At 41.4% G+C, this 144,179-nt stretch overlaps 4 protein-coding genes across 12 annotated transcripts in view; 2 read left to right on the forward strand and 2 right to left on the reverse strand.

Moving 5' to 3' along the window:
* Positions 1-1,438: 1,438 nt before the first annotated feature.
* lrrfip2 (leucine rich repeat (in FLII) interacting protein 2) lies at positions 1,439-63,090 on the forward strand. 8 transcript variants are annotated; one of them, XM_064932071.1, is made up of 25 exons: positions 34,416-34,569; positions 37,249-37,311; positions 37,406-37,447; positions 37,680-37,757; positions 38,471-38,554; positions 42,796-42,861; positions 43,190-43,279; positions 43,771-43,830; positions 44,208-44,264; positions 44,385-44,426; positions 45,164-45,235; positions 45,660-45,776; positions 46,274-46,315; positions 46,687-46,818; positions 47,658-47,729; positions 48,926-49,096; positions 54,267-54,359; positions 54,829-54,921; positions 60,210-60,311; positions 60,935-61,067; positions 61,216-61,265; positions 61,346-61,466; positions 61,719-61,798; positions 61,918-62,022; positions 62,110-63,090. In XM_064932071.1, exons 1-25 carry the CDS (start codon positions 34,474-34,476, stop codon positions 62,218-62,220), a joined length of 2,172 nt encoding a protein of 723 aa, XP_064788143.1. In that variant the 5' UTR covers positions 34,416-34,473; the 3' UTR covers positions 62,221-63,090. The 8 variants fall into 8 exon arrangements, with proteins under 8 accessions (XP_064788145.1, XP_064788144.1, XP_064788146.1 ...); XM_064932073.1 differs by lacking the exons at positions 34,416-34,569; positions 37,249-37,311; positions 37,406-37,447; ... (7 more) ...; positions 45,164-45,235; positions 45,660-45,776 and adding exons at positions 1,439-1,553; positions 3,609-3,767; positions 34,076-34,162; XM_064932072.1 differs by lacking the exons at positions 34,416-34,569; positions 37,249-37,311; positions 37,406-37,447; ... (7 more) ...; positions 45,164-45,235; positions 45,660-45,776 and adding exons at positions 1,572-2,035; positions 3,609-3,767; positions 34,076-34,162.
* On the reverse strand, positions 62,373-80,476 carry mlh1 (mutL homolog 1, colon cancer, nonpolyposis type 2 (E. coli)). Its single transcript, XM_064932069.1, is given in 20 exon segments — positions 62,373-64,749; positions 65,102-65,215; positions 65,288-65,380; positions 65,530-65,694; positions 68,235-68,298; positions 69,600-69,708; positions 70,054-70,184; positions 70,469-70,703; positions 70,706-70,784; positions 71,039-71,192; positions 71,272-71,365; positions 71,465-71,577; positions 71,955-72,043; positions 72,163-72,205; positions 72,315-72,406; positions 72,502-72,574; positions 72,688-72,761; positions 72,935-73,033; positions 73,160-73,250; positions 79,944-80,476. Coding segments are annotated over 20 exon segments (2,175 nt in total). The 5' UTR covers positions 80,051-80,476; the 3' UTR covers positions 62,373-64,593.
* A 1,929-nt stretch (positions 80,477-82,405) lies between these two features.
* LOC135510819 (IQ motif and ankyrin repeat domain-containing protein 1-like) lies at positions 82,406-92,973 on the reverse strand. The gene is made up of 9 exons (XM_064932079.1): positions 92,627-92,973; positions 91,987-92,115; positions 85,555-85,694; positions 85,088-85,252; positions 84,816-85,007; positions 83,570-83,695; positions 83,228-83,367; positions 82,733-82,787; positions 82,406-82,640 (listed from the first exon to the last, which is right to left on the reverse strand). The coding sequence occupies exons 1-9, from the start codon at positions 92,706-92,708 to the stop codon at positions 82,524-82,526; spliced, it is 1,146 nt and encodes a 381-aa protein (XP_064788151.1). The 5' UTR covers positions 92,709-92,973; the 3' UTR covers positions 82,406-82,523.
* A 9,206-nt stretch (positions 92,974-102,179) lies between these two features.
* Positions 102,180-144,179, forward strand: part of LOC135510820 (protein FAM83H-like) — a 48,661-nt gene continuing 6,661 nt past the window's right edge. The window contains exons 1-5 of one of the 2 annotated variants that reach the window (XM_064932081.1): positions 102,180-102,527; positions 111,622-112,073; positions 117,675-117,839; positions 142,545-142,669; positions 143,853-144,179. The exon at positions 143,853-144,179 is cut by the window's right edge and continues 3,888 nt beyond it. In XM_064932081.1, the coding sequence (XP_064788153.1) occupies positions 111,630-112,073; positions 117,675-117,839; positions 142,545-142,669; positions 143,853-144,179 (1,061 nt within the window). In that variant the 5' untranslated portion in view covers positions 102,180-102,527; positions 111,622-111,629. The remainder of the gene's footprint in view (positions 102,528-111,621; positions 112,074-117,674; positions 117,840-142,544; positions 142,670-143,852) is intronic. The other variant, XM_064932082.1, reaches the window with a different exon arrangement.

Here is a 144,179-nt window from a genome sequence, read left to right on the forward strand (position 1 = left end):
CAGCTGGCTGATGATACTACACTTTTTCTGAAAGATGCTAACCAAATTCCCATATCAATTAATGTGATATACAATCCTTTCCCAAAGTGTCTGGTCTATATCTTAACATTAATAAATGTGAACTCATGGCTGTCAAAGATTGTGTGACACCTTCATATTATGGTATTCCAGTAAAAGAAGAACTTACATATTTAGGTATAACCATTACAAAGGATCAGAAGTCTAGGGGCTTACTAAATTTTTAACCTTCTTATTAAAAAAAACAGAAGAATCTAAATCAATGGCTACAGAGGGACTTATCTTTAAAAGGAAGAGTCCTAATAACCAAGGCTGAAGGTATCTCTAGACTAACATATGGCGCTCTATCTTTATATCTTGACAGTAAAATTGGCAAGGAGATAGACCAGATACTTTTCAACATTCTGTGGAGAAACCGTACCCATTACATTAGTAAAACTGTTGTAATGAACAATTATGAGAATGGTGGGCTGAATTTTCTGGATAATTGGATAAAACAATTCCTAAGAAGACCCACTTCTATGTGGAATTTAATTCCTCATCATGTCTTCTCTACTTTTGGTGGCCTTAACCTCATGTTGGTTTGCAATTATAATATTGACAAAGTTCCAGTGAAACTTTCTGCTGTTCATCTGCAGGTTTTCTTGTCATGGTTCTTCATTTATAAGCATAAGTTTTCTCCACACAGATATTATATATGGAATAATCGGGATATATTGTATAAAAATACTTCTTTGTTTTTAGAATATTGGTTCAGAAATAATATCCTATTGGTTAGCCAACTGGTAAATGCAGAGGGTTTTTACTCAGTTATAAGGAATTCTTATCGCTTTACAAGGTCCCTTCTAACACCTAAAGATTTTGCAATTGTTTTAGATGCTATTCCCTCAGGTGTTGCTTTATTATTCAGGAACGTGTCAAGACCTGACCCTCAGAGCCTACCTTCCGTTGACCCTGTTGACTCATCAGTAGGGAAGATTTGTTTCTCTTTAGGTCCATTCAACAACAGAGCGATACGAACCTTGGATGATTGCCCTATTGGAATGGCTTTATTGATATCTGTTGGAAAAAGTTTGGATGTCGCCATTAAGATTTGCAGGCAATTAGCTTTAAAATTGCAGCAGCTAATTGTATAGACTATGTGTTCTTAGATCGACTGAGGTAAATAAAATCACAGCATCCAATGTGATAACGGCTGGGCAAATGTTTGCTTCTTTTTATGTTCTCCAAATAGCATTTAGTTTTTAAATTGTATAGAAATTCAGTAAATGAGTTTCAACTAAAGTCACGTAGCAAATCAGCAATTACATGTTTTGTTCACCAAATTCCACACTCTGACCTCCATGCAAAATTCCTCACTTCGTTATACTTTGTGGGCTTATTTTCTTGGACAGATTTCGGGCTGAGTAAAACCTCTCGCTTCGTCTCTTCCTCTCTGGTAAAGAGGACATGGGGGGAGAGAGTGGAGGAAAAAGACGACTCCCTAAAACACTCTCTTCGATTCCGCTACGACCGGAAGATACTTTTCGTAGCAGGTAGGAGAACGTTTCCTAATTGAATTATCCTAACCTCACGAAAAACTCACTTCCGGTCGTAGCTGTGTCGAAGTGGCGTGTTTATAGGGAATTTTGTAAAAAGAAACCCCCACTCCCACTGATTCACAGCTGTCAGTTGGAGGAAAAAAAAACCTGTCAATCTTTGGGAGGAACCACTGTACAGTATTTTAACAACCAAGACGAAGAAAGAGCAAATCCTGGAAACATCAACGTCGTTTAGAAGCTTCTACGAGCCAGGCGAATCTCTTTGAAAAGGCGTGACGTGAAGAGCAGTGTCAGTTTGCTCTGTCACACATTAGAAATTGGGGTTGGCTAGCTAGTAGCTGGCTAACCAGCTAGCCAGCTAAATTTATACTGCTCAAAGGGATTGGTCTTCTCTTTTGCATTGGGGTCATTACACCGGAAAGAACATCTCAGGATTCAATTAAACCTCATTTTTATGTTTTGGGTCCCAAGGAAGGGTAAGAGCCCAGGGTCATAGCTTTTCATGTCGAGGGAACATGGCATGGGGTTTACTTGCTACTAAGCTAGCGCTAGCTAGGTAGCTACCAAACACTTTCCCAATGACAATGTGTTTATGCTAGCTAGCTAGCTAGCCAGCCCAGGGAAGTAGCTAACTTTCTAGCTTGGAAAACGCGTTAACTATACAATAATTAAATTAACGTTATCCCCGCCCGGGTAGTTAACTAGCTACTGTAGCTAACGTTAGGAATGATTTAGCTAACGTCTCCATCTGTAACGGTAGCTAACGTGAGCTCCCTCGGCGTTTTAATTATTGAGCTAGCTAGGTATCTTCGCTCCAAGAGTTTAACCACACAGCCAGAACAATGAGTTATACAAATATATTTTAACGTTACCCATGCAAGGGGACATAGTTCACAATGATGGATAATTAGTAAGTTGAGCTAACTAGCAATCCTAATTGTGTCATCGTGGAGGTTTATGGCCACCGTCTGACTTTATAACCGCCGAGTTCGTTAGCTAACGTTAGCTGATTCCTTATCTGGGCGTTTTCTTGTAACTTGCCTGTGCTAACCATTAACGTTACGTGACGCTGGTAACGTTAAACTTTTGTCAGAACACACACTAGCTAAATATTTGTAAGGTAACTTTGACATCTCGAACAATAAAATATTAATTTATAGCAAACCATATCAAGCTGTATGGGTAAAGCCCCCAAGCCCTGTGCTTAGCTGGAACTTTTACCTCCGTGTAACCAGCTAACTTCAGCTATGTAATAATTTCCCCAAAACAATGTCAACTGTAGCTAGTCAATGTCTAAGAAAATAGATGGCTAGCATCTTCACTTGTCGTTGTGTATTTAGGCCAAGTATCAATTGGCCTTTACAATGGTGGGGGGTACACAATAAACATGCCTCAAGGCTAGAGTTGAGCAGGCTAATGTTTGATTCAAGGATATAACTTGTGTCAGTTTGTGGACCTCATGTAAACTTGTGTTACCTTACAAGGCAACTTGGAAAGAATCTAGACTCTTTCTTTGCATTCCGCACAGAACAACTTGAGCGTTCTACAACTTCATACTTGTAATATTTTGCAGGTTTGTCAGTGTGTATGGCTTGTTTGTCAGCATCTGGCCAATGTCAGCCACAAGTGTTACACTCTTATAGGACCCAGACATCCGTGACCATGGCAGGATATTTTGTAGGAATGCACTCTGGCCATGGCAGAATATTTTGTAGGAATGCACTGTGTGATTGTGTTCCTCAGTGTGCACACAACATGCATGCGGGTGCTTGCAGGGAAGTTTGTACATCCCTCTCAATTCAGGGTTATTTGATTGAGTTTCAGCTACGTCTTGGTAATATGCTATTCATTACATTGTACTATGTCCAAGGACTTAGTTCAATACTGAGATTCCCAGCGCTTCATCATGGAGTGGTCTTCAATTGATCTTGAAATTGTGATTTATTAATGTAAACAAGGCATCAGATCATCTAATTTCAGTAAAATATTAGTGTCTTCATGTAAGGTGATAGAGGTGGATCTGACAGCCCTATCATTCATGTTTTTCAGATTTTTTTCCCCCCACACTGTGTTGCTCTAATTTGGCCCTGAACGTGTTGGTGGAGCTGCAGTTGCACAGAAGCCATGGGGACACCAGGTAGAAAGCGTGCCCCTATCAAGGACCGGTTTTCAGCTGAGGATGAAGCCCTTAGTAGCATTGCCCGGGAGGTAAGTTAACCATCCATTTCAGAGCCTCCCTGCTTTTAGTTAATATCTGTGATTCTTTCTTAGTTTAAGATCTTTAACTGGTGTTATTAGCTGAGCTTCTCTCACATTGTAGGCCTATGTGTAGTGCAAAAGTGATTTAGTACATAAGTCACATTGGATGTTGTTTGTGGTGACACTGAAGACATGTATTTCCCCAAATGCGGTCAAAGACAAGTTTGAATTTGATGATTTATAAAAGGTTGCATGGCAAGCCGTCTTGGATGTATTACTTTAAATGTAGGCTTCTCAACCCATACCCAACATCACCAACTGAGGAGAATGCAGCAAACAGCCCCCTGAAGCATATCCTGACACATGTTCACACACAGCTCTGCTTAGTCTGAGATGTGCTTGTAATGTGGATATTCAGGTTCCTTCAAGTTGTCTCAGCTCTGGCGAGTGCAGACAGCTGGTTTGCAATGGTGTAGTAGGATTGATTTGAAGAGATTTAGGGAAAATGGAGGGTAGGGGCAAGGAAGGTGGGATGGCCTGTAATGACTTGTCCCAGGATTATTCCATGTTCCTCAACTACCCGGCTGTCATTCCTGGCCTTTTCGTAGAGGCTGTGCAACTGTTTTCAGCGTACATAGTAGGCCCATGCATTTGTTATGTAATTGTTATAGTTCATTACTATTTTGAGAACGATTGTGCTGTATTTGCATAATTATGTGGCTAGATGAAACTGCCACAGTGTGGGAAAAGCCTAAAGAATCAGCAGAGTAGATTTTTGAGTCCATGTGATTGACTGCCTTGCTTAACTTACAGATGAACAGAACACAGGATCTCACATAGACTGGAAGTGAATGTTGTCTGAGCTCTTGTGAATTGCCTCATACTTGGGGACTTCTTGGTCGTGCCTCATACTTTGGCACAGAAAACAAGGTTACATTTTCCGTCTTTAACCATACAAGCCTGTTATATAGAATCATGAGTCATCTGACCCACCCAGCCAGGTCTTGTCCTGAATGAATCAGGGTTTCTTTGTGGAGAGAACTAGATGTGCACAGAACAGTGAGGCCAAGTGAGTGTGTGCAGTGGGTCCATAAGGCCAACCTCTCTCCAACCTGTCACACACCACCACTCCCCTCCAAACAAAGCACCAGAAAAAAGTAATTGCATGAGGTCAGTCATCCTCTCTTAGGCTATGAGTGCTTGCCTGGTCGGCCTGTGCTGGACACGGATCACTGTCCTGCTGAGAAGAACTGTGAATTTGAGCCTGCGCTATCACCACCCCACATTGGAGGCCACTTACATTGCTGGGCTGTCAGTCACTTAAAATATCAGCAGCTTGCTTGCAAAACCATCAGCCAAGTAGGAGGATTCACCACATGTACTGTAGGCCTATCAAGTTTTTCTCGTAAGGATCATAATGTTAGAGAGATGATCAGACAGTCACTTACTGTGCCATTGATTGTAAGTGAATGTGTGGGAGTTGAGTGAGTCATAGTTCATAGTCCGTATTACACAGTTTCAGTGCTATCCTGGGCAATGATAGCTGTAAGCCATGCAGAGGACTACTGAAGAGAATGGCACAGTGTCACACTGAGTAGAACAGGCTTGCACAGGGCAGGGTCGAGACCCAGGGTCTCCAGCTTAATGACGAGTTTGGAGGGTACTATGGTGTTAAATGCTGAGCTGTAGTCAATGAACAGCATTCTTACATAGGTATTCTTCTTGTCCAGATGGGATAGTGCAGTGTGATGGTGATTGCATCATCAGTGGACCTATTGGGGCGGTTAGAAAATTGGAGTGAATCTAGGGTATCGGGTAATTTGGAGGTGATATGATCCTTGACTAGTCGCTCAAAGCACTTCATGATGCCTGAAGTGAGTGCAACAGGGCAATAATCATTTAGTTGAGTGCAACAGGGTGATGGCTAAGGTTCCTCACGTGACAAGTGGCCCCCATCTCACCTGCTAATTGGGAAACTTTTGCAAATGTTTTGTTGACTGAGTGAGGGAAATGCTGTGAATTAAGAGGACTTGATGTATACTAAACAAAAATATAAACGTGACATGTGAAGTGTTAGTCCCATATTTCAATAGCTGAAATAAAGTATCCCAGAAGTGTTTGATTTTGTTAAAGGAGAAAGGTTATTTCTCAAAAATGTTGTGCACACTAACTAAATCCCTGTTAGTGAGCATTTCTCCTTTGCCAAGATAATCCATCCACCTGAAAGGTATGGCATATCATGGCTTATCAAGAAGCTGTTTTAACCAGGCAAGTCAGTTAAAAACAAATTAAAAATAGGAACAGTGGGCTAACTGTTTTTTCAGGGGCAGAACGACAGATTTGTACCTTGTCAGCTCGGGGGTTTGAACTTGCAACCTTCCGGTTACTAGTCCAACGCTCAAACCACTAGGCTGCCCTGGCACCATGTGTAGAGGACAAAAGGCCACTCTCTGGCAACAGCTCTGGTGGACATTCCTGCAGCCCTCACCTTGAGACATCTGTGGCATTGTGTTGTGACAAAACTGCACATTTCGGATACCTTGTCCCCAGCACAAGGTGTACCTTGTGTACAAATTTTATTTATCACATGTGTGCCGAATACAACAGGTGTAGACTTTACAGTGAAATGCTTACTTACAAGCCCTTAACCAACAATGCATTTTTAAGAATAAGTGTTAAGTAAAAAAATAGATAAGTAAAAAAATTACAAATAAAAGTAACAAATAATTAGAGAGCAGCAGTAAAATAACAATAGCGAGGCTATATACAGGGGGTACCGGTACAGAGTCGATGTGTGAGGTCACCGGTTATTCGAGGTAACATGTACATGTAGGTAGAGTTGAAGTGACTATGCATAGATAATAAACAGAGTAGCAGCAGTGTAAAAGGAGGGGGGGTGGAGTCTGACAATTTTTGGTGCCTTCCTCTGACAACTGTACTAGGCTCTACGCACAACCCTCTTTAGTGCCTTGCGGTCGGAGGCCGAGCAGTGATGTAACCAGTCAGGATGCACTCGATGGTGCAGCTGTAGGAACTTTTTGAGGATCTGAGGACCCATGCCAAATCTTTTCAGTCTCCTGAGGGGGAATAGGCTTTGTCGTGCCCTCTTCACGACTCTTGGTGTGCCTGGACCATGTTAGTTTGTTAGTGATGTGGGTTCCAAGGAACTTGAAGCTCTCAACCTGCTCCACTGCAGCCCCGTCAATGAGAATGGGGGCGTGCTCGGTCCTCCTTTTCCTGTAGTCCACAATCACCTGCTTTGTCTTGATCACTTTTGAGGGAGAGGTTGTTGTCCTGGCACCATACGGCCAGGTCTCTGACCACCTCCCTATAGGCTGTCTCATCCTTGTCGGTGATCAGGCCTACCACTGTATCATCGGCAAACTTATTGATGGTGTTGGAGTCATGCCTGGCCATGCAGTCATGAGTGAACAGGGATTACAGGAGGGGGCTGAGCACACACCCCTGAGGGGCCCCCGTGTTGAGGATCAGCATGGTGGATGTGTTACCACCCCGTCAGGAAGTCCAGGATCCAGTTGCAGAGGGAGGTGTTTAGTCCCAGAGTCCTTAGCTTAGTGATGAGCTTTGAGGGTACTATGGTGTTTGTCCCTCATTCAGGGACAGGTTGAAAATGTCAGTGAAGACACTTGCCACTTGGTCAGCGCATGCTCGGAGTATACATCCTGGTAATCCATCTGGCCTTGTGAATGTTGACCTGTTTTAATGATCTTTCTCGCATCGGCTACGGAGAGCGTAATCACATATTCGTCAGGAACAGTTGATGCTCTCATGCAAGTTTCAGTGATGCTTGCCTGGAAGTGAGCATAGAAGTAATTTAGCTCGTCTGGTAGGCTCGTGTCTCTGCTTCCCTTTGTAGTCTGTAATAGTTTGCGGGCCCTGCCACATCCGACAAGCGTTGGAGCCAGTGTAAGACGATTCAATCTTAGTCCTGTATTGACACTTTGCCTATTTGATGGTTCGTCGGAGGTATAGCTTGATTTCTTATAAGCTTCCAGCTCCTTGAAAGCAGCAGCTCTACCCTTTTAGCTCAGTGCGGATGTTGCCTGTAATCCATGGCTTTTGGTTGGAGTATGTACGTACTGTAACTGTGGGGACGACATCATCGATGCACTTATTGAAGCCAGTGACTGAAGTGGTGTACTCCTTAGTGCCATTGGAAGAATCACGGGAACAGATTCCAGTCTGTGCTAGCAAAACGATCCTGCAACTTTGTATCTGCTTCATCTGACCACTTATTTTATTGACACTGGTGCTTTCTGCTTTAGTTTTTGCTTGTAAGCAGGAATCAGGAGGATAGAATTATGGAAGGAGTGCTTGGAATGTGTCTGTGTGGAGTAAAGCTGGTCTAGAGTTTTTGTTTTGTTTTTTGTTCTCTGGTTGCACATTTAACATTCTGGTAAAACTGATTTTAAGTTTCCCTGCATTAAAGTCCCCGGCCACTAGGAGCACTGCCTCTGGATTAGCGCTATCCTGTTTGCTTATGGCTGTATACAGCTCATTGAGTGTGGTCTTAGTGCCAGCATCAGTTTGTGATGGTAAATAGACAGCTACGAAGAGTATAGGTGGAAACTCTCTTGGTAATTAGTGTGGTCTACAACTTATGAGATACTCTACTTCAGGCGAGCAAAACCTCAAGACTTTCTTAGCTTTCGTGCACCAGCTGTTGTTTGCAAATATACATAGACTGTCACCCCTTGTCTTACCAGAGGTGGCTGTTCTATTCTGCCGAAAAGCGTAAAACCCTCTAACTGTATGTTATTCATGTCGTCTTTCAGCCACGACTCTGTGAAAAATAAGATATTGCAGTTTTTAATGTCCCCGTTGGTAGGATATACATGCTCGTAGGTTGTCTATTTTATTATCCAATCATTGTACGTTGACTAATAGGACCGACGGTAAACACAGATTTCCCACTCGCTGTCGGATCCTTACAAGGCACCCAGACCTCCGTCCCCAATATCTGTCTCTTTCTCCTGCGAATGACGGTCATGAGGGCCTTGTCTGGAGTAAATCCTTTGCGTCTGATTCATTAAAGAAAAAAATCTTCCAGTACTGGGTGAGTAATCTCTTTCCTTATATCTAGAAGCTCTTTTAGGTCATAAGTGGCAGAGACATTATGTACAAAATAAGATACAAATAACTTGGAAAAAACACACAATAGCACTATTGGTTAAGGGACCGTAAAACGGCAGCCTTCTTCTCTGGTGCCATTGATGCTGTTTAATCAGCTTCTTGAAATGCTTCTCCTGTCCGGTGGATGGATTATCTTGGCAAAGGAGAATTGCTCACTAACAGGGATGTAAACAAATAGGTGCACATCATTTGAGAGGGAACCATTTTTTTTGGTTTATGGAATATTTCTGGGATATTTTATTTGAGCTCATAAAACATCGGACCAACACGTTACATGTTGTGTTTATATTTTTGTTCAGTGTTGATTAAATAACTGATTTTAAAAAACAGTTTCACATGCACATGGTCCTTGCGATCTGGGGTTTTTGAGAGGTCCCTAACCCATTGAAGTTGTACATTTAAAATGGTTGTGGGTAGGGTTTACGGATGTCCCAAGTAGAGGTTGACTGATTAATTGGAATGGCCGATTAATTAGGGCCGATTTCAAGTTTTTATACCAATCGGTATTTTTGGATGCCGATTAAAAAAATATATATATGTATATTTACACCTTTATTTAACTAGGCAAGTCAGTTAAGAACACATACTTATTTTCAATGACGGCCTAGGAACGGTGGGTTAACTGCCTTGTTCAGGGACAGAAAGACAGATTTTTACCTTGTCAACCTTATGGTTAACTAGTCCAACGCTCTAACCACCTGCCTCACGAGTAACCTGCCTGTTAGGTGAATGCAGTAAGAAGCCAAGCCAAGGTAAGTTTCTACAAATCGTATAGAGAGAAATAGTCCTATAATTCCAATAATAACTACAACCTAAAACTTACCTGGGAATATTGAAGACTCATATTAAAAGGAACCACCAGCTTTAATATGTTTGCATGTTCTGAGCAAGAAACTTAAACGTTAGCTTTCTTACATGGCACATATTGCACTTTTACTTTCTTCTCCAACACTTTGTTTTTGCATTATTTAAACCAAATTGAACATGTTTATTTTTTTGGGGCTAAATTGATTTTATTAATGTATTGTATTAAGTTAAAATAAGTGTTCATTCAGTATTGTTGTAATTGTCATTATTACAAATAAATAAATAAAATCGGCCGAATAATCGGTATTCGCTTTTTTGGTCCTCCAATAATCGGTATTGGCGTTGAAAAATCATAATCGGTTGACCTCTAGTCCCAAGGATCCCTAGAATGTACAAGTAATGTCAATGTCAATGCATAATGCAGTTGGAAAGTTCAATTAAACATTTTTTATTTTTTAAATGCAATATGGTAATGCATACTTTTTTTGCATTCATTTTGGGGGATTTGTTTTTCTTCTGTTTTTACAATTAAAAATAACATTTAAGTCCTTAAATAAAAAAATGAAGTGCTTGAAAGTCCTTGAATTTGACTTGCCAATGTCTGTATGAACCCTGAATAGGATACTTTTTCAGCCCCAATGGAAAATTAAGGCCTCTGCTATTAAAATTACCCATGCATCTTTCACTTTGCTGTCTTACCCCGGAGAGTATTTGTTTTTCATTCAGGCCAGTAGTTTTTATTGGAACTGGCCCGGTGTGCCACTAGAAAATGTACCTGAATGTCGAACCCTCTATGTAGTTCATGATAATGGTAGAGGCAGGCCTATTTTTGCAACTATCTGCAAATACGTATTTCAAATTTCACATCCTCTTTTTTTAGATTAGAAAGGTAGAACAAGTTTTCTGTTGTGCAAAACGCCTGATTGAACATTGTTTGACAGCCAACAAGTTATCTACCTATGCTTGGGCTATTTTATGATTGGGTGTTATCACACGTAGCAGCATATAATTTAGCAACGTGTGTTGAAGGGGTCCGCCTAACATTCCGTCTGGTCTGATAAGGGGAGGGTTTTGAACGATTAGCCTAATGTTTGTTTCCATGGCAACTATAAACACTAGTACTGAAGATAAACAACGTCAACTTTGACATAACATCCAGGGTGTGCCAACTTCATGGAGCCCTAGATGATGTAGTCTAGTGTGAGCAGAGGATCTGATCTACCCCTTGACGCTTAGGGTTTTGGAGGTGTGTATGATTGTGCATTTGTGCGGCTGCTGCTCAGATTACTCCTCTCCAGTCCCATAATGTGGGTGCAGGGGGAGGGAATGCTGGGGCCAGGCCGGATGGGCATGGCTATAGATAGGACAGAGCGACACAGAGCTCAGGTCATACTGTCAGACAGCTCGACAGGTGCAGCGCAGAGGAGCCAGCCATCTCCTCTCCCTCTTTTCTCAGACACACACACAGTGTTTTCCACTCGAGCCAGCTGTCGGCTAAACAGCCGATTAGACTCCTTTTAAGCCTGTTACTTTTTCCACCTAAATTAACTAGGCTACTTTTCAATTTGCTAGTCAGAAAGTCAGCCAAGCCCCCTCCCGCGAGAATGAACGTTATGCATTTTCTAGCGATCTACCGGAGATTTCAGAGTTCCCAGGTTTGTTTTGAACGTGGCATCAAACGGCAACAGAAGGCAGGCTTCATCAGCACGTCAAGCACCACTTTGCAATGAGCTGGAGGCAGTTACGTACCCAATGCATATGGCCCTGATAAATTTGTCAAATGCCTGGTAAATTTAAAATGTTGCCGGTCAAATATCCTACATCACATTTTCCTTACACAAACCCTGGTGTATCTGTGTGTTTGGGTCTTGCCTTGTCTAAAGTCAGTACAGCCAATCTGCCAACTTCTGTCTGTGGCGTCCACACAGTTTGGGTTACACATTAATATGACCCCACTGTGGAAAGGTGAGACGCTCACGAACACGTACATGTCAGTTGTTGCTGTAGCCCACAGGCCTCACGACTCGTCTGAAGATCCCTGGTACCAGTTGAAAAAAATGAATGGAAGTATATATGGAGACCTGTGCTAAAAATAAGGGTTTAAATACAGTGCATTCGGAAAGTTTTCAGACCCCTTTTTTCACATTTTGTTACAATACAGCCTTATTCTAAAATTGATTCAGTAGTTTTTTCTTTTCTTATCAATCTACACACAATACCCCATAATGACAAAGCAAAAACATGTTTTTAGAATTTTTTGCAAATGTATTAAAAATAAAAAACCAAAATCACATTTACATAAGTATTCAGACCCTTTACTCAGTACTTTGTTGAAGCACCTTTGGCAGTGATTGGTCTCGATTCTTCTTGGGTATGACGCTACAAGCTTGGCACACCTGTATTTGGGATGTTTCTCCCATTCCTCTCAGCAGGTCCTCTTAATCTTTGTCAGGTTGGATGGAGAGCGTCGTTGCACAGCTATTTTCAGGTCTCTGTAGAAATGTTCGATTGGGTTCAAGTCCAGGCTCTGGCTGGGCATCTCAACGATATTCAGAGACTTGTCCCGAAGTGCTATGGAGCAGCTTTTCATCAATAATCTCTACTTTGCTCCATTCGTCTTTGCCTCGATCCTGGCTAGTCTTCCAGTCCCTGTTGCTGAAAAACATCCCCACAACATGCTTTACCAAAGGGATGGTGCCAGGTTTCTTCCAGACGTGACGCTTGGCATTCAGGCCAAATAGTTTCATCTTGGTTTCATCAGACCAGAGAATCTAGGAATAGCTTTCGTCTGGCCACTCTACCATAAAGGCCTGATTGGTGGAGTTTTTCAGTGATGGTTGTCCTTCTGGAAGGTTCTCCCATCTCCACAGAGTAACTCTGGAGCTCATCGGGTTCTTGGTCACCTCACTGACCAAGGCTCTTCTCCCCCGATTGCTCAGTTTGGCTGAGCGGCCAGCTCTAGGAAGAGTCTTGGTGGTTCCAAACTTCTTCCATTTAAGAATGATGAAGGCCACCGTGTTCTCGGATCTTTTAATGCTGTATAATTTTGTTTGGTACCCTTCTCCAGATCTCCAGACATGCACTGTCAACTGTGGGATCATTATATAGACAGGTGTGTGTGCCTTTCCAAATCATGTCCAATCATTTGAATTTACCGCAGGTGAACTCCAAATTCACAAACACTTCACATTTCCATATCATAAAATAATTTACAGTGTCAATGTTTATGGTCACTGTTTCATGTACAGTATGGATGTAGCGTTTCACGGTATGCATCGGGCCCAGGTTCAAATGTTTAAGATATGAGTGCATCGGTTAGTGGGTCCGCAAACCGAGCAAATTACTTTTTCTACCTTCCCAAAAATGCCTAATATTTTGTGACAACTGTGTCCTCTACTTCAGTGTCGAACTAAGCATGTAATTATGTTGACAGTCATAGATCCACAAGTCATTTTGCATACCAAATAACCCCAGGCAATATTCGTAGCCAGCTTCAAAAGTTTGGAAAATGGCTTGCCCATTATTAGGCTTTATTAGTTGAGTGACAACCAATTTTGTCGGTTAGGTTATTTAATATAAAATGTGCTGTTAAATAAATGGCCTGCATACTCAACCGACATGTAACCCATTGATGTCTGGGATGTTCTGGATCACCATGTACAACAGTGTGTTCCAGTTCCCGCCAAAATCCAGCAACTTCGCACAGCCATTGAAGAGGAGTGGGACAACATTCCACAAGCCATAATCAACAGCCTGATCAACTCTTTTTTACCCCTTTTTTTCTCCCCAATTTCATGGTATCCAATTGGTAGTTAGTCTTGTCTCATCGCTGCAACTCCCATACAGACTCAGGAGAGGCGAAGGTCGAGAGCCGTGCACACAATCCAACCAAGCCACACTGCTTCTTGACACAATGCCCACTTAACCCGGAAGCCACAGTACTGTTCAAAAGTTTGGGGTCACTTAGAAATGTCCTTGTTTTTGAAAGAAAAGTACATTTGTCTATTACAATAACATCAAATTGAAATACAGTGTAGACATTGTTAATGTTGTAAATGACTATTTTAGCTGAAAACAGCAGATTTGTTATGGAATAGCTACATAGGCGTACAGAGGCCCATTATCAGCAACCATCACTCTTGTGTTCCAATGGCACGTTGTGTTTGCTAATCCAAGTTTATCATTTTAAAAAGGCCAATGATCATTACAAAATCATTTTGAAATTATGTTAGCATAATCAGCTGAAAACTGTGTTCTGATTAAAGAAGCAATAAAACTGTCCTTCTTTAGGCTAGGTGAGTTTTTGTGAGTTTGATAACAGGCTCAAAATGGCCAGAAACAAAGCACTTTCTTCTGAAACTCGTCAGTCTATTCTTGTTCTGAGAAATGAAGGCTATTCCATGCAAGAAATTGTCAAATAACTGAAGATCTCATACAAGGCTGTGTACTACTCCCTTCACAGCTTCATTAATTAGTACCCGCAAAACACCAGTCTCAACGTCAACAGTGAAGAGGCAACTCCGGCATGCTGGCCATCTAGGCAGATTTGCAAAGAAAAAGCCATATCTCAGACTGGCCAATAAAAAGAGAAGATTAAAGATAGGCAAAAGAACAGACACTGGACAGAGGAACTATGCCTAGAAGGCCAGCATCCCCGGAGTCACCTCTTCTCTGTTGACATTGAGACTGGTGTTTTGCGGGTACTATTTAATGAAGCTGCCAGTTGAAGACATTGTGAGGCGTCTGTCTCTCAAACTGGACACTCCAATGTACTTGTCCTCTTGCTCAGTTGTGCACCGGAGCCTCCCACTCTTTCTGATAATGGGCCTCTGTAGATATTCCATTAAAAAAAAAAATCAGCCGTTTCCAGCTACAATAGTCATTTACAACATTAACAATGTCTACACTGTATTTCAATTTGATGTTATTGTAATAGACAAATGTGCTTTTCTGTCAAAAACAAGGACATTTCTAAGTGACCCCAAACTTTTGAACAGTACTATGTGTATTATTTGCTCTAGATTGTAGGAAATGGCAGTTTCAGGTGTTAAACTTTGAGTCACATTGGCAATTGAACAAGGTTTCAAATTATGCCCACCTGACTCAGATTTCGGTTTATAACGGGGATTTTTGGATTGCATAAACATAAACAGTAATTGTGTGACGGTGGGGATGCAGAGTTGTTCCAAACAAAAACTACACGTGTGGTTGCTTTAGTTCCTCAATGGCACAGCTAGGAGAGCTAAAAAAGAAATTTGGCGCCTCGCTCAAAACTTGTCTTTTTTTTTTCTTGCCTACACCACATTTTACAGGAATATTCTTTTTTTCTTTTTTTTAACTAGGCAAGTCAGTTAAGAACAAATTCTTATTTTCAATGACGGCCTAGGAACAGTGGGATAACTGCCTGTTCAGGGGCAGAACGACAGATTTTGTACCTTGTCAGCTCGGGGATTTGAACTTGCAACCTTTCGGTTACTAGTCCGATGCTCTAACCACTAGGCTACACTGCCTACACTGCCACTGTTACTGAATGTATCTGGAGAATTTTCAGATTTTGTTAACAAATGCGGTGAAAAGTACAGTAAATGTAAAATGCACATACAATCAACACTGTCTGGATTGTCTTGTCAGGTGAACTGTTGTGTACTCAACTTTGGTATAATTTCTTTTTTTTTTAAATCCCATCTCCAAACTGTTCCCTTTCAATTGCTACAATGCTTATTAAGAATATGCTTTTTGTATTTCTGCTGTAAGAAACAATTCAATTTAGGCCTATATAGGACAATTCCAATGAGTGAAAAGGGTTATTAATAAGACATCTGTGGGTCAGTTGCTAAACAAGTATTTTGGGGGGAATAAATTACATACTGCTATTCACAAAGTGTTGCAAACACTTGTTAATTATTTCAGTAAATTAGCTGATGTCGTGCTAGCTCTTTTATTAACACGTATGGACCAAGAACTTAATAGGAATCAAGGCATTAGAATGTATCAAAAGGCCACCAAAATAGAATTTGTTCTTCAAAAATGTCTTAACCCGAGGGGAGCCTGTCTGGCTACTTTTCTTATTTAGCTGGCAACTCCATGTGCTTGTGGACAACGGTACACACACACTAGTCTATTAGCCTCACTAATCAATTTTAACAGTGCAAAAATGAATCCCACCATTTTGTTTTCTTAGAGGAAGGTCCAATTAGAATCTGACAGTTTAAGCCAAAGCATTTGAAACAATTTTAGTTGGCTTGTGGTGCTCATAGTCACATAAACCTCAATGTGATGGTTGTGCCACTCTGCTCGCAAAGCTGTCATAGACAGCAGCTGTTTAGAGAAAGACAGACCATCCGCATGATTAGTCAATAGAAAATATCGAGAGGCTTATGACCAAAGGGTGAGTTCACCGACCCTAATCGAGAGTGGAAATCTTCAGAGATGGCTGAAGACTTCTGACAGATGCACTGTGGGTGAACCGCTCGGCTGTAACATAAGAGAGGCAGAAGAGACATTTGATTAAGGAAAAGGTCCCACATGGCATACCTGTTTGCACAACAAAGGCATGTTTTTTTTTCTTCCCAATGCTATTTTTTTCCCACTCAACAGGAATAGACCTACTGGTGGCCCATTCTGGCACCACAGATAAGCACTGGCTGGAATGTTGACTGTTTGTTTGCAAGGAGATACTCTGTAGCCTACACCATACCATTGATGCAGCATATTTTTGTTGAAGATAAGTGTTTTTCTGCTATGGTGTTTGTAGATGGTGGTGTTGTCATAGCAGAGTAGTCAGTCAGGAGAAGCTGGTGTGTGTCTCTCTCACACTCACTCACTCTCACTCACACACATATTATGGGCCTCCTTGGGGGGTGGTGGGAGCATGGTCTACTTAAATTAGCCACTGCTGCTGAGGCGCTTTGCAAAATTGACCCCGTTCCCCCTCTACCCTAAATAAATGAAGTGAAATTGGGATATGCCTTCACCCCTCCAGAGTAGACTACCTATGTCATCTTTCAAATCCATTGCTGTGCTTGTAGAGTTACATGCATCTGCCTTCCTGCATGCATGTTGATTGAAAAAATATTGACTGCCATTGAATGATTGCATATTTAGCGACTGGTGAACCAACACCACATCTAACTTTGTTTAAAAGCCTTAAGGCCTAGTTTATCCTCCCAAATTCTTCTTTGTCACTGTGTTTGTCCACTGTCGTTTCCCCTTTTTGAGGTCCTTAAATTAGCCTCTCTAAACTGATGGTTAGCACATGTTGTTGTGGATGAGGCATCCCAAGCACTCTACTAAGGACAGTATTATAGAGCTGTGACTCATGTGGAAACTGGTCAACCACTGCATGTGGTACAGTAGCTCTCTGTCACAGGTCTCTCAGGATAATTTATATTTGGTCTCCACAATTTTGTTCTGTTGATTTGTTTGGAGTTGGTCTCCATTGTGTTGCAGATTAGTACACACTTCTATAGCCTGCAGAGTGAGGTGCAGATTGTATGCTGTAGTGTAGCCTAACGTGCAAGGGCGCGTTGTAATGCCAACCACCGCTTTTAGCGTGATCCTATCCTAACATGGCATTGCCTTATCATAAATGAGCTCATTGAGGGGGATTGGTGTTCCTATGTTTCATCAACTGAAATAAAAGATTCCAGAAATGTTCCAAATGTACAAAAAGCTTATTTTCTACAAATGTTGTGCGCACATGTGTTTACATCCCTGTTAGTGAGCATTTCTCATTTGCCAAGATAATCCATCCACCTAAACGGTGTGGTATATCAAGAAGCTGTTTAAACAGCATGGTCATTACGTAGGTGCAGCTTGTGCTGGGGACAATAAAAGGCCACTCTAAAATGTGCAGTTTTGTCACACGACACAATGCCACAGATGTCTCAAGTTTTGGAGGGAGCATGCAATAGGCATGCTGACTGCAGAATGTCCACCAGAGCTGTTGCCAGAGGGTTGAATGTTAATTTCTCTACCATATGTCGTTTTAGAGAATTTGGCAGTACGTTCAACCGGCCTCACAACCGCAGCCCACGTTTAAGGGATCGTGTGGGTGAGCAGTTTGCTGATGTCAATGTTGTGAATAGTGCCCCATGGTGGCGGTGGGATTATACTATGGTCTGCATACTCCCCAGACATGTCACCCATGTTTGAGATGCTCTGGATCAACATGTTCGACTACGTGTTTCAGTTCCCACCAACATCCAGCAAGTTCACACAGCCATTGAGGAGTGGGACAACATTCCATAGGCCACAATCAACAGCTTGATCAACTCCGTGCGGAGGAGAAGTTTTGCGCTGCATGAGGCAAATGGTGGTCACACCAGACACTGACTGGTTTTCTGATCCACGCTCATACCTTTTTTATTAAGGTATCAGTGACCAACAGATACATATCTGTATTCCCAGTCATGTGAAATCCATAGATTAGGGCCTAATGAGTTTATTTCAATTGACCAAGAGCCTTATATGAACTGAATCTCAGTCAAATCTTATATTGTTGCATGTTGAGTTTATATTTTTGTTCAGTGTACTGTGTATACAGGGCTCCAGACTGCAACAAATTATTGAGTCACATTTTGCGACCATGCCTATTTCGCTTTGGCCCCCTGCTGTGATGGGCGAACCACTATCTGTCTCCCCTTACGTGCGCCCCGAAAAATGCTTTGTTTGTTTTAACATTAGAGACTACTGTTGTCCCTGGTTGAAGAGCTTTTATTGCATCTCTCAATATTGAGCTAGTAGCTCACTGTTTTATAACCGAGATATTTGATATGGCTTTGGAGATATGGAGCTTGCGAAATGCACATCGGCCATTGCGAGTGCATATGTAGTTTTTTTAGGACTTCACATTTACTGTTAGATTAATACATGGCTACTAGCAGTGGGTATTATATTTAGAGTTAGAGATAATCAACCTAATGTGTTATACATTTCCACTTGCTCAGGTGGTGAACTGGCCCTGAATGAATGAATGAATGAATCAAATTTATAAGCCCCTTTTACATCAACAGATGTGCTATACAGAAACCCAGCCTAAAACTGGGTTTCAAACAGCAAGCAATGCAGGTTGAGAGAGGGGGGGGGGTCGAGAGCCACAGCACAGTAGACTATATGATTACAGACATTGACCATTTATCTCAGCTCATTCACCGTCAAGCCACTAACACCTCTGATCACGGCAAAATGACCTTGTTCCTCAAAAGAACAGACATGGAAACAACCATACATTCACAGCCAAGGAAGCTATACAAATTCAGAAATTCATACAGATTGTCCCAAAACAGCACAGAAGAATACCAGAAAGCAACCAGAATCCAAACACTCTAAGATAACATTCTGTATACCACATCCACTCACAGTAAAGAAGGCATCAATCTAGCAGTAAAAACATCAGTATATTCAGGCAAAAGGCAAATGAAGCACAACTGAAATTGATTTAAAAAAAACAAGACCACAGACAAGATGGCGCTGACGAACATGGCTAATGTTTTACATTCTCCCAACCAGTTGTGCTATTTTGTTAATGCCTTTTGTGTAACTTATTGTGTACGAAATGTTGCTGTTACCGTCTATGACCGAAAATAACTTCTGGCCATTAGAACAGCGATTACTCACCGCGGACTGGAATAAACTTTTTCCTTTAACGAGTCCGACGAGAAGGATATCCTGCTTTCACTGGAACAGGCCCAGACCCCCCCCGCCTTTTGTGTGAAGGAAAGACGCAGGGAAAGGGCCGCAGATCGGGCAGCCTTCTGAGATTCCGTAGGCAAGCAAGTAAACGCCCAATGTCATCCGTTCTTCTTGCTAACGTGCAATCATTGGAAAATAAAATTGATGACCTACAATTAAGATGATCCTACCAACGGGACATTAAAAACTGGAACATCTAATGTTTCACCGAGACATGGCTGAACGACTATACGGACAATATAGAGCTAGCGGGATTTTCCATGCACCTGCAGAACAGACGCTACCTCTGGTAAGACAAGGAATGGAGATGTCTATTTGTCAATAACAGCTGGTGCGCGATATTTAATATTAAAGAAGTCCCGAGGTATTGCTCGCCTGAGGTAGAGTACCTTATGATAAGCTGTAGACCTCACTATCTACCAAGAGTTCTTATCTATATTATTCGTAGCCGTCTATTTACCACCACAGAACGAAGCTGGCACTAAGACCGCTCTCAACCAACTCTATAAGGCCATAAGCAAAGAAGAAAATGCTCACCTAAAAGCGGCGTTCCTAGTGGCCAGGGACTTTAATGCAGGCAAACTTCAATCAGTTTAACAATTTTTACCAGCATGTCACATGTTTAACCAGAGAAAAAAAATCCTAGACCACTTTTACTCCACACACAGAGATGCATACAAAGCTCTCCCCTCACCCTCCATTTGGCAAATCTGACCATAATTCTATCTTCCTGATTCCTGCTTTACAATCAAAAGCTAAAGCAGGAAGTACCAGTGCATCGCTCAATACGGAAGTGGTCCGATGGCGTGGATGCTACATTACAGGACTGTTTTGCTAGCACAGACTGGAATATGTTCCGGGATTCATCCAATGGCATTGAAGATTACACCACCTCAGTTATCGGCTTCATCAATAAGTGCATTGATGACGTCGTCCCCACAGTGACTGTATATATATCCCAACCAGAAGCCATGGATTACAGGCAACATCCGCATCGAGCTAAAGGCTAGAGCTGCTGCTTTCAAGGAGCGGGAGACTAAACCGGACGCTTATAAGAAATCCCGCTATGCCCTCAGACGTACCATCAAACAAGCAAAGTGTCAATACGGGATTAAGATTGAATCCTACTATACCGGCTCTGACACTCGTCTGATGTGGCAAGGCTTGAAAACTACAGACCACAAATGGGAACCCAGACGCGAGCTGCCCAATGACGCGAGCCTACCAGATGAGCTAAATGCCTTTTTATGCTCGCTTCGAGGCAAGCAACACTGAAGCATGCACGAGAGCACCAGCTGTTCTGGATGACTGTGTGATAACGCAGATGTGTAGCCGATGTGAACAAAACCTTTTAAACAGGTCAACATTCACAAAGCCGCCAGATGGATTACCAGGACGTGTACTCCGAGCATGCGCAACTGCTCGGCATCTGACCGTAAGGCGCTACAGAGGGTAGTGTGTACAGCCCAGTACATCACTGGGGCCGAGCTTCCTGCCATCCAGGATCTATATAGTAGGCGGTGTCAGAAGAAAGCCCATAAAGTTGTCAAATACTCCAGTCACCCAAGTCATAGACTGTTTTCTCTGCTACCCCGAAGCCATAAGACTGCTGAACAATTAATAAAATCGCCACCGAACAATTTACATTGACCCCAACAATGCAGTTCGAGAAGATTTAAGGGCTTGTAAGTAAGCATTTCACAGGAAAGTCTACACTTGTTGTATTCGGCGCATGTGACAACGTTTGATTTGAGAAGACAACTGGTTTGATGCCGATTCGTAAAGTTATGAGGAATTAATATAGAACACTATCAAACCAAAAGCACAGAGACCCAAATAATGGTGAATTACGCCTTAATTACTGTGAGACTTTAAAACTCCATAAACATACACTCCGCACCAAAAAGGCACAGTACAACAAGAAGCAACTGACACTAATTGGAGTCCATAAGCACAAAGAACTTCTGGCTAGAGGAATTTGCAATTACAAAATGGTGGCATATAGACAGCCCATTTTAAAACTCTACAACACCATTCAAATTGATGCAAAAGCAGAACAATGGCAAATGAATGAATTTGAATGGATTAGAAAAAGCTATAAAGGACAATCAAAATCCATTTGACTCTCCAGGCCCTCAAAAAAAATTACATCAACATGCTTACCCTGATGGCATCCTAAATGACATGCTGAAATTCACTAGTGCAAAATTTCAATTGGCTATATTAAAGCTGTTTAATTTGATCCTGATTGTAGGTTATTTCCCCGACATCTGGAATCAAGGACTCATAACCCCAATCTTTAAGGACGGAGACAAATATGTCCCTAACAATTAGAGGCATTATGTGAATAGTAACCTGGTGAAGGTTTTCTGTAGTATTATAAATGTATGCATTCTAAACTTTCCTAATAAGCACGTCTTGAGTAAAAGCCAAATTGGATTTATACCCAAACATCGCATGACCAATCATTTTTACACCCTACACAACCTGATAGATAAACATGTCCACCAAAATAATACCAAAATGTACACTTGCTTTATCGACTACCAAAAAGCATTTGATTTTATTTGGCATACATGACTGTTCTACAAAGTAGTTTAAGGAGTAAATATTACATTATTAAATAAATGTATACTGTCAATACGTGCAGCATCAAAATTGGCAAGAAAATAACATTCTTTAACCAGGGTTGCAATCTGAGACTTGCACTCTTCAAAATTTACACCAAGGAATTCGCTACTATTCTAGAAAAATCCTCAGCCACTGGTGTTAGTCTCCACAATTCAGAGGTTAAATGCCTGCGCTTCACAGATGACCTGTACCTGCTGTCACTCATAGCACATGGCCTACAGCAGAGCCTGGACCTGCTAGAGCAGTACTTAAATCCTCAAAACACAAATAATAATTTTCCAGAGAAGATCCAGATTTGAGGGATTTAGACAAGTTCTCAATTGGTACAATAGTATATAGAGTACTGCACACACTACAATTATTTAGGTTTAAAAATAAGCTCAACTGGACAACTTAATAAAAGGAAGTGAATGAACTGAGGAAGTGCACAGGCGTTCTACGGCATTAAAAAAACATTCAAATTGAAATACCTATAAAAACATTGGCTGAAACTAATTGAATGTGTCATTGAACCAATTGCACTTTATGGTAGCAAGGTGTGGGGTCCAATTGCAAAACAAGATTTCACCCAATGGGACAAACACCCCATTGAAACCCTGCATGCAGAGTTCTGTAAGATTCTCCTACATGTCCAGAGGAAAACTACAAACAATGCATGCAGGGCAGAATTAGGCCAGTATCCACTGATAATAAAGACTCAAAAAGAACAATTACGTTTTGAAAACATCTAAAATACAGTGAACCCCTCATATCACATATTACCAAGCCCTGCAATGCCAAGAGCTGTGCAAAGAAAAAAGCAGTGGTGTAAAGTACTTAAGTACTACTTTAAAGTATTTTGAGTTAAGTAGTTTTTTGGGGTATCTATACTTTTACTTCACTACATTCCGAAATACAATATTGTTATTTTTACTCCATAAATTTTCCCTGACAACCCAAAGTACTCGTTACATTTTGAATGCTTAGCAGAAAAGAACACGTGGTAATCCCGTCTGCCTATGGTCTGGCGGACTCACTAAACGTAAATGCATCTTTTGTAAATAAATGTCTGTGTTGGAGTGTGCCCCTGTTGGAGTGTGCCTCTGTAAATGTTAAAAACAAGAAAATGGTGCCGTCTGCTTTGCTTAATATAAGAAATTTGAAAGGATTAATACTTTTACTTTTGATCCTTAAGTATATTTTAGCATTTTCTTTTGATATTTAAGTATGTTTAAAACCAAATACTTTTACTCAAGTAGTGTTTTGCTAGGTGACTTTTACTTGAGTAACTTTCTATTAAGGTATCTATACTTTTACTCAAGTATGACAATTGGGTACTTTTTCCACCACTGGAAAATTCTCCTCATCCAGCTGGTCCTGGGCTGAGTTCACAAACCATTTTCTACTAACACACTGAAGCCTCAGTACCAGAACATCCAAACAGAGTAAACCAAATTACAACCGAGTCAAAACTACATTACTTATTGGGAAACACAGCACAAAGTAAAATGCATTGCTATCTGGACCTAAACCATGGCAAACTATTTGACTATGGTTAGTGATCAAAACCGAGAGAGAGGTCAGGGTTCCATAACCGCAGGCAGAATAGATGAAACTGGGGCAGCAGGTGGACTGGGGACAGCCAGGAGTCATCAGGCCAGGTAGTCCTGAGGCATGGTCCTAGGGCTCACATCATCTGGGAGGGGAGAGAGAAAATTAGAGGGAGAACACTTAAATTCCAACACAACACCAGATAAGACAGGAGAATTACACCAGATATAACCGACTGATCCTAGCCCCTCGGCACATAGTCTATTGCAGCATAGATACTGGAGGCTGAAAGGCGGTTCAGGGAACATTGTGGCCCCGTCCGACAATACCCCCTGACAGGGCCACCCAGGCAGGATATAACCCCATCCACTTTGCTAAAGCACAGCCTCCACACCACTAGAGGGATATCAACAGACCCATTTACTACCCTGAGACGAGGCCCACGAAGATCTCCACTGCACGAGCCCGAGAGGATGCCAAACCGGGCAGGAAGATCACGTCTGACTTAACCCACTCAAGTGACTCACCACTCCTAGGGATGGCATGGAAGAGCACTAGTAAGCCAGTGACTCAGCCCCCGTAATAGGGTCAGAGGCAGAGCATCCCGGTGTAGAGGGGGGAGCCGGCCAGACAGAGACAGCAAGGGTGGTTCGTCCCTCCCATGCCTTGCCCGTTCCCCTTCGCACCCCTTGGCCAGAAGAGATGAGTCGTCAGTAAAGACTTAAATGTTGAGACCGAGTCTGCGTCTCTCACATGGATAGGCAGACCATTCCATAACAATCTAGCTCTATAGGAGAAAGCCCTGCCTTTTAGCTGTTTGCTTAAAAATTCTAGGGACGATAAGGAGGCCTGCGTCTTGTGACCGTAGCGTACATGTAGGTATGTACGGCAGGACCAAATCAGAGAGATACAGTAGGTAGGCGCAAGCCCATGTAACGCTTTGTAAATCAGCCCTAACCTTAATCTTACACCAGCGGCTTCCTGTTTTCACATTTTTTTTGTTCTAGTCAAGATTCTAGCAGCCGTTTTTAGCAGTAACTGAAATGTATTTAGTACTTTATCCAGGTAGCCAGAGTAGAGCATTGCAGTAGTCTCTATTAATAAACCAATTCTGGACCCCTATTTTTAAAGTAATATATATATCAACAGTGGCCTAATTGTCAATCCAAAATTCATGACAATCACTGGATTAGGTTGCATCAAAATATCTTGAATTGTGCATTCCAGCTTGAACATGTTAGAGGAAACATCTCAGTAGCTTATTGCACTTCTAAACAAAACACTTGGAATTACTTTAAGACCTCGTAAGATGAATAGGGTTGGCGGGGTAATTGTACAATCGTGTAACTGATGATTATGGATGAAGACCATCCTAAAAAATATAATCAAAGTCATGAACATTTAATTTGAGAAAGAAACCTGTTTTAATCAACTTAATTTTCAAGTTCCACAAACTTTACCCAAAAGCAGTGAAAGTAAGCCTGGTTCAGATCTTACTACCTACATTGACCAGAGGAGACAAAACTAGAAACTTTCAGAATTCTGTGTTGTGAACAGAGGCGGGTAGAGTAATTCAAATCTGTACTTAAGTAAAAGTACTGTTGCTTAGATTGACATTTACTCAAGTCAACGTAACCCTCTTAAGAAACTACTTAAGTAAGAGTTTATAAAAAAGTATATGGTCAGAAAACTACTTAAGTACCGGTTACACATTTTTTACGTCTTTCTGGTAAATTGTGACAGAAAACGAAAAGATCAACTTAGTGCAATTGAGTTGACTTTAATTTATTATTTAAGTATGCCAGTACCATTTTGCAGATGTCCTCCAGCACAGGTAGGCTGTACAGTTTCAATTGCGGTCTTATTCAAAGTTGAACTAATCTTATCATAAAAAGGTCAACGTTACTCAAGACATTGGAATCATTTAATAATTTCAATAGCATTCATGTAAATGAATTTCACTCATTTAAACTTTGAGAGCCAATAGACTTGAGTTTTGATGACAAGCTATGTTGAATAGATTTCATTGGTCAAGACAACAAATCTATGTAACTAAAGTGATTTGGTCAAATGTAACAGATAAAAAAAATTGTACTTTCAGACATTACTTGAGTACATGTACAGCCTGACTACAATATTTTATCTTGACATGTTAATAAATACATGCTGTGTTAATTTAGGCATGTTTACCTGCCTATGTACCGTAGATCGCAAGCTCATAAGTCAATAGAGCTAACTGGCTAGCTATTACTGTTAGCTAACCATATACAGTTGAAGTCAGAAGTTTACATACTCTTAGGTTGCAGTCATTAAAACTCGTTTTTCAACCACCCCACAAATTTAACAAACTATAGTTTTGGCAAGTCGGTTAGGACATCTACTTTGTGCATGACACAAGTCATTTTTCCAACAATTGTTTACAGACAGATTATTCACTGTATCACAATTCCAGGGGTCAGAAGTTTAGATACACTAAGTTGACTGTGCCTTTAAACAGCTTGGAAAATTCCAGAAAATTATGTCATGGCTTTAGAAGCTTCTGATAAATTAATTGACATAATTTGAGTCAATTGGAGGTGTACCTGTGGATGTATTTCAAGGCCTACCTTCAAACTCGGTGCCTTTTTGCTTGACATCATAGGAAAATAAATCAGCCAAGACCTTAGGAAAAAGAAACTGTAGACCTCCACAAGTCTGTTTCATCCTTGGGAGCAATTTCCAAACACCTGATGGTACAACATATCTGTACAAACAATAGTATGCACGTATAAACACCATGGGACTACGCAACTGTCATACCGCGCAGAAAGTAGATGCATTCTGTCTCCTGGAGATGAATGTACTTTGGTGCGAGAAGTGCAAATCAATCCCAGAACAACAGCAAAGGACCCTGTGAAGATGCTGGAGGAAACGGGTACAAAAGTATCTATATCCACAGAAAAACAAGTCCTATATCGACATAACCTGAAAGGCCGATCAGCAAGGAAGAAGCCAGAGCTCCAAAACCGCCATAAAAAATGCCAAACTACGGTTTGCAACTGCACATGGGGACAAAGATCGTACTTTTTGGAGAAATGTCCTCTGGTCTGATGAAACAAAAATAGAACTGTTTGGTCATAATGACCATCGTTGTTTGGAGGAAAAAGGGGGAGGCTTGCAAGCCGAAGGACACCATTCCAACCGTGAAGCATGAGGGTGGCAGCTTCATGTTGTGTGCGTACTTTGCTGCAGGAGGGACTAGTGTACTTCACAAAATAGGTGGCATCATGAGGTAGGAAAATTATGTGGATGTATTGAAGCAACATCTGAAGACATCAGTCAGGAAGTTAAAGCTTGGTTGCAAATTACTCTTCCAAATGGACAATGACCCCAAGCATACTTCCAAAGTTGTGGGAAAATGGCTTAAGGACAACAAAGTCAAGGTATTGGAATGGCTATTACGAATCCCTGACCTCAATTCTATAGGAGGAGGCCTACCAACCTGACTCAGTTACACCAGCTCTGTCAGGAGGAATGGGCCAAAATTCACCCAACTTATTGTGGGAAGCCCGTGGAAGGCTACCTGAAATGTTTGACCCAAGTAAATTATTTCAAAGGCAATGCTACCAAATACTAATTGAGTGTTTGTAAACTTCTTCTGAAAGAAATGAAAGCTGAAATCAATCATTCTCCCTCCTCTTATTATGACATTTCACATTCTTAATATAAAGTGGTGATCCCAACTGACCTACGACAGGAAATTTTTACTAGGATTATAAATGTCAGGAATTGTGAAAAACTGAGTAAATGTATTTGGCAAAGGTGTATGTAAACTTCCGACTTCAACTGTAGCAACAAAGAATTGTTAGGTAGCTACCCGTGAAGAATTGAGATCTACCTTGCATAATGTTCGATTTAGGTAATTTTTAAATGATTATGATTCACATAAAGCTAGCTGATAGTTATGAAGTACAACTTTGCTTCGTGTATATCTTGGTTCGTCTCTATTGCCATTGTTCTGGCTGGCAGAAAGTTCAATGAATGGGTAAGTCCATAGTAAGTCAATAGGGATAACCGGCTAGCTAGCCACGAAGAATTGGTAGCTAGCTACCCATTAAAAATGCACATCTATCTTGCATACCATCTGCTCTTTCCATGAAATGGACAGACAATGTGAAAGATATGATCCCTTATTGGTGTCACTTGTTAAATCCACTTCAATCAGTGTAGATGAAGGGGAGGACATTGGTAAAAGGAGTTTTAAGCCTTGAGACAATTGAGACATGGATTGTGTGTGCCCCTCGGTGGATGAATGGGAAAAACTAAAGATTTGAGTGCCTTTGAACAGCGTATTAATAATAGTGGCACCTGTTTGTCAAGAACTGCATCACCACTGGGTTTTTCATGCTCCAGTTTCCCATGTGCATCGAAACTGGTCCACCACCCAACGGACATCCAGCCAACTTGACACAATTGTGGGAAGCATTGGAGTCAGGGTTTCAGTTAGGGAAATGTGGTGCCTGACATTTTAATTTACCAGACATTTGAGAAATATACTGGACCATATGTTTTGGGTGCATAACCTGATTAGGTTGTCCTCCCACGGTGCTACGGTGAATTACAGAAGTCACATTTAGAATATGGTCATTCATATTAACAGAACATGCAGGTCGTAGATGCAATGACGTGCGGTTCTTTTTACCGAATTCTGATGTGCACTTTGAACATGTTAGAATAACTGTTCACATTTACTTTTTCACAAAACCACTAGCCTATGTCAATCTATAGAAAAGTTTAGGCCAGCTTGTCGAGAAAGAAATATCCCATTCTGGGACAGTTGTGGGACGATAGATCCCAAATTCATACAACCATTAGGCCTAGGCTACATAAAAAAATAAGCTGTTTTTAATCAATAAGTTGATCACACCAGATCGTAAGCTTAAAATGGTGATCAACTATTTCATCACATAAGTGCAGAAATGCGTACAAGGCAGTAGGCTACGTGTGAATGTTTGTTCAGTAATGCAGTTAGCGGGAAAACACAGTTGCCAAAAGGGCACTGCACATGCAAGCAGTTTCATCTAATGGAAAATAGCCATTATACATTTTGAAAGAGAGGAGATCTAATAGGCTACTTTGAGGCAAGGTAAGACATGCCTCATATGTATTAAAATGTTCAAGTTTCAAACAATTATGTCTGTTTTCAAAATGCATACTGCCTCCAGCTCCGTGAAAAGTGTTTATGTGACGCACTGATGAAGCCTGCCTTCCATTGTCGTTTGACGCCGCATTCAAAACAATTCGGAAATCTTACTACTTAAGTGAGTTCAAGAAGACTGGGTAAAATCGTTTTTGAAAAGTCATCAACCTCGGAATTCCAACTCGGAAACTGTGGTCTTTAATAGAGCTCCGACTTTCCGACATCCTGATTTGACCTCACATTTTTCAGAGTTCCCAGTTGTCTTGAAAGCACCACAAGATGCTGCTGCTGCTGCAGCAGAGGGTAGTGCGTACTACAGATGGTCGTGCGTACGGCCAAACTTCCTGCAATCCAGGACCTATATAATGGACATGTCAGCGTCTCCAGTCACCCAAGTCAGACTGTTTTCTCTGCTGCCGCACGGCAAGCGGTACCAGACCCCCAAGTCTAGGACCAAAAGGCTCCTTAACTTCTTGCGGATCAGTGGGACGCTAAGCTAACTTCTGGTAAAATTGCAGAGCGCCAAATTCAAAATAAATTACTATAAATATTAACCTTTCATGAAATCACAAGTCCACCCCCCCCCGTCTGTCCGTCCGTCCAGCTGAAACGGTGGCGCAGGGAATGCAAAAAATATTCTTAGAAATATTTAACCACCACACATTAACAAGTCCAATACCTCAAATGAAAGATTAACACCTTGTTCATCTACCCATCATGTCAGATTTTTTAAATGTTTTACGGCGAAAACACAGCATATATTTGTTAGACCACCACCAGAACAAAGAAAAAACGCAGCCATTTTGTAGAACAAAAGATACAATCACAAAAGCAGGATAAAAACAGAAATCATTCACTAACTTCTTGAAAATCTTCATCAGATGAGTCATATGACATGTTACACAGTACATTTATGTTTTGGTCGATAATATGCATTTTATATCCATAAATCTCGGTTTACATTGACGCCATGTTCAGAAAATTCTCCAAAATGTCCGGAGAAATTATAGAAAGCTACGCCAGATAACAGAAATACTCATCATAAACTTTGACTAAAGATACATGTTCTACATATAATTAAAAAGATACACTGGTTCTTAATGCAACCGCTGTGTCACACTTTTTTTAACGGTACGGAAAAAGCCTAACATTGCAATAATCTGAGACGGCGCTCAGACGTAACAATATTTCTCGCTATGTTGGAGTCAACAGAAATACAAAATTACAACATAAAAATTCCCTTACCTTTGATGGTCTTCGATCAGAATGTAGTGGAAGGAGTCCTAGTTCAACAATAAATTGTTTTGTTTCATAATGATCAATTCTAGTGTCCATGTAGCAGCATTTGCTACCACTTTCAGCTCAAATGCCCAAAAAATGACTTTTGGTCCAGGATAATTTTGCATCAAATTACATATTACAGGTCGACGAAACTGGTCAAACTAGGTGCAGAATCAATCTTCAGGATGTTATAAACGTACAAAACTAATGGCATTCCAACCGGACAATCTTAGTTCATCTCGGGCTGATTGGAACAAAGGAAGCACTCCAAACGCATATGCGCTGTCAAGCACATGAAACTTTTGCGACACTGTAGTAAATTCCTTCCCATTAGGTCAAAGTTCACAGCAAATGCTCCATTGCACTTTCTACTGAATGAGGACATCTAGTGGAAGACATTGGAAGTGTTTCCAGATCCATAACTTGTTGGGAAGGGAGGGGGCGATGACGTCAAAGTTGCCCCAACTTTCAGGATTCCAAAACTAGTTTGGAAGATTGCCTGCCCTGTGAGTTCTGTTATACTCACAGACATAATTCAAACGGTTTTAGAAGCTTCAGAGTGTTTTCTATCCAATAATAATAATAATAATAATATGCATATATTAGCAATTTAGGACAGATTTTGATGCAGTTCACAATGGGCACGCAATTCATCCAAAGGGGAAATACTGCACCCTATCTTGAACAGGTTTTATTTAAGTTGTTGTTAATCCAGCCGCCATGTCAGATTTCGAAAAGGCTTTATGGTGAAAGCAAACCATGCGATTATCTGAGGACAGCGCCCAGCACACCAATGCATAACAAATCATTTTCAACCAGGGAGTTGCGACACGAACGTCAGAAATAGCGATATAATATATGCCTTACCTTTGAAGATCTTCTTCTGTTGGCACTCCAAAAGGTCCCAGTTACATTACAAATGGTCCTTTTTATTCGATAAACTCCTTTTATATCCATAACTCAGTTTAGCTGGCTCGCTTCAGTCAATAATCCACTGTGTCCTTCCTTCAAAATGTATACAAAATGAACCCCAAACGCTACCAATAAACTTATCCAAACAAGTCAATCAACATTTATAATCAAACCTTAGGTATCCTAATACGCAAATAAATTATACAATTTAAGAAGGAGAATCGTTATTGTCTTTACCGGAGAAAAATACCAAAGAAGACGCTCTCATTGACGCGCTTGGAAACACTACAGCCAAAATGGGCGCCACCTAGAAAAACTAGGCCAGAAAAACAGCCAGGCCAAAAAAACAGCCAGAAACTCTTTCTAAAGACTGTTGACATCTAGTGGAAGCCCTAGGAACTGCAATTGGGCCCGATTTCGCCCTTTTATAAAAGTGCCAGCCATTGAAATCAGTGTAAGGATGAACACATTTTTGGGGGGGATGGTTTGTCCTCTGGGTTTTGCCTGCCATTTCAGTTCTGTTATACTCACAGAGATTATTTTAACAGTTTTAGAGAAACGTTAGTGTTTTCTATCCAAATCTACCAATTATATGCATATCCTAGCTTCTGGGCCTGAGTAGCAGGCAGTTTACTTTGGCCACGCTTTTCATCCGGACGTCAAAATACTGCCCCCTATCCCAAAGAAGTTAAGGGCTTGTAAGTAAGCATTTCACAGTAAGGTCTACACTTGTATTCGGCGCATGTGACAAATAGTTTTTTTATTTGAGTTTCTAGAATTGATTGTAGATCAATAAGTCTACTTTAAGATGATTTGGAAATGAAGCGGAAAAAATGCTAATATAAGGGATATTGACTTGCATTGGATTTGTGCCTCAATTTCTAAAAAGTTAGCATTTGGAGACGGTGGCCAGGTAAACCAAAGCTTGGACTGCTGTCTTGTCCATAAACTGCTTACAGAGTAAGAAAGGCAACCAATAGGCCATTTTGTAATTTGGGTGAACTATTCCTTTAAGCTTTTTCCTCATAAACATATATCCCAGTGTGTGGTGATTAGTGCTGTGTGGTGGGGTTGCTCTCTCCATAGTATTGGGTTCTTGCCTCCTTCACTCATGCTGCCAAACATACCCTAGTAAAACTGACTGTCCTAGCGATTCTTGACTTCGGCGATGTCACTTACAAAATAGCCTCCAACACTCTACTCAGCAAATTGGATGCCGTCTATCACAGTGCCATCCTTTTTGTCACCAAAGCCCCATATACTACCCACCACTGCGACCTGTATGCTCCTGTTGGCTGGTCCTTGCTGCATGTTCCTCGCCAAACCCACTGGTTCCAGGTCATCTATAAGTCTTTGCTAGATAAAGCTCTGCCTTATCTCAGCTCACTGGTCACCATAGCAACACCCACCCGTAGCACACGCTTCAGCAAGTATATTTCACTGGTCATCCCCAAAGTCAATACCTTTTTGGCTGTATACACTATATACAGATTTTTCTATTGTTATTGACTGTACGTTTGTTTATCCCATGTGTAACTCTGTGCTGTTTTTGTTGCACTGCTTTGCTTTAGCTTGGCCAGGTCACAGTTGTAAATGAGAACTTGTTCACAACTGGCCTACCTGGTGAAATAAAATTGTCCCTTGGGGATATTTTTGTACCTCTCACACAATTGGGTGTTTCCCCAGAGTGAGGGCCCCTGCCAGGAGGTCGTCGGTGCTAATGACTAGGCATGTAACGATTCACTGATACGCATTGGTTCAAATGTTTAACACCGTACTCAAACCGGACGTGCGTGTAAATTGATTTTGTCCCCCCACACCAAACGCGATCACAACACGCAGGTTGTAATATCAAAACTCTCTGAACCAATTATATTAATTTCAGGACAGGTCAAAAAGCATGAAACATTTATGGCAATTTAGCTCGCTAGCTTGCAATTGCTAGCTAATTTGTCCTATTTAGCTAGCTTGTTGTTGCGAGCTAATTTGTCCTGGGAAATAAACGTTAAGTTGTTATAGCGTTGGACTAGTAACCGAAAGGTTGCAAGATTGAAAGATCGAATCCCGAGCTGACTAGGTAAAAATCTGTCGTTATGCCCCTGAACAAGGCAGTTAACCCACTGTTCCAAGGTCGTCATTGAAAATAAGAATTTGTTATTAACTGACTTGCCTAGTTAAATAAAGGTAAAATAAATTACAACTGCTGGTTCACAATTTATTTTTATTTTTTCACATTTTTTGTTGTTGTTGCTCATATTACTTTCTACCTTCCGAAAATGCCTAATCTTAAGTATGTAACCATTTTGACAGTCATTGATCAATAAGTCATTTTGTATGCCAAACAACCCGAGGGGGTCTTGCATCATTCCTGTGGGGGCAACATGTTTACTGCTGCCTTGTTTCGATTGTTCAGGTTCACCATAAGTAACAGTTTTGGTAGTTTTGCTTTACAATCATTGTATATGCTCATTTTTAGAAATACAGGGTTATGTTGATAATTCCATTAACGAGGATAACAATCACTTTTTCTACCAAGCACTTCGCCGGAGGAAAGTAGAAGTTCACGTCGTAAAAACTTCCAAATAGTCTAAACCGTTTGATTTTTGAGATGGGGGTGAAATCCAAAGTTGTGCTATATATTCATTGGCTGTCATAGCAGAATGTAAAGATAAATATTGATACATTACTACCTCAAACACTTTGAATCTGCAAAAATGACCAATTAATTAGCGGGTGATGGTGATTTCGCATCAAAAGTGGGGGTACAAAAAGCTAACATGGGCCCCCTTATCTGATAGTGGGGTGGTGGATGCCCAATTGCCCAATTTCTCAGCTCAGGTGCCTACATACACCATAGACAATTAGATGTACATAATTTGCACACACACCAACAAACAGAAGTCAGCTCAGACAGATCAGAGGCACACATCATGAGCTCCATCAGCAGCAGATTTGAATGTTAGTGTGATTCACCGACTCGCATTGATCGGTTCCTCTTATCAAACGGAATCGTTTCAAACTAAAACGTATTGTTGCTGTATCATATCAGAGCCCATATACATATCAAATCGTCTTTAAAGGTGAAGATGCACATCCCTGCTAATTAATTTTTTCATGTTTTGTCCCACAGGCGGAGGCCAGGCTGGCTGCAAAGAGAGTGGCCAGGGCGGAGGCGAGGGACATCCGAATGAGAGAACTTGAACGGCAACAGAAAGAGGTGTACACTCTGTCACACACACACACACACACACACACACACACACACACACACACACACACACACACTTAGTGATACAGGTACAGTCAATGATTCAACAGTGATTAATTCAAGAAAGAGATCCTGCCATTTCTCTTGTTGAACCAGAAAATTGTTGGGGTGTACGAGTGCTGCATGTTCACAGATCAAATCCAGATATCTGTATATAAACCATCTTTCACATGTACTTTTCTCTTTCCCTTGTATGTAAGTGATGAACCTTGTGTGACTCAGTCTAAATCATATAATAAGGTAGTTGTGTGTTCAACTCCATGGCACTCCCTCCCTCCCCCTGTTTTGTCCAGCTCTCCTCTCGCCACTCCTCATCCAGCAGCAGGAAAAGCTGGGGCTCGATCCACCAATGGATGGTAATGTTAGGCCAGGGAGCATGGGCCTCTCTCTGTACTAACACAGCCTGCTCTGTTGTGTATGGGAGCTGCCCTCTATCCCCCTAAACGGTGCCCTCTGATGACAGAACCTTGCATCACATTATAAATGTTGTTCTGCAATGTATTTGTGTAGAAGACATGGCTATGCATTGAGATTTGGCTATGGCCTAATTTGGGTCTTTTATGCTATGCAATGAGGCAGTTTGGAGCTAATGTTGATATTTATTATGAATTAGGTACTTTGGTCCTGTTTTCTGTTCTCTAACCACTGTTGAGTGAGCGTTTCTGAAATAGGCGAGTTCCTAGGGCAGTTGCGGTGACCGTATTACCGCCACACCGGCAGTCACGAGTCATGAAGGCAGTCAAATTCCACGTGACAATAATTAGGTTTCTCTAAGCTTTGATACTGCTGATGGTCATTAGTTTCCTAACAAACTTGCTAACTGCCTGGTACTCAGCACTCTATTGTCCCTCTAATCACTCTGACATCAATGCAAATGTAATGGAAAATCTAATCAAACACTTCATGAGAGCTCATGTTGCGCAACATTTCTATAGGATATGCAGTTGTGTGAGAAAATAGAGTGATGGCCTCTAAGAGGATCCCATCAGCTTTCTATAGGCTAAGCCTACTATATTTATCAACTGTCCTAATATTAAGCACATTGCTTATCTTTACAACAGGCTGGCATTTACAACAGGCTACCCTGGCTGGCATTTAAATGATCCACGGGATAAGGGTCCTCCATTTGCTATTTAATAGCGTAAATGACATGTTTCGAGACAGGTGCATGATAATGGTCCGTTCTAAATCAAAACAAATTTAAAACTTGTTTTTCAACCACTCCACAAATTTCTTGTTAAACAAACTATAGTTAAGTCGGTTAGGACATCTATTTTGTGCACGGCACAAGTAATTTTCCCAATAATTGTTTACAGACAGATTTTTTCACTTATAATTCGCTGTAACATAAGTTTACATTTAATCCATGGGTCATAAATTTACATACACTAAATTGACTGTGCCTTTGAACAGCTTGGGAAATTTCAGAAAATTGTCATGGCTTTAGAAGCTTCTGATATGCTAATTGATATTTGAGTGAATTGGAGGTGTACCTGTGGATGTATTTCAAGGCCTACCTTCAAACTCAGTGTCTCTTTGCTTGACATCATGGGAAAATCAAAAGAAATCAGCCAAGACCAAGTCTGGTTCATCCTTGGGAGCAATTTCCGAACGCCTGAAGGTACCACGTTCATCTGTACAAACAATAGTACTCAAGTATAAACATCATGGGACCATGCAGCCGTCATACCGCTCAGGAAGGAGACGCATTCTGTCTCCTAGAGAGGAATGTACTTTGGTGCGAAAAGTGCATATCAGTCCCAGAACAGCAAAAGGCCTTGTGAAGATGCTGGATGAAACGGGTCCAAAAGTATCTATACAATGACCCCAAGCATATTTCCAAATTTGTGGCAAAATGGCTTAGGGACAACAAAGTCAAGGTATTGGAGTGGCCATCACAAAGCCCTGACCTCAATCCTATAGAAAATGTGTGGGCAGAACTGAAAAGGCGTGTGCGAACAAGGAGGCTTACAAACCTGACTCCGTTACATCAGCTCTGCCAGGAGAAATGGGCCAAAATTCACCCAACTTATTGTGGGAAGCTTGTGGAAGGCTACTCGAAACATTTGACACAAGTTAAACAATTTAAAGGCAATGCTATCAAATACTGATTGAGTGTATGTAAACTTCTGACCCACTGGGAATGTGATGAAAGGAATAAAAGCTGAAATAAATCATTTTCTCTATTATTCTGACATTTCACATTCTTAAAATAAAGTGGTGATCCTAAAACAGGGAATTTTTACTAGGATTAAATGTCAGGAATTGTGAAAAACTGGGTAAAAATGTATTTGGCTAAGATGTATGGAAGCTTCCGGCTTCAACTGTATGTAAAGACAAGATTACATCAAGAATAGTCTGATGCGTGACAATATTAGTCTGTAACTTGTGAATTATATATGATGCCCAGCTTAATTGTAGCACAACCAAAGTTGCCAAATTAACTTCTTAACATTAAGCACATTAATTTGCTTTACAAAGTGTGTAGAGCCTAACTGGCATACATAAGCACCCCGGGAGACCCATGAGGCGGCACACAATTGGCCCAGCGTCATCTGGGTTAGGGGAGGGTTTGGCCGGCCCGGAATGTCCTTGTCTCATCGCGCTCTTGTGACTCCTGTGGCTAGCCGGATGCATGCACGCTGACACAGTCACAAGTTGTATTTTTTTAAAGAAATAACAAACAATTCCAGAACAATCTGAGAATGTGGGTATCGAGATCCTTTTTCAGGTGAAACGACCCAGCGAAGAGATGTGTGCTTAGGACTGTGTATGCAATACTGTAGCTAGCTAGTAACTTTTCAATGGAATTACTGTGTGGAAACACAGGTTTCCTCCTTTATCTTTTCTGTGGTTGAACAGCTCTTGTTGCAGTGTTTCTGATGGATTAAAGGAGCTGCCCAGGTTGTTGGAGATGTTTGGACTAACATTAACATCAAGATGTGTTATGCGTGGTTACGTCATTGCATGTAGAGTATTAGCCTTTCTTTGCATCTCCCTCTCCTCTCTTAAGTTCCAACGTTCTCCATCTCCAGGCCGACACAGAGAAGGCCCGGCACTCTGGAACTAGTACTAGATCCAGTAGCCATCATCGGCGGGTCTGTATACTTTCTCATCTCTTTCTCACCTTTATCTTATTTTCTGACTTGTCTTGACGTCCTATTTGTCTGTCCCCGTGTTTCTCTGCAACAGGATGATGATGTCATGTCGGTCCGTAGCACTGGAAGCTACAGGGTGTGTACATTTACGTATTCTCATTGACGGTGTCATGTCATTATTTTAGTCTGACTATTAATATGGAGGTAGATTTCTGTTGGAAAGTCCACACTGATGTGTGAGACCATTGACCTTGTCGAGACAGCATTGGCTTTATGTGTCTCATTAATTGTTAGAATTTGTTAAAAATTGGAATACATCAATGTTCCTTGAGTAATTATGTTGTGGTGTGTGTGTTCTGGTTTTGAAGTCAACCTCCTCATTGCGAGACCTGGGCAGCTCATCTTATAAAAGCCTGGCCAGCACCTCTCGTCGAAGAGACCTGGTGGTGCGTGTGTGTGTCGGGTGTGTGCATGTGTGTGTTTCCTGGTAAAGGTGGGATGGATGGCATGACTGATTGTGCAGAAGGGAAATGGGGATGGGTTTGCTGGCCCATAAAAGACCAGTGTTGAATTTACAGCTGGGGTACAGAGGAAGATAGCTGGGCTATATTATGCAGGGCTATATTCTATGTTGTCATGGGCTAGGCTAACATCCTTGTGGCTTGTAATGACATTCAAACAGCTGAGATGGTTCATCTCTAAAGTCATAGTACCAGGCTACCGCAAATGACTCAGCGTGATAGTGTTTAATAAACAATTCAATGTCCATTACTAACCCATTTTCCTAATGAAAAAGACATTTAGCTTATCATTTAACCTCACAGTTTTGCAGTGTCATGCACCAACTGTCAAAATGTAGCTATGACTTGGTGTGCCGTTCGTTCTCACAACTTTTTAGTAATCTGCAGTGCGAACACACTCACAGCATGTCCGTCTGTCACTCCTAAGAGCAGGGGTCTCAAACTCATTTATCCTGCGGGACCACATTCGGTCTTCCCGCAAGGGCTGTATTTATTAAGACAACCGGCCACATTAAATCGGCTCGTGGGGCCGCATCTGGCCTGCGGGCCGCCAGTTTGAGATCTCTGCCAAGAGCCGCCTATTGGCTGTTTTTATCTTGTGGTGGTCATATTTCACATGAACCTTGTTCTCTCCCCAGTCTGACGGCCTGTCCAATAGCTCGGCCCTGAAGAGTAGCTCCTCTGTGAAGGGTAGCTCCTCTCTGAAGAGCTCCCGCTCCACTGTATGTACTTGTCTCTTGCTGAGCTTGTAGGGGATTGATTCACAGTAAAAGTGACTTTCATCTGTCTTTTGTTATACACTGAACAAAAATATGAACGCAACATGCAACAATTTCAAAGAGTTACAGTTCATATAAAGAAGTCAGTCAATGGAAATACAGTTCATTATGTTCTAATCTATGGATTTCACATGACTGTGTATACAGATAGGCATCTGTTGATCACAGATACCTTAAAGAAAATGACTGACTGGCACGACAATGGGCCTCAGGATCTCGTCACAGTATCTCTGTGTATTTTAATTGCCATCGATAAAATGCAATTGTGTTCGTTGTCTGTAGTTTATGCCTGCCCATACCATAACCCCACCTCCACCGTGGGGAACTCTGTTCACGACGTTGGCATCAGCTAACTGCCCACATGACCCCATACACACTGTCTGATATCTGCCCGGTACAGTTGAAACCAGGTTTCATCGGGGAAGGGCACAGTTCTCCAGTGTGCCAATGGCCATCGAAGGTGAGCTTTTTCCCACTGAAGTCGGTGACTACACCGAAATGCAGTCAGGTCAAGACCGTGGTGAGGACGATGAGCATGAAGCTGAGCTTCTCTGAGACAGTTTCCAACAACTTGTTCATAAATTCCTTGGTTGTGCAAGCCCACAGTCTTATCAGCAAATTCTCTAAAACAACATTGGAGGTGGCTTATGGTAGAGAAATTAGCATTCAGTTCTCTGGCAACCGCTCTGGTGGACATTCTGCAGCCAGCATGCCAATTGCATACTCCCTCTCCAAAACTTGAGACATCTGTGGCATTGTGGCGTGTGAGACAACTGCACATTTTAGTGGCCTTTTATTGTCCCCGGCACAAGATGCACCTGTGTAATGATCATGCTGTTTAATCATCTTCTTGATATACCACACCTGTCAGGTGGATAGATAATCTTGTCAAAGGAGAAATGCTCACTAACAGGGACGTAAACTAATTTTAGCACCACATTTGAGAGAAATAAGCTTTTTGTGCATATGGAACATTTCTGAAATATTTTACTTCAGCTAATGAATCTTTTATTTCAGCTCATGAAAAATGGGACCAACATGTGACGTTGCGTTTATATTTTTGTTCAGTATAGTTCAATCAGCCATATGTTCATTTTAGTTTTCCTATTTTGTAAACTTGAATGTCATTACACACTGATTTCAAATGTGATAGTGTGTGTGAGAGGTTTTGCATAGTGAGTGGGATAAGAAGAGCTTGATTTAATCGCTTTAATTGCATGCTTTACCAGAAAAGGTGCTTTTTTACATGCACATGTATTTGTACACTATACTGCCTGACTCCAGATTTTCACCATCATTAGCTAGTTTTCCATCCAATTGGCAGCACATTTAACTGTATAACTGATCAAATTATGCAAGCATTGTAATTTTGAATTCCGTAAAGTGAGTGTGAGAGAGGTGAAGATATTGTCTATCAACAATAACAAGCAATCGGGGTATGACAACTTGGATGGAAAATGACTGAGGATAATAGTGGACGATATTGCCACACCTGTTTGCCATATCGTCAATCTAAAGTGTGTGCTGGCCTAGAGGGAAGCAAAAGTAATTCCGCTACACAAGATTAGTAAAGCCCCCTTTTACTGGCTCCAATAGCCAACCAGTAAGCCTGTTACCAACCCTAAGTAAACTTTTGAAAGAAATTGTTTGACTAGAAACAATGCTATTTTACTGTAAACAAATTGACAGACTTTCAGCACGCTTATGGGTAAGGACATTCAACAAGCACGGCACATACACAAATGACTGATTAGCTGAGAAAAATGTCTGATTAAAAGATTGTGGGAGCTGTTTTGTTAATTGCGAATTTTGACATTATCGACCATAGTCTGCTGCTGGAAAAACGTATGGCTTTTCTCCCCCTGCTATATAATGGATAAAGAGTTACCTGTCTAACAGAAGACAGATGATGTAATTTAATTGAAGCCTCTGCCAACATAATCCAGGTAGAATCAGGAATTCCGCAGGGCAGCTGTCTAGGCCCCTTTACTTTTTTCAATGATTTCTAATGATATGCTACTGGCCTTGATTAATGCTAGTGTGTCTATGTATGCAAATGACTCAACACTATACACGTCAGCTACTACAGAGAGTGAAATCACTGCTTCAGTTGCAAGGCATAAATGTGTCCTAAATATTTCAAAAACAGAAAGCATTGTATTTGGGACAAATCATTCACTAAACCTCAACTATATCTTGTAATGAATAATTTGGAAATTGAGCAAGTTAAGGTGACTAAACTGCTTTGAGTAACACTGGATTGTAAACTGTCATGGTCAACACATGTTGATACAACAGAAGCTAAGATGGGGAGAAGTATGTCCATAATAAAACGCTCCTCTGCCTTTTTAACAACACCATCAACAAGGCTGGTCCTACAGGCTCTAGTTTTGTTTCACCTGGACTATTTTCTTTCAGTCATGTGCCACAGGGGGACCTTAGACAATTACAATTGGCAATAATTTGCATGTAAATCTCTCATGGCTCAAAGTGGAGTAGAGATTGACTTCATCACTGCTTGTTTTTGTAATAAGTGTTGACATGCTGAATGCACCTAGGTGTCTAAGCTACTAGTACACAGCTCGGACACCCCCCACAAGACATGCTACCAAAGGTTTCTATACAATCCCCAAGTCTAGAACAGACAATGGGAGGCACACAGTACTACATAGAGCCATGGCTACATGGAACTCTCTATTCCACATCAGATAACTGATGCAAGCAGTAGAATCAGATACAAATACACCTCATGGAACAGCGGGGACTGTTAAAAGACACACATAAGACACACACTCTACACACACATGGATTTTATATTGTACAGTGCATTTGGAAAGTATTGTACCACTTGACTTTTCCCACGTTTTATGTTACAGCCTTATTCTAAAATGTATTAATTATATTTTTTCCTCAAATCGACACACAATACCCCATAATGACAAAGTGAAACCCGTTTTTAGATTATTTAAAAAAAAATAAAGCAGACACCTTATTTACATAAGTATTCAGACCATTTGCTAAGAGACTTGAAATTGTTTCCATTGAACATCAAGATGTTTCTACAACTTGATTGGAGATCACCTGTGGTAAATTCAATTGATTGGACGTGATTTGGAAAGGCACACGCATGTCTATAAGGTCTCACAGTTAACAGTGCATGCTGAGCAAAAAAAACAAGCCATGAGGTCAAAGGAATTGTCCGTAGAGCTCTGCTCCCTGTCCATGGAACTAGTCCACTGTGCCACCATGATGGAGCTAGCATGCAATTTTTTTTTGTTTGTTTTTTGTCATACAAAGCTGTCCAATTTTGTCTATTCAAACAGCCACATTTTCAAATGAAAACAAGCACTTATTAAAATAAGGTGTGGTCAATTAGTGGGCGCAGCCTACACACCTGAACACACTTAACAAGATGGAGGATAGAGAGTTTTGATGTTGCGGACAATGTATGATTTTAAATAACCTTCTCAGAACGTTCTTTGAACGTTACTGATGTTTTCTGTTATTTTTTATGGAAAATTTTAATGTTCTGAGAACTGGACATGAAATTGAACTATGAAGCCTGCAGAAAACGCTATGCTAAAGTACTGAACTCCCATAGAAGACCATTGTTTGTTAACGTTCTCTGAGCAATTTGAGAGTATTACTTTAAGTAAAACCATGAGGAAACCTTATGGGAAGGTTGTATGCAAAATAACGATAGGACAAACACAATCACCAAGCTCTATGAAACATGGTTCTTAGAACGTTATGTGCTAGCTGGGTTCTACTGATTATATTTCTATAGCCTCAAAGCAACAAGCTGTTCAATATTTGGCGTGTGTGCTGCCCAAATTCAGTCAGTGTTCAGACAGGAGTAATTGTATAATTTTGGAAACATTATTGCAATTTATCAGGGGGTGCTGCAGGCTTTTCAGCACAACTACTTTCCATGGCTATGGGTCTTGGATCACTGTAATATAATAATATATCCCATTTAGCAGACGCTTTTGTCCAAAGCGACTTACAAGTCGGCTGGGGCCACTACTTTCCATGGGTGGCCCCAGTATGGGTGGCGTTGCAAGCGCCATGCTCTACCGACTGAGCCACACAGGACTCAGGACTGTGACCCTAAGTAAGATTTGCTGTGGTAGAATGATTTAACTTCTGGTGTTCCCACCTTCATGTCCCCTCTTCCCTGCCAGAGCTCTGTGTACAACGACCTGCATAAGAAGGCTCCCGTGTCCAGCAGCTCCAGGAAGGGCCTGCTGGTCAGTGTGTGTGGTCTCCTAGTGTGAGCCTCTCTGGGCGCATTGGTCCTACTAACTGGAAGCAGATAATTGGACCTATTACATTGGTGGCCAATGTAACTGAGAAAATCTAAAGAGGAAGATGTTTTTCTCTCTCTTTGTGCATGCTTTATGTATTACATAATTGTTCCATAATAGACAAAACGGTGCCCTGTGATGCTTTCAATTTTTAATAGTGCAAAATCTAGATGAAAAGGCACGTCACAGCTTTGGCATGTTGTTGTGCATTATTCATTTCCCCCTGTCTCTCTGTTTATGGTCATATCATACTATTCCTCTCCTCCTCCAGACTGGCTTGTACCACGATCAGAGGAACTACAGCAGCTTAAAGAACACCTCCAAACTTCCTCCTCCCACTACTTCCACCTATCAGCCTCGGGTTTGTCTTTCTCTTCAGTCCTGGCCTATTTCTAGCCCTTCCCTGTCTCGATTAAGTGGTGAAAGCTAGTTAGTTGAACTAAAACTACTTAAAGAAGAATAGGGTTTATCTACTCAAGTTTATGGGATGTATAAATGGCAGTTGAGATGGCCCTTTGTGAATGGTTAACTACACACAAGGTTTTTATAGTGTCAGTGTTTGCACTCGAAGGTTTACAGTAGTTAGTTATTCATTTTAATGAAATTGCTGTTGGACCTCAATGCAACGTACATGCAACACCTCATCCATTTTCAGTTGACGGGGACAGTCACCTCACTCTGTAGTCGTATTCACATCTCAGCGCTATATTCTCAGGGTCCCAGGGACAGAGCAATGGCGTTTGTTTCTCCTCACACAGAGGACACTTTCCTACCAACCCCCACCCCTGCTCTCTGTGGCTGTCCCTCTAACTGTCCCACACCCCTTCTCCTCTACCTCTCCCCTCATCACAGGCCCCATCTGTGGCCTCCACCGCTGGCTCTGGTTCGGGGCTGACGCGCAGCTACAGCCTGGTCAGTGTCACACTCATGCCTTCATATCACCTTCAAAGAAGACCAGACCCCAGTCCTCTCTGTAACATCTGATAGCCATGGCCAGGGTTCTCCCTAGGTCATTTATATTTAGGTCCAATGGTCACCGTGACCACTTAGTGGGGCCAAGGTTATGCTGTCTGGTGGGCTATGTTTGATAAGATATGGCTTTTTGTCTGATCAGTGCTTTCTACTAAGAATAACTACAGCAATCGGTTGATGCAGGAAATATCCCACTGTTTATATTTTGTTAATATTGAGAAAGGCGTGCTACTCAGCCTGTAAGATTCTCTGACTGAGGTCGTTGCTCCCTCTTGTGCGTTGCTGAGTTCTGGATGCTCTCTCCCTTGTGCCTTCAGGCTTCTATAAATGACGACGGTCTGTATGGCTCGTACACTGGTTCTCAATTGCATACTGTAAGTGTTCCGTGTGTCTATAATTGAATAGTGTTTAATGATGTCACCAGGGCCAGCAGCATACTGGCCTGTCTGTGTCCACACCATGTCAATGCTGTGTGTGTCCCCCCCCCACTACAGCCCTCTGAGTACAGCTGGTGCTCCACCCGGAGCAGCCCTGTGGTGAGCCCCATATTCAGTCACACCACATGCATGGTGTACACTAACCTAGTCTGGCGTTACCATACTCGCAAGCCTGGAACTGAGACTCTCCACCATACTTAAACCCACACACTGCCATTAATAACAGGCTACCTACCCACACCCTCTTCCCTAGCCATCCTCACGTCATGCCTAGGGATACATAAATATATGTTTTGTTGTCACACACTGGATAGGTGCAGGGAAATGCAGTGTCTTTACAGTCAGCCATAGTAGCATGGCACCCCTGTGGCAAATTAAGGTTAAGTGCCTTGCACATTTTAATATATAGCAGTGACTGGATAGACAATTAATTGCCAAAGTGTATAGTATCTTCCACTTTATTGCGTTTTGAGGTGCCATGTGTTGCACGCAGTGGTGTGCAGGTCAAGACGATGTAGGCTGAAGGGACTACTCGTCAATTTGTTCGAGTTCTACCCCGTATTACTTGATCAGATCAGCCTAATTACATGACCCGATGGACCTAAAATGTGGGGTCTTTTTGTATAGTCCAGATACAGAATGCCAGTAGGCTTTATTAGCGTGTGAAGGTCATCACAGCTCGAGAGCTTCAAGAGCAAATGAAAACGCTGGAAGTGCATCTGATTTGAAGTGTGTGAACGGAGACTCCCTTTTCACAGTTAGTGAGGTGTGTGCCAAGTGCATGTGGATACAGTACTCTGATAAAGGGGGATCCTGACTGCTCATGCTCCTCACAGAACTCCTCTGATGACGATACTGCCAGCACCGTGTCCCAGGAGCGCTACAGTCGCGGCAGGAGAGACAGCGTGGTGAGACCCTGGGGTTAGGTTAGGCTCTGGAGGGCGGATTTAATGGAAACGGGCAATGTTGTTTCTAGGGCTTATATATGGGTTATTTACTTTGGATGTCTCCCTTTTTGGTGACCTTTTTTGGGTGTGCTTTGCTGCTGTGTTAGTGTGCAGCACTGTTATATGTAGGCTTCATTCTGTCCTTTTCAATTTCCGTTGAAAAACGGACAACGTATCTATTCTGTTCCTTTTAATTATATATTTTTTTTATCCTATAGTTGACATTTCATTACACACTGACCCAATGTAGGCCTATGCCCTATGGCTCTCTCTTTTAGACTTTCCATGTTTTCCTCTGACCTCATTTCCTTCCTCTCCCTCGTTCATTATCTCTACCATCCGTATGTCTCTGACCCCCCCCCCCCATCCTGTATCTGCTCAATAGTCGTCTGATTTCTCTGACATCAGTGAGTCGGCCGCTGACTATTTCAGCCGCTCCAACCGCAGGGGCAGCGTTGTGTCTGACCTGGATGACCTGTGTATCCCAGACGACCTGGACGCTGTAAGTTACCCGCCGTCAACACACTGGCGTGCGATGGAATGCACTGGATTGCGGTTGTGGACACTGGATTGCGGTTGTGGTAACCCGCAGTGTTTTGGGATGATTTCTCACAGCCTGTTTTTTCATACTGATGCCCAGTTATGTGCTTGCTGTATAGCCAACTCCTATAGTCATTGTCAATGTGTTGGCTATTTAGCACATAATAGATCTGGGACTAAGCTAGTTATGAATAGTATTATGGCTGGTTTTGTGTCTTCACAGCATGTGTTTGCTGCAAATAAAGACAATTGAATAAAGTTCTCTGCCCTGAATAACCAGTGTGTCTATGCCTGGTATGATCTATGAACATGCAGCAGTCCCTAACTCATACCCCAGCTACTAACTGATTTGCAGGGTGTGATCAGGGTCGGCATCAAGCACATGCCACTTTGGATACGAAATCAGTTCATGCCGTTGGCATGTCTGTTTAAATGATTGTTTCCTTATTTCTCTTTCAGCTGGATGAAAAATGTGATAAGACCTTCGTAGACTACAGCCGGGTGAGTACAACAAGCAGGAGCGATATCCAGTGTTCATGTCTTCAGGCCATTTTATTTGTATCAATGAAGACCGTGACCAATGTAGGTCTAAATCATTAAATAGGTTTCCAATCCATATTTCTACCTGCGTTCATTGCCACGCCGTTCAGGTCCATATTGTTAGTTTCCTCATATCCTCCGCATAGAGCTGTGGTAATGCCGGGTGATATATATCATCTTAGTGGGCCTGGTTGGAGCTGAATGGGAGGATCAGTTAAGCCAGGGCTCAGTAGTGTCGGTGTTGAATGACAATCCTGGGGTGTGTCCGTTATGTGCTGTGTTGACTTGAGCTCTTGACTTAAGGTGCTTTGTGTTGTTTATTTTTCTTCTAGCCATCCTCGCGCTGCACCACTCCCGGCCTCTCCCCGGCCACCCTGGCCTCCCTGGGGGGGACCTCCTCGAGACGGGGCAGTGCAGACACAGGCAGCATTGTCGATCCTGACACCAGTCTGAGTGAATTGAGGGTACACACACACACCACCACCAGTCGCATAAACACCATTGCATAAACACAACTCTGAATGCCCAGCTCTGAAAAGCCAACTGACATTTACTCCTGAGGTGCTGACCTGTTGCACCCTCTACAACCACTGTGATTATTATTATTATTTGACACTGCTGGTCATCTATGAATGTTTGAACGTCTTGGCCATGTACTGTTATAATTTCCACCCGGCACAGCCAGAAGAGGACTGGCCACCCCTCAGAGCCTGTTTCTACCTCGGTTCCTCTGCCTTTCTAGGGAGTTTTTTCTAGCCACCGTGCTTCTACATCTGCATTGCTTGCTGTTTTGGGGTTTTAGGCAGGGTTTCTTATACAGCACTTGATTGACATTTGATTGATTACAAGGTTTAATTACAACCTGTTATTATACGGTTAAATAAGTGTGTCAGTACCAGTATCAATACCAATGTTATCTAAAACACTAAAACCATTCAAATGTCAAATCGATTTGAAATACAAGAGAAGTTACTTTTTACAGTGAACCATGTGTAGTAGTTTATTATTTTCCTCACTACTGTTTTATTTGAGTTCAGCGATGATCTGAAACATCCACACCTCCCTGCTTTCAACCGCTTATGATATTGACACCATGTATGCACGGGGAAGACTGGAAGTGACATGTTTCTTCGACTTCCTATAAAGCTGTCCTTGTGTATGTCTGTGCATACCGTTGGGTAAATGACTGTCTTCAGATGCCAACAGCACGGGTGCTCTGTCTTAAATCTGTCAATCTGTCCTTAGTTCTCCCTGGTTTCCCCCGATTCACCCCAGCCAACCCTTCCTCCCGTCTGCTCTACAGGATATCTATGATCTAAAGGACCAGATTCAGGATGTAGAGGGGCGGTACATGCAGGGGCTTAAAGAGCTAAAGGTAGAGGGGCCTGAGCTCGCAGCATGCCTTCTCTTGTCCTCTGGGAGCCTTATGGCATCTCTAACCCTCCTGTACCTACGTCTCCCCCTCTCTCGCCCCCTCTAGGGCTCCACTGACTAACCCGCTAACTGTAACACCAAAAGCACTCATGTATATCTTGGCTCTCTGTCTGATGGCATGTTCCCTGCATGACCTTTCTTGCTCAGTTTGAAACTCACTGGTAACGGAAAGGATGGAAAGCCTTGCTTGAACCCTGGCAGTGCTTGGGGGTAAGAGCAAGACTAAGTATTGTCTTGTCTTGCAGCAGTCCTCTGCCTGTTGGATGGGTTTCAGGGTTTGTACTCCTACCCAGAAAAAGACGAAAAGCTTTCATTCACATAGCACTGAATGGTCTCCTGGCTTCTTTTCTGTCGCCACCCTAAAAAGTTCACTTTTCTCTGAGTCTGAGGAAGTATATTTATACTTTACTAACACAATAGCTGAACTTGCTCATGTTTTGATATATTATTTTTTGTTTGGCCTCAAGTGTTTTTTTTTTTTTTTTTCAGATGCCTTTTCATCACTGCCTTGAATCATTCCTTCCGAATGAATCAATCCACAATGGATATCAAGTGTATCAGTTTTCATCACTTGTCCATCTCGGGTTTTGTCATTAATTACAATGTGAGACAATTCCAAGGTGGGGAGCATTGTGATGACGTTTACACACACCCCCAGATTCTTAAACACAATCAAACCCGAGCTGGACAACCGGTGGAACCCTTGAGATTAGAGCCTTTCCTCTGTTTTAGGTCTTATTTAATTATATTACTAGTGTACATAAATTGTATGTTGTTTTTTTTTTACATGAGTATTGTTCATTTAGCGTAAGAGCTCTAGTCACTGTTAAAATGCGTCATATTGCATTGAACTCATTTGAAGGTGAGACTGAAAAATAAAGGTTACATTTAATTGAACTGCACCCTACCCAACATCTATAGCAGTGTCTGTCTGTCGCTGGTGTTTTTCCAACATCCCAAACACGGCTTCCTAGTTGAGATACTAAAGGAATGTAAGAGTAAATGTAGTGTTCTATTATCAGTGTGGTTGTGTAGCTGTATCTCCCATAAATAAATGTTTTCACCATAGTAATTATTTTTCTACGGTAGTTCCCACCAAGGGTTAAGTGTGTAAACATCTGTGTGTGTCCCTGGTAGGAGTCGCTCTCGGAGGTGGAGGAGAAGTATAAAAAAGCCATGGTATCGAACGCACAGCTGGACAACGACAAAACCAACCTCGTCTACAACGTGGACACACTCAAGGACGTGATCGAGGAGATGGAAGAGCAGATGGCCGAGATGCGGAGGGAAACCGAGGACAAGTCTAAGGTGAAGTGTTAAACACACACACACACACACACACAGCATCGTAGATAACCTTTATCATCTAGTGTTAACACATGCAGACTCGGACCGAGGCGAGAATATACAAATTGCTGCAAAGTCTCCAACCACACTATCAACTTGTCCACACACAGTGCCCTCCAGTAATATTGGCACCCTTGGTAAATATGAGAAAAACGGGCTGTGGGAATACATTTTTTTGCTATTTATCCTCTTGGCCTATCATTCAAAATATTCACAAAAATCAAGATGATTTAAAAGAAATACGGTAAAATAAATTAAATAATGATTTTTCTCCGAAAAGTGTGCCACAATTATTGGCACCTCTAGAAATTCTTATGAGTAAAATCTAACTGAAGTGCATTCCCATTCATGTTTTACGTTTTAAGTTCTCCTGAGTGATTAGGAACACTTAAGAGGTAAGCCATGACTTCCTGTTACTATGGGAAAGACCCTGCACAAATCAGGAAATGGCTATAAGAAAATAGCTCAACGTTTAAAAATGCCCATTTCCACTATCAGGGATATAATTAAGACATTTAAAGCAACTGGAGATGTTAACATGTGGTCTGAAAGAGAAAGTGTGTCTATATTGACCCCACGCACAGTAAGGAGGATGGTTAGAGTGGCCAAAAAATCTCCAGGATCACAGCTGGAGAATTGCAGACGTTACTTGTATCTTAGTCAGAATGTCTCCAAAACTATGATCAGACGCCACCTACATTAACCACAAGTTGTTTGGGAGGGTTGCCATAAAAAAGCCTTTGCGGTCATCAAACAACAAACCCAAGTGCCTGCAGTTTGCCGAACATTACTGGAACTTTCATTGGGACCAGGTTCTATGGTCAGGTGAGACCAAAATAGAGCTTTTTGGAAACAATCACCAGAGGTGGGTTTGGCGTAGACAGAAAGATAGCCATGCAGAAAAGTACCTCATCCCCACTGTGAACTATGGAGGTGGATCTTTGATGTTGTGGTGCTGTTTTTCTTCCAAATGCCCTGGACAACTTGTTAGGATACATAGTATCATGGACTCCATGGACCTTGGAATCTGAAGGATCTGGAGAGATTCTGTATGGTGGAATGGTTTCAGATCCCTTGCCATGTGTTCTCCAAACTTATTACGCATTATAGGAGAAGACTCAGAGCTGTCGTCTTGGCAAAGGGAAGTTGCACAAAGTATTTATTGACTGGGTGCCAATAATTGTGGCATATATATGAGAATACATTTTTTTCTTTCAATTATTTTACTTAGGTTAGATTTTTGTAAATATTTTTTGAATGAAACACCCAAGAGGATAAACAATACATCTTTTCACAGCCTGTTTTGCTCATATTTAACAAAGTTGCCAATATTAGTGGAGGGCACTGTACTTGCAGTTCATGTGTGCAGGTCTTACAATCAGTAAAGTAGCCAAGTCAAACTGCACCATAGTCAGTCTGACCATGAGATCTACTGCTCTCTGCTGACAATGGGTGTACCATCACCCCTGGTGAGACAAAACCACGACTCATCAGTGAAGAGCACTTTTTGCCAGTTCTGTCTGGCCCAGCGACGTTGGGTATGTGGCCATAGGTGAGGTTGTTGCCGGTGATGTCTGGTAAGGACCTGCCTTACAACAGGCCTACAAGCCTTGAGCACTGATGGAGGGATTGTGCTTTCCTGGTGTTACCCGGGCAGTTGTTGTTGCCAACCTTTACCTGACCCGCAGGTGTGATGTTCGGATGTGCAGGTGTTACACGTGGTCTGCCACTGCGAGTATGATCAGCTGTCCGTCCTGTCTCCCTGTAGAGCTGTCTTAGGCGTCTCACAGTACGGACATTGCAATTTATTGCTCTGGCCACATCTGCAGTGCTCATGCCTCCTTGCAGCATGCCTAAGGCATGTTCACGCAGATGAGCAGAGACCCTGGGCATCTTTCTTTTGGTGTGTTTCAGAGTCAGTAGAAAGACCTCTTTAGTGTCCTAGGTTTTCATAACTGTGACCTTAACTGCCTACCGTCTGTAAATGAAATCAAATTTATTTATATAGCCCTTCGTACATCAGCTGATATCTCAAAGTGCTGTACAGAAACCCAGCCTAAAACCCCAAACAGCAAGCAATGCAGGTGTAGAAGCACGGTGGCTAGGAAAAACTCCCTAGAAAGGCCAAAACCTAGGAAGAAACCTAGAGAGGAACCAGGCTATGTGGGCTATGTGTAAGCTGTTAGTGTCTTAACGACCGTTCCACAGGTGCATGTTCATGAATTGTTTATGGTTCATTGCACGAGCATGGGAAACGGTGTTTAAACCCTTTACAATGAAGATCTGTGAAGTTAATTTGTAAAAATCCAAATATCTTTGAAAGACAAAAGCGATGTTTCTTTTCTTGCTGAGCTGAGTCGTGATCGTGGTAAAATTGTGCGTCCGGCTTGCTATCATCCTGGCAGTTGTTGTGAACTTTGCGAGGCATGTTACTTCACCCATCTCTTCACACACTGTTTTAACCACAACTAGAAGGATCCATAAAGAATGGCTGTAGGAATAATTATCACTGAATGATGAAACATTGGAATAAAGTAGGCGAATGCAATTGAAGGCATACGCTTGCTGACTGAAACTCCCAGTCATCCAATTGTTGTAATGCATATGATTGAAGCAATAGCCTACCGCGTGTGGTTACCTCTTTTAGCACTGTTTCGCGCTGCTTTGTGACGTGTGGGGTCTTGATAAATCAATTCATGAATGTCTGTTTTTTTCTTCTTTTCACTGAATCTCCGTTTGAATATTTGTTCGGCCTCGGAAATGTCAGCTAAGTTGAGGTGAGTGCTGTTCATGATCATCTCGTCTAGTTGGCTCATTTATGAGCACTGATGAGAAAATGTTGCCACCGTGTTATGTTACTTAACAAGTGGATTATTGTTCTCTTTACTCACTGTCACTTAGTAGCCTATTCCTGACCAAAACGCCTGTACTTGTCTTAATCAATGTGATTGTGTTTCTCCGGATCTCTCTGTACATTCGGTTAATTCTCTGGCTGGGCAAATCAGTGGAGGTGGTATAGCCTGTTATTTTACTTCAAATCCAATTTTATTGGTCACATACACATGTATAGCAGATGCTATTGCGAGTGTAGAGAAATGCTTGTGCTTCTAGTTCTGACAGTGCAGCAATATCTAACATGTAATCGAACAATTCCACAACTACCTTATACACACACATCAAAGTAAAGGAATGGAATAGAGAAAATATACATATAAATATATGGATGAGCAAGTATATACGTATGAGTTAAGTAATGCAAGATATGTACACATTATTAAAGTGACTAGTGATCCATTTATTAAAGTGGGCAATGAATTCAAGTCTGTATGTAGGCAGCAGCCTCTCTGTGTTAGTGCTGGCTGTTTAACAGTCTGATGGCCTTGAGATAGAAGCTGTTTTTCAGTCTCTTGGTCCCAGCTTTGATGCACCTGTACTGACCTCGCATTCTGTATGGTAGCGGTGTGAACAGGCAGTGGCTTGGTTGGTTGTTGTCCTTGATGATCTTTTTGGCCTTTCTGTGACATCGGGTGCTGTAGGTGTCCTGGAAGGCAGGTAGTTTGCCCACGGTGATGTGTTGTGCAGACTGCACCACCCTCTGGAGAGCCTTGCAGTTGTGGGCGGTGCAATTGCCGTACCAGGCGGTGATACAGCCCGACGGGATGCTCTCAATTGTGCATCTGTCAAGGTTTGTCAGGGTTTGGGTGACAAGCCAAATTTCTTTAGCTTCCTGAGGTTGAAGAGGCGCTGTTGCGCCTTCTTCACCACACTGCGTGGGTGGACCATTTCAGTTTGTCCGTGATGTGTACGCAGAGGAACTTAAAACGTTCCACCTTCTCCACTGCTGTCCCCTCGATGTGGATAGGGGGGTGCTCCCTCTGCTGTTTCCTGAAGTCCACGACCGTGTATAGGCAGCGTCAAAAGCCAGAGGAGGTTGTGAAATATGAACACGACTCAAATGTTTTTTTAAATATAGATGGAAAATAATATCAATCGGTGTAATGATGATTAATACTCTCAATGTAACAAAGCAGAGTGAGGGTTGGAAAGAGATGAAACGTGAATCAAAAAAACATGGGTTGGCCCTGGGCTCTGTTTCAAAGATGGTATTATTAGATTTTTTTTATATGACAGAGGTTCCACATGTTGCCAAGATGCAAGTTCTGTGGGAAAATATTCCTTGGATTTTATTCTGTTATTTCATTATTCTTCGCCTACTGTAAAATGTGTGTTGACTGTGATCAGAATAGCCTGTGTCTTGTTTGGTTAATGAACAAAATAGCTATAGATTTCAGGTGCGTGCCACAGCCTCACAGACCAGTAACATAGTTAAACAAAACAATATGCCATTCTTTTGAAAATAAATTGTGTTCGTCTTATGTTTCTTAGGACCTGCCTAAAACACATGAATAATGTAAATCTTTGTGGTGGTTTATATTCAATGGATTTATTCAAATAGACATCCGCCCACATCTCTACTCCTACCCTTGCCGCCATGTGCATCAAATCAAATCAAAGTTCATTTGTCACTGGCGCCGAATACACCAGGTGTTTCACAACAGTGAAATGCTTACTTACAGTTTCTAACCAATAGTGCAGGGGGGAAAAGTGTGTGTGTGTAGGGCTGTGTGGCTCAGGTAGAGCAGTAAAGAAATAGGGCCAACATATGTAAAAGTAGTGGCCCCACACTTGTAAGTCGCTTTGGACAAAAGCGTCTGCTAAATGGGATATATTATTATTATATATTAGGTAAGTAAAGAAATAAAACAACAGTAAAAAGACATTTGAAAATCACAGTAGCACGGCTATATACAGACACCTGTTAGTCAGGCTTATTGGGGTAGTATGTACATGTAGGTATCGTTAAAGTGACTATGCATATATGATGATGAACAGAGGGTTTGGCGGGTGGTGGGACACAATGCAGATAGCCCAGTTAGCCAATGTGCAGGAAATGGGAGATGTTCAAAATAAAAAAAGTTCAAAATAAAAACATACTATATATGGAATATCGCTCTCTGCTCATGACTGTACTCTTTTTGGGGGGGGGGGATTTTAAACTTGTTTGAATGTTTTGCAGTTTTCCCTTTGTCATTAATTGAGTCTTACAACAGTCCTTTCTCTTTCATTTCAGGAACTAGAAAGACAAAAGCACACATGCACAGTCCTGCAGCACAAACAAGTGGAGTTAAAAGAGGGAATCCGCCAGAGAGATGAGCTCATAGAGGTATGTCTGCACTAAGAAAACAAACATTTGGTGGCAATCTGTTCACACCTGTTCTACACCTCTTTCTACAGTTCAATTCTCTACGGTCCTGTAGTCTCTGTACTGCAGTATCTTGATGAAGATCCAAGAGTGTGAGACTGTGCTTGTCTCGCATTCATCCCAGTGTCTCCTGACATCACTCTGTTTCACCGTTTTCTCCATCTGCTCTTTATCATGTTTCTTTGCCTTGTCTCTCTATACTGAAATGATCTCTTCTCCATATCATTTTCTGGCCTCCCGTCTTTTCTCTGGTCTTTTTCGGTCTCTTACCTTTCGTCACTCTCACTCAATTTCTATTCAATGCTTTTGCATCTGCATTTCTTATTTTTCCTCTGATTTATCCTGTCATGTCTCTTTCCTTTCTCATAATCTATTTCATTGTTTTACCCTGTATCCCCATTCACTCTGTCTGTATGCAATACCACTACAGAAGAACCAGCGAATCCAGACTAACTTAGATACCCTCACCAGAGAGGTGTTTGACCTGCAGGAAACGATAAACTGGAAGGACAAAAAGATTGGGGTAGGAGGTCACGCGAGGGACTCTGAAGGATGTGAGAGGCAATAGATGTGCACAGACAGATATAGCTTGCTTAGTTTTGGTTGTATGTCTGACTCTGACCAAATGGAATTTGAAAAGTTGTGTTCAGATTCAATCCCCATCACTCAAAAGCATTGGTGTAAAGTACTTAAGTAAAAATACGTTTAAAGTACTACTTAAGTAGTTTTGGGGGGTATCTGTACTTACTATTTATATATATTTTTCGCAACTTTTACTTCACTACGTTCCTAATGAAAATAATGTACTTTTTATTCCATACATTTTCCCTGACACCCAAAAATACTCGTTACATTTTGAATGCTTAGCAGGACAGGAAAATGGTCCAATTCACGCACTTGTCAAGACAACATGCCTGGTCTTCCCTACTGCCACTGATCTGGCGGACTCAATAAACACAAATGCTTTGTTTGTAAATGTTGTGTTGAAGTGTGCCCCTGGCTATCCGGGAATTTCAAAAACGCCTGGTTTGCTTCATATAAGATATGAAATTATTTATACCTTTAGATACTCAAGTATATTTTTGGAATGCATTTACTTTTTATACTTAAGTATATTTAAAACCAACTACTTTTAGACTTCTACTGAAGTAGTATTTTACTGGGTGACTTTTACTTTTATTTTCTATTAAGGTGTCTTTACTTTTACTCAAGTATGACATTTGGGTACTTTTTCCACCACTGCCCAAAAGTGTAGATGGGTATTTCTATAAATAATGGGGACATTGGGATCAATATTACAAAATTATTTGAACAAAAATAAAAAGGAATTTCATGCAGTTCCACATTTTTTATTTTTATTTATTTTATTTAACCAGGTAGGCTAGTTGAGAACAAGTTCTCATTTGCAACTGCGACCTGGCCAAATAAAGCTTGAGTAGAGGAATAAAAGTGGATAAACCCATAACTCCACCTATACAACAACATAGGCCTAGGACTATACATCCTTTAAGCAGGGTTCATACAGACATTGGCAAGTCAAATTCAAGGACTTTCAGGGACTTTTTCATGCACTTAATTGTAATTTAAGGACATCAATGTTATAAATTATACAAACAATTGTATATAATTGTACATATAGGGCCTAATATAGAACCCCCCTCCCCCAAAAAGCATGGGAGAAAAAGTAGGCCATGAGCTACCACTTTTTAGACCTTGCCAATGTTTAAATTATTATTACATTCTAAAATACAGTGCCTTCCGAAAGTATTCAGACCCTTTGACTTTTTCCACATTTTGTTAGGCTACAGCCTTATTCTAAAATTGACAATTGTTTTTTTCCCTCATTAATCTACATAAAATACCCCTCAATGACAAAGCAATATCATGTTTTTAGAAATGTTTGCTAATTTATTAATAAAAAATATCACATTTACAAAAGTATTCAGACCCTTCCCTCAGTACTTTGTTGAAGCAACTTTGGCAGTGATTACAGCCTCGTCTTCTTGGGTATGACGCTACAAGCTTGGCACACCTGTATTTGGGGAGTTTCTGCCGTTCTTCTCTGCAGATCCTCTCAAGCTCTGTTATGTTGGATGGGGAGCATCGCTGCACAGCTGTTTTCAGGTCTCTCCAGAGATGTTCGATCGGGTTAAAGTCCAGGCTCTCGCTGGGCCACTCAAGGGCATTCAGAGACTTGTCCCGAAGCCACTCTTGCGTTGTCTTGGCTGTGTGCTTCGGGTCATAATCCAGTTGGAATGTGAACCTTCACCCCAGTCAGAGGTCGAGCACTCTGGAACAGGTTTTCATTAAGGATCTCTCTCTGTACTTTGCTGCATTCATCTTTGCCTCGATCCTGACTTTGTCCCTGCTGATGAAAAACATTCCCACAGCTTGATGCTGCCACCACCATGCTTCACCGTAGGGATGGTGCCAGGTTTCCACCAGACGTGATGCTTGGCATTCAAGCTAAAGAATTCAATCTTGGTTTCGTCAGAGCAGAGAATCTTGTTTCTCATGGTCAGTCTTTAGGTGCCTTTTCCTGTGGAGTTGCTTCCATCTTGCCACTCTACCATAAAGGCCTGATTGGTGGTGTGCTGCAGAGATGGTTGTCCTTCTGGAGGTTTCTCCCATTTCCACAGATGAACTCTAGAGCTCTGTCAGAATGACCATCTGGTTCTTGGTCACCTCCCTAATCAAGGCTGTTCTCCCCCGATTGCTCAGTTTGGCCGGGCGGCCAGCTCTAGGAAGAGTCTTGGTGGTTCCAAACTGCTTCCATTTAAGAATGATGGAGGTCACTGTGTTCTTGGGGACCTTCAATGCTGTAGACATTTCTTTGGACCCTTCCCCAGATCTGTGCCTCGCCACAATCCTGTCTCGGGGCTCTATGGAAAATGTCTTCAACCTCATGGCTTGGTTTTACTTTGACATGTACTGTCAACTGTGGGACCTTATATAGACAGGTGTGTGCCTTTCCAAATCATGTCCAATCAATTGAATTGACCACAGGTGGACTCCAAGTTGTAGAAACATCTCAAGGATGAACAATGGAAACAAGATGCACCTGAGCTCAATTTCGAGTCTCATAGCGAAGGGTCTGAATACTTATGTAAATACTTTGAAATGTTTGCTAATAAAAAAATGTTTTAAGAACCTTTATTCGCTTTGTCATTATGGAGTATTGAGTAGATTGCTGAGGAAATGTTTTTATTTAATCAATTTTACAATATGGCTGTAAACGTGGAAAAAGTCCAGGAGTCTGAAATACTTTCCAAAGACACTATGTGAGAATGTGGACCGTTGCCTGACTAAATAGATTGATTGCATGCATGCCGATTTTTCTGTAGCCTATGTGGCCAACGCAGGCACACATAATAAAGCCATGAATAGCGATAGTATTAATCATCATTTCAAAATCAAATCCATTTTTATTTGTCACATGTGCCGAAATACAACAGGTGTAGACCTTACAGTGAAATGCTTACTTACAAGCCCTTAACCAACCATGCAGTTTTAAGAAAATACCATCAGTAAAATAATCTCACCATTGCTGTTTTTATAATGAGAAAGTGACCAAAACCCAGGTTCCTTTTTAATGGAATGATTTGTATGGGAAGCCAATATTAGATGTTGTCATCCTCCTAATAACCTCATGTTGATTTACTGCAACACAGTAGCGCAGGGAAACAAATGAAAGTGGCCATCTCTCACAAAATGGATCAAAAATGAAATCACAGACAAGTATAAGGGAGCAGGAGAACTTATAAATTGGCTACAATAATTACAATAACTTTTCAAGCACCAAATTGAGGAAATGTCACATTTAAGGTAGGCCCATTCCAGTACTTCTGAGCTCCAAATTCAAGTAGGCTACTTCAAGCACCTTGTATTGTTTAAATTTGCAAGTCTAACATAAAAATAAATACCAGATAATATTGTAAATAAGCCCGCTAGGCTGTGTAAATGGTTGTCATTATATCCAGGCAAATTAATAGGAATAGCGTTGGGTGTTGCGCAATCGCCTGTCCTACACAAAAGACTGTCTAATCCGAGGCACAAAAACACATGAAGACATGAACTCATTACCTTGATGCTTTCTCTGTTAAATCTAACACGACCCTGCTGGAAATAAAGCAGACAACAGATGATCAACATCAAGTTGCTAGGATATTAGATCCAACGTGGATCCAGGCACAACTGTCTTCATCGGCGTAACGAATGAGACAACACAAATATTCTGAGCCTTTCTCCCAACAGTAGGGCTGCTGTTGCACCGCATGCGCTATCACATCATCTGTTCATCACCGTCACTCGGAAAATTCCTTCCTTCCTGAAAATTTCACGACGTAACTAGTCAGCTGGACATGAAATGCACATCCCAACAAGTATTATGCGTAATTATTGAAGAACCATGTTGATAGTTTCAATTTATGCTTTAAGTACCAAGGTAAGGTGACTCATTCGGTTAGAAGCATTCGATTTCACAATGCATACATTATTTTGATTTGTGTGCCCATGAAAACTAAACTGTTTCTTCCCCCCCCCCGTAACGTAAGGAGACACAAAATATTACGTAGTTACACTGAATTCCTGAGTTCTCTATACTGACAACTGCCCTACTGCTATATCCATGATCCTTAGAGGGAACCAGTTAAATGTCTAATTTAACTGATTTAATGCTTAATATATGATTTAATGACAACTTACTGCCATAAATCCAAGGACGGAAAAGTAGTTTTTCACCCGATTTTAGACAAATCTGTCAAGACACCAACCATGATAAAGGATTAAACAAGTTTTAAATCAACTCATGCATTTTATTGAATAGAACTATGATCCCCCTTATATCTTCATGTAATGACATGAACAAAAATTGGCAGATTTATCAATGACTTATCAACAGCTACAACAAGTTGTCCCAGTTTATAGAAAGACTCGCAGTCCCCCCTCAAGTATTTAAAACATTGGGTTGGTGCAAGCTTCCACCACATTCCTTACACCAGTCCAATTCCTTTTAAATCGTGAGAGGGAGTGTTACAAGTGTACAATTCAGCAGGAGGGTCGAGAATCAGACCAACTATATCAGCCTGAAGGAAACTTGCTGCTGATTCACCGATCAATTAGATCTGTATCAGATAATCGACTGGTCCTAAACAGTCTATTGCCTCTCTCATAGTTGCATGACAGGGAGCCTGTAGTCTTGACCAATTCTAATTCACAGTTTGGACTTTCCCTTAATGTGCATGTGAATTGACGATTGTTGGCTCACTAATTGACATTAAGTTGGATGCTATGGTCATTCTAGATGTAAATGTAGGTTTTGTATGCAATCCACAAAGTTTAGTCAGTGCAAGGGAAAATGTGCACCTGCAAGCATTTGATATGTCGCGTATGGAAAGATCCATGTGCCACCTCATTGATGGACATTTACACTGAAATGACAGCATGAGATCCATTTGACCTGAGTCAAGACATCTTTCTTTGCAAAAAATAAAATGTAGTTCTACACCTAAAGCTTTGCCTGTTTAGTGTCAGATTGTGTCTGTTAATTGGCCTTTAGCGCTCCCTTACAGCACTGTCTTGTGTTGTCTGATCTGTGAGCATGTGGTGATTGTGTTTAACGTCTGCCACTTTGCCTTTCCAACTCAACCTTACCATTTTGGTGTGCCTTTTGTGTGTGCATACAGACATATGTGCATGTACAAAAAACATATCATTGTTGTGTGCATTCATGTACGCATCAGTCTTTCCAACCTATCCTCGCCTCTTTTCTTTCCTTTCTTGTCTTTTCTCCCTCCTGCGTGTGGCCATCAGGCCTTAGAGAGGCAGAAAGAGTACTTTGATTGCATTAGGAATGAGAGGGATGAGCTCAGAGATGAGCTGGCTGACATCAAGGCGAAGGCCAAAACAGGAGAGGTAGGTCTCACCACCAGAGGGTTGGGAATAGTACTATATATTTCCATTATATAGACAAATTTGGTTTACAGGAATAAGCTCGCTAGCAACCAAACAGTGATGGAAAAAAGCAACTTGTGGGGTCGAATGTCTTGTGTACCTCACTGTTTGTTCCTATTGTTTCTCCCAATGTCAAATTTGTTGGACACTTGGTGTGTCTGTCAGTCTGCGTACCAGTAATGGAAACCTTTTAGTACACTGTCACTTAATACGTAAAGCTCAACAGTTCTACGTGGTCTGCTCTGTGGCTTAATGTAGAACTGAACATTTTCCTCCACTCAATAGCCACCTTTCGGCAGCTAGGGCAGATTATTATTATTATTATTTTTTAATCTGGCTGTTTGCTCTTTATGCTACTTATCCTTTTATCTATAAAATGTCTTGCACCACCAGCTACATTAGTTTTAATTATAGACATTTATTTGGGGATTGCTCATTTGCATGATGACACACAAGGTGGAGGAGTCTCATTTCATACAAGCACATTTGTTTCGAGGATGACCTTTTGACCTATTTCAAAGTGGAGGAGAGGCGGCAAGCAACACCAATTGAGATTCTCCCCGTCTTCCTTTGACTCCTCCTAGAAACACGGCCTGGTCATAATCCCTGAGGGCATGCCTAACGGGGACATCAGCCATGACGACCCAGCCACAGGGATCACTGTGGTCACACAGGAGGCTGCCCAGGTGCTGGAGTCAGCAGGAGAAGGGCCTCTGGGTGAGTGGAGGGGACAGGAGCAGCTCTATTAAAGGGAGCATGGGGACAGATAAATGAACATGTATCATTCAATAATACCAGGGGGAGAGTTTCATTGCTTTGGCCATAGCTGCAAGGAACCTCTTATGATATTTTCTTTCCTTTGCAGATGTTAGGCTACGAAAGCTTGCGGATGAAAAGGATGAACTCTTAGCTCAGGTACATATCGTTTTCCTCTTCGACCCAAGTGACACGTTCTCATGAGTCTTTTTGAACTGTCTGCGTGTGGCGTTTCACAGATCAGGAAGTTGAAAATGCAGCTGGAGGATGAAAGGCAGAAGCACTCGAAGATGGAGAACGCCTTCACAGAGGGAGAGAGAATGGAGAATGGCACTGATCTGCACGTCATCGAGATGCAGAGTAAGTCTCATTCGTGCCCAAACCTAAAAAAAGATCAAACACAGAGGCATACACGTCACCACTTAAGTCTGTCTAAAGACTTTCTCGTTACATTATTCATACACAGAACCCCACTTGTCCAAAACATCCTATTAGCAGCTGCCAGTTCCATCTCTTCTTGTGTGCCAAGAACGAACTAACAGCAAGGCTCATATCTTTATTCTAATGTCCTGCGTAAGGTAACTGTACTAACTCAAATGTTTTACTCTGCAGGAGATGCCAACAGACAGATAAGTGAATACAAGTTCAAGCTCTCGAAGGCAGAACAGGAAATGGGCACAATGGAACAAAACGTAAGTCATGGAAACACTGACATACTTGTCCACATGTACCCTAGCTGACCATATGCCAACTGGATACATTAGTGTTTGAGAAAAGGAAAATAAGTCAGATTCATTATCCTCATATCCAGATCAACAGACTTGAAGGACAAGTGTCCAGATACAAGGCATCGGCGGAAAACTCAGAGAAAATAGAAGATGAACTGAAAATTGAAAAAAGGAAACTTCAAAGGGAGGTAAGAAACCAAACTAAAATCAAGTCCGTGTCCAATGTTTGATTTTACATCAAATGTTCTCTAACTATTCCCCTCCTTTTGCCACAGCTGCGTACAGCTCTGGATAAGACTGAGGAGATGGAGATGACCAACAACCACCTAGTAAAGCGCCTTGAGAAGATGAAGGCCAATCGGAACGCCCTTCTGTCTCAGCAGTGAGGTCTGCTGGATTGCCGCAGAAGCCCTTAAACTCACACCTCAGTGTCTGGAGCACATTTCCATTCTTCCTGTAACACTTAAAGTTGTGTAGCAAAACCAAAAACACTTACAGAAAAAAAGCAACACTGGTAGCACAGAGGCAAGAGTTAGTGTTTGTTTTTTTTTTTAAATAAAGGATTAGCATTGGTTTGTGCACCAGCGTCTTCGGAAGGGAGACTCAACCTATTAAACCATAGTTACTAAGGGGGAGGTGATGAATCTAAGGAAAATTTGACTCATTACTTTATTTTTCAAAGCTTTGTACTACATGTTATTCACAAGGTTGTACTGCTGGGTGCTTGGCTATTATAATTTTTTTTTAATAAGTTGCATGAATGAGTATAATGGCGCTTTTTAACCCTTACGGCTGCTCTCTGGCCGTGCACCTATCCATAATCCCTCACACAGTGAAGTGCCTTCTCACACCTGGAGACTGAGGGTTTTGCATTAACCAAACAATTCAAAACAATAACTGGTACAGAATTATGTATTTAAAGGTGCAGTCATGATTTAATGAAATATATATAGAACCAATTGTCTGCAGAGGTTTCTCAAATATTTAAAGATTTCTTGGCAATAAGTGTAAATGTCAGAACTGTAAATACAAGGTAGATTTGTTAATTTTTTTTGCATGGGTTATGGCACATTGAATTCCATTTGTAAGAGTGATGGTTTGAGGTTCTTTATTTGGGGTACATCAGAAGACAGCACTACATACCACTTCTCAAACAGTGTTCGCTGCTTTGAAAGCCAAGCAGTTTCAAGTCTCAGGACCACACAGTGATTGTGTCTGGGGCAGCTATCGCATTGAATAAACTCTTAACAGATTTACACTGCCCTTTGTTTACTTTTGTTACCTCTTGAATTATACGCAAGCACCTCAATCCACTCTGTAAAAGTAAATGGTTAGAGCTCCCACCACCTAAACAACTTGGAAGATGAGGGTTTGTACAGTACATATAAGTTTACATAGGTTAGAGTGGTTTTGGCAAGTCTGTTAGAACATCTACTTTGCATGACAAGGCAGTTTTCAGACATTAATTCACAATTCCAGTGGGTCAGAAGTTTACATACACTAAGTTGCTTGTGCCTTTAAACAGCTTGGAAAATTCCAGAAAATGTGGTCATGGCTTTAGAAGCTTCTGATAGGCTAATTGACATCATTTGGAGGTGTGCCTCCTTGCTTGACATGGGAAAATCAAAATACCTCTTTTTTTTGTAGATCTCTACAAGTCTGGTTCATCCTTGGGAGCAATTTCATCTGTACAAACAATAGTACGCAAGTATAAACACCATGAGACCACGCAGCAAGGAGATGTGTTCTGTCTCCTAGAGATGAATGTAATTTTGTGCGAGAATCATTACCAGAACAACAGCAAAGGACCTTGTGAAGATGCTGGAGGAAACGGGTACAAAAGTATCTATATCCACATTAATTGAAAGGCTGCTCAGCAAGGAAGAACCCACTGCTCCAAAACCGCCTTAAAAAGAGACAGACTACAGTTTGCAACTGCACATGGGGACAAAGATAGGACATTTCTCCAAAAAGTACTCTGGTCTGATGAAACAAAAATGGAACCGTTTGGAAGAAAAAGGGGGAGGCTTGCAAGCCGAAGAACACCATTCCAACCGTGAAGCACGGGGCTGGCAACATGTTGTGGGGGTGCTTTGCTGCAGAACGGACTGGTGCACTTCACAAAATAGATTACATCATGAGGTAGGAAAATTGTGTGGATATATTGAAGCGACATCAGTCAAAGCTTGGTCGCAAATGGGTCTTCCAAATGGACAATAACCCCAAGCATACTTCCAAAGTTGTGGCAAAATGGCTTAAGGACAACAAAGTCAAGGTATTGGAGTGGCCATCAAAGACCTGACCTCAATCCCATAGAAAATTTGTGGGCAGAACTGAGAAAGGATGTGCGAGCAAGGAGGCCTACAAACCTGACTCAGTAACACCAGCTCTGTCAGGAGGAATAACCCAATATTCATCCAATTTATTGTGGGAAGCTTGTGGAAGGCTAGCTGAAACATTTGAACCAAGTTACACTCAATTAGAATTACCTTTAAATTGTTTATGTAAACTTCTGACCCACTGGGAATGTGAGGAAAAAGTAAATCACTCTACACTATTATTCTGACATTTCACATTCTTAAAATAAAGTGGTAATCCTAACTGACCTAAAACGGATTTTTACTAGGATTAAATGTCAGGAACTGTGAAAAACTGAGTTAATGTATTTGGCTAAGGTGTATGTAAACTTCCGACTTCAACTGTATATCAAATGGTTTCCCGAAACAGACATGCAGCCCATGGACAGTGTTTCTCATGTCTTAGCATCGCTCAAATACTTTGTAGAGGTCTGGTAGATTAGCAATCTGGAGTACGCTGCCATCCTCACTGAAGTGTTTAGGGGGACTGAAGAGGCTCCGGAAGGATTTAAACAGGAGATGCTCCACCTTCCAACGCCACGAGTTCAGCTCTGCACCCTGCAACACATTCACAACCAGTCTGTTCAGTAAGTGCTAAATGGGACCAAAACTGAAAATACAAGAGCGTGTTCCTACGTCATGGCAGTATTTCTTCCATTTCAAAATTATTTGTTCCTGAATCCTTGGTTTCTACTAAATGTGACCTAGGTGTCATCAACTACCCGCTTATATCAGATTGACAAGTGCGAGACACACTACAACAACAACAACACACACAAGGCTGTGTTCATTAGGCACGCAACTGAAAACAAAAATTGGCCAACTCCATGTAGTCCTTCCCTGTCAGTCCATTTCCTTCTGTTTGATGCCTAATGAAAACGACCCGGGATGGTGCATCTGAGTGACATACCTGCTCCTCCTCTCCCGGCTCCAGCTCCAGGACATACTGTTTCCTGATAGAGTAGAACTGGCTGCACTCCTTGCTGAAGTCTCTGAAGCAGTCCTTCTCATTGTCCCAGTTCACCTACACAACCCCTTTGTTTAGTATATAAGAACTTATTGATAAGACATGGTCATGGATAAGAATAGTTCACACCTCAGTAGCCAAACGTAGGATGAACATGGGCAGACCCTCCATAGGAGGGGTGTACTTGTCAAGCAGCAATGGCAAACCGGTGAGATTTCCTTCCTGCAAACAAGACACATTCTGATCTTAAGTTTTGCCCTGATTTCATGCATGACAATTGCATTTAGGGGGCAAGTGCTAATGTTACAACCAAGTATGATTTCAATGTTTTTGTCAGCACAGACAGGATTACAGAGGGTTAGCAGACAGACCTGGTCGATCTCCATGGAGAAGTAGTCCTCCAGCATCTCAGATTTCTTCTTCAAGAAGTCGACTATGTATTGGGCCAGACCCTCCTTGGGCCCGTCCTCCTCCGACCAGCCGCTCTCCTCGGAGTCCAGAGCCAGCATGGCCAGGTCATAGAGTGGCGCAGGCTCCTGGAACAACACAACATCATCAAGCCAACTCAGAGCCAAATATCTGGGCCTGTATTCACAATGCGTCTAATCTACGTTTAGGTCCTCCCTGTCCATCTTATCTGAAAGGCTAAATTGTTCTGAGACAATTAGTGAAAACAGGCCCTGAATCACAGCCTCTGGTAATGTGATAACAGGATTTTAGAAACAAATAAACTTATTTACATAAGTATTCAGACCCTTTGCTATGAGACTCAAAATTGAGCTCAGGTGCATCCTGTTTCCATTGATCATTCTTGAGATGTTTCTAAAGCTTGATTGGAGTCCACCTGTGGTAAATTCAATTGATTGGAGATGATTTGAAAAGGCACACATCTGGAGCAGGTTATCAAGGATCTCTCTGTACTTTGATCCGTTCATCTTTCCGTCAATCCTGGCTAGTCTCCCAGTCCCTGCCACTAAAAAACATGATACGGTCACACAGTTGACAGTGCATGTCAGAGCAAAAACCAAGCCATCAGGTCGAAGGAATTGTCCGTAGAGCTCAGAGATAGGATTATGTCAAGGCACAGATCTGGGGAAGGGTACCCAAAAATGTCTGCAGCATTGAAGGTCCCCAAGAACACAGTGGCCTGCATCATTCTTAAATGGAAGAAGTTTGGAACCGACAAGACTCTTCCTAGAGCTGGCCGCCGGGCAAAACTGAGCAATTGGGGGAAAGAGCCTTGGTCAGGGAGGTGACCAAGAACACGTTGGTCACTCTGACAGCTCCAGAGTTCCTCTATGGCGATGGGAGAACCTTCCAGAAGGACAACCATCTCTGCAGCACTCCACCAATCAGGCCTTTATGGTAGTGTCCAGACAGAAGCCACTCCTCAGGAAAAGCCCGCTTGGAGTTTTCCCAAAAGGTGCCTAATGGACTCTCAGACCATGAGAAACAAGATTCTCTGGTCTGATAATCTTTGGCCTGAATGCCAAGCATCACTTTTGGATGAAACTTGGCACCATCCCTACAGTGGAGCATGGTGGTGGCAGCATCATGCTGTGGGGATGTTTTTTAGTGGCAGGGACTGGGAGACTAGCCAGGATCGACGGAAAGATGAACGGAGCAAAGTACAGAGAGATCCTTGATTACCTGCTCCAGAGCACTCAGGACCTCGGAACCTTTGTCCCAGTCTAACAGGACAACACAGGAATGGCTTTTGGACAAGTCTCAATGTCCTTGAGTGGCCCAGCCAGAGCCTGGACTAATATCTCTGGAGAGACCGGAAATAGCTGTGCAGCGATGCTCCCCATCCAACCTGATTGAGCTTGAGAGGATCTGCAGAGAAAAATGGGAGAAACTCACCAAATATAGGTGTACCAAGCTTGTAGCATCATACCCAAGAAGACTCGAGGCTGTAATCACTGCCAAAGGTGCTTCAACAAAGTACTGAGTAAATGGTGTGAATACTTATGTAAATTTGTTATTTCAGTTCTTTCTTTTTGCAAAATGTTCTTAAAACCCGTTTTTGCTTTGTTATTACAGGGTATTGTGTGCAGATGGATTAGGGTAAAAAGCTATTTAACGTAACAAAATGTGGAAAAAGTCAAGGGGTCTGAATACCTTCCAAATGCATTGTACAAACTGCTCCCAACTTTAAAAATGTTAGGCACCAAATAGAATTTTAGGAGCACCAGAAATATATATATTTTATATAGTTCAGGCTTACATTAGGCCTATATGAATCCTACCTTTGAAGCACATCTTATGAGAAGCAGACCCTTCTCCTTTCTTCATGGGCCAATCAAATTGGCCTAGACCTACTGTCAAGTTACCAGGTTGTTAGCTAGCTAGGTAACATGACTGCAAAACGTTGTTTGTTATAAAACATTTTTAAAAACATTTCCGTTTTTTAGGACTACAAGTGGGTGAGATCCAATCAAATTTTATTAGTCACATGCGCCGAATACGACATTTTACCTTGCAGCAGTAAAAAATAACAATATATACAGGGGGATACCGGTACAGAGTCAATGTGCGGGGGCACCGGTTAGTTGAGGTAGTATGTACATGTAGGCATAGTTAATTAAAGTGACTATGCATAGATGACAATAGAGTGGCAGTGGTGAGGGGGAGGCAATGCGAATAATCCGGGTAGCCATTTGACTAGATGTTCAGGAGTCTTATGGCTTGGGGGTAGAAGCTGTTTTAGAAGCCTCTTGGACCTAGACTTGGCGGTCCGGTACCGCTTGCCGTGTGGTATCAGGGAGAACAGTCTATGACTAGGGTGGCTGGAGTCTTTGACAATTTTTAGGGCCTTCCTCTGACACCGCCTGGTATAGACTGACGCATATAATAGAGTAACTGTTTAAAAAATTTCACTGAATTTATAAAACAAAACTGACTAAAACATTTTATAAACAGGTGCCAGTTGGTTCTTTAGATAGGTATGGTCAAAAATGTTGGCAGTATCATACGAGACGGTACTACGGTATTCTAAAATGTTGGTATCATAAGTACCATGATATTACCGTGGTACCGGTATACCGTGCTACACATTGATGTGTGTCATACTTACAGATAACCTCAAGATGCCAAAGTTACCGAAGTCGTAGATCAAAATTTGGTAGAATAGCTCCCGGCTAAAAAAAGAAGAGAAAAAACAAAATATTCAACACCTTGAGCAACCGCACAGGAATACTTCTAATTGATATATTTATTTTGCAGCGAAGTATATTTTTTAAAGCTTTTACATGCAACTCTGCACAACAAATGTTTTTCTGAACACTTCTACATTAATGTGGATGCTACTATGATTACAGATACATTATAATGGATGAGTAAAAAAGTTGGAGGCATAAATATCATACCCCCCCCCAAAAAAAAATGTGAATCTCCCCTGTTATTGGCAATGGTGAGAGGTTAGCATGTCTTGAGAGATATGACCTTTGTGCCTCTTTGTCACACAAGCTTGATGTAGTCATTGCGTGCTAAGAATATGGGACCAAATACTTTTGACTACTTTATTACAGGCCTTCAGAAAGTATTCATACCCCTCGACTTATTCCACATTGTGGTGTTACAGCCTGAATTCAAAATGGATGGTAGTTTTAATTTACTCACCCATCGAGACACAATACCCTATAAATGACAAAGTGAAAACATGTTCTTTGAAATATTTACAAATGTATTGAAAATGAAACACACAAATTTTAACTGACTTTGTAGAATCCCCTTTGGTAGTGATTACAGCTGTGAGTCTTTCTGGGTAAGTCTTAGAGAGCTTTGTACAATATTTGCCCGTTATTATTTTCAAAATTCTTCAAGCTCTGTCAATTTGGTTGTTGATCATTGTTAGACAACCATTTTCAAGCAGATTTAAGGCAAAGACTAGCTTGGCAACATTCACTATCTTCTTGGTAAACAACTCCAGTGTAGATTTGGCCTTGTGTTTCAGGTTATTGTCCTGCTTAAAAGGTGAATTAATCTCCCAGTGTCTGGTGGAAAGCAGACTGAACTAGGTTTCCCTCGAGGAGTTTGCCTATGCTGAGCTCCATTCTGTTGCTTTCTTTATTCTTACCATAACAAATGGGCTGAATACTTATTGACTCAAGATATCTCAGCTTAAATTGTTTATTTCATTTTTAAACATTATTCCACTTTGATATTATGGGGTATTGTGTGGAGGCCACTGACACACAATCTCAATGTAATACATTTCGAATGCAGTCTGTTACACAACAAAATGTGGAAAGGGGTGTGAATACTCTCCGAAGCCACTGTATGTGTGAATTCTTCCAAATACTTTATGACACCTTCAAATGAGGGGACAAGATGCATAAAGTGCTTTCATATCCAAAAATGCTGCCCCGGTACAAGCCAAATTATACATTTTAGCTTAACTGTCCAAATAAATAGGTAGGGGAGTGCATGTGGTTCTGACCTGAGTTTGGTGGTGTTGAGAAGGTACAGTTTGGTATGGTGCTGGATCAGAGTCCACTGGGGGTTGACACAGCCCACAAACGAGTGATTCTGAAGCATCTCTTGAAGACCTGAGGAAGACCAAACATACATTGGACAGGCTCTCAAACCAGATCTTCTGCTAAGTGTTTTTGCACATCCTTAGTTTACTACAATCTCGTTTTTCTGTACTGAAGTAAGTACAGTATTGCAACAGCTGTGTTCTTCACCAGATGGTGTCACCAAAGACACAATCACGAGTATAGTGGAATATCTACAGTATATAGTGGATTAGCTCGTTCAAATCGCATTTCCCCTTCCTCAGTTCTCCCCCTTTCACACACTACTTCTAACCTATGGTAGTTAGAATTGAGACCACCGCAGACACTCCTTCCTGTACGTGTCCAGTATTTGATGATGGATGGAGTTGGGTATACCTTTGTGTGCGTGCTCAGCGATGTCATCTCTCAGCTCCTTCACACTGCTCAGCTTGATGGCTCGTCTCCTGGTTGTGGCTGCAGCAGTCAGGTCCTCCTGCTCCTCGTCCTGACCGGCACGGGGACGCTTCCTGGGCCGACCCAACAACACCCACACACTGCTATTACACTGCTTTTACTAAACAAGTAAACACACACCATACTCAGTTAAATACGTGCACACACACACACACACACACACACACACACACACCTAACAAATACACGCGTGAGTACACACTCCATGCACCACCAAATATACAGACATTCTAAGCACCACTAAATACACTGACACACTCCATAAACCACGTAATACACTATTCAAACAAGCACTCAGTGACTGTATCCCTGAAGCCCACTAAGAAGGCATGATCACCTGGGGAGATCAGCTGGGGTATTTCGGCTGGTTCCCTCCCCATCCTCTGTGGCACCTGGCGCCTGTTCCTCCAGGATCTCTGCGTTGTCCATCTCTTCTATGCCATTGGTGGTCACAGGTTCCCCCCTGCTCTGCCCATTAGGGTTGGCGGCGGGAGTAGGGGCCAGCTTGGACGCCGGCTGGAGAAAGGCGTCCAGCTTTTGGGCTCTACTGTCGGTCCTGACCATCTGATGGGGTAGACCCGCTCACTGTCCCCTGTAGAGTTGGAGGAAGACTTCCCCTCGCTGGTGGAGACAGACAGCCCAGGCAACAATGTCTACAAAGAAATAGGTCAAATGGATAACCTTTTATTTTTCACCTCAATTCCAAGAATGCAGCTTCTCTTTTTTACTACTACTGATTCTACACACCAACTAATACACTAAAGAAAAGAAAGAGAATTGCATACACCCAGTTTAGCTTATTGGCACATAGTGTATGTTGTGTTAAATACCTAGTAGTATAATATCCTGTTAAAAACAATACAAATGAAAAGACATTCAGCATGGAGGACTGCCGAGCTAACAGCACCTGTGTGAAGTACGTGCGTGAGGAGTTGGAGCCCAGGAGTTTGCTCTCTATCTGTTTTTGAACGCTCTCGATGATACAGTCTTCGTGGAGGAAGTGCACCTCGTGTTTGGTAGGGTGGACATTCACGTCGATGTTATGAGGGGCAATCTCCAGGCTTAAGCAATAGAACAAAGAACAGTAAACACAACCAGAAATCATTTGCTATCCAGTTAAGTGACAGTAACCGGAGTTACCTGAGATATAGAAATGGGTGAGAGTTCTTGGGAAGGTATGCAGCATAAACGGTCTCAATGGCTTTTTTTAAGGCACTCGATTCAACCAGACGATCTGAGGAGAACACAAGACTATTAGTAAAAAATTCACAGGAATATCGTATTCAAATTCATATAACTAGTTATTTTAACATAGCGCTCCTTTGGCACATACGATTGATGAAGAGGATGAGGATGCACTTCTTCACTGAGTAGTTGGCGTTGGAGATGTGGCCCTTCAGCTTATAGGCAAGCTTCTGATCCTCACAGCCCACTTCAATCAGCTCCCTATGGAGAAAAAAAACGTGCAACACACTGCTCACTCTTCACACTACAGACTCAACGGCAAAACTGGTATCGATGACATCAATGTAGCCAGATTTCAACGCGTTCTGGTTGTAATTAAGTTATTTCAACCAGGTTCGCCCGCTGGGGAAGGTCAAGATCACTGGGCACAGTGAAAAACCAGCAGAAGTCCAATTAACTTAACTATGCAGAACATATCAGATTATAGCTCAAAGCATTCACTAACAGATCAAGATAAAACTCTGTCTGGCTGCAGATACAATTCAAAATGGATGGCATAACCTTTATTCACTCAACAAGGAACTGACATCCCAACATGAGAGAGTAATCTTGGAGGGGTATTTCCCCCCCCCCCGTACCTGCTGACTGTATTGCCGAACACCACACGGATATTATCCAGTATGGAGGCGTTGGGTAGGGTCCTGACATCTGCCATGGTCTCGCCTTGCTGGGGGAAAAAAAAGACAGAATATGTGTGACAAACAAACAAAGTCTCCTCCCTTCGGGGACAATGACCTCCGGCGAAAACATCAAGGGTAGGATACGTGAAGGAAAACAAAATCTCACCTTTTTGACAGCAAAGCTTTTCCCAGAGTTGTGTATGGCATACCTGTCAAGACAAAAAGATCAAAAAAGACAGTTTGCATGAGTCACAACACATTGCCAGCACACAAAATGAAAAAAATATTTGTGACGCTTGAGGCCACACACACACATACCTGCTCACCACCTCCACAATCCTGGAGTACTCCTCACTGGGGCTCTTCAGTGCTTTCCTCCTGGTGGACACGTTATAGAACAGATCCTCCGCCTGTGGATGTTCAGATACTTGAAGTCGTCGTCTCTTTTCGCACATTATAGTCAATATACATTTGCAGTTGTAAAGTGTCCATTTAATGAACTCACAGTGATCTGTGTCCCCTGGTTTCCAGCGCAGGGTTTGGGCTGGGTCTTTAGTTTCCCATCGCAGTAGGTGGCTCTGGGGAGGGTGAGGGCAGCACTTACAGACTGAGGATTCAAACGCGTTACTGGGCAATTCGACAAAAGGACCGATTGCCTCGTCAATCAAAGCGTAATGAAATAACAGGCTACCTGTAAGCACACTTGGCGTCAGCCGTTTTGGTTGTTATGGTCACATGGGCAACATGGCTTATACTGGCAAGTGCCTGAAACACACAAACACACACACACGTCACATGGATAGTCCAGAAACACTAGAATTGAAAATCTAGCTTTGCCCACATAAAGAATTAACCTACACCAAAATACATCCCCATTACAACGTAACCTTGACAAATGTGGATGGTCGAATTACTCAAACAAATAGGAAATGCTTCACCTCTCCTCGGAAACCATAGGTCGAGATGGCGTTGAGGTCCTCAAAAGTCTGGAGCTTGCTTGTTGTAAACCGTTCACATACTATTTCCATATCTTCTTTCTTCAAAAGAGAAAGTAAAACAGTCAAAAGGAAATTGAGAAGTGAACCAAAATATGGACTTGCTGGAAGTTGTTTATTTTGCTTACATGACTCACTCTCACACACACACACACACAAACACCTTACCCTGATGCCAGTGCCATTGTCTTGTATCTGGATAAGTTTCAGACCCCCCTCCTTCACAGTCACCTGTATGTTGGTGGACTTGGCATCTAAACTGTAACAATACAGTGAATGCAGGTGTCATATGGTGTACCAAACTGATATCTTCTCACAAACCAAATTGCAAAGACTTGGTAGAGTAACTATGTAAACAATCAGCTGTCATGCGAATAGCAACTGCTGCACAGCTACAGTTAGCTATGGATATAACTCCAATGTGACAAGTATTAAATCACATTGGAGTTATTGCCAAAGCTAGCTATGCTACAGATTCAGTCACCAGATACTGAGGGGGGGGGGGGGGGGTCCAGTGGAGCAAAGTCAGGCACGCAGCTTCAACAGTACAGAAAAAGATGTGGTAGGGACCAGCAGCTTCATGCAGGACTTCCTCACGCCCCTCAGCAGCCTGTATTTGACACTGTAGAGAACCTCCGTGACAGTGGCTGAGGTCCACAGCTGCCTGACCACCACCCAGGCAGTGTTGAACAAACACACGAGCAGGTGTGTGTGTTGGTTAGTGGAATGAATATTTTTTTTATTCATAATTCATACAAAATGTTGTTACTCATACATGCACGTCTAAAACTTTGTTACACTGTTGTATTCTCTGACATACAGACCTTGACCCAAACTGAAGACTTCTCTGGCCAACATAGACACCTATGAGGGTGTCAGTCTGACACCCAGAGATGACAGCACCCTGGTTCGTGTGACATCATCCATGTCCAAACTCATTGACCGGCTGTGCCAAAGCGTGGGCAAGATATTTGGGGATTTTAGCTCTGGGATCCACAAAACTGGTGGATCTGCAAACTTGGCCTGATACAGAAAACTCTGAAGTTTAGCATCTTACAATAACACTCCTGATCTTACTAACAAGCTACACTTGTTAAAAACCCGTAAAAGCATTTAACTAAATATTATTTTACTTATTGTGTGTGTGTGTGTGTGTGTGTCTTCAGATTTTGGAGATTCAGAGGTTGATGATCTAACAAGGCACTTTCAGTCTGTGATGTGGATCTGATCCCAGACCAGTGGACCATCCTGAAAGCCAGGCCCTACTAGGATCCAAAGAGCAGCGTGAAGAAGACGTCCTGGCCCGAGGTCCACAGGACGATCAAACAACTGTGCCCTGACCTTCTTCAGCTGGTAGAGATCAGCTCAAGCCAGCGTCCGGCCCAGAAGGCCAAACTTTATGGAGCAGAGAGGAGCAAGGAAGACTGAGGACAAGGAGGAAGATGAGTCTGAACAAGACTGAAGAGGCCTGGCCTAATTTCAATCAAGCATGTGTGTGCGTGTGAGAGCGCACGAGAGAGAGAGATAGATAGAGATGTAATGGTTAGTAGTTCCTGAGACTAGAGGTCGACTGATTAATCGGAATGGCCGATTAATTAGGGCCGATTTCAAGTTTTCATAACAATCGGAAATCTGTATTTTTGGGCGCCGATTTTTATTTAATTTTATACCTTTATTTAACTAGGCAAGTCAGTTAAGAACACATTCTTATTTTCAATGACGGCCTAGGAATGGTGGGTTAACTGCCTTGTTCAGGGTCAGATCAACAGATTTTCACCCTATCCGCTCGGGGGATCCAATCTTGCAACCTTACAGTTAACTAGTCCAACGCTCTAACCACCTGCCTCTCATTGCACTCCACGAGGAGCCTGCCTGATACGCGAATGAAGTAGAAGCCAAGGTAAGTTGCTAGCTAGCATTAAACTTATCTTATAAAAAACAATCATTCATAATCACTAGTTTTAACTACACATGGTTGATGATATTACTAGTTTATCTAGCGTGTCCTGCGTTGCATATAATCGATGCAACGCTGGGGGATGATTTAACAAAAGAGCATTTGCGAAAAATGCACAATTGTTGGACAACTGTTGTTGCCGTAGGCGACGTTGTTGCCGTTGATGTCTGGTGAGGACCTGCCTTACAACAGGCCTACAAGCCTTCAGTCCAGCCTGTGTTCCTGGTGTAACTCGGGCAGTTGTTGTTGCCATCCAGTACCTGTCCCACAGGTGTGATGTTCAGATGTACCGATCCTGTGCAGGTGTCGTTACACGTGGTCTGCCACTGCGAGGACAATCAGCTGTCAGTCATGTCTCCCTGTAGCGCTGTCTTAGGTGTCTCACAGTACTATGGACATTGCAATTTATTGCCCTGGCCACATCTGCAGTCCTCATGCCTCCTCACGACCTTAATTGCCTACCATCTGTAAACTGTTAGTGTCTTAAAAAATGTTCCACAGATGCATGTTTATTAATTGTTCATGGTTCAATGAACCATGAACAAGCATGGGAAACAGTGTTTAAACCCTTTACAATGAAGATCGGTGGTTATTTGGATTTTTACTAATTATCTTTGAGACAGGGTCCTGAAAAAGGGACGTTTCTTTTTTGCTGAGTTTATGTATACACGTGTTTAATTTAACCTTTATTTAACTAGGCAAGTCAGCTATGAACAAATTCAATGTGAATAGTCTGGGTGGCCATTAGCTTAATTGTTCAGCAGTCTTATAGCTTGGGGTTAGAAGCTGTTAAGGAGCCTTTTGGACCTAGACTTGACGCACCGGTACCGCTTGCTGTGTGGTAGCAGTCTATGACTTGGGTGACTGGAGTTTGTTTGGGCCATCTGGCACCGCCTAGTACAGTGCCGTGCGAAAGTATTCGGCCCCCTTGAACTTTGTGACCTTTTGCCACATTTCAGGCTTCAAACATAAAGATATAAAACTGTATTTTTTGTGAAGAATCAACAACAAGTGGGACACAATCACGAAGTGGAATGACATTTATTGGATATTTCAATTTTTTTTAACAAATCAAAACTGAAAAATTGGGCGTGCAAAATTATTCAGCCCCCTTAATACTTTAATTAATTAGTTAATACTTTGTAGCGCTACCTTTTGCTGCGATTACAGCTGTAAGTCGCTTGGTGTATGTCTCTATCAGTTTTGCACATCGAGAGACTGAAATTTTTTCCCATTCCTCCTTGCAAAACAGCTCGAGCTCAGTGAGGTTGGATGGATGGAGAGCATTTGTAAACAGCGGTTTTGTTCTTTCCACAATATTCTCGATTGGATTCAGGTCTGGACTTTGACTTGGCCATTCTAACACCTGGATATGTTTATTTTTGAACCATTCCATTGTAGATTTTGCTTTATGTTTTGGATCATTGTCTTGTTGGAAGACAAATCTCCGTCCCAGTCTCAGGTCTTTTGCAGACTCCATCAGGTTTTCTTCCAGAATGGTCCTGTATTTGGCTCCATCCATCTTCCCATCAATTTTAACCATCTTCCCTGTCCCTGCTGAAGAAAAGCAGGCCCAAACCATGATGCTGCCACCACCATGTTTGACAGTGGGGATGGTGTGGTCAGGGTGATGAGCTGTGTTGCTTTTACGCCAAACATAACGTTTTGCATTGTTGCCAAGAAGTTCAATTTTGGTTTCATCTGACCAGAGCACCTTCTTCCACATGTTTGGTGTGTCTCCCAGGTGGCTTGTGGCAAACTTTAAACGACACATTTTATGGATATCTTTAAGAAATGGCTTTCTTCTTGCCACTCTTCCATAAAGGCCAGATTTGTGCAATATACGACTGATTGTTGTCCTATGGACAGAGTCTCCCACCTCAGCTGTAGATCTCTGCAGTTCATCCAGAGTGATCATGGGCCTCTTGGCTGCATCTCTGATCAGTCTTCTCCTTGTATGAGCTGAAAGTTTAGAGGGACGGCCAGGTCTTGGTAGATTTGCAGAGGTCTGATACTCCTTCCATTTCAATATTATCGCTTGCACAGTGCTCCTTGGGATGTTTAAAGCTTGGGAAATCTTTTTGTATCCAAATCCGGCTTTAAACTTCTTCACAGCAGTATCTCGGACCTGCCTGGTGTGTTCCTTGTTCTTCATGACGCTCTCTGCGCTTTTAACGGACCTCTGAGACTATCACAGTGCAGGTGCATTTATACGGAGACTTGATTACACACAGGTGGATTGTATTTATCATCATTAGTAATTTAGGTCAACATTGGATCATTCAGAGATCCTCACTGAACTTCTGGAGAGAGTTTGCTGCACTGAAAGTAAAGGGGCTGAATAATTTTGCACGCCCATTTTTCAGTTTTGATTTGTTAAAAAAAGTTTGAAATATCCAATAAATGTCGTTCCACTTCATGATTGTGTCCCACTTGTTGTTGATTCTTCACAAAAAAATACAGTTTTATATCTTTATGTTTGAAGCCTGAAATGTGGCAAAAGGTCGCAAAGTTCAAGGGGGCCGAATACTTTTGCAAGGCACTGTATATAGGTACTGGGCTGTACACACTACCCTCTGTAGCGCCTTACGGTCAGATGCCAAGCAATTTCCATACCAGGCGGTGATGCAACCGGTCAGGATGCTCTCAATGGTGCTGCTGTAGAACTGAGCATCTTTTCTGTCTCCTGAGGGGGAAAAGGCATTGTTGTGCCCTCTTCTCCACTTTCTTGTTGGGCTTGGACCATGATAGTTTATTGGTCATGTAAACACCAATGAATTTGAAACTCAACCCACTCCACGACAGCCCCATCGATGTGAATGGGGCCGTGTTCAGCCCTCCTTTTCCTGTAGTCCACAATAATCTCCTTTATTGTGCTCACCCGAGGGGCCCCTTGCGTCATCTGTGGATCTGTTGCGGCAATATGGGAATTGGAGTGGGTCTAGGATTTCCGGGATGATGGTGTTGGAGTGAGCCATGACCAGCCTTTCAAAGCACCTCATGGCTACCGACGTGAGTGGTACAGGGCAGTAGTAATTTCGGTAGGTTACCTTCGCTTTCTTGGACACAGGGACTATGGTGGTCTGTTGAAAGATATAGGTATTCAGACCCTTTACTCAGTACTTTGTTGAAGCACCTTTGGAAGCAATTACAGTCTCAAGTCTTCTTGGGTATGATGCTACAAGCTTGGCACATGTGAATTTGGAGAGTTTCTCTCATTCTTCTCTGCAGATCCTCCCAAGCTCTGTCAAGTTAGATGGGGAACAGCTTCAGTCTGGCCACTCTACCATAAAAGGCCTGATTGGTGGAGTGCTGCAAGTAACTCTGGAGCTCTGTCAGAGTGACCATCGGGATCTTGGTCACCAAAGCCCTTCTCCCCCGATTTCTCAGTTCGGCCAGGCAGCCAGCTCTAGGAAGAGTCTTGGTGGTTCCAAACTTTTCCATTTAAGAATGATGGCCACTATGTTCTTGGGGACCTTCAATGCTGCAGAAATGTTTTGGAACCCTTCCCCAGATCTCTGCCCTGACACAATCCTGTCTTGGAGCCCTACAGACAATTCCTTCGACCTCATGGCTTGGTTTTTACATAGACAGGTGTGTGACTTTTCAAATCATGTCCAATCAATTGAATTTACCACAGGTGGACTCCAATCAAGTTATAGAAACATCAAGAATGATCAATGTCGCAGCGGTCTAAGGCACTGCATCTCAGTGCTGGAGGCATCACTACAGACACCCTGGTTCAAATCCAGACTGTATCACAGCCAGCCGTGATTGGGAGTCCCATGACGGCCTACATTGTAAATAAGAATTTGTTCTTAACTGACTTGCCTATATATATATTTATATTTATTTTTTTAACTAGCAAGTCAGTTAAGAACAAATTCTTATTTACAATGTATATATATATAGTGTGTAGATTAAATGCACTGTATGTAAGGGATAATCAACAAGAGGCTATGCGTTCTATGGAAAATAAGGAATGCCATGGAAGGTGTGTTCCACAATGCGTTAGCGGAGTAGAACTAATCTTCCACGGACTTGAACTAATCTTCCATTGACTAACGCATAGCCTCTCGTTGATTATCCCTTACATATACCACAGCTATAGCATAGAGCCACGAGTTGATTATCCCATTATACCATGGCTAGAATTTAATACATTTGCCGCTATACATTTTCTCAACATCCACTGACATAGCTAGCAAGTTTACTAGATAACAACAGTAGTTGCCTTGGTTACCAAACAAACAGACTTGCTAGTTTATCTAAACAAACCATGAGTCCTAGCTTGCTATTATGAAAATCTAATTCAACAATGGCAATAATGTTTTCAATTCGACTTTTACTGTCAAAAGCAGTTCAAACACAGAACATGTAAAAACTAAATATAGCAAAGGAATTCTACAGTGCATTAGAGGTAAATAATGCATGCTCTAAAATACCCTTCAAACCAATCCGAAACAAGTATTCAACAATGACATGGCAAAACAGACATAACTGGATGGTTCGAGCCCTGAATGCTGATTGGCTGACAGCCGGTGTATATCAGACCCTATATCACAGGTATGACAAAACATACATTTTTACTGCTCTAATTACATTGGTAACCAGATTATAATAGCAATAAGGCACCTCTGGGGTTTGTGGTATATGGCCAATATACCACGGCTAAGGGCGACCTCCAGGCACTCCTCCGTGGATAAGAACCGCCTTTAGCCGTGGTATATTGGTCATATACCACACCCATGATTGATTGTAAATGCGGAAAGGGAACTACGAACGATAGGAGGAAAGAGTGAGGAAAGGATCATCATTTACTTTGGATCATGACATGAACTATATCTCCATAGAGCTAGCCAGCTAACTCGTTGAATAACGTTAGTACCATCAGACACAATTATAAACTCTCAGCTTGAACGCTAGCTAGCTACTTTTGTTAGCAATATGACTAACAATTAGCATTCTTCCTAGCTAGCTAGTTAACTAACTTACCAGTTTTCAAGCAATTCTTTGATAGCATTTGCAGGACGTTGGATAACTTCTCCTGCAGCAATCCGATTAACAACGGTCTCATCGAGTCTCCGAATCACCCCGGACATACTGTTAGCTTTGATTCAGATTGTGAATATTATCAGAAGTAACACAAATAGCTGCTTAAATGGGACACTTACATAATTAGAGTAGCTAGCTTAACATCCTACCACCATCACAACATGTTGTTAAAAGCGCGGGGAGAGTGAGGGGTTCGATTAATCTCGCCAGTGCGCCCGTTGAAGCGTGTTTTGCACCGGCTGAAAGTTGATTGCATTCGATTTGGAACCGGGCTGCCTCCCGGACGTGAGACAGGTGCCCCGCTCTGTTCGAGACCGAGGTCGCCTCAAAACAAAAGTGAAGTAATTATTAAGTAATAATTAAGTAATTCGTAGGATTCTGTTTTCCCATGCAACATCTTCACAATAAAAACTAGTTGGAAAAAGCACACATTTATTTTATGGAAAAGAGATGTATGTTTCTGGACGATGCACCAATACTGCCTTGTTGACAAAATAGCGGAGTGGTGTCACTTACTGCTTTCGCCCGATGATGTGACCGGATTTTTGCCCGGTTCAACCTGGGCCAGTGTAAAATAACTCCCTGTGTCAAATCTCTTCTATACAACCCCATGATTGGCTGTTCCTAAAAACAAGTCAACTGTAGCAGCCAATAGGGATAGGGATTGCTGTAACAAATCGCGAGTGCCTGTGTTTCCTGTGATACAATGCTATTTTTTGTTTTGGTTTAGACTACTACTAGTGTGCATTATCAAAAAAAGTATTTTATATTTAGCTGCCATGAAAATTGCCACAGTGATGTTAATCTGGTGGAGATTAACATCTAATCATTTACATAATAATCATACCAAAAATAAAATCCTTATTTTTTGATGTCATATATTTTATATTAGTAAAACATGTTTTGTGGTAAAACAACAACAGCATTTACACTTTTGAGCCACAGCAACATCATATTTTGGGTTCCGGCAGCATGACATGGATGGGATAGAATGCTGTGAGCAGTGCATCAGGAGGGTGGCGCTGTTTGGTCACCAAGACCAGGCTGAACTTCTCAATGCGGTCCAGCATAAACTCCAGTTCTGGCATACTGAGGACCATCTGTGGAGCGCACCAGGCTTAGGTACCTACCGGGAGACGACATACCTTGATATCAATCTCGCAATGAGAGGGCGCAGCCTTGCATTTTGTTTTATGTCTTACATCACCACTTAAATGTAAAGAAAATCTAACTACAACTGAGAAAGGTTCATATTGAGATGATCTATGCGCTGGCAGTGAGCGCTTGGTACTGTACCTCTCTTCTTGCAGGAGCTCCTTGTTCATCAGCTGCTCACTCAGCCCTGGGTTCACCTGGTCTAGCTGGTTCTGTACACTCTCAAACAAGTCCACCTCCATCATGTTTATAACCAAGGGCTTTCCAAACCTGCAGACAGGATTACATCAGAACAGCCTTTCTATTCATACATACATTTATCTGTGTCCTTATTCACTCCTTTATTTATACAAAAGCAATATTTTTTGTGACATATTTACTGTTGGCAATTCAAATGAGCAGCCCGACCCTGAATTTGATATACATTAAGGTTTAACAGAAAACTCTTAAAAACACTTCTTACACCTGCTGCTGTCGTTGATGTGCATAACTCAAATTTAGGCTTAGGCTGCTCATTGCCGGCACCCCTGTAATATCTCTCTCTCACACCTGATGGCCCCCAGTAGAGCGAGTCTCAGTTTGTCAGGCTGCATGTCTCCAGGGTGCAAGGCGTCCAGGTAGTTAGTGTCTCTGTAGCGTAGAAATGTGGCAGCCTGACCATAGGTATCCACAAGCAGGGGCCACCTAACATCAGATACACAGCCAGTGTGGATAAAACTTAATTAACTGAATCTAATGTTAAATTGTAAACAGAGCGATTGGCTAAATACAGAGAGATGAACAACCTGTTTGCGTTTTGTTTGAGCAGTTAACCTGAGGGCAAAAAGTCATACTAAAGTGAGTAAGTAATTATTATAATTTTTTTACCTGCCATCCTGCTTGATCTTGCCGCCTACATCTTTAATAAGAACTTCCTCAAGGTCACGAACCGGGCAACGAACCCCACCACGGTCCAGGACAGCATCTTAGTTCACATAAACACACACTGTGAGACTATTACATTTTGTGTTGCTCCAGGGAAAGGTGTGTTTGTTTGTCTGTGTGTGTGTGTGTGTGTGTGTGTGTGTGTGTGTGTGTGTAGGGGGGGGGTGTACCTGCATGTGTGTGTGACATTACATACCACCACCAGACTGCTCTCTCAGTGTCAGCTTGGCAAGGGATAGTTTCCCTGCAGCCTCATGAGCTGCTATTTGAGCTTTCGCCAACACATCTTCAGCTTCATGAACCACCTTTACGCATGCACGCGCACACACACACACGCGCATACACACACACACACCAGTACTGAGACAATACATACATCAGTACTGAGACAATACATACATCATTACTTCAGTACTGAGACAATAGAACTTTAGCAGTGTGCTAAAAAAGTACAGTGACTACCAGCAAGGTGACTTTAGCCTGCTCCTCCATACCCTTCCTCACACATGTATCGTGTTCTGTGATCCTCTTATTCAGCTCAACGAAGGCTTTCTGCAGCTATATACACACACAGGGTGAGTGACGTCAGAGTGATGAAAGGGACATTTTCCCTGTTCATCTTGGAACTATTGATTCCAGATGTGTCTTACCTCTCTTTGGCATCGCTCATGCTCTTTCTGGAGTTGATCCACCTCCCCTTTCAGGCTGAGGGAAAACACAGGCCATTTTTGGTTTGCACGTTTGCACTGTTTCCCCCTATCAGTGAACAATGTGTGGGGAAATCATGTCAGCTATCCTCTCTATCTGTCCTCAACTCAGCAAAAGTGACTATGCAGGACTGGCCTGATGACGTGACTTAACAGGACTGACCTGCCTTTGTGTTGAAGGAGAGGGGAAGTAGATAGATATAAACATATTACAAATAGTACAAATAATGTGTGCACACAACATCTGATCTCTGGCCAAGCTATTCAGTTTCTCTTACTGTTCTGGCTAAATTGTGTATCTTACTCTGTTGTCTATGCTGTATGCATGAGACATGACCTAATTATGCCATTATTGGGGAGCAGAGGGTTGGGTTTTGAGGTCTACGAAAGGTTTCTGTTTTGAGTGGGAGGGGTTGAACACTTGGGCGTGACTCTTACCGGTCAGTCTCCGCCTCGTTCTGCTTTTCCTCTTTCTCCGCCCTCCTCTGTTCCTCTGCCTTCATCTTCGACAGCATGGAGTCAGTGGCACTCAGATCCCAGTTCTGTAAAGTGGCAACCACAGCCTCTTCAGAAGCCACCTGGAACATGTCCACAAACACATAAGCCCAAACATGGCTTGTAAAAACACAATTACACAGCCACCATCTGTATCTCTCATTCACACACACACACACACACACACACACACACACACACACACACACACACACACACACACACACACACACACACACACACACACACACACACACACACACACACACACACACACACACACACCTGCTCTGGAGTGCTACCATCATCTGCATGGGTCCTCGGGTCTGCCCCAAGCTGTAGAAGAGTCTGCACTGCCCCAAGATGGCCTCCAAACGCAGCTCTGTAGATTGGAGTCCGTCCAAATGCACCCTATTATCAAAAAAACCCACTTCCTGACATACTTCTGCAATTGCTTAGGCCTTAGGCATGGACATTTAACTTCCAATACTCAGAAAGATATATTTAGCTGTTTGCCTGCTGGAGAAAGTTTGTGGAAGACAAATACTTTCAAAGAAAGGTTTTAAGTCAAGTCATGCTTGTTTTTTTTTATTTAACCAGGAAAGTAAGTATTGAACAAATTCTTATTTACAATGATGGGGAGGGAACAGTGGGTTAACTGCCTTGTTCAGGAGCAGAACAACAGATTTTTACCTTGTCAGCTCAGGGATTTGATCTAGCAATTTTTCAGTTACTGGCCCAACTCTCTAACCACTAGGCTAACTGCCTATCAATAGATGTGAACAGTCGTGGCCAAAAGTTTTGAGAATGACACAAATATTAATTTCCACAAAGTTTGTTGCTTCAGTGTATTTAGATATTTTTGTCAGAAGTATAATTACAAGCATTTCATAAGGGTCAAAGGCCTTTATTGACAATTACATGAAGTTGATGCAAAGAGTCAATATTTGCAGTATTGACCCTTTTTTTCAAGACCTCTGCAATCCACCCTGGCATGCTGTCAATTAACTTCTAGGCCACATCCTGACTGATGGCAGCCCATTCTTGCATAATCAATGCTTGGAGTTTGTCAGAATTTGTGTGTTTTTGTTTGTCCACCCGCCTTTTGAGGATTGACCGATGGCTGATGGTAGCGCTCACCTTGTCTTCTCCACACAAGCTTTTCTTCGGATGCCCCAAACAATCAGAAAGGGGATTCATCAGAGAAAATGACTTTACCACAGTCCTCAGCTGGTTGACAGAGGAAGAACAATGATTCCAAGCACCACCCTCCTTTTGAAGCTTCCAGTCTGTTATTCAAACTCAATCAGCATGACAGAGTGTTCTCCAGCCAACTTTCTGGAGTACATGCACATTTCCATCATACAAACTGAGGCAGCAGACTTTGTGAAAATTAATATTTGTGTAATTCTCAAAACTTTTGGCCACGACTGTATGTTTGTGTGTGTCAGTGGGAATGGGTGGGTGAGGGAAGACACTCACTCTCATCTGACCAAGAGCTAATATTTCTGTTCGTGCTGCATTCTCTCACCCGTGTGTTTATGTCTGCACCCCTTTCCACCAATAAGGTGATGACTTCCGGCTGACCACCACCTGCTGCTTCTGACACTGCTGTGTTGCCATTGGCATCTGTGATGTTAATCATGAAAAGTTGGTTTAGCAGCCGCTGGCGTTTGCCTGCTTCATCCAACCCAAGGCCACGCTTTGTGTCCCTATCAGAGACCTAGACAAGGACCAGTGCATCTATTAATCTTTGTCATGTCTTCATTACTTGTCCACACAGATATCACATATCAGTCTCACCTCCTTCAAAATTGCTAACACTTCCTCTGCCTCTCCATCGAACGCTGCTTCCAGAAGTTGAGTTTGCAGAAGCTGCTCTTCCTTCTTCCTCTTTCTCTCGTCCTCCTCCTTCTTCCTTTTCCACTCTGCCTCTTCCTGTTCTCTTCGTACTAGTGCCACAAAAGCCTGCAAGCCAATCAAAACACACCTTTCAGGGTACACACACTTTTCATTTTCAGAAACAATGACATTACATTGATTGTAGACTACAACACACTCAAGCACACTCACGGATGCTATTTGAAAGAAGAACAAACAAAGGAGGAGTTCTGAGTCAACGTGTAATGCCAAGAGTTCTATTACTCATGATTTCAAATTTCAATATGTTGATATACTTTATAAATCCAAACCTAACTGTCATTTTCATATAATGTCATTTTCATACACTGTCATTTTCATACACTGTCATTTTCATATAATTAGCTAACCTCTTTCTCCAAGCGATCCATAAGGTCTTCATGGTCCTGTTTTTCCTTCTGTCTCCGAACCCGCTCTCGCCTGGCCAGCAGGCCTCGAGTGGCCCGCTGGATGGTCACTGCAGCTAGCTCCTCTGGAGTCAGCTCTACATCTACAACAACAATAAACATGCATACAGTGAGTACAAACAAGTCCCTGTTATTTCAGTTTAGTTTAGATTTGCACCTTTTTCATTTAGTTTTAGTTGTCAAAAAATATTTCTATTTCCTTTTTATATTATTTAGCTGCAGAAAGCATGTGTGGTAGGCTTGTAACCATTTGTGTCTGTGTTTTTTACTTCACTTATTGCAACTCGGGGGCAGTAATACATAAGATGATGGGTAAGGTTAGGTTAGGTTTCCATTATAAAGTAAAGCTCAATATGACTTGGATTTAAAAGGAATAGCGTTGCGATTGGTGCAAAAAAATATGTTGGAAGGAAACAATCCAATGCTTTTTAGCTGTAGTAGTACATGTAAGAAGAACCAAGTTAGATAGCTAGACAATTTTTTCAATATTAGCTAGTGATAGCTAGGCCTATTTGAAACATCGCCTTCTCCTGGCTGCATTTACCCGCCAGATACAGTGGCTTATAAACCCAAAAGCTTGAAAACCCAACTCAACCCCATTCGATTTTCCCCCAAAGTTTAGGGAAAATGACTCAAACTGGACATAATTCATGATAGTTTTTATTTTATTTAGTTTTGGGAATCAAAGTTAAACGTTTCAGTATAGTTTAGCCTCAGTACAGATTCATTGTATTGTCTTTGTCCGTCAAGGTTTATTTGTTCATTTCCTTTGTTCAACCAGATAAGTTAGAGAACATATTCTCTTTTACAATAACAACCTGACAAGAGTAACAAAGCAAAGCCACAGACTCACACAACAACACCCGTGTAGTATACATAAGATTGTACAGTCGACTTTACAGCCTAATCCTATCTGTACAGCCCAAATATTTGTTTAACCTGGAGGATTCCGTTTCTTTGTGCTGCTCAGTATGTTGAACTTGATGAAAGCTATTTCTAGTTTTTATTATTATAATTTCCCATATAGGCCTATATGTTTAATGAACACAGCACATTCGGAAAGTATTGAGAGCCCTTCACTTTTTCCACATTTTGTAACGTTACACCCTAAAAATGGATCAACATCCCTCAACAATCTACACACAATACCCCATAATGACTAAGATTTTTTAAATAAAAAATAAAAAAATTACACAAAAACTGAAATATTACATTTGCATAAGTATTCAGACCCTTTACTCAGTACTTTGTTGAAGCAATTACAGCTTTGAGTCTTCTTGGCTATGACACTACAAGCTTGGCACAGCTGTATTTGGGGAGTTTCTCTCATTCTTCTCTGCAGATCCTCTCAAGCTCTGGAAGGTTGGATGCGGAGCGTCGCTGCACAGCTATTTTCATGCCTCTCCAGAGATGTTCGATCGGGTTCAAGTCCAGGCTCTGGCTGGACCACTCAAGGATATTCAGAGACTTGTCCCGAACCCACTCCTGTGTTGTCTTGGCTGTGTGCTTAGGGTCGTTGTCCTATTGGAAGGAAAACCTTCACCCCAGTCTGAGGTCCTGAGCGGTCTGGAGCAGGTTTTCATCAAGGATTTCTCTGTACTTTGCGTCGTTCATCATTCCCTCAATCCTGACTAGTCTCCCAGTCCCTGTCGCTGAAAAACATCCCCACAGCATGAGCATGATGCTGCCACCACCATGCTTCACCGTGGGAATGGTATAGGCCAGGTGACGTGACGCTTGGCACTCAGGCCCAAGAGTTCTATCTTGGTGTCAACAAAAGGGCTGCGGCTTTTGTGGAGCGATGGGTAATGATGCTTTGAGGGTGACTGTTGATGTGTGCAGAGCGTCCCTGGTTTGCGCACAGGTTGGGGAGAGGGGACAGACGTAAAGTCTATACTGTTACATATAGAGAGATGTGTGCCTTTCCAAATCATCTCAAATCAATTTAATTTACCACAAGTGGACTCCAATCAAGTTTTAGAAACATCTCAAGAATGATCAATGGAAACAGCATGCACCTGAGCTCAATTTTGAGTCTCATAGCAAAGGGTCAGAGTACTTATGTAAATACGTTATTTCTTTTGAGTTTTCATTATCAGGTATTGTGTGTAGATTGATGAGGATTTTCTTTTTATTTAATCCATTTTAGAATAAGGCTGTAACGTAACAAAATGTTGAAAAAGTGAAGGGGTCTGAAAATTTTCCAAATGCACTGTATATGGTTTATAAATGTTTATTTCAGTTGATTTGCTGCATTTATCTAAATAAAAGTGTTGTATTAAATGGAAATAATAATATACTGTACATAAAAGGAATGTAGGCCTAGTATTTCATACCATCTCATGAATACCATCTGAGAGCTACAGCTGAAAAGGCTTTCAACATAATTGCTCATTTGTTAAAGGAGTACGGCAACAGCTGTCAAAGCTATGAATCCCGCTCTATGATACAGTGCCTTGCGAAAGTATTCGGCCCCCTTGAACTTTGCGACCTTTTGCCACATTTCAGGCTTCAAACATAAAGATATAAAACTGTATTTTTTTGTGAAGAATCAACAACAAGTGGGACACAATCATGAAGTGGAACGACATTTATTGGATATTTCAAACTTTTTTAACGAATCAAAAACTGAAAAATTGGGCGTGCAAAATTTTTCAGCCCCTTTACTTTCAGTGCAGCAAACTCTCTCCAGAAGTTCAGTGAGGATCTCTGAATGATTCAATGTTGACCTAAATGACTAATGATGATAAATACAATCCACCTGTGTGTAATCAAGTCTCCGTATAAATGCACCTGCACTGTGATAGTCTCAGAGGTCCGTTAAAAGCACAGAGAGCATCATGAAGAACAAGGAACACACCAGGCAGGTCCGAGATACTGTTGTGAAGAAGTTTAAAGCCGGATTTGGATACAAAAAGATTTCCCAAGCTTTAAACATCCCAAGGAGCACTGTGCAAGCGATAATATTGAAATGGAAGGAGTATCAGACCACTGCAAATCTACCAAGACCTGGCCGTCCCTCTAAACTTTCAGCTCATACAAGGAGAAGACTGATCAGAGATGCAGCCAAGAGGCCCATGATCACTCTGGATGAACTGCAGAGATCTACAGCTGAGGTGGGAGACTCTGTCCATAGGACAACAATCAGTCGTATATTGCACAAATCTGGCCTTTATGGAAGAGTGGCAAGAAGAAAGCCATTTCTTAAAGATATCCATAAAAAGTGTTGTTTAAAGTTTGCCACAAGCCACCTGGGAGACACACCAAACATGTGGAAGAAGGTGCTCTGGTCAGATGAAACCAAAATTGAACTTTTTGGCAACAATGTAAAACGTTATGTTTGGCGTAAAAGCAACACAGCTCATCACCCTGAACACACCATACCCACTGTCAAACATGGTGGTGGCAGCATCATGGTTTGGGCCTGCTTTTCTTCAGCAGGGACAGGGAAGATGGTTAAAATTGATGGGAAGATGGATGGAGCCAAATACAGGACCATTCTGGAAGAAAACCTGATGGAGTCTGCAAAAGACCTGAGACTGGGACGGAGATTTGTCTTCCAACAAGACAATGATCCAAAACATAAAGCAAAATCTACAATGGAATTGTTCAAAAATAAACATATCCAGGTGTTAGAATGGCCAAGTCAAAGTCCAGACCTGAATCCAATCGAGAATCTGTGGAAAGAACTGAAAACTCCTGTTCACAAATGCTCTCCATCCAACCTCACTGAGCTCGAGCTGTTTTGCAAGGAGGAATGGGAAAAATTTCAGTCTCTTGATGTGCAAAACTGATAGAGACATACCCCAAGCGACTTACAGCTGTAATTGCAGCAAAAGGTGGAGCTACAAAGTATTAACTTAAGGGGGCTGGATAATTTTGCACACCCAATTTTTCAGTTTTTGATTTGTTAAAAAAGTTTGAAATATCCAATAAATGTCGTTCCACTTCATGATTGTGTCCCATTTGTTGTTGATTCTTCACAAAAAAATACAGTTTTATATCTTTATGTTTGAAGCCTGAAATGTGGCAAAAGGTCGCAAAGTTCAAGGGGGCCGAATACTTTCGCACGGCACTGTATGTAGTGAGGCAATTATCTATGTACTGAAGACAATTTAATTTTACATGCTCTACAGCAGGGTTCCCCAAATGGCGGCCTGCTGTGAATTTGGCATGCCGGTGGTATTATTTCCCCCCCACAAGTTTTATGAGAAAAAAAAATGTATAAAATAAGAAATTGGTTATTTTATAATTTTATTGTGGGGGTGAGGGGGGGGGCATTTTCATTGTTGGACATAAAAGAACATAAAAATACCAGGAAATCAGCTCCAATGGATTTTAATTTTGAAAATCTGTTCCCAAAGTTCCCACGGATAACAGAGATGTTTTGGGCTCCCGAGTGGCGCAGCGGTCTAAGGCATTGCCTCTCAGTGCTAGAGGCGTCACGACAGACACCCTGGTTTGAATCCAGGTTGTATCACAACCGCCATGATTGGGAGTCCCATACGGCGGTGCACAATTGGCCCAGCTTCGTCCAGGTTTGGCTGGTATAGGCTATCATTGTAAATAATAATTTGTTCTTAACTGACTTGCCTAGATAAATAAAGGTAAAAAAATATATAAAACTGAGGTACTAAATGCGCTTTACATAGTAGGGGGAAACTCACATCATCAATGTGTAGCACCCAACTCAGTAATGCACGGCAACCATTTTTGTGCCAGAACTCTCACCACACATCAACTATCAGGTGTAGAGGTGAGGAGTGATATACGCCAATTAGGAATGAGGGGGATGATTAGATGGCCATGATGGAATGTGGCCAGGTTGGAAATTTTGCCATGACACCTGGGCGTACACCCCTACTCTTACAATAAATCCCATTGGGATTTTGAATGACCACAGAAAGTCAGGACACCCATTTTAACGTCCCATCCGAAAGAAGGAACCCTGCACAGGTCAATGTTTCCAAATGTAATCAAGGTTTTTGACACCGAAAAAACAACAAAATACAAAACTAACGTAAAGCTATATGCAGTGCAGAAAGCAACTACACAAAAACAAGATCCCACAAACTAAAGGTAGAAAAAGGCTGCCTAAGTATGATCCCCAATCAGAGACAACGATAGACAGCTGCCTCTGATTGGGAACCATACCCGGCCAACAAAGAAATAGAAAAACTAGAATGCCCACCCAAATCACACCCCGACCTAACCAAATAGAGAAATAAAAGGCACTCTAAGGTCAGGGCGTGACAGTTTTAGTCAAATATTATATCTGTTTAGGCTTCTTGCGGTAAATTTGCAGTCTAAATGTTTTATTTTTTATTATTTTTCGGCCCCCAATCATCCGCTCAAGAAAAAATTTGCTTGCGGCTGAATGTAGTTGATGATCCCTTCTCTATAGTTCCTACTGCTCCCATGTGTGCCTTGGGTGGTGCCTGCAGGAAACAATGAGGGATTGTTTTCAAGCTTGCATAATTTCCTTTGACCACATCAGACTCCCTTGGGTGTAATGAAGAGTAACAGACAGTTGTGTAATGTAAGCAATGTGTTCATTCCTCTGAACTCCAGGGTGGTTTATGAATGTGTGATTGCACAGTGTCCCCGGTAAGAAGAACACAGCCGATCCTAGGGAAAAATTATTATTCTCGCCTTTTTTCCCCACCCCTTTTTCATGGTATCCAATTGGTAGTTACAGTCTTGTCTCATCGCTGCAACTCCCGTACGGACTCGGGAGAGGCGTGCGTCCTCCGAAACACAACCAAGCCACACTGCTTCTTGACACAATGCCCACTTAACCTGGAAGCCATCCGCACCAATGTGTCGACGGAAACACCATACACCTAGCGACCATGTCAGCGCCCAGCCAGCCACAGGAGTCACTAGTGCGCAATGGGTCAAGAACATCCCTGCCGGGCCAAACCCTCCCCTAACTAGGACGACGCTGTGCCAATTGTGCGCTGTCCCATGGGTCTCCCAGTTGCGGACGGCTGCAACAGAGTCAGTGCGTTAGACCACTGCACCACTCTGGAGGCAATTATTATTCTCTTCTGGTCGAGTCCTAACTTGAGATGAGCATGCTTAACTGGCTTTCTCATAAATCAAGCAACACAATATAGTCTATCATGCCCTGAGCGACAGCAGCTTTTTAGATCTCAGGGAAGTATCCTGTCACCAATGTACCTCAGCCAACATACTACGGGCGAGGTTCACTTCTACTACACAAGCATTAGGCACACAGATCTCAACTGATGACGAAGGCCTAGGTATATGAGGACAATCAAATCAGCACCTCTTTACATTGTTGCAATGGAAGTAAGCTAAAGGTAAATTGAACAATTTGGCATGATAAGAATGAGCAATGCAGAGCAGTACTTTTCTTTGGTAGTTGCACTGTCTTGGCACTGGCAGAGGTGTTATGTCGTGTCTTGGCAGCAGCAGCTTTGCCTTTGGACTGGCCACCCTGGGTCACACCAGTGCTCTGTCTGCGCTGGGGGGAGGCACCTTCCAGAGCACAAACAAAGAGGCGAAATTAGACTACACATTAAGCGAAAGAGAAACACATCTCTATGTACAGACGGCCGACACATTTAATGTGATGGTAACCAAAACATGTACCATCACAAGTTTAGGTACATACTTAAATGTTTTTACAGCAAAGTAAAGTAATGAAACAGGCAGGGAGCAGGTCTCGAACCCTCGACGTTCTAGCCCGAGGTCCGGCGCGCTATCGACTGTGTCGATTTCCACGATTATAAACCCGGGGTCGTTGCACTAATTTAATGTTACTTTGTGTTTAAAATGGGCTGGAGATATTGGTAACTTGTTAACGTTAATTGATAGAAAGCCTATTAAACAGCTTCAACCTCCAGTTGTTTTGCATCTTCATTTCAGACAAAAACATTTTACTTAGGCCTAAAATACTTTCATATTCGGGAATCAGATCCCCAATGGCTAAAGTCGTCAGACACCTCTACTTGAAGTTGAATTCCAATGCTATTTATGGTTTGCATACCTGCCTCTGATGATTGGACTGCTCCCTTCGACGGTGCCTTGGCTCTAGTTTTCCCTGGGCTCTTAGTACTACGTGAACTCATATTTTGTCCCAATAATAGTTCGACGAACCAGCCTAGAAGCCCATTACTCTAGTACAATTAGCCAAAAATAGATTATGGTTTCAAACCTACGCAATTTAGTTGTTGGATTCACAATCACTTCTTGAACTCTCACTGGTCACCATGGTAACACTTGCGCGGCTTGGTCTCACGCGAAGGTAAAATAGAAATAGAATGAATAGAATGGGTTTGTCAACGTTCAAATCAATAGGCGCGTTCTAGCGGATGTCTTTTGTCAACTCGGTAACCATTCCTGGTCAACGCCTTTCAAAGTGTGTTGCATTTTCAAAGTGTGTTGCATTGTCTGACTTGCGCCTACCAATTACTGTATACACTGAGTGTACAAAACATTAGGAACACCTTCCTCTTATTCAGTTGCACCCCCTTTTGCCCTCAGAACAGCCACAATTCGTCGGGCATGGACTCTACAAGATGTCGAAAGCATTCCACAGGGACCACATCCTGTTCAAAGGCACTTATACCTTATTAACAAATATCAACAAACAAAAGAGGAATAGTCACATGCAAATAAGCATACATACAAACTATTTACATTGCCAGGAATCCTAAACAAACAAATCATATTCATTAATAATACAACAAGTTTTAATTGCATTTTTGTTTGAATTAGACCATTTGCAAGTTTAATTAAATATACTACATCTTTATCAATGTCAGAATTTGCGTGGCCAGGCGTACGCCTCCAACTCAATCATCAAGTTTGCGGACGACACAACAGTGGTAGGCTTGATTACCAACAACAAGGAGATGGCCCACAGGGAGGAGGTGAGGGCCCTCGGAGTGTGGTGTCAGGACAATAACCTCACACTCAACGTCAACAAAACTAAGGAGATGATTGTGGACTTCAGGAAACAGCAGAGGCAACACCCCCCTATCCACATCGATGGAACAGTAGTGGAGAGGGTAGTAAGTTTTAAGTTCCTCGGCATACACATCACAGACAAACTGAATTGGTCCACACACACAGACAGCATCGTGAGGCTGAAGAAATTCAGCTTGTCACCAAAAGCACTCACAAACTTCTACAGATGCACAATCGAGAGCATCCTGGCGGGCTGTATCACCGCCTGGTACGGCAACTGCTCCGCCCACAACCGTAAGGCTCTCCAGAGGGTAGTGAGGTCTGCACAACGCATCACCGGGGGCAAACTACCTGCCCTCCAGGACACCTACACCACCCGATGTTACAGGAAGGCCATAAAGATCATCAAGGACAACAACCACCCGAGCCACTGCCTGTTCACCCCGCTATCATCCAGAAGGCGAGGTCAGTACAGGTGCATCAAAGCTGGGACCGAGAGACTGAAAAACAGCTTCTATCTCAAGGCCATCAGACTGTTAAACAGCAGCCACTAACATTGAGTGGCTGCTGCCAACACACTGACTCAACTCCAGCCACTTTAATAATGGGAATTGATGGGAAATGATGTAAAATATATCACTAGCCACTTTAAATGCTACCTAATATAATGTTTACATACCCCACATTATTCATCTCATATGTATACGTATATACTGTACTCTAAATCATCTACTGCATCTTTATGTAATACATGTATCACTAGCCACTTTAACAATATTCAGCTTGAACCTTTCCAAAACATGTTTCACAGGATAAATTCTATGTAACATTTTAAATGAAACTTCCTTTACCTTGTTACTGATACAATATTTGTTAGCAATTTTCCATGCTTTCCCCCATGTTATATCACCATAGATATTTGACCAAAAGAATTGTAGTATCACAAACAATATTCCTAATCTGTTTATTACTACATTTATTTTTGATGTTAATGTTGCCAATGAATATATTTTAATGTAAATATATGTTACTTACATCAACCACAGAGGAATTTAAAAGAGATACAACCCCCCTTGGAATCGCATCAAAAACAATTGCATATTCTTTCAGGGTTATTGGAATTTTTAATTTATCAAGAAATCACCCATATGAGAGTAGATATCCATCCTCATTCAGTAACTGACCAACCAAAATTATTTTATTCTCAAACCAGTTACGAAAAAAAGAGACTTATTTTTAAATTGTATATCTTTGTTCCACATCTGTGAGGCGGGGGAAAAAAATATTTTTATTTTATTTTACCTTTATTTAACTAGGCAAGTCAGTTAAGAACAAATTCTTGTTTTCAATGATGGCCCAGGAACAGTGGGTTAACTGCCTTGTTCAGGGGATGTTTATACGCAAACATCCAAGCTAAAATCGCCTGCAAGTGACATCAATAAGGGCTTTATCTATTCCAGGGAGTGATGTGCAGCCTCTCGTTGAGTAAGAAAGTTGAAGGGTGACCGGTGGACTGCAGGCTGTCATATAATGTATCCTTATTTTAAACTTCCTCTGTGTGCAAGTTTAAAATAATCTGTTCAATGACATACATATTGTGCACTGTAAGCAATTATTGTTGTCATGATTGTCCTCAAATAATTGTTTTGTTTTTTACAGAGATTTTTCTATTCACTATCATGGGGGGATTCTGTTTTCTGCTAACAATGCCGTAACACGCTCGGCCTTGAACTTCCGTGGCTTCATTGAGAGGGGGCAGTCGTTCTCCCCTGGCGCCAACGTGTAGACTGCATGAACTTTTGAAAAATCATGTGATCAAAGGTCATGAAGTTTTGACTGCAGTCGACTGCAAGTTTCTGCAGTTGCTCTTCCATTCAATTCAAGGAGCTTTATTGGCTTGGGAAACATATGTTAACAATGCCAAAGCAAGTGGAGTAGGTCATTAATAAAAGTGAAATAAACAATAAAAAAATAACAGTAAGCATTACACTCACAGAAGTTCCAAAAGAATAAAGACATTACAAATGTCATATTATGTATATATATATATATATATATATATATATATATATATATATATATATATATATATATATATATATGTAGTGTTGAACGATTGGAAAATGGTCAAAATACAAAATTAAATAAACGTAAATATGGGTTGTATTTACAATGGTGTTTGTTCTTCAGTGGTTGCCCTTTTCTTGTGGTAACAGGTCACAAATCTTGCTGATGTGATGGCACACTGGTATTTCACCCAGTAGATATGGGTTTGTCAAAATCGATTTGTTTTCAAATTCTTTGTGGATCTGTGTAATCTGAGGGAAATATATGTCTCTATTATGGTCATACATTTGGCATGAGGTTAGGAAGTGCAGCTCAGTTTCCAACACATTTTGTGGGCAGTGCGCATAGCGTGTCATGTCTTGTTATGTCTGTTCCTGTCCTTTCTCTTCACTCTGTCTCTCTCTGCTGGTCTTTTTAGGTTACCTTCTCTGTCTCTCATTCTTCAGCTGTTCTACATCTCCCCTAACTAGCTCATCCACTCTTTCCCATCTGTTCTCTCTTATCCCTCTGATTAGGTCTCTATTTCTCTCTCTGTTCCTGCTACTTTCAGTGTCTGATTCTTGTTTGTGTTTTTGATGCCAGAAGCAAGCTGTCGTCTCGTTTGCTTCCACCTTGTCCTATCCTGTCGGAGTCTGCCTGGCAGGTGCATCCTGCACTATACTACGTTATTTTTGTTCCATTGTCAACGTTGGAAGAGGATTTATGCCATTCCTGTTTTTCATTAAAGAACTCTGTTTTCTGTTAAAACCGCTTTTGGGTCTTCACTCAAGTACATAACATAGCGTGTCTTCTCTTGAGAGCCAGGTCTGCCTACAACGGCCTTTCTCAATAGCAAGGCTATGCTCACTGAGTCTGTATATAGTCAAAGCTTTCTTTACGTTTGGGTCAGTCACAGTGGTCAGGTATTCTGCCACTGTGTACTCTCTGTTTAGGACCAAATAGCATTCTAGTTTGCTCTGTTTTTTTGTTCATTCTTTCCAATGTGTCAAGTAATTATCTTTTTGTTTTCTCATGATTTGGTTGGGTCTAATTTTGTTGCTGGGTCTTGGTTGGGTCTAATTTTGTCCAGAACCAGCTTGCTTAGGGGACTCTTCTCCAGGTTCATCTCTCTGTAGGTGATGGCTTTGTTATGGAAGGTTTGGGAATCGCTTCCTTTTAGGTGGTTGTACAATTTAACGTCTCTTTTCTGGATTTTGATCATTAGCGAGTATCAACCTAATTCTGCTCTGCATGCATTATTTGGTGTTTTACATTGTACACAGAGGGTATTTTTGCAGAATTCTGCATGCAGTCTCAATTTGGTGTTTGTCCCATTTAGTGAATTCTTGGTTGGTGAGCAGACCCCAGACCTCACAACCATAAAGGGCAATGGGTTCCATAACTGATTCAAGCATTTTTAGCCAGATCCTATTTGGTATGTCAAATTGTATGTTACTTTTGATGGCATAGAAGGCCCTTCTTGCCTTGTCTCTAAGATCGTTCACAGCTTTATGGAAGTTACCTGTGGAGCTGATGTTTAGGCCAAGGTATGTATAGTTTTTTGTGTGCTCTAGGGCAATGGTGTCTAGATGGAATTTGTATTGGTGGTCCTGGTGACTGGACCTTTTTTGGAACACCATTATTTTGGTCTTACTGAGAAATACTGTCAGGGCTCTTCACCAACTTCATCCTGCAGCCATCGCCTGCATTGTGGGAGGCTCTATTGTCAACCATTCATTAGCTACCTTGATCCAAACAAACTATATATTTTGCATTTTCATTTACTGTTCCATATTTTATTTAACTAATACCTGTTGTCTTATGTATGCATTTGTTCTGGCATCTTGAATAGAATACTATCCTAGTAGCAGTCAGATATTTACAATTTGCAGTATTCTGTTGTCTTGTATAGAATACTGTTCTAGTAGCAGTCAGATATTTACAAACGAGGCTAGTATTTTGCCAAGAATCTACCTAACTTGTTAGCTACTTACCTACCTAGATGATATTAGAAACATACCCTTATTTTACCAAATCCTCTTCTCCGTCAGCCAGTGGAGGTTTATATTTCATCCCATAGAATGTCTGCCAACTATATGAATAAGGTGAAATCTATTTTAATTCATGGTGTCAGAAGGCACTGCTGTATTAAAGCAATTCAAAATGGACTTGTTGGCATGTTGTGTTGAGGATTCAAATCCCAATTTAACTAATTGCAGAATGTATCCATAATTATGAATGAATAAGCATATTTATTTGACAAGAATGCACCTAGTCACACATCAATCCCGTCAAACACCTGAACTCCAACAATCACATTGTTTTAAATAAATCAAAATATTAAACAATGCATAAATATGCCTTTTATACATAACATATAAACATCTTTCTTGAAGTAAAGATTACATTTACTTAAATTATCAAAAATATCTTCCCAACCATTTTGCAATCTGTATGGCACAGCTGTCAACATCCTGGTTCTTAAATTAAACTGGTATATTTTCCTATTTATACCATTCTTGTTCCTCCCCCAGTTTTGATCCTTTGTATTAGGCAGACAGACCAGTTCCCTACCTCCTTCTACTGCCACCTGCCTTCTCCATTTTTGGGGTAGTGCTGTAATCAATTGGTTGTAATCTTGGACTGACCAGACCTTCCCATGTAATTCTGATAGCTCCATGAAATACATAATTCTACCACTCCAATTTACAATATAATTTAAAAACAGAATAGCCTCCTCAAACAAATTTTCCATAAATACAATTTTTTATCAACCAGCACATTTGAGTTCAATCATAATATTTGTTGTAATATTTGTTCTATCTTTCCTGGGGGATGAATTTGAAATTGTAACCATCTCTGTATTGCTTGTTTGAAAAAGTGAGATACTTGTAACCCATGGTTTCATTTTCAATTAAAGTGAAAATGAGAAATGGCAATCTGCACAAAGCAAAAATGCCCTTTTTAAACAAGTGATGAACTTTCCTTAGTAATCTACTTGGGAACATTTTTGGATTCAAGTAAAGCTTTTGTATAAGTGAAGCTTTTAGAGCTAGCTTTTGTGCTTCTATATTTAATCATCTCAGCCCACCCAATTTATATTCATGATATAGATATGCACGCTTCATCTTGTCTGGTTTAGCATCCCAGATGAAGCAACAACAACAAAAAAGTATGAACCATCCGGAGTAGGCAGTGCCATAAATAAGTGAGTAAACTGAGATATGACTAAGGAGTTAATCTGTGTAAAAAAAAATCATAAATAGAAAGGTATTTACCTCTCCATGGTTGCGGGATTTTGTCTCTTTATCTTAGTTTTCTATTGAAATTCATTGTGTAGAGCTAGTTAATATATTTTGTGATATGAATACCAAGTACAGTGCATTCAGAAAGTATTCAGACCCCTTCCCTTTTTCCACAATGATTAAATTATTTTTCCCCTCATCAATCTACACACAATACCCCATAATGACAAAGTGAAACGTTTTTTAGAAATTTTAGAAAATGTATTAAAAACAGAAATACCATATTTACATAAGTATTCAGACCCTTGCTATGAGACTCGAAATTGAGCTCCGGTGTATCCTGTTTCCATTGATCACCCTTGAGATGTTTCAACAACTTGATTGGAGTCCACCTGTGGTAACTTCAATTGATTGGACATGATTTGGAAAGGCACACGCCTGTCTATATAATGTTCCACAGTTGACAGACCAAAGACCAAGCCATGAGGTCGAAGGAATTGTCCGTAGAGCTCCGAGGCAGGATCGTATCGAGGAACTGGGGAAGACTACCTAAAAAAAGTCTGCAGCATTGAAGGTCCCCAAGAACACAGTGGCTGCTATCATTCTTAAATGGAAGAAGTTTGGAAACAACGAGACTCTTCCTAGAGCTGGCTGCCTGGCCAAACTGAGTAATCGAAGGGAGAAGGAAGGAAGGTGTGCCTCAGGGAGGTGACCAAGAACCTGATGGTCACTCTGACAGATCTCCAGAGTTTATCTGTGGAGATGAGAGAACCTTCCAGAAGGACAACCATCTCTGCAGTACTCCACCAATCAGGCCTTTATGGTAGAATGGCAAGACGGAAGCCACTCCTTAGTAAAAGGCACATGACAGCCCGCTTGGAGTTTGCTAAAGGACTCTCAGACCATGAGAAACAAGATTCTCTGGTCTGATGAAATCAAGGCTGAAGTCTTTGGATTGAATGTCAAGCGTGGAACCTGGCACCATCCCCACAGTGGAGCATGGTGGTGGCAGCATAATGCTGTGGGGATGTTTCTCAGCAGCAGGGATTGGGAGACTATTCAGGACCAAGGGAAAGATGAACGGAGCAAAGTACAGAAAGATTATTGATGAAAACCTGCTCCAGAGCACTCATGACCTCAGACTGGGGCGAAGGTTCACCTTCCAACAAGACAACGACACTAAACACACAGCCAAGACAATTAGGGGGTGGCTTCAAGACAAGTCTCTGAATGTCCTTCCGTGTCCCAGCCAGAGCACAGACTTGAACACGATCTAACATCTCTGGAGAGACCTGAAAATAACTGTGCAGCGACCGCTCCTCAGCCAATCTGACAGAGCTTGAGAAGATCTGCAGAGAATAATGGGAAAACTCCCTAAATACAGGTAGGCCAAGCTGGTAGCATCATTCCCAAGAAGACTCAAGGATGTAATTGCTGCCAAAGGTGCTTCAACAAAGAAAGGGTCTGAACACTGAATATTTTGCAAAAATGTCTAAAAACCTGTTTTTGCTTTGTCATTTGTGTGTGATGTGGGGAAAAAAATATTTCATACATTTTAGAATAAGGCTGTAATGGTACGAAATGAAGGAAAAAGACAAGGGGTCTGAATACTTTCCAAATGCACTGTATGTCTATTTCAAAGTCAGACCATTTCATAGGTAAACTGCAGGGTAATGTAAAACATTTTTTTTAAATATGCAATGCGTAGTATGGTAATTATGTTTTAGTCCAGAGTGGCCAGAAAAGTTATCTAGATCTTCAATGAGACGTTGCAGAAATCTAGCTTGCGGACTTAATATAAAATTTGAGTCATCAGCATACAAGGACACATAAGCCTTTAATTTCAAATCCTCTAATGTTGTTATTTGATCTGATTTTAATAGCTACAGTAGCACTTCGATGGCCATAACAAATAAATATACTGACAGCAGACACCCTTGTTTAACTCCTCTTGTAGCAACTTGTCCATGAAGGCCTGATTCACGCAGTCTTCTCTGAACAGTTGATGTTGAGATGTGTCTGTTGCTTGAACTTTGTGAAGCATTTATTTGCGCTGCAATCTGAGGTGCAGTTAACTCTAATGAACTTATCCTCTGCAGGAGAAGTAACTCTGGGTCTTTAATTCCTGTGGCGGTTCTCATGAGAGCCAGTTTCATCATAGCGCTTGCTGATTTTTGTGACTATAATTGAAGAAACTTTCAAAGTTCTTGACATTTTCTGGATAGACTGACGTTCATGTCTTAAAGTAATAATGGACTGTTGTTTCTCTTTGCTTATTTGAGCTGTTCTTGCCATAACATGGACATGGACCAATCTTCTGCTATCTTCTGTATACCCCCTACCTTGTCACAACACAACTGATTGGCTCAAATGCATTAAGAAGGAAATAAATTCCACAAATTAACTTTTAAGATGGCACACCTGTTAATTGAAATGCATTCCAGGTGACTACCTCATGAAGCTGGTTGAGAGAATGTCAACCGTGTGCAAAGCTGTCATCAAGGAAAAGGGTAGCTACTTGAAGAATCTGTTTTGTTTAACACTTTTTTGGTTACTACATGATTCCATATGTGTTATTTCATAGTTTTGATGCCTTCACTATTATTCTACAATGTAGAAAATATTAAAAATAAAGAAAAACCCTTGAATGAGTAGGTGTTCTAAAACTTTTGACAGTTAGTGTATATATATGGGAGATTCAAAATTATGCAGACGTTTACATTGACGAAAGCCACAATCTATCTGCAATATTAAAATGTGTTTGTATGATTAAAGCCTAAGCACATTCATTTCCATGTATCCTATCTGTGCTTGGAGTTCAAAACAGTTACCCTAGGTTAGCTGTGTTAATCGAAGTATTCTTGAAACATGTTCTCAGAATGTTATATAATTACTTTCAAATAACATAGAATGTATGTTCTCAGGAAGTTAATAAAACCTCCCAGGAAAACTTTTGGGGGAACCATTGAGGTGGTAGGTAGCCAAGTGGTTAGAGCATTGGGCCAGCAATGAAGAGGTTGCTAGATCAAATCCCTGAGCTGAAAAGGTAAAAATCTGTTATTCTGCTCTTAAACAAGGCAGTTACCCTTATCAGTTGTCGTTGTAAATAATATTGTGTTCTTAACCTATTTGTCTAGTTAAATAAATATAGAAACACTTTCTCAGAACCTCCCTGCAACCTAAGAATGTAATTTCCCAAAACAGCCTGCATTTTCACTTCCATTCTCAAAAAAAACTGTTTTCCAAGAACCAATGGGAAACCAAAAATGTACGTTCTCACAACTTCCAAGGAACCAAATATGCTATCTGGGAAGGTTTTGGGAACCTCACCCTCGTAATTTGAGTCGTAAACTCATGGGTATGCTCAAAATGGCTGTTAGTCCTGACTTGAATGGGCACTTTCGTTCTATGGATTCTATTTCTATGGATAATATTTATTTTCGCGTTGTCAGTGAATAGCTAAAAGCCTTTCGCAAATTTCAAAATACAATCGTGGGAAATACGTTTGGAAAGCAAATGCCTACTGCCCGAAAGAGAAGACTAATTTGTCAGTAGAAGCTACCATTTTTTTCCCTCAACAACGAACAGCACTGTTTTTCAAAGTAGTCAGGCGCTATCTTGAGACCATCACCTGTACAGTGAGAACCCTAGGCTACGCATATTCATGCTATCCATCTTCATCATTGGGTGAGTCAGTGCCACTGGAAAGTTGAATTAGTAGCCTCCTAATATTGTACAATATGTGTCTCCCCTCTTTTTATTGGCCCTAGGCCAGGTCAAGAGCATGGACGTTTTCCCAAAAGCATATTAATAAGGCTGCGTTTATTTTAAAACCATGGGATCCAATGAACTTAGCCTAAAAATGTTTTTGGAAAACTGGCACAGGTTGTGTTCATTTATCTGTTTGACAGTGTCATAGTCGCCACTAATTTTGGTAATTTTTGTAGTTAAAAAAAATTTATTCTGATGTCTCCTGTCATGTAGGCCAAAATTATGTAGAATGGCATGAAATACGTTTATACTAACGCGTTCAAAATAACTGGACACCAGGAACTTGGAAATCTCAAGACTTCCGACTTCAGTGCGTTCAAGACGACTGGGAAAAATAGTTTTGAACGGTCATCCAACTCGGAATCCCAAGTCGGGAACTCGGGCCTCTTTCTAAAGCTCCCTTTCTAAAGTGACTTTCCGCCTAGAATATCACTGACATCGTGAATTCACCTCGTTTCTTCCGAGTCCCAGTTGTCTTTAAAGCACCATATAACACCACATTTTCGCGTCCATGTCACGAAACTGGAATTCATTGAACATTTGCAGTTAGGATGGGTTACTTTGGGGCGGGGCATAACTCGTCCGCAATCTGCGAGACGGGCTTCTTTCTCACTTCTGAAACTCTTCCATTCTCCCCAACATGCCTCAAGCAAGCATGAAAATAAACTGGTTCTGTCGGGGTCGGTGATCAAGCGATACAGTCTCAGTGGGGAATACCGGTTCAAGAGAAGGACTTTCATCATAATAGCCTAAACTGAAACCATGGATGATTTTTAAGTTCAGGAAGAATCTCAGTTATGCCATAAGGTTAGTTCTTAAAGTTTCTCAGGGAACATATAGGAAGATAGTGTGGAGCATTTCTCTCTTAGGGACAGATCGACATTTACGAGGGGAGCTGGTCCAACTCAAGGTGTCCTAAAATCAAAAGACTGCACCCCCTCCACAACATTACACATATTATCACATGACCCTCCCCTTGTAGGTTACTGTAAAATAAATTGAACACCCTCCCCCCTCATAGAATGAACTCAAAATAATGTTTACTTCCATGAATAACCCTGTTTTATAAACGTGGATATCGACTTTGCCACTTCAGCATGTTTTTGTGGCACAGTATATGTCTTGCGGGGCTATGGCCAGAAGGTTGAGGGTTCGCTGACCACCACAGATGGGCTCTCTATGCGCTCCTGTTTCATTACTTAACGATCAGAGCCGTTTGCAGACAATGATCTTCTAGTGGGAATCAGAATTTCAACCTTTTGATGCCATATCTATAATTATATCAAATATATGCAACAAATGTTCCACCTATAGGTTTCTGTACCAATGCACCACACAACAAATAATCAAAACATACTGACTTTGAGCACTTCAATATCATGGTATTGCACAATGAAGTCGGGACTTATTTCCATCATGGTCCCTAGATTTGTTCCAGTATATGCTACAGTAATATAAGGGCTAAATGCATGTCTAATTTACACATCTCCATCTGGCTTTCGGGTGTCACCTTATTATTTAATTGTAAAGATGTTTTTTTTTTCAGCTGTAGAGTTATAAAACAGCACGTCACTTAAATATTGTTGCTTTAAATCAGTGCTCACTCTTTCATAGGCTTTTTTAAAATCCATCATTTCCATTCAAATTGCATCCAAAACATATCATTCTGTTCAACATAGTGGTAGACATACCAGTGGTAGAAAAAGTAGCCAATGATCATACTCGAGTAAAAGTCAAGATACCTTCATAGAAAATGACTATATTAAAGTAAACGTGAACGTCGCTGAGTAAAATACTACTTGAGTAAAATACTAAAAGTATTTGGTTTTAACTATACTTAAGTATCAAAAGTAAATAAATGTACTTTGCTGAAATACACTTAAGTATATAAAGGAAATGTAAAAGTAGAAATCATTTCACATTCCTTATATTAAGCAAACCAGACAGCACGGTTTTCTTGTTTAAGCATTTACAGATAGCCAACACTCAGACATAATTTACACACTAATTTGTGTTTAGTGAGTATGCCAGATCAGAGGCAGTAGAGATTACCAGGGATGTTTTATTGATAAGTGTGTGAATTGGACCCTTTCTCTGTCCTGCTAAGCATTCGAAATATAACAAGTACTTTTGGGTCTCAAAATGTATGGAGTAAAAAGTACATTAGTTCTTTAGGAATGTAGTGGAGTAAAAGTTGTCAAAAATATAAATAGTAAAGTAAAGTACAGATACCCCAAAAAACTACTTAAGTTGTACCTGAAACTATTTTTACTCAAGTACTTTACACCACTGGAGACTACATGACCAAAAGTATGTGGACACCTGCTTGTCAAACATCTCATTCCAAAATCATGGCCATTAAAATGGAGTAGGTCCACCCTGTGCTGCTGTAACAGGCTCCACTCTTCTGGGAAGGCTTCCCACTAGAAGTTGGAACATTGCTGCGGGGATAGTGAGGTCGGGCACTGATTTTGGGCAGTTAAGCCTGGCTCGCAGTCGTGGCTCCTATGCATCCCCAAGGTGTTCGATGAGGTTGAGGTCAGGGCTCTGTGCAGGCCAGTCCAGTTCTTCCACATCAATCTCAACAAACCATTTCTGTATGGACCTCGCTTTGTGCACGGGGGCATTGTCATGCTGGATCAGGAAAGGGCCTTCCCCAAGCTGTTGCCACAAAGTTGGAAGCACAGAATCGTATAGAATGTGATTGTATGCTGTAGCGTTAAGATTTCTCTTCACTGGAACTAAGGGGCCTAGCACTAACCATGAAAAACAGCCCCAGACCATTATTCCTCATCCACCAAACTTTACAGTTGGCACTATGCATTCGGACAGATAGCGTTCTCCTTTCATCTGCCAAACCCTGATTTGTCCATCAGACTGCCAGTTGGGGAAGCGTGATTCATCACTCCAGAAGTCGAACGCGTTTCCACTGCTCCAGAGTCCAATGACGGCGAGCTTTCACCACTCCAGCAATGTTTGGCATTGCGCATGGTGATCTTAGGCTTGTGTGGCAGCTCGGCCATGGACACCCATTTCATGAATCTCCCGACGAACAGTTATTGTGCTGACGTTGCTTCCAGAGGCAGTTTGGAACTTGGTAGTGAGTGTTGCAACAGAGGACAGATGATATTTACCCGCTACGCGCTTCAGCGGTCCCGTTCTGTGAGCTTGTATGGCGTACCACTTCACGGCTAAGCCGTTGTTGTTCCTGGACATTTCCACTTCACAATAACAGCACTTACAGTTGACTAGGCAAGCTCTAGCAGGGCAGAAATTCTACAAACTGACTTGTTGGGAAGGTGGCATCCTATGACAGTGCAATGTTGAAAGTCACTGAGCTCTTCAGTAAGGCCATTCTACTGTCAATGTTTGTCTATGGAGATTGCATGACTGTGTGCTCTATTTTATACACCTGTCCGCTACAGGTGTAGCTGAAATAGCCGAATCCACTAATTTGAAGTGGTGTCCACATACTTTTGTATAGATACACTATTCAAAAGTTTGGGGTTACTTAGAAATGTCCTTGTTTTCCATGAAAATATACATGTAATGAGTTGCAAAATGAATAGGAAATATAGTCAAGACATTGACAAGATTATAAATAATGATTTTTAATTTAAAAAATGTCCTTCAAACTTTGCTTTCGTCAAAGAATCCTCCATTTTCAGCAATTACAGCCTTGCAGACCTTTGGCATTCTTGTTGTCAATTTGTTGAGTTAATCTGAAGAGATTTCACCCCATGCTTCCTGAAGCACCTCCCACAAATTGGATTGGCTTGATGGGCACATATGGTCAAGCTGCTCCTACAACAGCTCAATAGGGTTGAGATTAGAGGTCGACCAATTTAAATCGGAATGGCCGATTAATTAGGGCCGATTTCAAGTTTTCATAACAATCGGTAATCAGCATTTTTGGACACCGATCATGGCCGGTTACATTGCACTCCACGAGGAGACTGCGCGGCAGGCTGACTACCTGTTATGCGAGTGCAGCAAGGAGCCAAGGTAAGGTGCTAGCTAGCATTAAATGTATCTTATAAAAAACAATCAATCTTAACATAATCACTAGTTAACTACACATGGTTGATGATATTACTAGTTTATGTAGCTTGTCCTGTGTTGCACATAATCAATGCGGTGCCTGTTAATTTATCATTGAATCACAGCCTACTTTGCCAAATGGATGATTTAAGAAGCACATTTGAGGAAAAAGCAGTTGCAGCAATGTGTACCTAACCATAAACATCAATGCCTTTCTTAAAATCACCACACAGAAGTATATATTTTTAAACCTGCATATTTCGTTAAAAGAAATTCATTTTAGCAGGCAATATTAAACTAGGGAAATTATGTCACTTCTCTTGCGTTCATTGCACGCAGAGTCAGGGTATATGCAACAGTTTGGGTCGCCTGCCTTGTTGCAAACTAATTTGCCAGAATTTTACGTAATTATGACATAACATTGAAGGTTGTGCAATGTAACAGCAATATTTAGACTTATGGATGCCACCCGTTAGATAAAACACGGAACGGTTCCGTATTTCACTGAAAGAATAAACATTTTGTTTTCGAAATGATAGTTTCCGGATTTGGCCATATTAATGACCTACGGCTCGTAATTCTGTGTGTTATTATATTATAATTAAGTCTATGATTTGATAGAGCAGTCTGACTGAGCAGTGGTAGGCAGCAGCAGGCTCGTAAGCATTCATTCAAAAAGCACTTTCCTGCGTCTGCCAGCGGCTCTTCGCAATGCTTCAAGCATTGCGCTGTTTATGACTTCAAGCCTATCAAGCCTATCAATTCCCGAGATTAGGCTGGCAATACTAAAGTACCTATTAGAACATCCAATAGTCAAAGGTATATGAAATACAAATGGTATAGAGAGAAATAGTCCTATAATAAATACAACCTAAAATTTCTTACCTGGGAATATTGAAGACTCATGTTAAAAGGAACCACCAGCTTTCATATGTTCTCATGTTCTGAGCAAGGAACTTAAACGTTAGCTTTTTTAAATGGCACATATTGCACTTTTAAATATATATATAAAAATTGTCCGATTTAATCGGTAATGGCTTTTTTTGGTCCTCCAATAATCGATATCGGCGTTGAAAAATCATAATCGGTCAACCTCTAGTTGAGATCCGGTGACTGTGCTGGCCACTCCATTATAGACAGAATACCAGCTGACTGCTTCTTCCCTAAATAGTTCTTGCATAGTTTGGAGCTATGCTTTTGGTCATTGTCCTGTTGTAGGAGGAAATTGGCTCCAATTAAGCACCGTCCACAGGGTATGGTATTGCGTTGCAAAATAGAGTGATAGCTTCCCTTCTTCAAGATCCCCTTTACACTGTACAAATCTCCCACTTTACCACCACCAAAGCACCCCCAGACCATCACATTACCTCCACCATGCTTGACAGATGGCGTCAAGCACCCGCTCCAGCATCTTTTCTGCGTCTCACGAATGTTCTTCTTGTGATCCGAACACCTCAAACTTAGATTTGTCTGTTCATAACACCTTTTTCTAGTCTTCCTCTGTCCATTGTCCGTGTTTTGCCGATATATGGCTTTTTCTTTGCAACTCTGTCTAGAAGGCCAGCATCCCGGAGTCGCCTCTTCACTGTTGACTTTGAGACTGGTGTTTTGTGGGTACTATTTATTGAAGCTGCCAGTTGAGGACTTGTGGGGTGTCTGTTTCTCAAACTAGGCACTCTAATGTACTTGTCCTCTTGCTAAGTTGAGCCTCCCACTCCTCTTTCTATTCTGGTTAGGGCCAGTTTGTGCTGTTCTGTGAAGGGGGTAGTACACAGCGCTGTACGAGATCTTCAGTTTCTTGGCAATTTCTCATATAGAATAGTCTTCATTTCTCAGAACAAGATTAGACTGACGCGTTTCAGATGAAAGGTCTTTGTTTCTGGCCATTTTGAGCCTGTAATCGAACCCACAAATGCTGATGCTCCAGATACTCAACTAGTCTAAAGAAGGCCAGTTTTATTGCTTCTTTAGTCAGAACAACCGTTTTCAGCTGTGCTAACATAATTGCAGTTAGCCTTTTAAAATTATAAACTTGGATTCGCTAAGGACATGTCATTGGAACACAAGAGTGATGGTTGCTGATAATGGGTCGCTGTACGCCTATGTAGATATTCCATTAATATCTACATAGGCGTACAGTTTCAAGCTACAATAGTAATTTACAACATTAACAACGTCTACACTTTATTTCTGATCAATTTAATGTTAGTTTAAAGGACAAAAAAAAATGTGTTTTTCTTTCAAAAACAAGGACATTTCTAAGGGACCCCAAACGTATTAATGGTAGTGTATACATATGTCCTAGCTTATCTCGTTCAGGTTACAATTTCAGGTAATAAATTCAATGCAGTTATTTGACTTATATTTAGCTAATGAATGATGGGCTATGCATAAGCTTCTAACTTATAGCCTCGGTCTCTTGCGCAATACGCACCATGCGCTCTGCTAGGTTCTCTCCTTTAAAAATACGCTCCTTAGCTTTTCTAGTCCCAGGAAAATGTAGACTAGAATAGTTTGCTAGAATAATACGTTGTTAGCATTTCTTATACTAATAGACTATTAAAAGAGGGACACAAGCTCTTGTTTGCTGCATGTTAAATACAGCAGACAATAGCACGCATGGCCACGGGCCGGGGAGTTTGAAAGAAGAGAGAAGACGGGATGGCGATAGGCTATAGCAGTTATTTGTTCAGACCCGTAACCGTCAATGTTCGTGACGAGAAAAGAAAGCCATCTGCATCCTATTCTAGTCCTATTTTATTCAAGCATGTCATTACAATGATGAAGATCAGGACGACTAAACATTTCATTTAAGCAAACTGGAATAAAGCAACAATGGAGAAAGAGGGGGTAGGCTAATATGCACAACATTAGAGGAAATATTATGGAATATTATTGTAACTTTGTAGGCATGCTACAACACTGACATGCATTTCTTTATGTCAGACGGCTACTAGGTCTGCTATACAGATATAGACTTACTGAAAGAGGTTAATTCGTTCATTTTTTTTAATCCAAATATATTTTTGTATAAAGATAAACATCTTAATGTTATATTATAGGAGTAACTCTGGTAGGCCTGAAACATTCTTCCTCATAGGCTTTCAGTAGCTAAAGCTTAATAATAGCCACTGTTAGTTTTTCCACTCTGTTTGGCAGAACCTAACTGACAACTTGTCAAAGCTCAAACCAAGTTTATTCACCCACTGAGTCAAACAGCTGAAAAGACAAAGACATGTTTACATAGGCACATATATTTCTACCCTCCTTCTAGGTGGAGTCTACTCCTTGCTCCTCTAGACAGCCAATACATTTCTGTTGCTAGGCAGGAACTTAAATGTTGTCTTTTCCTTCTCACTTCATCTGACCTGACTGTTACTCTTTGCCTCTCTCCATAGGATACATGAGATTTGACAATAACATGTTCTGGCAGAATGTACACTTTCTACACTCTCCTTTCTCAATCAGTAGATTTCCATACACCCAGTTATAAAATAGTAAAATGAATAAGGATATTTGAAGTTAGAATCCAACACCACACCACACCAAACCTTCACAAAAGTTTCTAAACTTTACTAGGGTAATATCAATAGTAAGTCAAACCAAGGCTCCCAAGTGGCACAGCGGTCTAAGGCACTGCATCTCAGTGCTAGAGGCGTCACTACAGACCATTCCAGGCTGTATCACAACCAGCCATGATTGGGAGTCCCATAGGGCGGCGCACAATTGGCCCAGGGTCATCTGGGCCAATTCATTGTTTATAGGGAATATATGAGCAGGCTATTATATTGTGGCAAACACTTGGAACTTAATTTGGCCAAAGGAAATTTCTCAACAGAAAGAAATATAACAATTTCGAACTGGTTTAAATGTTCACAAAAAGTTTGAACAGGCTATATTGCAGCAATTACTAACAAAGGGAAGTGCCTACCATACCCAACAAATGACAGAAATAGGCTAATGTTATTTATTTTACAACAGACCTACTTATAACCTATCTTAAACAAAATACAGAGCATACAATTAAACATGTCAAATTAAATTTAGCCAATGAACATTTCTCAACAGAATAAAAAAACAACAGGTTTTGCATATTCAAAATTCTGGTTTCGATGAGTAAATAGGCGTACAATAATAACAATGATATACAATAATAATAATGATGAAACACATTTTTATAAATACATTTAAGTTCCAAAATTATATTCTACCTAAATAAGGAGTTGCACAGTAGCCTGCATTTAGCCTTGGCAAAACGTTCTTCTCATCTTTCACTACAATATTAAAACTAATATTAAATTCCCCTTGTAAGCTATTAACTATAGGCATACTCTTTTTCGTATTTATTTATTTTTTAACCTTATTTCTCCCCAATTTCGTGGTATCCAATTGTCTTATCGCTATGGACTCGCGAGAGGCGAAGGTTGAGAGCCCCGCGTCCTCCAAAACACAACCCAAACAAGCCGCACTGCTTCTTGACACAATGCCCACTTAACCCGGAAGCCAGCCACACCAATGTGTTGGAGGAAATCAATGGAAACAGAATGCACTTGAGCTCAATTTTGAGTCTCATAGCAAAGGGTCTGAATACTTATGTAAATAAAGTATTATTATTTTAAAAAAATTATACATTTGCAAAATGTACTAAAAACCTGTTTTCTCTTTGTTATTATGGGGTATTTATTTATTCTATTTTAGAATAAGGCTGTATCGTAGCAAAATGTGGAAAAGTGGAAGGGGTCTGAATACTTTCCGAATGCACCCATTCCACTTATCCAGTTTATTTTTGTGTTAGGTTACACGGGAACACGCATAATGACATTTTAATGGGTAAATTGTGATGTTGTATTTTGTATAAATATGCAGAATTGATCATAGCCTACCAATCTGCCACTCTATAACTTTCCTTCCATCTCTCCTCACTACCAAGTTCTCACATTGTGTGCACCCTCTCTTTGGGCTCTCTCAGGAATCAGTATGGCACACCGCTCTCAGTGTTCCTCAGCCGGGGATAACCGCCTGGACCCCAACTATGTGCCTCCCCACTACCGCGAGGAGTACCGTCTGGCCATTGACGCACTTGTGGAGGATGACCTGGAGGGCTATTATGAATTCCTCCAGAGTGCGGATGTGGTGGACTTCCTTTCCAGACAGGAAATTGAGCACATTAAGTGCACAGTGAAAGTTCCGTACCAGAACACTCAGCCTGAGCTCCCATATGTGGAGTCTGGGGGAGACGGCTCTTCAGACACATACTGGCCCGTCCACTCTGACTTGGATGCACCCGGACTTGACCTTGGCTGGCCCGAACAGCATCGCTTCATAGGCCCCACCGATGTCACCACACTGGTTAACCCCTCTGAGCCAGATATGCCAAGTATCAAGGTGCAGGCTCGTCGACTTATCAAGAATGCTCAACAAGTATGTCCGTTTTTCTTTTTTGTCTGATTATTAGCAGAGTATACATGATCCCAATTTTAGATTCTGCTGATTTATTGGCACATTGGACCATCTCGCAGAATTCTGCAATCTTTATGCACGTTCGCCATTGACTGAGAACAACAAACAAATTCACTACATATGTAGGGTCTTAATTTGATCACTCTGCAAACTTGTAGTGTATTCAAAGTTTAAAAAGGCTTCTGAAGTTTGTAATTTCTGGTTTAAAATGTCAGATTTGATTTGTCCTAACGAAAAATGTGTCAACCCCTACAAAAAATATCCATGAATGATAATCCACATAATAATTCACATTCCCTGTTGCTGCAAGATTATTTTCTATATTCAATCTAAGTATCTAGTTTTCAAAATGCAATATTCACTTGATGTCTCTCATGTCATTTGCTAACAATACAATGAAATATCACTTAAACTGCTCAAAACAAATAACTACTGAACTAGAATTATGTAGTGCCTATTTAACGTATATTCTAGTTTGATAACTGCTGAACTGTGCATTTCTATATTTTGACCTCATGTAGCAATTTGACTTTTTATGTTCGAAGGTAAAACCAAATCATGTATGGATGTGGCTGTAAATACTGCACAATTCTCTATCAGCCAGTGTGCTTCAATAGGACAAGGTGGAAAGAGTCACTACTGTATGTGCTATCCTTTAGAATTATAGTGTAGTATACAATCCACTGCTGAAATACCTGAGGCCTCATTTATCAATATTGTGTAGAAACTATTCTAAAACACTACTTACAAACGGAATTTAAAACGTTCTTACGCATAGAAAAGGTGTGATTTATCAAACAATCCTACAAACGTCATACATACACCGGTAGGAGATAACTGTTAATAAATACCAATTGTTCTCAGCCTCAGTGCTTGTGCATTTCGAAGCGCCCCTAATTAACCATATACAGGTATGGTCAAAATCATCCCTTTAAAGCCTGGAAAATAAAAAGCTGTACCATGAAATAGACTACAACTGCGCAACCAAAATAATCTATTTTTTAAAGGCATTGTTTAGACTGAAATAGAGGTGCTAGTTTCAGAGATTGAGCTAGTTTCAGAGATTGAGTACAACCAAAAGGTTAAATTTGTCTCGCTCAGTTGTGGCTTGACCGGTAAAAATAAAACATAGCCACAAAGAGAGGACCATTAGGACAATTCAAGTTGCTTTAGCAATGGCAAATATACTTCAAATGAGTAGGCAACACTCACCAATAAGCCATCCATCCTCACCAATAAGCCATTCATCCTCACCAATAAGCCATCCATCCTCAACAGCTCCCGCCTACAGCCAACATTGCTGTTCTGCAGAATTAACTAATTGTGCATTCCATCTAGCCACCACATTCGGCATCATACAACCTATCACCTGCACATTACGAGTGGAAGCCATTTCTGTTCACATACAGTGCCTTCAGAAAGTATTCACACCCCTTGAATTTAAAAAAATTGTATTATGTTACAGCCTGAATTTAAAAAGGATTACATTGAGATCTTGTGTCACTGGCCTACACACAATACCCCATAATGTCAACGTGGAATTATGTTTTCAGCAATGTTTACAAATTAGTTAAAAATGAAAAGCTGAAATGTCTTGAGTCAGTAAGTATTCAACCCCTTTGTTATGGCAAGCCTAAATAAGTTCAGGTGTAAAAATGTGCTGAACAAGTCACATAATAAGTTGCATGGACTCACTCGGTGTGCCATGATAGTGTTTAACATGACTGTTGAATGACTAACTCATCTCTGTACCCCTAATTTAAAAAAAATCTGTAACGTCCCTATGTTGAGCAATGAATTTCAAACACATATTCAACCACAAAGACCAGGGAGGTTTTCCAATGTCTCGCAAAGAAGGGCATCTATTGGTAAATGGGTAAAAATGAAAAAATAATACATTGAATATCCATTTGAACATGGTACAGTTAGTAATTACACGTTGGATGGTGTGTAAATCATCCAGTCACTACAAAGATACATCCTTGCTGGAGAGGAAGGAAGCTACTCAGGGATTTCACCATCGGGCAGTTACAGAGTTTAATGGCTGTGGTACGAGAAAACTGAGGATGGATCAACAACATTCTAGTTACTCCACAATACTAACTTAAATGACAGAGTGAAAAGAAGGAAGCTTGTACAGAATACAAATATTCCAAAACATGCAGCCTGTTTGCAATAAAGCACTCAAGTGAAACTGCAACAACAACAAAAAATAGCAAAGAAATCAACTATGTCCTGAATACAAAGTGTTATATTTTGGGGAAATCCAACATAACACATCACTGAGTACCACTCTTTCAGGCATGGTGGTGGCTGCATCATGTTATGGGTATTGTCATGTTCTGACCTTTATTTCTTTTGTTTTGTCTTTATTTAGTATGGTCAGGACGTGAGTTGGGGTGGGCAGTCTATGTGTGTTTTTCTATGTTGGGGTTTTGAGTTCAGCCTAGTATGGTTCTCAATCAGAGGCAGGTGTCGTTAGTTGTCTCTGATTGAGAATCATACTTAGGTAGCCTGGGTTTCACTTTTGAGTTGTGGGTGTTTGTTTCCGTGTCAGAGTGTGTCGCACACGGTACTGTTTCGGTTTTGTTCATGGTCACATTTATTGTTTTGTTTTTCATAGTGTTCAGTTTATATCTTATAATAAACATTATGGACACTTACCATGCTGCGCATTGGTCCTCCGATCCTTCTCGCTTCTCCTCCTCAGAAGAGGAGGAGGAATGCCATTACAGGTATGCTGTTCATTGTCAAAGACTATCAAGTCTTTTGGGGGATAAAAAAGAAACGGAATAGAGCTAAGCACAGGGAAAATCCTACAGGAAAACCTGGTTCAGTTTGCTTTCCAACAGAAACCGGGAGATAAATTTACCTTTCAGCAGGAAAATAATCTCAAACATAAGGCCAAATATACACAGGAGTTGCTTACTAAGACGACATAGAATGTTCCTGAGAGGCCTAGGTACAGTTTTGACTTAAATCGGTTTGAAAATCTATGGCAAGACTGGAAAATGGCTGTCTAGCATTGAAGAAACTTGAAGAATTGTTAAAAGAATAATGTGCAAATATTGAACAATCCAAGTGTGCAAAGCTCTTTTTATTTTTACCCAGAAAGATTCACAGCTGCAATCGCTGCCAAAGGTATTCTAATACTGACTCAGGGGTGTGAATACTTATGTACAGTAAATTAGATATTTCTGTATTTCATTTTAAATACATTTGCAAACATTTCCTTGTTTGCTTTGTGTTTTTTCTCAATTTAATCCATTTTGAATTCAGGCTGTAACACAACAAAATGTGGAATAAATCAAGGAGTATGAATACTTTCTGAAAGCACTGTAGATGAACTCGTTTTGGGATGGTGCTTTTATTGCGATGTGGGTTCCGTCTATTGCGCCGTTCATATTTGGGAACCCATTGATGGCATCATGACAAAGAAATCCCTCGTCTTCAACCCGTTGTGCAATAAATTGTACAGTCGTGGCCAAAAGTTGAGAATGACACAAATATTAATTTCCACAAAGGTTGCTGCTTCAGTGTCTTTAGATATTTTTGTCAGATGTTACTATGGAATACAGAAGTATAATTACAAGCATTTCATAAGTGTCAAAGGCTTTTATTGACAATTACATGAAGTTGATGCAAAGAGTCAATATTTGCAGTGTTCACCCTTCTTTTTCAAGACCTCTGCAATCCATCCTGGCATGCTGTCAATTAACTTCTGGGCCACATCCTGACTGATGGCAGCCCATTCTTGCATAATCAATCCACCTGCCTCTTGAGGATTGACCACAAGTTCTCAATGGGATTATGGTCTGGGGAGTTTCCTGGCCATGGACCCAAAATATCAATGTTTTGTTCCCCGAGCTACTTAGTTATCACTTTTGCCTTATGGCAAGGTGCTCCATCATGCTGGAAAAGGCATTGTTCGTCACCAAACTATTCCTGCATGGTTGTGAGAAGTTGCTCTCAGAGGATGTGTTGGTACCATTCTTTATTCATGGCTGTGTTCTTAGGCAAAATTGTGAGTGAGCCCACTCCCTTGGCTGAGAAGCAATCCCACAAATGAATGGTCTCAGGATGCTTTACTGTTGGTATGATACAGGACTGATGGTAGCGCTCACATTGCCTTCTCCGGACAAGCTTTTTTCCGGATGCCCCAAACAATCGGAATGGGGATTCATCAGAGAAAATGACTATACCCCAGTCCTCAGCAGTTCAATCCCTGTACCTTTTGCAGAATATCAGTCTGTCCCTGATGTTTTTCCTGGAGAGAAGTGGCTTCTTTGCTGCTCTTCTTGACACCAGGCCACCTTCCAAAAGTCTTCGCCTCACTGTGCGTGCAGATGCACTCACACCTGCCTGCTGCCATTCCTGAGCAAGCTCTGTACTGGTGGTGCCCCGATCCCACAGCTGAATCAACTTTAGGAGACAGTCCTGGTGCTTGCTGGACTTTCTTGGGCGCCCTGAAGCCTTTTTCACAACAATTGAACCGCTCTCCTTGAAGTTCTTGATGATCCGATAAATGGTTGATTTAGGTGCAATCTTACTGGCAGCAATATCCTTGCCTGTGAAGCCCTTTTTGTGCAAAGCAATAATGACGGCACGTGTTTCCTTGCAGGTAACCATGGTTGACAGAGGAAGAACAATGATTCCAAGCACCACCCTCCTTTTGAAGCTTCCAGTCTGTTATTCGAACTCAATCAGCATGACAGAGTGATCTCCAGCCTTGTCCTCGTCAACACCTGTGTTAACGAGGGAATCACTGACATGATGTCAGCTGGTCCTTTTGTGGCAGGGCTGAAAGGCAGTGGAAATGTTTTTTGGGGATTCAGTTCAATTAATTGCAATTCATCTGATCACTCTCCATAACATTCTGGAGTATATTCAAATTGCCATCATACAAACTGAGGCAGCAGACTGAAAATTAATATTTGTGTCATTCTCAAAACTTTTGCCCACGACTGTATATGTTCCTGTTCGTTTTGCTAATGACGTGCCTCTAATTTGTACTTTATATGTATCATGAATTCACAATGGAAATACATTATTTAATTATTACTCTTACAATTTCACACATTTTCAACATGTATTTTCTCCATCCTACGCATGACAAGCAGTTCCCTTATTCTACCACTTGGCACTGTGTGTACGCATGGTCATGGCTGTGCGTAAATTTAGGCATACTCTCAAGCAAACATTCATATTGCTAAATCTCACACTTTGCGTGGACATCATCCCATGCATGGTTTTTACATACAGATTTGTGCCTACGCATGATTGATAGGTGAGGCCTCTAGATTGTATATAACAATATATTCCACTCATTATCTGAATTTCATTGATACACTAAGCTGATGAATTTCAAGCACAGAGACAGACAATACTATATCAGTTGGTGTGTAACAGAAAGGATATTCAATACTACAATAGAAAATGTAGAATAATTGCACAGCATGTGATGTGTGTATATTTCCTCACTATTGCATGCTTTATTTAACATTTGAAACCAATGCAGGTGTAATGTTAGTATATCTGATAGTGTACTCTGGTCCTTTCCAGGTGATCGCTGTGGTAATGGACACTTTTACAGATGTGGACATCTTTGCTGATATTCTGGATGCTGCCATGCGAAATGTTGCCGTGTATATCATTCTGGATGAACAGAATGCACACCACTTCACTAGCATGGCTTCCAACTGCCGGGTCAATCTGGAAAACATTCAAGTGAGTCTATGAAGTGATGCACTATCTTGAATGTACTGTATGTGAAGGAGTTTTCCTATTAAGATACATTGATAATTTTTAAAGGGAATTTCACCCTAGGGTAACCTGGGCCTGTTTTCATTATGTTCGAGGCTTTTCTAGGATAGTGAGATGTGTTTCACACATAGTTGCCCAGGAGGAAGAGTGGGTCTTGGCTTTTAGTCGAGAAGCGTGTATAATGCCTCACTATTGCATGCTTAAGCATTTGCTTTAACATTTGAAGCGAATGTATATATTTGTGCCCACTCTGTGAACTAAACCATTACAGAGGCCTAGAATAAAAGCCTATTTATGCTTGATCCGAAAATGTGGTCAGAGGCTCCATATGGAGGGTGGTGACACTTACGGAGCCTCCAGAGGCATGCCGAGGTCAAATGGAGCTCTTGTACCACATTGCCATGAGCCTCCCAAATGTTGTAACAGTGCGGAGGGCTCTGAGTTACCTCTTCTGCAGAGAATAAGTTACCAGCCTCCGAAATGGCAACCCAAATAAATGCTTCACAGAGTTCAGGTAACAGATACATCTCAACATCAACTGTTCAGAGGAGACTGCGTGAATCAGGCATTCATGCAAAGAAACCACTAGTAAAGGACACTAATAAGAAGAAGAGACTTGCTTGGGCCAAGGAACACGAGCAATGGAAATTAGACCGGTGGAAATCTGTCTTTTGGTCTGATGAGTCCAAATTTGAGATTTTTGGTTCCAACCGTCATGAGACGGTAGGTGAACAGATGATATCTGCATGTGTGGTTACCAACGTGATACATGGAGGAGGAGGTATGATTTTGTGTGGGTGCTTTGCTGGTGACACTGTCTGTGATTTATTTAGAATCCAAGGCACACTTAACAAGCATGGCTACCACAGCATTCTGTAGTGATACACCATCCCATCTGGTTTGCTCTTAGTGGGACTATCATTTGTTTTTCAACAGGACAATGACCCAACACACCTCCAGGCTGTGCAAGGGCTATTTGTGACCCGATTCAGGAAACAAGGCGTATGTCACAAGTCACGACTTCACAGTAGAGCCATTTGAAATGCCTTCTCGAACATGTGAACATTCATGTGCCTTAATATAAAACTTGTGTGCCATCTGTAAATACAAATAAAATTGTTAAATTACGAGCCTAGTTGGTTTAGCCACAGAAAAAAGGAGCAACCTTCACATTAGCCATGATTGGCTGAGATAATGAGTGGGCTGGACATGCCAAGAAATTAGTTTGGATTGGTCTGCCATATAGCACACCTTTGTCTATTGGAGTTCGTCGTGTCGAACGCGGCCTAAATTTTTTTTAGCGCATAGTAAAACTGCATAAACCTAATGTCAAGTAAATGTGTACTGTTAGCTAGCTAACGTTAGCTGGCTGGGTCGCTAGCTAACGTTATGTGTATGATCTTATTCTTCATATCTCAGATATATATGCTTGACTAGTTATAGCCATAGAACCTGGCTGGTTAGCTACCTGCAGATTCATGCAGGGTAGTTATGTCATGTGATTATGGTCCATTGTTTAGCTAGCTAAGCTAGCTAGCTACATGTCTTAACAAAAGACTCCACTAACGTTATGCGTTAGTGTCCATTTTAATAGAATGTCACTGCAACTGTAGGTAGATGTACTAGCTGTTAAATTTGTTCTGGCTATCTACTCCAATTTCAGACCACGGGTAAGAAAGTCTCGCGAGCTACATTTTCAGATATTACGCATTTCTAATTTTGACAAAGTATTTTAATTTCAAGTTAAAGTGTACTGTTAGCTAGCTAGCTAACATTAGCTGGCTGGCTCGCTAACTAACGTTAAGTCATGCGTTGGAATTCATTGTTTACCTAGCTAGCTATCTAGCTAAATTTCTTAACAAAAGACTCATCTTAATGTGCCAGGGCACAGAATAACTGATTAATTTTTGAACGCTCAACACCCGTTGAATATGTCCGGTGTCAGTAAATGCCGGTAACAAAGCGTAATTCAATTGTTGCCAGCAGCACAGTTACAGTCACCAAAGCTCATTATGTGTCTGGAAGTAGCTAGCAAGTTAGCTTGGGTGCTTGACTGCTGTTGTTTAATACAGCACGCTCAGATCAACTCTTATAGAGATGAGTCGGGCTAAAGCTTAAGAGGGTGTGAATGGGTCTAGACAAATAAGATAGGTTATAAGTTACAAGTTTATCAACTTTCAAAGCAGAATTACTTTCCCATTGTTCTTCAAATGCAATGTATGATGTGCCATTTTGTTATTCGGTGTCTCTTGTTGTGCTGTGCTCACTTGAACAGGAAGGTCTTTTGTGGGCAAATTTTATCATCAAAGTCTGGCATTCTCTGGATTTATAGTGCTTTGAATACAACTGGGAACTTGGAAAAAACAAGGTTGAATCATGACATTAGTGATCTTCAAGTTGGAGCTCTAGGAGGCCAGAGTTCCCGACTTGGAATTCCGAGTTGGATGACCGTTCAAAACAAATTTTCCCAATCTGAGCTTCTTTTTTTTAACTCACTGAAGTCTGAGATTTCCCAGTACTGAGTTGTTTTGGACACGGAAGAAGTCATGCTGGATTGATAGCATGGCCAATGTTGAATGTTTATTCTTTTAAGCTTGGAAAAGAGACCCTTAAACCCAGACTTGGACCACACATCCACTCCACTGAATAGCAGGCTAGTGATTGCTTTGCAATGCTTGCAGTTAGCCACTGATTCCTTCCAAACCACTCAGTTGAATTTGCGGTTTTCCAAAGTGTTGTGTAATGTTTATGTTCAATGGCCGATGAGCACCAAAACGTTATCAATAATTTATCTTCATTATTTCTCTTCATATGAAAATAATTGAAAAGGATTTGCCAGGAGATTGTCAACTTGATTCATGATGATGACCTCTAGCTTGCTAAATACATTTTTTAAAGTATGATGTTGACATGATCAGTCCAATCAAAGCTACTGTAGATATTTCATTTGACGTCATTTTATCTGTGGTCATTGACTTTGAGCCTTCTTGGATGGGCACTTCTAGAGGCTTGAATTTTCGAGCTCTCCCCATAGATTTTGTGGTGACGTAGTGTCCCCATAAGTGACAGAACACTGAGCCAATCACAGCGCAACTGGTGAACATTACCAACACCTACGCTCTGTATTTTCCGCTGGCTGCCCCACCACCACAGAAAGCACCTACTACTGTTAGCTAGCCAGATAGCCACAAAGAATTGTTAGCTAGCTAACCACGAATAATTGACATCTATTGTACTTTGCATAACATTAGTTTTAGGTAATTTTTGCCTGTTTAACTAGCTAGCAGGCTAGCTAGATTAAAGATTCACATACACCTAGCTGATAATTATGAAGTAAAATGCTTACTTTGTGTATATCCTGTTGCGTCTTTATTGTTGACATTGTCCTGGATGGAAGAATGTTCAGTGAATGGGGAGATGCAGCGTGAGGTAATACAGTAGGGGGAGTGCGAGTGCTTCTCAGAAGTAATGTTTTATGCGTTCTCCTCACTCTCGTTCTCACAAGAACATACTTAAGAGAAAGTCCTCGGAGAATGCACATGGAGCATGAGTGTGGACCACGGTAATATGCATATTGAGAAACACCTAGTATCTACCTACAGTCATGTCTATCAGGCAGTGGCGACCCATCATTCAGGGCTGGCCTGTTTTGCGTGCCATTTTGGCATTAATGTGTCACATATTCAACTGTCGTTCAAACTGTACAACTGTACAATATTTTTATTGTCTTACAGACAATATCGTGTTGTGCCTGGATTTCTTCCTGGAGTGGATTCTAGATACAGAAACATAATTCCTTTGCATGCGTGTGTAATTGTAGCAGAACTGTATCCCGTGAACTCTATCCCTTCTAGACTATGCTGGATTTCAAGCAGATGACTCATGAGGGGCTGAATGGCAGTTTTATCATGATAACACTCCCACAGCTTTACAAGCATTCCCTGAACTTTAGTACACTGATCATGCTGTATTTTCTTAATGATGTATGTTTCTTTGTGAATGGCAATTTCATCATGACCATCAGTTCTCTTAGCTACAGATTGTTACACCAGATTATATGATCCATCACTGGGAGTTACAGGATAGGTACTGTTTGGTGTAGCACAGAATTTTCTAACAGCCTTAGCGATGCCATCTTTGACCTCAATTTGGGGGAAACAGGAGTCTCATAAAATGTCTGTGTCCAGTTGCAGGGGGTCCGTTCAAATTTAGAAAATTCCCCTTTATTAAAATAAATCATCTTTACTACATGGAGTAATCCAACCATGTGTACGCCACCATCTTGTCTATTTTAAGTCTTCTCTCATTGATCGAAAACAGGGCTCTGTCATCATGAAATGCAGAACTTTGGGGTGGACACCTCATTGGAGACAGCTGGGTTGTGCTGCATGTGTAAACACATCCTATATCCAGCTTTGGTACATTGGCAATGATGTTCAGCATGGTGGGCTGGTGAAGCTGAGACTCTTTGTGCTTATGGCAAATGGTCTTGTCCTGTCTACGGTTAATGCCCAGCTGGATAAGACTTTGCAGAAAGTGGTGTAGAGCTTCTTAACCACCAACTGTTTGGTCCTCTTGCAGAATATTTGCTGGTACTACACGTCTCCTGGAAAGACATGGTTGTGGTGTTAGCATTGCGGAAGGGATGTAGGGCAACACGCCTTTGTTGGAAAAAGGTGTCAACCGAATGGGACAGGCTAGAGTATTGTTTATGAACAATAAGGGGACATTGGGAGCTACTTTTGAGAGGATAAGATAAGTAACAAAGTGAATGGGCTGGGGGACTAAAGAAAGGTGTGAAAAGTCTTAGGGGGCTTTTCTTACACAGTATGAATTGTTGTGTATGGGAGATGGAGGAAAAATGACACCATAATCGCTCTCATACACAACAATACATTTACTGTCTAAGCACAACTAAAACCCCCTTCCTCATCTCAAAGTACTGTCTGTAAACCTCCCCCAGCACATTGACTTTGACAGATCATTCTTGTTAATAGTAGCTCTTTGCAGGGGATTTCTGTAGACGTGTCTTTGCATTGTGTTTGGAGAATCTGAAGAGAGAAGAATGAGGTGGTTGTGTCATTACTGTTGTAGTCTGGATTTTATACCTTTCAGTGTCCGTTGCTGGTTTCTGTCCCACAATCTTGTTGTGCTCTATAACCGCAAGGTGTGTCCGGTCCCTCATGCTTGTGTACCCAAAATGCCGCTTTGGGGTCTTTTTCAGCAGGGCACTGGAATGACTCCAAATAACCTGAGTTTTTCAAAGAGGCATAATTGATGACATGGTCTGGAAGGGACTATGGTCCTCAGGCTACCTTTAACCACCTGTAACACAAACACTAACCATACAAACTCTACCCAATTCATGTTTATACCACGCTTACTGTAAATTGAGCTATCTTAGCCATCAGCTTGTAAATATTTTTGCCAACTTACCTTCAACTTGTGCAGAGCTAAGGGTTGAAAGCGCATGTTGGTGGATTCACCTACAACAAAATACACAATTTAACCACCCAACTAATTGTATTGTTCTCTATTAGACTGGCTAGCTTAGCATAGCATCGACATTTCAATATTGTCAGCTTGCTATCTAGCATCGCAAGATTGCTATCCAGCTGAGACTGGCTGAGAACCAACCACATTCATCATTGCTACCAACACACAAACCGAGTTAGCTATAGTGACAATTCCATTTTTTGTAACGGAGTGTTTTCCACACAAGTATCGAAATGATTGCTACCAGATTGAGCTACTCTTATTTGCTAACATTAGCTAGCTTATGCTAACTAACGTCAGTCAAAGATAGAACGAACAAACATTTTTACTCTGCTGAAGGTAGTTACCAGTCCAGCAGTGACTACCATGGTATTGGCAAAATGTATTGAGTGTGTGTATACCAAAAAAGATACCTACAGTGGGGAGAACAAGTATTTGATAACCTGCAAAAAATTGGCAGTGTTTCCTAATTATAAAGCATGTAGAGGTCTGTAATTTTTTTAATTATAGGTACACTTCAACTGTGAGAGCCAGAATCTAAAACAAAAATCAAGAAAATCACATAGTATGATTTTAAAGTAATTAATTAGCATTGCATTGCATGACATAAGTATTTAATCAAGTATTTGATACATCAGAAAAGCAGAACTTAATATCTGGTACAGCAACCTTTGTTTGCAATTACAGAGATCATACCTTTCCTGTAGTTCTTGACCAGGTTTGCACACACTGCAGCAGGGATTTTGGCCCACACCTCCTTACAGACCTTCTCCAGATCCTTCAGGTTTCGGGGCTGTCGCTGGGCAATACGGACTTTCAGCTCCCTCCAAAGATTTTCTATTGGGTTCAGGTCTGGACTGGCTAGGCCACTCCAGGACCTTGAGATGCTTCTAGGCCACTCCTTAGTTTCCCTGGCTGTGTGTTTCAGGTCGTTGTCATGCTGGAAGACCCAGCCACGACCCATCTTCAATGCTCTGAGGGAAGGAGGTTGTTGGCCAAGATCTCACATTACATGGCCCCATCCATCCTCCCCTCAATACAGTGCAGTCATCCTGTCCCCTTTGCAGAAAAGCATCCCCAAAGAATGATGTTTCCACCTCCATGCTTCACGGTTGGGATGGTGTTCTTGGGGTTGTACTCATCCTTCTTCTTCCTCCAAACACGACGAGTGGAGTTTAGACAAAAAAGCTCTATTTTCTCATCAGACCACATGACCTTCTCCCATTCCTCCTCTGGATCATCCAAATGGTCATTGGCAAACTTCAGACAGGCCTAGACATGCACTAGCTTGAGCAGTGGGACCTTGCATGTGCTGCAGGATTTTAATCCATGACGGCGTAGTGTGTTACTAATGGTTTTCTTTGAGACTGTGGTCCCAGCTCTCTTCAGGTCATTGACCAGGTCCTGCCGTGTAGTTCTGGGCTGATCCCTCACCTTCCTCATGATCATTGATGCCCCACGTGGTGAGATCTTGCATGGAGCCCTAGACCGAGGGTGATTGACCGTCATCTTCAACTTCTTCCATTTTCGAATAATTGCGCCAACAGTTTTTGCCTTCTCACGAAGCTGCTTGCCTATTGTCCTGTAGCCCATCCCAGCCTTGTGCAGGTCTACAATTGTATCCCTGATGTCCTTACACAGCTCTCTGGTCTTGGCCATTGTGGAGAGGTTGGAGTCTGTTTGATTGAGTGTGTGGACAGGTGTCTTTTATACAGGTAATGAGTTCAAACAGGTGCAGTTAATAGAGGTAATGAATGGAGAACAGGGGGGTTTCTTAAAGAAAAACTAAAAGGTCTGTGAGAGCCGGAATTCTTACTGGTTGGTAGGTGATTAAATACTTATGTCATGCAATAAAATGCAAATAATTACTTAAAAATCATACAATGTGATTTTCTGGATTTTTGTTTTAGATTCCATCTCTCACAGGTGAAGTGTACCTATGATAAAAATTACAGACCTCTACTTGCTTTGTAAGTAGGAAAACCTGCAAAATCGGCAGTGTATCAAATACTTGTTCTCCCCACTGTATATGATTTATCAGATGGCTTTCAGAGTTCAATACAGGACTGTAACATTAGCTAGTTAACCTACATACCTAGCTAGGCTAGCAAGCTAGCTAACATTAGTTTACCTTTAATCGAGAATATTTTATTTGTTGTGAAAGAAAACCTCTCAGCTGGAGTCGAAATGGATTCCCCCTCAGTTCAGCCTAAAATCCCTCTGGTATTATTTTTTTTCACCGTAAGGTGCATCATTCTTAATAGCCACAAGCCACTGGCAGCATCTGGGGAAAGGTAGAACGGTGAAAGAACTAATTTTCGTGCTTGTTTGTAATTAACACAGAACACCACACAGGCATGATGACAAACGTTAGTAAAAAACAACAACATTGTAAACAAAAAAAGTTCTGAGTACATACACAATGCCATCATCCAAGTTTGTGGGAATGCCCCATCTACCTTAGCGAGCGGTATCTACATTTGCTATGAATGCTGGAGTTTGTGCTTCACTATGAGCAGACCGGGTATGGGCGGGGGGACGGTCTAAAGTTATACTGTTACATTGATGCTGTTGACCCGGATCACTGGTTGCTGCAGAAAAGGAGGAGGTCTAAAGGGGGGTGAGTGTAACGGATGTGAAATAGCTAGCTAGTTAGCGGTGGTGCGCGCTAAATAGCGTTTCAATCGGTGGCGTCACTTGCTCTGAGACCTTGAATTAGTGGTGAATGCTGGAGTTTGTGCTTCACTATGAGCAGACGAATACATGTAACAGTATAACTTTAGACCGTCCCCTCGCCCATACCAGGGACCCTCTGCACACATCAACAACAGTCACCCACAAAGCATCGTTACCCATCACTCCACAAAAGCCGCAACCCTTGCAGAGCAAAGGGAACCACTAATTCAAGGTCTCAGAGCAAGTGACGTCACCGATTGAAACGCTATTTAGCGCGCACCACCGCTAACTAGCTAGCTATTTCACATCAGTTACATACACAGGAAGTCAAAACTTTGCAATTCTACCAGTGAAATGAAAATGTGCTAGTTCTAGTTTGTGGTTTGGATAATTGTGATATTTATGATAAAAATGTAATGTTATTAATATAGTAAAGACTATATTCCGTGGCAGAGCCAGGGTGAAATTCCCCTTTAACTTTGAAACTTGGCCTCCCGGGTAGTGCAACTGTCTAAGGCACGGAATCGCAGTGCTAGCATGTCCTGGTTCGATCCAAGACTGTGTCGCAACTGCCGCAACCAGGAGACCGATGAGTGCACAATTTCCCCAGCGTCGTCCGGATTAGGGGAGGGTTTGGCCGGCTGGAATGTCCTTGTCCCATCACGCTCTAGAGACTTCTGTGGCTGGCCGGGTGCATGCACGCTGACACGGTCGCCAGGTGTGTCAGTGTTTCCTCCAACACTTTGGTGAGGCTGGCTTCCAGGTTAAGCGAGCATTGTGTCAAGAAGCAGTGAGGCCGGAGGACGCACGACTCTCGACCTTCGCCTCTTCCGAGTCCGTACGGGAGTTGCGGCGTTGGGACAAGACTGTAACTACCAATTGGATATCATGAAATTGGGGCGAAAAAGGTGTTAAACATTTTTTACTTTCAAACTTTATTATTTTTTTTTCATAACCTTTTATTGCAGAGGGCTAAATCAAGGTCACACAGAGAGATTCTTGGTAGTATTAAACAAATCTATTTTGTAACACAAGTATACACCTCAGACACATGGTTATGGGTTTAAAGAAATAAGACACCTGTACCATGTCAGATATTGTAACGGTTTTCGTTGGTGGAAGGAGAAGAGGACCAAAGCGCAGCGTCTTATGTGTCCATGTTAAATTTATTCAGTAACTGAACATTGAAACACAACGTAAACAAAAAAACCACAACAGTCCTGTCTGGTAGAGAGACAGAAAACAACTACCCACAACTCAAGTGGGAAAAACAGGCTGCCTATGTATGGTTCTCAATCAGAGACAACGATTGCCAGCTGCCTCTGATTGGGAACCATACCAGGCCAAACACATAGAAATAGAAAACATAGAACACAAAACATAGAATGCCCACCCCAACTCACACCCTAAAATAGAGACATAAAAAAGGAACTAAGGTCAGGACGTGACAGATGTAGACTTTAAATGTATACTATATTGAGTTTGCATCCCAATACTACACTTTATATACATCACAGAAGACCTAAATACAACAAAACTGTTTGACATGGAAACACCAGATTTTCATTGTTAAAAAAAAAAACTTTATTAATGATGAAAAAGATTAATATCATTCCACCCATAAGGCCAAAGAGGATGCTTTTAGTCATTGACTGAAGTAAAGGACTACGGCTTTCCTCATATTCAGTACGTAACTTACAGTTCAGAAAAGAAACATCACATATAAATATGTTTAACCATGTATTAAAGAATGAATAATGCAAATCTTGGCAACATAGGCTCTGCTCCTTCAGGGTAACTCCTTGCCCAAGCAAAGCATCCATATATAAACAAGCAGTGAGTGTGGTAAGCTATACCGATCCCCCAGCAGGAAAACAGAACCTAATAGGTGGAGGTGGTAGTGGGAGCAAAATAAGTGAACATACTAGCAGTAGCAGCAAGTGGCAGCAGGAAGTGCGAGCAGAACGAGTCGACTTAATTGGACCGCCAAGTAAGTTAGGAGTGATTGCTGCTAGCATCTAATTGGTGCAATCGCGGGCACTTGGGTTCCGCTTCATTTCAGAAAGGAGGAAACACCACGTAGAAATACATGTTTACCCATTTATTAAAGAATGAATAATGCAAGTCTCTGCGACATAGGCTCTGCTCCTTCAGGGTAGCTCACTGCCCAAGCAAAGAGTCAATATATAAAACTACCTACAAGCAGTGAGCGCGGTAAGCGATACCAATACCCAAAATAGCACAACGATATGCCATACGACTATGAGTAGCTAAGGCAGAAAGCACCCTTTACATATCAAATAGACCAGCTAAAGTCACCCTACCATTACAAGACTGTATACTATGTGTGAATATTAACCATGTGTAGCTTGAGCTGTGCAACGTATCTCTTATATTTCTCATACGACGCATAGCTGGTTACCCTCGCTTGTGTTCTTCCACACCGATCTCAACAAATCATTTCTGTATGGAACTCGCTTTGTGCACGGGAGCATTGTGATGGTGAAACAGGAAATGGCCTCCCCTAAACTGTTACCACAGTTTGAAGCACAGAATCGTCTAGAATGCCATTCTATGTTGTAGCGTTAAGATTTCCTTCACTGGAACTAAGTGGCCTAGCCCGAACCATGAAAAACAGCCCAAGACCCTTTTTAGCTTCCACAGTTGGGACTATGCATTCTGTCATGTAGCGTTCTCCTGGCATACGCCAAACCCAGATTCAACCGTCGGACTGCCAGATGGTGAAGAATGATTCATCACTCCACAGAACACATTACCACTGCTCCAGAGTCCAAGGCTGCAAGCTTTACACCACTCCAGCTGACGCTTGGCATTGCACATGGTGATCTTAGGCTTGTGAGCTTCATGAAATAGGTTTTGGCCATGGAAACCCATTTCATGAAGCTCCCGACAAACAGCACTTGTGCTGATGATTCTTCCAGAGGCAGTTTTAAACTCGGTAGTAAGTGCTAAGCTGTTGTTTCACCTAGACGTTTCCACTTCACAATAACATCACTTACAGTTGACCGGGGCAGCTCTAGCATGGCAGAAATTTGACAAACTGACTTGTTGGAAAGGTTAGTCACAGTATGGGCCATTCTACTGTTTAGGTTTGTCTATGGAGCATCTAGCTGTGTGCTTGATTTTATACACCTGTCAACAATGGGTGTGGCTGAAATTGCCGAATCCACTAATTTGAAGGGATGTCCACATACTTTTGTATATATAGTGTATATTGTCATTGGTTGCCAACATCAATGTTGAACAGAGGTTTGCCAGGTACCACCCTTGCTCAACATGCAAGTAGCATAACAGTAAAGAGAGGACAAAGCAGTGTTAGTTTTGATGAAGACGACTAATGTTCCATGCTAATTCTTTCATCTAGGGGTGTATGAGAGTATGGTTAACATGTGAGTGTCCATAATGCAGACAGAATTTAAGAGATCATGCAATATTAAGGGAAGGAACATTTAGTGTCTTTCAGACTGAAGAATCCATTAAAGCCATCGTACCTCTGGAAAAGCGTAATGTAAACCCAACAACGTTGACTTAACATGAACTCAAACTTTAGCTACTGAGTGAAGAGGGATACTCTTTGATATGCATGCTCGTTGCTTCTCCATACGCAATGAAGAGTAGGCGGACAGATTGATTCCTGTGCAGACTGCACGCTGAAGGGTCATGACGCCCAATATGAACTGAATCTCTGCTATTGGACCATGATAAGAAGGGCCTCATTTGCTTGTCTGAATTTTGTAATAGAAAAGGCATCCCTGAAGACTATGAGAACCATTTAACTGAAATACAAAAATCATCCTGTGAGGGTTTGATCGCTGATGATGAACTACTAATGGCAATTAACTCTTCCAAACTGGTAAATCTCCTGGCTTCAATGGTATACCAATTGAGGGGTGCATGATCTTTTTACAGAAATCAAATAATATTTGCTCACCTACAGTTGAAGTCAGAAGTTTACATACACTTAGGTTGGAATCATTAAAACTTGTTTTTTAACCACTCCACACATTTCTTGTTAACACACTATAGTTTTGGCAAGTTGGTTAGGACATCTACTTTGTTCATGACACAGGTAATTGTTCCAACAATTGTTTACAGACAGATTATTTCACTTATAATTCACTAAATCACAATTCCAGTAGGTCAGAAGTTTACATACACTAAGTTGATTGTGCCTTTAAACAGCTTGGAAATTTCCAGAAAATTATGTCATGGCTTTAGATGCTTCTGATAGGATAATTGACATCATTTGAGTCAATTGGAGGTGTACATGTGGAGGTTTTAAGGCCTACCTTCAAACCCAGTGCCTCTTTGCTTGAGATCATGGGAAAATCAAAAGACCTCAGAAAATAAATGATAGACCTCCACAAGTCGAGTTCATCCTTGGGAACAATTTCCAAATGCCTGAAGGTACCAGGTTCATCTGAACAAACAATAGTACGCAAGTATAAACACCATGGGACCACTCATCCGTCATACCGCTTAGGAAGGAGACGCATTCTGTCTCCTAGAGATGAACGTACTTTGCTGCGAAAAGTGCAACTCAATCCCAGAACAACAGCAAAGGATCTTGTGAAGATGCTGGAGGAAACATGTATCTATATCCACAGTAAAACGAGTCCTATATCGACATAACCTGAAAGGCCGCTCAGCAAGGAAGAAGCCCCTGCTCCAAAACTGCCATGAAAAAGCCAGACTACGGTTTGCAACTGCACATGGTGACAAAGATCGTACATTTTGGAGAAATGTCCTCTGGTCTGATGAAACAAAAATAAAACTGTTTGGCCATAATAACCATCGTTACATTTGGAGGAAAAAGGGGGAGGCTTGCAAGCTGAGGAACACCATCCCAACCGTGAAGCACTGGGGTGGCAGCATCATGTTGTGGGCCTGTTTTGCTGCAGGAGGGACTGGTGCACTTCACAAAATAGATGGTATCATGAGGTAGGAACATTTTGTGGATATATTGAAGCAACATCTCAAGACATCAGTCAGGAAGTTCAAGCTTGGTCGCAAATGGGTCTTCCAAATGGACAATGACCCAAAGTTGTCTAAAGTTGTGGCAAAATGGCTTAAGGACAACAAAAGACAAGATATTGGAGTGGCCATCACAAAACCCTGACCTCAATCCCATAGAAAATTGTGGGCAGAACTGAAAAAGCGTGTGTGAGCAAGGAGGCTCACAAACCTGACTCAGTTACACCAGCTCTGTCAGGAGGAATGGTCCAAAATTCACCCAACTTAATGTGGGAAGCTTGTGGAAGGCTACCAGAAATGTTTGACCCAAATTAAACAATTTAAAGGCAATGCTACCAAATACTTATTGAGTGTATGTAAACTTCTGACCCACGGTGAATGTGATGAATTAAATCAAATCTGAAATAAATCATTCTCTACTATTATTCTGACATTTCACATTCTTAAAATAAAGTGGTGATCTTAACACCTAAGACAGGGAATTTTTACTAGGATTAAGGTGTATGTAAACGTCTAACTTAAACTGTACTTACATTTTTCATTTGAACAGGGGGAACTATCAACAACCCAAAGAGAGGGACTGATTACATTACTATTGAAGCAGGAGCAAATGTCAATATAAAAGCCCTGTACACCTCAAACTGGAGACCCCTCACTTTGTGCTGTGCCAACCGTATTCTGTCAAAATGTTTAACATTTAGAATGAAGAAAGTAATAAGCAAAATTACTCAAAGTGAACAGTCTGACTTAACTGAAGTTCACTACATTAGTGACAATATTCGTTGTTTTATGGAAATGTTTAGGGTGCAACAAGGGGATCCAGTTTTACTTTAAAACTTTTTTTTGCCCCCTTTTTCTCCCCAATTTTAATCTTGTCTCATGGCTGCAACTCCCCAACGGGCTTGTGTCAAGTCATGCGTACTCCAAAACATGACTCATCAAACCGCGCTTCTTAACACTTGCCCACTTAACCCAGTTCACAGTTCACCTGACAACCGAGGTCAGCCGGCAGGAGTCACTGGAGCGCGATGAGCCAAGTAAAGCCCCCCAGCCAAACCCTCCCCTAACCCGGACAACGCTGGGCCAATTTTTCCCTATGGGACACACAATCACGGCCGGTTGTGATACAGCCCGGGATCGAACCAGGGTGTGTAGTGACTGGGAGGGGTAGTAGGTCTGAGTATCAAGGGTGACATAGTGACGCCTCTAGTAGCCCGGGATCGAACCAGGGTGTGTAGTGACTGGGAGGGGTAGTAGGTCTGAGTATCAAGGGTGACATAGTGACGCCTCTAGCACTGCGATGCAGTGCCTTAGACCGCTGCGCCACTCGGGAGCCCCTGCCTTATTCATTCTTATTGGCTATCGAGGAGATGGCCGTCAGAATCAGGAACAATTCTAATGTAGTAGGTCTGAGCATCAAGGGTCTCATAACCAAAATGTCCATATATGCAGATGATACAACAATCATCAATAGATGCTCTTTTTGGAGATTTAAATTACTTTCTTAAACCAAATTATGACAAATGCATTTTGAGAGTGGGTCCAACTATATTTGTCCCTGTTGTGCACCAATTAAGTGGAGCAACGGTCCAGTGGACATGCTTGGCATCCACATTCCAAAGCAAATGAAGGATCTTGTAAAGGAGAACTTTGATTTGTAACTAGCCAAGATTGACAAAACACTATTGCTGTGGAAAGGTAAAGCTTTGTATTTATATGGCAGAGTGACATTGATAAACACCTCAATTGTCTCTCAGTTCAGCTATCTCTTCCTGTCACTTCCATTGCCAGATAAGGTTTTCATTAAGCAGTTTGAAGCCATGATCTTTCATGTTATAGGGAATGGTAAACCAGAAAAGGTCCAACGTAAATATATCTTATTCGTACGACAATGGAAGGCTGAATTTTAAGAATATTTTAGATTTAATCAATCTCTGGAAGCCTGAAAGCCAAAATCAATATGTAAATACGAGTAAAATCTTAGAAAATACAAACCCACTTCTCAATTCCAAAATATTTAATTTTATACAAATTAACTCTTTGCACTTTATTTGGTTCCTGCATGGTATCTTAATAGACATATCCCTATTCTTCAAAGAATCAATTAAAGCTTGGTTGCATTTTCAATATTGTCCCCCAGAAAAAAATTGCAGAATTTCCGAGCCAAATCATATGATTAATTTCAAATATGCTGATGAATAAATACAAATGAAACATTGAATGTGTTTCTGGAAAAGGGGATCTTATTTTGAAATGATATCATTGATAGTAATGGGTATTGTATTTTATCTGAAACACTGTGCATGATGTATGGGAACATACTCTATGTGCAAATCATAATTACAATCAGTTACTGGCAGCAATTCCAACAGAAAGGAAGAAAAAATGAAGGGGAAGAAAAGAAACTGTTTGTAGACCTCAAATTAAATCTCACAGATGGTTAACTATAGATAATATTTATAAAGACCTGTACCATTTACATTTGGAAAACAACAAATTGTTTGCCATCCCACTTAAATTCCACTCTTACTGGGATTTTTTAAATTTATTTAGCCTTTATTTAACAAGGCAACCAGTTAAGAACAAATTCTTATTTACAATGATGGCCTAGGAACAGTGGGTTAACTGCCTTGTTCAGGGGCAGAACGACAGATTTTTACCTTGTCAGCTCGGGGATTCGATCTAGCAACCTTTCAGCTGCCGCCCCAAAAGAAGAGCAGTTTCATACTCCCATCCCCTGGAAAAAGGTTTTTGGTTTTATTTATAAAACAACCTTAGACTCCACAATCTGAATGTTTCAGTTGAAGATATTTTATAATGTTCTGGCAACTAACAACATGTTACAAATATGGGGCATCGAAGAGGATTTGTTACATATTTGCTGGTATTGCCTCATAGTTGCAAACACTTGGGCAAAAGTACAAGAGTGGTTACTCCCTGTTTTACACTATTTTGTTTTCTCTCCACAAACAATTATATTAGGTGACTTTAGGGACAGATGCAACCCAATATATGATCCCTTGATTCTGCTGTGGAAGGTTTTAATTTTTAAAACTCAGAAAACAAATATGTTACATAGTTGATTCTTTCAAAATAACTGTCAAACACCATTATACACTAGAATGATTGATTGCAAAAGAAAGTGGGAGGTCTCAAGATTTTACTGATAATTGGGACCAAATAACACGTCAAGAGGGATGGTGCTGATTTCATATATACAGAACAAAAATATAAATGTAAAGTGTTGGTCCCATGTTTCATGAGCTGAAATAAAAGATCCCAGAAATGTTGTATACAAACAAAAATCTTATTGCACTCAAATTTTGTGCACATATTTGTTTACATACCTGTCAGTGAGCATTTCTCCTTTGACAAGATAATCCATCCACCTGACAGGTGTGGCATATCAAGAAGCTGATTAAACAACACGATCATTATACAGGTGCATTTTGTGCTGTTGGACAATAAAAAGCCACTCTAAAATGTGCAGTTTTGTCACACAACACAATGCCACAGATGTCTCAAGTTTTGATGAAGTGTGCAATTGGCATGCTGACTGCAGGAATATCCACCAGACCTGTTGCCAGATAATTTAATGTTAATTTCACTACCATAAGCCGCCTCCAACATTGTTTTAGAGAATTTGGCGGTACGTCCAACCTGCCTCACAACCGCAGACCACGTGTAGCCATGCCATTTATTTCAACTGACTGATTTCCCTGATCTGTAACTCCAGTAAAATCATTGAAATTGTTGCCTGTTGTGTTTATATTTTTGTTCAGTATACAAAGGGAAGGGGCTCCTGATCGCCAGTCATATGACAATGCTAGTTGGTTTTTGTTTGTTGTTGTATTTATAGCTTATAGTATTTCCTGTTTATGTCCTTTTGTAGTTTGTTAGTGTAGTTGTTTGTACCATCTATGGGAGGAAGGATGTCACCGTTGCGCAGCATCTGAAACCTGGTCCCAACTGAGTCCGAACACTCATTGGCGACAACAACACCAGGCTCAAGAGCATCAAAGCTGTAAAACAGGAAGTAAGAAAACATATTTAGAAGACATTACAACCTTGCATAACATCAATTCACCTCCCAAATATTAGATGAGAAGAATAACCTCATACAATGCAATGAATGATATTCACCTGAAGTGCTGGTACTGATCTGTGGCAGCGGCCTGAAGTACGGAGTCAGGTGTTGTTGCCAGCCATAGCTTTTCACCAGCACCGTACCATCCTCCAGTCCAACCAGTGGTGGGATGTTGACCAGTCACAGAGCTGTCCTTCACAACACCAGCAATCTTGGAAAAAGTGTTCACTCTGGTCTGACATGCTGCTTGATGAGGCCGAAGAACCAGTTGGGAGCAAACTTCGTGTGGCCTGTGATCAGGAAGTCAAGGTCCAGACTGTGGTGGAGCTTGTGCATGATCGCCCAGGCACAATAACAGAGCACTAACTTGTTCCTCCACCGGTCTAATGTCCATTGCTCATGTTTCTTGGCCCAAGCAAGTCTCTTCTTATTGGTGTCCTTTAGTAGTGGTTTCTTTGCAGCAATTTGACCATGAAGGCCTGATTCACGCAGTCTCCTCTGAACACCTACCTACCTACGTCCTTAATCAGTATAAAGGAGGAAATATTGCTTACTTGTTGAGCAAAATCAAAGCAGTAATGCATCCTGATGTCTTGCAGTCAGCAACCATCTTCTGGTAGACAGAATGCTCACTCTGAACAAGCAGGAGATGCTGCTCTTGCTTCTTCAGCTTGGCTGACTTAACAGCTTCTGGCAGATTGGCAGACCTGATAGTTGTTCCTCTGGCACTGCCAGCACAGGTCTGTCCTGGGCTTAGTGCTTGAGATGTGGGGCAACAATTTTCTCTGCAGATACCTGAAGGAAGACAGCCTGACGACACGTACCTCTGGATCAATAAAAGTAGTGCCAATCATATTGGAGGTAAATTAAATCATCAAAACTTGTTGTTTATCCTCTTGAAACTCTGGGGGCGCTATTTCATTTTTGGATGAAAAACGTTCCCGTTTTAAACAAGATATTTTGTCACAAAAAGATGCTCGACTATGCATATAATTGATAGCTTTGGAAAGAAAACACTCTGAATTTTCCAGAACGGGAGCTACAGGCAAAACCAAGATGAAACGGCAACCAGGAAACCAGCAGGATTTTTGAGGCTCCTTTCCATTGTCTCCTTATATAGCTGTGGCCGAGAGGCATGAGCCTGCCCTTTCTGTCTTCCCCAAGGTGTCTGCAGCATTGTGACGTATTTGTAGGCATATCATTGGAAGATTGACCATAAGAGACTACATTTTCCAGGTGTCCCGGTGTCCTCCGTCAAAATTGGTGCGTCTTTTTCAGCTGCTGGTATTTTTCCATGCGATTCTGAGGGGAAAGCAGGCTTCCACGAACTGCATATCAATGAAGAGATATGTGAAAAAACACCTTGAGGATTGATTCTAAACAACGTTTGCCATGTTTGTCGATATTATGGAGTTAATTCAGAAAAAGTTTCTGACGTTTTGGTGACTGAATTTTCTGAACAAGCAGCCAAATGTGATGTACAAAACGGAGCGATTTCTCCTACACAAAGATTCATTCAGGATAAACTGAACATTTGCTATGTAACTGAGAGTCTCCTCATTGACAACATCGGAAGCTCTTCAAAGGTAAATGATTTTATTTATTTGGTTATCAGGTTTTTGTGAAAATGTTGCGTGCTAAATGCTACTCAAAATGCTAAGCTAGCTTAGCATACTCTTACACAAATTAGTGATTTGCTATGGTTCAAAAGCATATTTTGAAAATCTGAGATGACAGTGTTGTTAAGAAAAGGCTAAGCTTGAGAGCAGGAGCATTATTTTCATTTTATTTGCGATTTTCAGAAATCGTTAACGTTGCGTTATGCTAATGAGCCGGAGGCTTTATTCACGATCCCGGATACGGGATGGGGAGTATCAACAGGTTATGCTTTACATACCAAGTGTTGTCATCAATTCCTTTAGAGACGCCACACCCCTGCTTTTGTCACATGGGATGGCAGCAGCTTTCCACCGAAGTGTTGTGTCCTGGGTGGTGTCCTGGTAATACTATTACATTATCCTCTGCGTAGTTGTTGAGGAAGTTCACAACTCACTGCAAGTCCTCATTCTTCAGGTGTAACCTGTGCTTGCTTGGGCCAACTCTCTTTTTGATGGGAGGCATTAGATCATTCTCCTTGTATGACTGGTGGAGTACAGTCAGGCGTGTTCTACTGATGCTGAAAGACAAATTCCAGATACAAATATTTTAGCATTATTATACAATAGATAAACATAATCACCATCAGACACACCTGGCTAACTTGATGGGTCATGTAATCATCTGGAAAAGTGGAGTCTTTTGTTTAGACATGCTAGCTAAACAATGAACCATATTCCCAATCCATAGATTACTAGCAATAAAAAAATGATTGTCATAGCTAGCTAAAGTTAACCAAATAGGTTCAATGTTAGCTAGCTAACATTAGGCTATAACTAGCAATGCAAATGTCATTCTGAGATAATATTACTACACAGATCATACACGTAATGTTAGCTTGCGAGCCAGGCATCTAACGTTAGCTAGCTATCTAACAGTAAACTTTAACTTGGGGTATTTTGTTTAAACATGTAGATAGCTAGCTAAACAATGAACCATAATCCCAATCCATAGAGTACTAGCAAAACAAACAGATTGTCACAGCTAGCTAAAGTTAATCAAATAGGTTAAATTTTAGCTAGTTAGCTAGCTAACATTAGGCTATAACTACCAATGCAAATGGATTTCTGAGATAACATTACTACACAGATCATACAATGTTAGCTAGTGACCCAGCGATCTAACGTCAGCTAGCTAGCTAACAGTAAGCTTTAACTTGCAATGAAAACAACGTTCTGACAAAATTAGAAATTTATAATATCTGAAACTGTAGCTACTCTTACCCTAATACATGGATCAACGCTTCACAGCAGACTGCAACCCCTTTCATTAAATAAGACGTCCTGTATCGTTTCCGTTTTGTTTGTACAGCTTGCTTTGCCCATTGTGTCAAGTCACTCTGGTTCACACTGACCGTGTGCAATGCCATAAGAATCATCAGATCTTTCTCCCTCTATATTATGGATGCCATGGTTGCCCTTAGTTTGAAGATGTATTCCGGAGACAGGTGTTTTATACAACAGCCTTCTGTGTTCTTTTGCGACTCCCTCTGCATTTGCAATTAAACGTCAGAATTCTATTCATCTCCGTATCATACTCTGCTTCTACCAGACATTACACTGATTTCAAATATCGATAACTTCTTCAACACTGTTGATGACCGTTTCTTCCCCATCACTGTCATCAATGAAAATGTTTTTACCTAAATCAGGGATTTCCTCATCATTTTCAGAGTCTGAGAGAGTCAGCATGGCACGATCTTCCTCCAGAAGGTAGTCCATCACAACTTTTTACTAGTGACTTTGTCGATAGCGCCTGATAAATTCAGGGCAGTAGCAACACGTGCAGTTCTCCATGGCTAACATTATATATTTAAAAAAACTGCAGTAGAAAGGATTATTTACACATAAGGAGCAGCTCATTTTATAGGCAGAAGACACTACACGGCAGACCAATCCGAAACTCATCTCTCGGCATGTCCAGCCCAATCGTTATCTCAGCCAATCATTGCTAGCGGGAAGGTTCCTGTCTTTTTCTGTTCGCTAAACCAACTAGGCTCGTAATTTAACAACTTTATTCGTATTTACAAGTTGGTTTCTGCCAAAAAATACATTTTGATAACACATTTAAATAAACGTTTGAATGCCTCTCCTTTGAAGTCGTGACTCGCAACATACACCTAGTTTCCTGAAACTAGTCACATTTACATAAGTATTCAGCCCCTTTGATATGAGACTCTGAATTGAGTTCATGTGCATCCTGTTTTCATTGATCATCCTTAAGGTATTGCCCGTAGAGCTCCAAGACAGTATTGATCTGGGGAAGGGTACCACAAATGTTCTGCAGCATTGAAGGTCCCCAGGAACACAGTGCCCTCCATCATTCTTAAATGGAAGAAGTTTGGAACCACCCAAACTCTTCCTAGAGCTGGTCGCCAGGCCAAACTGAGCAATCGGGGGAGAAAGACCTTTGTCAGGAAGGTGACCAAGAATCCAATGGTCACTCTGACAGAGCTCCAGAGTTCCTCTGTGGAGATGGGAGAACCTTCCAGAAGGAAAAGCATCTCTGCAGCACTCCACCAATCAGGCCTTTATGCTAGAGTGGCAAGACGGAAGCCACTCCTCAGAATAAGGCACATGACAGCCTGCTTGGAGTTTGCCAAAAGACACCTAAAGGACTCTCAGACCATGAGAAACAAGATTCTCTGTTCAGATGAAACCAAGATTGAACTCTGGCCTGGATGCCAAGCGTCATGTTGGAAGTGAAGCATGGTGGTGGCAGCATCAGGCTGTGGGGATGTTTTTCAGCTGGAGGGACTGGGAGACTAGATGAATGGAGCAAAATACAGAGAGATACTTGATGAAAACCTGCTCCAGAGCACTCAGGACCTCAGGCTGGGGCGAAGGTTCACATTCCAACAGGACAATGACCCTAAGCATACAGCCAAGACAACACAGGATGGCTTCGGGACAGGTCTCTGAATGTCCTTGAGTGGCCCAGCCAGAGCCTGGACTTGAACCCGATCAATCATCTCTGGAGGGACCTGAAAATAGCTGTGCAGCGACTCTCCCCATCCAACCTGACAGAGTTTGAGAGGAACTGCAGAGAAGAATTTGAGAAACTCCCCAAATACAGCTGTGCCAAGCTTGTAGTGTCATAGCCAAGAAGACTCGAAGCTGTAATTACTGCCAAAGGTGTTTCAACAAAGTACTGAGTAAAGAATCTGAATACTTATGTAAACGTGATGTTTAATTTCATTCTTCTTTTTTTGCTAACATTTTTAGAAACCTGTTTTGCTTTGTCATTATGGGGTATTGTGTATAGATTAATGAGGGGAAAAAACTATTTAATCCATTTTAGTAAAAGGCTGTAACATAACAAAATGTTCAGAATGCACTGTAAATAGCATAAATATTCTGTCCTACTGATACTGGCTAGCAGTATCTGATGCATCTGCAGGATGCAAAGTGTACACAGTGAGAGTGACATGATAATCTAAAACCTAGACCTATTGTCTACCTGAGCTTATGTCTAACAGTATATGCCAGTTAGCCATGAGAGATGAATAGATGATGAGAGAAATAGACCCCATAGATTACTAGAATAAGCCTGCAGATGAGTTTCTGAAATAGATCTCTACCTGATGTTTCCATTAGAGGCAATGAACGCTTGATCGCCAACAGCTGATTGCCATTTGGGTGTTTAGCAAGCCCACCACATGCTAGGTAATGCTAACATCAACAGCCCATCCAAGCTATACTGAGCGTTGATTGGTCATCGCACGACTATACAGGGTCAGCTTCTCCACTAAGGTCCAAGGTGATAACTTGAAATCTGAGGGAAAAATGTTAGGGTTATGACAATGGTTAAGCAGTAGTAATCAATTCAAAATGTACTTCTGTAAATACACTAAAAGAAAACGGTCAATATTAGGGGACATCTTTATCTATATATTATATTATATTACCAGATATCTGACATTTTATTAGATATAAGGAGTAGACATGCTCCAGATACACGTCCTTCATTTCATATACGGAGCTAGGATATTCTCTGTTATGGGACAGTTTCTACATGCATCCAATCTGGACCTCCGAAATCTACCTGCTACCGTATGAGTCCAGAGATATATCTGGGGTATACGTTCAAGACACTCACCTGTAGAATATTCTCACTCCGAAAAGGGTGTGTCAACATGCTGACATATCTAAGCCAATTTACTCAGGAGAACACTATCTACCTGAATGCATAGTGCCAACTGTAACCTTTGGTGGATGAGGAATAATGGTCTGGGGCTTTTTTTCATGGTTCGGGCTAGGCCCCTTAGTTCCAGTGAAAGGAAATCTTAACACTAAAGCGTACAATGACATTCTAGACGATTCTGTGCTTCCAACTTTGTGGCAGCAGTTTGGGGACGGCCCTTTCCTGTTTCAGCATGACAATGCCCCCGTGCACAAAGCAAGGTCCTCACAGAAATGGTTTGTCAAGATTGGTGTGGAAGAACTTGACTGGCCTGCACAGAGCCCTGACCTCAACCCACACCTTTGGGATGAATTGGTACGCCGACTGCGAACCAGGCGTAATTACCCAACATTAGTGCCCAACCTCACTCGTGCTCTTGTGGCTGAATGGAAGCAAGTCCCCGCAGTAATGTTCCAACATCTAGTGGAAATCCTTCCCAAATGAGTGGAGGTTGTTATAGCAGCAAAGGGGGGACCAACTCCATATTAATGTCTGTGATTTTGGTATGAGATGTTTGATGAGCAAGTGTCCACATACTCTGTCATGTAATGTACAGTATGTGAATCATAGATATTTAATTATTTTGTCCTTGTATGTCTAATCAAAAATGGGCTAAATACAACTCATGAAATGTCCTGCGCCCAAATTGTTTTACCTTTTCAGGCGCTGAAAATTATTGTGCTTCTTCACAAGATGGTGTCATATCTGAGCATATATTTGCACCACATTCAGTAGTAGGCTATGCAAGGCACGGAAAAGAAAACATCCAACTTGCTATTTCCAAAGCGCATCTCTGCTATTTCTGTTTAAAAAATGCAGCATAGCAAATCCAGAGCTCCAATCACAACACGTGTTTTCTGGAAAGATGCAGACTTAAGCCTATCTTTGCAAAAATGTATTTTAATTAACAGAAAAACAAAGTTGCACACCCACAAAACCCCTACCTGCCCTGTTTGTTATTATGGATGATGCTGAGTTGTTCATCAGCGGTGGTCCCTCGCAGACCAGACCCAAGGTGGTGGTAGTGTTGGTCTGTGATCCACTCCAAACTGTCAATGCATAAATCATGAATTAAAATTGTGTCGATATTGCAAGAACATATTGTCATTTCACATAACCATACCACAAGTTAACGTTAGCTACTCTACCTGCTTCATTCATGATCAGAAAACTAACTGGAACTATCTAGCTAGCCAAGTTAGTTAGATAGATAGCTATTTAGCGTATATTAACCAGTAATACAACATACGCTTAAATGTTTTAAAATGTTAGCTGTCAACTTGAGACTTGATAAGGGGTAAAAGTGCTTTTCCATGAAGGGAAGGCAATTTCATTATTTGTTAGCTCGGCTACCAGTTAGCTTTAATTAACCACCTATCAATCCTAGTTTGCTAGTCTTACTGGCTACTGGCCAAATAAGCTAACGTTTGTGATTCTAATTACTAGGATAAATAAATAATATCTCAAATGAGTTACTCACTTTAGCTTTAACTTCTTTGAGGTATTTCTGATCAGCTTCTCACTTATTTCAGTGTTTTTTGGAGAACATCTAATGAGAACATGTTTTTATCTTGCAGTTCATGCGTGTCAGAACTGTGTCAGGGGTCACCTATCACTGTCGCTCTGGGAAGACCTTCAAGGGTCAGATGATGGATCGCTTCTTGCTGACAGACTCCAGGGCAGTCCTGAGTGGAAACTATAGGTGAGGGTTCAATAATGAAGAATGTGATACAAAGTGTTTCAAATTTGTACAAATGTTACATGATTTCTCAAACCTGACATTTAGTCATGTGGATCTGAAAATAACTACATTAAGTTGCTCTTACACCTGTGTAGTAACAAATACATAACATTAGTATTAATGCATTTTAATTTAGCAACTGCTTTGTTTCTGTCATATATTTTTATTGGAGTAAATTTCTTTAAGTGCAAAACAAAACATGCCACTTGGTGGCAGACAAGCCACACAGCATCCATAAACAACAAATGCATACAATAGGAGACAAAACAACACTGACAAACAATTGACAATGAGCAATAATAGTTTGGGTTCTTTACGACACCAACCAGATTGTGCTCATGAGCTCCCGACCTGTACAGGCAGTCGGAGATGCACCAAGAAAAAAACAAATATAAATAGTATTTCACCTGCTCCTACATACAGTGCCAGTCAAAAGTTTGGACACACCTACTCATTCTAGGGTTTTTCTTTATTTGTACTATTTTCTACATTGTAGAATAATAGTGAAGACATCAGAACTATGAAATAACACATATGGAATCATGTAGTAACCAAAAAACTGTTCAACAAAAAAGATTTTATACTTGAGATTCTTCAAAGTAGCCACCCTTTGCCTTGATGACAGCTTTGCACACTCTTGGCATTCTCTCAACCAGCTTCATGAGGAATGCTTTCACAAGTCTTGAAGTAGTTCCCACATATGTTGAGCACTTGAGCACAAAAGCAGTTTTTCCTAAATGTGTTGTTCATTTCTATCCATTTCTATCATGCTTGTATATTGAGTAAAAGTAATCCTGGATCTTTGTAAATTCTTGAGTAAAACTCAATCTTCGGACATGTCCATAAACAGTGAAAATAAGACCCAATGCCTGTTAGGCATTTAGAGCAAATGGGGGGGATCTGTGGACCGAACTTGCTCAGAGTGTGGGGGGTTAAATAGTGCCTATGTAAATACTAGAAACTGCCAATGAGGAAGATTGGTTCTCTGAGCCTATTACAGAAAAAAGTAGCATTTGGAATTGATAGGTTTAATTGATTTGTTTTGTAATTGCATAGTAATGGAGTTGAGTTCCTTATTCCATTGTAATACATATATTTTGCTTAATTATGTGTAATGAAATTTAATTAATCTCTCTGCCCGCAGCTTCATGTGGTCTTTTGAGAAGCTTCACCGTTGCATGGCTCACCTCTTCCTTGGACAGCTTGTGACTACTTTTGATGAGGAGTTCCGGATCCTGTTTGCACAGTCCCAACCTTTGGTACTGGAAAATGGCCTTGTTCCAATGCCACACTACAGCAGTTTATCTGACAGCCAATACAGCAGTGATCGGACACTATTGTTCAGAGATCCCAGAAAGTTCCTCCCCATAGACAGCTCTCGTCCTGTAGAATGGGCTAGACATTCCTCTGATGACCGCATGGATATGGTTCAGAATATGATGCCTCCTGGAAGGTGTGAGCCCATCCACAG

Source organism: Oncorhynchus masou, chromosome 23 (assembly GCF_036934945.1).
Source record: "Oncorhynchus masou masou isolate Uvic2021 chromosome 23, UVic_Omas_1.1, whole genome shotgun sequence".
NCBI classification, from domain to species: Eukaryota; Metazoa; Chordata; class Actinopteri; order Salmoniformes; family Salmonidae; genus Oncorhynchus; species Oncorhynchus masou.

Coding starts and splice junctions, on each gene's coding strand:
- lrrfip2 (XM_064932071.1), top strand. CDS start 34,474: ATGGCACTCCCTCCCTCCCCCTGTTTTGTCCAGCTCTCCTCTCGCCAC. Junction 45,236..45,659: donor GCGGCAGGAGAGACAGCGTG/GTGAGACCCTGG, acceptor TCTGCTCAATAG/TCGTCTGATTTCTCTGACAT. Junction 45,777..46,273: donor TCCCAGACGACCTGGACGCT/GTAAGTTACCCG, acceptor TTTCTCTTTCAG/CTGGATGAAAAATGTGATAA.
- LOC135510819 (XM_064932079.1), bottom strand. CDS start 92,708: ATGAGTTCACGTAGTACTAAGAGCCCAGGGAAAACTAGAGCCAAGGCA. Junction 85,008..85,087: donor TGTTAGCAATTTTGAAGGAG/GTGAGACTGATA, acceptor GTCCTTGTCTAG/GTCTCTGATAGGGACACAAA. Junction 82,641..82,732: donor ATGAGCGATGCCAAAGAGAG/GTAAGACACATC, acceptor GTGTGTATATAG/CTGCAGAAAGCCTTCGTTGA.